The sequence below is a fragment of the Taudactylus pleione genome, unplaced genomic scaffold (genome assembly GCF_031769625.1).
Source record: "Taudactylus pleione unplaced genomic scaffold, aTauple2 ptg000266l, whole genome shotgun sequence".
NCBI classification, from domain to species: Eukaryota; Metazoa; Chordata; class Amphibia; order Anura; family Myobatrachidae; genus Taudactylus; species Taudactylus pleione.
In genome coordinates, this window is record NW_028284668.1 from 375,280 (window position 1) to 519,458 (window position 144,179).

The 144,179-nt window shown below is 44.9% G+C and overlaps 1 protein-coding gene across 1 annotated transcript; it reads right to left on the minus strand.

Moving 5' to 3' along the window:
* Window positions 1-5,692: 5,692 nt before the first annotated feature.
* Window positions 5,693-102,687, minus strand: UCHL5 (ubiquitin C-terminal hydrolase L5). The gene is made up of 11 exons (XM_088481202.1): window positions 102,527-102,687; window positions 99,128-99,191; window positions 75,031-75,136; window positions 71,235-71,360; window positions 69,187-69,248; window positions 56,662-56,792; window positions 45,414-45,477; window positions 39,752-39,854; window positions 37,364-37,477; window positions 14,152-14,250; window positions 5,693-7,406 (listed from the first exon to the last, which is right to left on the minus strand). Exons 1-11 carry the CDS (start codon window positions 102,657-102,659, stop codon window positions 7,365-7,367), a joined length of 1,044 nt encoding a protein of 347 aa, XP_088337328.1. The 5' UTR covers window positions 102,660-102,687; the 3' UTR covers window positions 5,693-7,364.
* Between the last annotated feature and the right edge of the window lie 41,492 nt (window positions 102,688-144,179).

The window sequence follows — 144,179 nt, forward strand, 5'->3', positions numbered from 1 at the left end:
AAATCGTTGAGTTGACAAGTCTGACTGAACTACAAACGTGAATGCACATAAACGAAAATCGTTCATCGTTTGACGCAGAAAGTGAACGATTTTTATAAACAATTATCGTTAAACAATATCGTTTAACGATAATCGTTCAAAAAATCGTTGTGTGTGTATGCACCTTTAGTTTTATAAATGTGAGGCACAGGAAAAACCTTGAATACACCTGTATGTTAGGGTCAAGTCAGAGAAAAAAAGGGAAAGATATATGCTGACATTAGGGGTGTGCACCGGCCACTTTTTGTGTTTTGGATCTGGATTGGTTTTGTCAAAACCACACTTCCGGGTTTTGGATCTGTATTTTTTTTGGAAAAAAAAGCATAAACACAGCTAAAAATCACAGAATTTGTTTTTTTTATTGTTCCTACGCTATTATTAACCTCATTAACATTCATTTCCAGTCTACTCTGAACACCTCACAATATTGTTTTTAAGCTAAAAAGGTTGCACCGAGGTAGCTGGATGACTATGCTAAGCAACACAAGTGGGCGGCAAACAAAACACGTGACCCATCTAGGAGTTGCACTGCAGTGGCAGACAGGATGGCAGTTTGCATTATGTACTCTTGGAGGCCTAGTTTTTCAAAGAAAAAAAAAAAAAAGAGGCACAAGATGGAATTGTCCTTGGGCCCTCCCTCCCACCCTTATGTTGTATAAACAGGACATGCACACTTTAAAAAACCAATCATTTCAGCGCCAGGGACTGCCACACGACTGTGGCTGAAATTATTGATTCGTTTGGGCCCCCACAAAACAAACTGTGCAGAGACAGATTAAATGCCAAACTGGCTCTACAGAGGCAAGATGTCGTTCATCCCCAGATTCCTCACCCTCTCCAGTGTTGTGTACATCATCATCCTCACAGAGTATTAATTCGTCCCCCACCACAGGTCCCTCTGTACTTTCTGGAGGCTGGTCTTCCCAGAAGAATTGATTTAATTTTGATGATCATCATCTTCTCCACATTTTGTGGAAGCAACCTCCTACGCCTTTCGCTGACAAGGTTCCCGGTTGCACTAAACACTCTTTTGGAGTACATATTGGAGGGGGGGCAACTTAGGTAAATAGAGCCAGTTTGTACAGGGGCCTCCAAATTGCCTCTTTTTCCTGTCAGTACAGGTACGGACTGTGACATGCCTACTTGGATGTGGTCACCGATGTAATCCACCATTCTTTCAATGGTGACAGTATCATATACAGTGACAGTAGACATGTCAGAAATTGTTGGCAGGTCCTTCAATCCTGACCAGATATCCAAACTTGGTCCTGCCTGTCCTGCATCACTGCCAGCGGGTTGGTTAGGATATCCAAGTTGTTTTCTGGCAGCCCCAGTTGTGGGAGAAATTGAAGAAGGAACTGTTGACTTGTCATGTTCCGCTTCAGCTGACAGTGTTTTCACCAGCAGGTCTTTGCACCTCTGCAGACTTGTGTCTACCTGAAAGAGAGTCACCACGCAGGCTTTAAATCTAGGATCAAGCACTGGCCAAAATGTAGTGGTCTGATTTCAACAGATTGACCACCCTCGAATCCTGGCAAAGCGAATGAAGGGCTTCATGCACAAGTCCCACATACCAAGCAAAATCGCTCCATCTTCACTTTTTCCAGCTGCTTCTGCAAAAGGCTGATGAGGGGAATGACCTGACTCAAGCTGGCAGTGTCTGAACTGACTTCACGTGTGGCAAGTTCGAAGGGCTGGAGAACCTTGCACAACACGGAAATCATTCTCCACTGCACTTGAATCAGGTGCATACCCCTTCCTTTGCCTATGTCATAGGTGGCTGTATAAGCTTGAACGGCCTTTTGCTACTCCTTCATCCTCTGATGCATATAGAGGGTTGAGTTCCACCGCGTTACAACCTCTTGCTTCAGGTGATGGCAGGGCAGGTTCAAGAGTGTTTGCTGGCGCTCCAGTCTTCGGCACGCAGTCACCGAATGGCAAAAGTGGCCTGAAAGAGTCTCCTGCACGGCCCTGTCATTTTTCAAAAAATTCGGCACCACCAAATTTATTGTGTGAGCAAAACATGGGAGGTGCTGGAATTTGCCCAGATGTATGCCCACACAATATTGGTGGCGTTGTCAGATATCACAAATCCCCAGGAAAGTTTAAGTGGGGTAAGCCATTGGGCGACGATTTCCCTCAGTTTGTGTAGGAGGTTGTCGGCGGTGTGCCTTACTGAAACCGGTGATACAAAGCGTAGCCTGCCTTGGAACGAGCTGGCATTTCTGAGATGCTGCTACTGGTGACGCTGTTGTTGCTGCGTAAGGCGATACATATACCCAGTGGGCTGTCACAGTCATATAGTCCTTAGTCTGCCCTGTTCCACTTGTCCGTAGTTAAGTAGACATTGGGTACAACCGCATTTTTTTAGGACACTGAGGACACTTTTTCTGACATCTCTGTACATTCTCAGTATCGCCTGCCTAGTGAAGTGGAATCTAGATGGGATTTGGTACCGGGGACACACTACCTCCAACAATTGTCTAAATCCCACTGCACCAATGGTGGATACCGGACGCACGTCTAACACCAACATAGCTGTCAAGGCCTCAGTTATCCGCTTTGAAACAGGATGACTGCTGTCTTACTTCATCCTCCTCGCTAAGGACTGTTGGAGGGTCAATTGCTTAGTAAAAGAAGTAGTGGTGTTCCAACTTCCTCTCTGGGATGAATGACTCCCAGCAGCAACAGTAGGTGTAGCAATGCAGGATCCCCTGGAGGAATCCCAGATAGAAGAGGAGTCAGTCATGCCAGTTACATGGCCTGTAGGACTATACGAATCCTGACTGAGGTGGAAATTGACTAGGAGGGAGTTGACCGTGTGGTTTGCAGGCGCTTGGATACAACAGGATAAAGGGATTTAGGTATCCCTGGACTGCTTATGGTCTTAGCCACAGTTTCTGAACTTGGCAGTAACTTTTTATGAACGTGCTGCAGGTGGATGTTCCTAGGTGGTTAACGTCCTTACCCCTACTTATTACACCTTTACATACAAAACATATGGCAAGACAGTAGTTGTCCGGATTTGGACTGAAATATTTCCAGACCAAAGAGGTGGAATGTTTGGTCTTCTGCCCTGGCATGACCGTGATGGGCTTTTTCATCCCACAGGCAACTGTCTCCCCCAGTGCCTGATTTAAAAACCACATCACCATCAGAATCCTCCTCGTCAACTTCCTCCTCAGCGCCAGTTACACCAATATCCTCATCCTGTTATACTTCAACAGTGACATCTTCAATTTGAATATTAGCAACTGAACTCTGGGTGCTCCTTCCAGCACTCGCAGATGGTCGTGCAAATGGTGGAAGGAGCCACCTTTTCCCATCCAGTGTTGGGAAGGTCAGGCATTGCAACTGCCGCCACACTTGGACTCTCCTTGGGGATTTGTGATATTTTCTTAGAACGCACAGTTCTTTGCTGTGCTTTTGCCAGCTTAACTCTGTTCATTTTTCTAGCGGGAGGAGGGCGGCTTCCATAGTCTTGTGAAGCTGAACCAGCTGAACATAGGGAAGGAGCTTAGCCGTTCCTTGCCACTCCATGTCGCAAATGGCATTTTGGCAAGTTTACGTTTCTCCTCAGACGATTTACATTTATTTTTTAAAGGTCATTTTACTGAACTTTGGCTTTTTGGATTTTACATGCCCTCTATTATGACATTCGGCATCGGCCTTGGCAGACAACGTTGATGGCATGTCATCGTCTATATCATGACTAGTGGTAGCAGCTTCAGCACTAGGAGGAAGTGGTTCTTGATCTTTCCCTATTTTATCCTCCAAATTTTTGTCCTCCATTATTTTTATGGAGTAAATAAGCCCTGTAAAAATTTGTATTAATTATATAACCCCTTTTTATTTGGAGTGAATACACAGCACAGGGCAGCCCCTGTAAAAATTATTTGGATTAATTAAATAGCCCCTTTTTATTTGGAGTGAATATACACAGGGCAGCGTACCCCTACACCACACAGAATATAAAAAACAGCGCTTGTATATTTGTTCTAAATTAATGGAATGCTACTAAATAGCAACTTGATTCAGTTCCTACAATGTGTCAATACAAGTTAATATGTAGCGCACAATTATTTGGTTAACATATTTCAATGTTTATAGCAATTTTACTGGTGTTTAAGTTATTCATACACATGGGAGAGAACAGGGTTTTGATCTTACCTGCCATGGGTCACACAAGGAGATGAGAAGGCTAAATATATGTCCCTATTACTGCCTACCTCTCGTGTGGGACTTCTCCGATGCTGGCTGGTTCCCGCTGTTCACCTGCTCGTCCGTCCGAACGGTGTGATGTTATACAGTTACTCCAGAATTCTGTGCAATGGTGTGGCACTTCCAACGCGTTTCAGGCATAGGCCCTTTGTCTAGGAATAGAGTCAGGTGGCTGGGGTCTCCTTTTTATATACAAAAAACTTTATTGATGAAAAACAGAAGTTCTCCATCTCATTTTTAAGAAAGGTGGTTACCATGTGGTCCAATATGTCGTCTTCATGGTTGCGTTTATATAAAATAGATGTGTTTTAAAAGTAATAAATATTTATGTTGTTTTTAATAATTTATTTATATCTAGTAATACATTTATTTGTGTGTGTATAGATAGATAAATTATACACATGCCAAAGGTCCCCCACATGTACCATTAAAACACACACTAGCCAACACATGTATTGCCCCCAACAGCCAAGTGAGGAAGTGATGGGGGAGGGGGGATGGAAATAAAAAGCGGGGAAGAAAAGGACTGAAGCGAGGTACAGGCAGGTGGAAATAGAGTGGAAAAGAAAAACATCAGGCAACGCGATGATGAATTGGCCATGACTGATTCTGATTGCAATATATTTGAGTTGATTGCGGAATACCTTGATCTGTATCTAATTTGTTTATACAAGTAGGTGGTTAACAGGTTTAGTGTTCCAGCTAGGCTGTTTTAGAAGAACGCTGCGCTCTGCTAAAACCGCCTACCCTGAGCCTTCCCCCACCTGCAGGCCGCATAGAACGATCACTGCGGCACGTTGTAGTGAATGATCATCGCTGGGTGAATAGATGCCTTGCGTACGGCATCTATACACTGTGACGGGAGAGCTTGGGGCAAGCCCAGCCCCTCCATAAGTGCTGGGCACGCCCCCAAAATGTGACAAATTGGAGGCATGTCACAAGGACATGCCAGCGACACCAGCTTTTCAGGAGTGCGTGCGCATAGGCTCTCTGTTGGCACCCTCAGCGCCCTGCCCACAGTCTAGCGGGAACACTAATGGTCCTTAACTTAGCCATCAGTTCTCATTATTAAGGACAAACAATCTGATAGTTATTGGCAAAATGTATCCAAATCGATTTTAGTGATCTTTGATCACAGTCTAATGGTACAAGAGTTAGCTGCCTTCTATAGCTTATATCAGTGGAAAGAGGTCGCCCACAAACGGTCAGTCATTCACAAAAGCTAACTGCCAGGTTTCATCTTGAGATGCAACTTATTAGAACCAATGTTTAAGAACATATGCAAAAAGATAGTGGGCATTTGCATATTAATCGCCGCTGAGACTCTGCAAAATGTCGCAATTGCGGCTGTCATAGCGCGCCTCTCTGAATCAGGCCTAATAGGAGTATGGTTAGGTGAGTTGTACCACATAATTCACATAATAGACGACAATTTGGTCGAAAGATTTTTTAAATAAAAAAATAAAATAAAAAATGAACATCCAAAGTCACAACTGAGAGATGACAGTCACCAGTAATTCCCTTTGATAACCTCTTTTATTTGCAAATAAGCCTTTAAGGATTCACACTTGCTCCCCTTCTTTTGAACTTTTATTACTTTATGAATAGATACACTTTTTAGCTGTACAAACTTTTGAGAATCTTAGTAACTACCACCCTTATGAATGAGATCCGGCTATCACTCGATGTGCCAGCTTGTGAATTACATTGTATACATTTCCATTTTACACTGGAGTTTTGCAATTAAAATAATAGATTGGGGCCTTACATGGATAGACTGACATAAGAAATCCTATGATTTACAGGTAACCGTGCAATTATTTGAATTTGCAAATTAGGCAGCATTGACAATCAAAACTGAATGTATTTCATCTCAAATCTGAACCGAATATACGATAGTAACTGTTACCGCCATAGCCAAGCTTCAAACATAACAGCTAAGGCTCAAATGCAATAGCCTGTGGGGAACAGGCACAATTTCTGTGAGCCAGCTGCTAGATTTAAGGTTTGGTTTTGCATTAAAACTAATTGATGCTTTAAAGCTAGTGGCTCTCTCTTCAAAATAGAGCCGGCAATCGAAACTGCAGATTACATTTGAGTCTAAATGTTAAGCAGGGGACCAAAGATCTAGGACATCTATTATATTTTCCTTAGTTATGAAGTAAACACTTCTGTTTTTCCACCCAGAACTAAAGTGTAGTTTTGATGGCTGCAAGATAAATGAGGAATTATATGTTACCTTGGCTCCTTGATGTCAGCATACATCAATAAGTTAAATCCACCCTTTGCATGGGAAATAGGAGAGAAGCAGAACCCTGTATTGGTTGTGCACCCTGGTCCCATAATTGCTTCTGGCAGCCGATATTCCAAGTCACAGTTCCAATAATAATTAAGCAATTAACATTACATCAGTGCACCAAAGAGGTACGAAGGCCGGATCAAAAAGGTGGCTTATCAGTTAAACCGTAGTTCCTTAGTTTTGGGGTCCACAATTTCATCATTGACCACAACAACGCAGTAGAGGGAAGGGACCCCACAAACTCAGGTGTTATGGAAGAAGGAAATGAATGGGGACAGATAGCATTACTTTCCCTAATGTTCATTCCAGGGAGCAGTCACCCTTTAAACATAGATCTTTAATATTGGGTGCAAATCTTGTCCTACCCTTCTAGCTTGCTTCCATATTACACTATTTGACTAATTATACAGATATTATTCCATTTAGGAAAGTATAAAAGAAAATTCCCATAGGAAAATGCCCAGTAGGAACAGTTATAATCATATACAAACAGCAACAGGTTTTCCCTTGTCCTGACTAACAATGCATTATTTTTCCCAGATTCTGCAACTCCGCATTATTTGAGATGAATAGCATGTGCACTGATAAATCTGTACCACATCTGTATGTGATAAACTATTCTCTTACTTGTACTAAGGCTGCAAACAGTGCTGAATGTGAATAGAAAACTGGAAAGTTTGCATCATGTGTGTAATTCATGAAATTTCTTGGTGGCTAATATTTTTCCAAGTTGGATGACAACAGAAGATTGAAGCAGGACTTTTATCTTCTCGCTGACTACACATTCCCAGCAAGAAGATTCCAATCATTTCGCTTCTGGAAGACGCCTTGTTTGTTTTACTTTGGCCTAAAAGAAGAGAGAAAATCAAAGTTAAAAGCTCTATATAAAAGGTGGTGTTTTATAAATAGCCTATTGCTTGGCCAGAAAAATTAAATATCTTTCTTTAAAAGGCATTTGACTAGAATCAAGGTCTGGACTAAAAGGAACTTAAATAATGGCAACATTACCCATATACTTTAAATATCAGCATTATGCTAAATAGTCATAGGATATATACATGGCTAATCTGCTTCTACCTCCTCTTTCCTTCTAATCCCCAGGTATGTAACAAACCACCACAATTATCTTTTAGATTTGAACGTTATCAGACTTTAATCTGTGCATGTTTTTAAGCATGTATCAGCAACTATTTTTAACTAGGAGAACCTTCTGCCTGGGCTTCCAAATTTTAGGTCTCCACATTAGTAGAAAGATTGTACTAGTTCTTACTGTCAGAACATTTATTTTGATCTACTGACCAATCTACCCACATTGGGGCCGATTCAGAGTTGGGAGCAAACTTAAAACAAACAAACAAAAAAAAAGCCATTACAGGTTGAGTCTCCCATATCCAAATATTCCGAAACACGGAATATTCCGAAATACGGAACATTTTTAGCATGACTGAGAAAGTGAAACCTTTGCTTTCTGATGGTTCAATGTACACAAACTTTGTTTAAAGCACAAATTATTAAAAATATAGTATAAAATGACCTTCAGGCTATGTGTATAAGGTGTATATAACACACAAATGCATTCTGTGTTTAGATTTGGGTCCCATTCCCAAGATATTTCATTATTTTATGCAAATATTCCAAAATACGGAATATTCAGATATCCAAAATACCCCTGGTCCCAAGCATTTTGGATATGGGAGACTCAACCTGTTACAAATTCAGTTCCACTAGTACACACCCTTCCCAACTATAAATCTCTGCACATTCCAATACTACCCCACTTGCAATGCAGTATAGTTAGAACAAGGTGTAAAAATATATATATATATCAAATTGTGATTCTCACTAGGGCCCGAGGCAAATCTCATATTTCTACAATATAACCTGCTACGTTTGTATACATTAGGTTTGAGGTTAAGAATCACTTTTCCACAACCTTAACCTGTTTGCATGCCAAGTCTCTAAAGACATGTAGAAATCTCAACTCTTAATATTCAACAACTTTTCAACTCACTACAAAATGTCCCCAAAATGTATACATTCCCCTTTTTCCGATTTGGCAGTCTTACATCTGACTACCTAATAACTTCATATCTGGACAACACTAAAATAAATCCAACCCCTTCAGCTGTCCCAGAAGATAGGATTTTGGTACTTACCAGTAAAATCCCTTTCTCCGATTCCACAGGGGACACTGGAGATCAAGACACTGGGGTATAGACGGGTGGATGAGAGGAGCTGGCACTTTAAATCTTTAAGTGTGAGTGACTCCTCCCCCTCTATCCCCCAGAAGCCACAGTTAGAGTAATGGAGCCCGAGGAGACGGAAACAGAATCAGAAGACAAACTGAGGAGAATGAATCAAAAAAAGACAAAAGCCGAATAGAAAACATACAATGAATGTAAAAACAGGATACAATGGCACGTAAAGCAGACCTGGGAGGACGTCCAGTGTCGCCTGTGGAATCGGAGAAAGGTATTTACAGGTAAGTACCAAAATTCTATTTTCTCCCTCATCCACCATTGAAGCGAGGAGAGTCAGGGTGGGTATCCCCATGGTATCCACAGGGATGTCCTAAAACAGTTCCCCTAAGGGTGGGGGACGCTCCTGAGCAGAAAGAAGAACTCGTTGCCCAAAAGGAAGCATCCTGAGAGGCAAAAGTATCAAAGGAGTAAAACCAAAGATAAGTGTGGACAGAAGACTATGTGGCTGTCTTGCATAATTGCTCTGCAGAGGCACCACGACTAAACGCCTACACTGGCCCCACAGACCAGGTAGAATGTGCTGTTGCAGTGTTCCAGACAGGGGGATCAGCCTGCGTGTATACCTGAGCGATAGTCATACGTAATCATCGAGCCAGAGTCTGTTTGTTAGCTGGCCATCCTCGTTTGTTAGAAAATCTGATGCTCTTTTTGTGCTGTATGGTTTTAACAGAGATCGTATGCTCCACAGATACGGAGAGCACGAACCACATCCAGGAAGGCTTCACCTACAGAAAGGTCTGAAGACTGAATAGCTGGAACCACAATCTCTTCATTCACATGAAAATGGGACACTACCTTATGAAGGTAACCATCCCTTGTGCGGAGAACAGCTCTACCCTGGGGAAAAATCAAAAATGGGGAGAGACAAGAGAGAACTGCCAAATCAGACTGCGTGCAGAAGAGATAGCGAGTGTAGATTTGAAATGGTTGACAGCGAAGTCAGAGTTCAGAGGTTCAAATGGGGGAGCCTGTAGAACCAAAGACAAATCACACGATGAGACAAAGGGTGACTGAACTCTGAGAACACCCTGTAAAAATATTCTAATATCCCGCAAAGAAGCAATCCTTCGCTGGAACCAGGCTGACACTCTCAGGGTGACCAGGCAGAGATCAACCTCTAACCCAGCCTGGAGAAAAGAAAGTACCCGGGAAACCCCAATAACCCGTAGGGTCGTACTTTCTTTTGGAATACCATTTACCAAAAGAGGAAGGTTTTCGTGCCCTAAGCATCGTTTGAATCACAGAGCTGAAGAAACCCTTGACTCTTAAGATGGAGTGGTAGGGTCCTTGTGGTAGGGTCTCGTTGCCGCAAGCCCTGGAGTGCTTTCAGCTCTATCAGAGCCGGGTCTCGCGCATGCGCACAAAGGAGCCGCCTCTGTCATGCGCATGCGCACTGGGCCAACATCGACCCGCTTGCGAGCGTGTCTGAATTAGGCCCAGAGTTTGAGAACCACTGCACTAGACAATTAAAATGAGCGATTGAACGATTAAGACATTGTAATCGTTCAATCGCTCATTAATCGTTCAGTAATCGTGCAGTATTAGCGTTCCCGCTAGGCTGTTTTAGCGGGGCGCGGCTCCCTGCCCTCCTTCTTGAGGGCAAAAAGCACCCTGCCATCCAGAAGGAGGGCAAAAAGCGCCCTGCCCTCAAAGCCTGCGGGTGCCGTCTTCACCCACGAGACGCAGTGTCCCGCGGGTGGAGAAATGTGCATGCGCCCGGCATCTATTCTCACTGTCTGCAGCACTTGGGGGCTGCCCGCGTGTCTGTAAGTGCCGGGCACGCCCCCAAGTATGACGAAAAGGGGACGCGTCTTATAGACATGCCTCCTTTTCATGGGCACGCCCCTTTTTCAGGCACGTGCACATAGTTGCCCTCTCTAGCTCCGGCGCCCTGTACACTAAGTATAACATCGAAAGAGACCAGCGATGCACACTCCCGCTGGTAGTTTGACAACAATCATCGTCTGAACATGCAGACCAACCTGCCCATAATGACAGGTTGGGCATGTTCAGGGATGAGGGAGGGTGCCTGCACTGAATGACATATCATTCAGTGTAGGCACACTGCAAAGGATGATGAACGACTGTACAATTAAAATGTCGTAATCGTATAGTCGTTCCTCTATCGTCTAATGTGTACCTTTAGTTTGCTGTTTGCTTGTCCTGCGAGAACTAGACGGTCTGGAGGAAGACTGTCCCTTTGCTCGTCCCTGAGGGCGAAAGTACCAATAAGACTGCCTAGACTTTAGCTAGCTCATCCATCTCTGCTCCAAAAAGTATATTCCCCCAAAAATTATAAGGATTCCATAGCCTTCTTTGACCCTGTATCTGCTTTCCAGGACCTTAACCAAAAGGACTCTATGAGCCACAACTGAGGCTGCCGATGCCTTAGAAGCTAGCAGCCCAGCATCTATTGCAGCTTCTCCCAAATAGGAGGTCGCTTCCTGTATTTGGGAGATCTAGGTCAGCTGTTCTCTGGTAGCATTTGGCAGATTTCTTCCAATGACCCCGTCCATTCTTCAGCCTTGGCTACTCAAGCCTCAGCCATAGGTTTAAATTTTTCTATCTGGAGAATCTTTAAGAGAAGACGCTGACGGAATAGGCAACGTAGCATTCCTGACTAAATGTGTCACATGAGCATCCACAGTAGGAAGGCTTTCCCACTTATTACAATCAGAAGCTGGGAAAGGATACAAAAGATGCTCATCTTTTTGTAACATGGAACAGTCTATCTGGGTTACACCAAGCCTCTTCCATAAGCTCAGTGAGCTGCTCAGATTTAGGAAACTTAGGTTTTACCACCTTCTGTTTAAACACTGGAGCCTTCTTTCTAAGAGCTGGTTAATCATCCTGTATATTTAGGATTGATTTACACGCCCTCACTAAGGAAGGAACATCCACTGTAGAAGGACGTCCTCCTCTTCCAAACTAGACCCTGGAGAAGAGCCTGGCGCATCATTCGATTCCTCTGAAGATGAGTCTGAATCTACATGCTGCGCAGACTGATAAAAAGATAGTCACTAAGGCGCCTAAGCGGAGGTTATCGGTCTGTTTGCAACAGCTGACTGAGCCATACTCTCTGACTTGAGTGGGCATAAACATCCACCCAGGATGGATGTATAGGAGGGGCAAACATAGCATGCTCTGGGTATCCCATTAAAGGAGGCAGTGTGGGTATAGCCAAACGATACACTACCTGCGTCATCACCTGAGACAAAAAGGACACCCAAGATGGCTCCTATACAGAGGCTGGTAGACTGGACTGGTGAGGTGGTTCTTTATAACAGACAGCACACAAACCATCCTTAATAAAGTCCTGAGGGGGCAACAACACCAAACAGGATTTACATGAAACACGTGGCTCCACCTCCCGTTTCCCTTTAATTTTTGACATAGCAATTATAAAGGTAACAATGCAATGTAATGTAACAGCCTTCACAAACAACAAGTAATTGAAGTACAGAGAATAAACCCCCACACACCTGCAACAGAGAGATAAGGAGAAATTATAACGGACAGTGAGAAATAAAAGGCAGTATCACCCAGCAGCTAGCAAACAGTCGCATACAATGCATATGCAATTTAGTTGCAATGGGCTCTGAATCAACTACTCAAAACACGAGGCTTGGTAGGATATAGAGAACTATATACCCAACCCAGGGAAGAGGTATATAGGGAGACTGACCCAAAACCTCCTGAGACCAAACCGCTTCAGCAGAGCACCAATAGTTGACTGTGCGCATCTCATCTGCACGAGGAGGGTAGGAGGAGAGACCCAGACGCGGGAAACACTTGATGGATCAGAGTCTGGGTTGGGGGGTGGGGGGGGGGGAGGAGCTGCTGGGGGAGAGTCTTCCTCCCCTAAGCTGCATCAACCGGCCAGGTACGCTGGCTTCATGGCAGCAGCAGTGTCTGCTGCCGATCCCCGATGCCAGACGATAAGGTCCCGGTGGTCTAGTGAGGACGCAGACGCACCAGGCCCTCACTGCAGTGGCTTCCAGTCTCCGGCCTACAGTGCCAGAAGGACTGCTGAGCGCGATTTCCCCATAAGCGAGGAGCAGCCTTACCTGACATCTCCGTGCATCCGGGTTGAATTCTGCTACACCAAACAAACAACTGAATGCCTGTGGCCGGGGTATATGTGAAGGAGGACCAGAGGCATTCTGGGAGCTGAAAGCTTAACCGTTTGGTGCCTGGATCACTCCACCCACATTATTCCCCATGTATCCCTGTGGATCCGTATGGACGCTGAAGAAGAAACTGGGACTATTAATATGGGGGCACTTACTATAAAAAAATAAATAAAAAAAAAATTAAATATGGCAGTACAAATAATATCATTTGTAAACTATGGGGGTGGGGGGGATAACTACTTACACCAAAATGGATGCATGTGTTTTTGTTTTAAACAATACAAGGATACGGTTTTATACTCTCACTGGTAACAACAGGAGGGGTCCAAGCTTTTTTGTATGGGTCAAGCACCCTCTGATTGTTCAGCCCCCCACCGATTTACAGGTTATAACTTAATGCATCGTTAAACTATTGACGTGAGTGGGGGTGTAGAAAAAAAAAAAAAAAAAAGTCTCCTAAGGAGACTAACAGTAAACAGCTTGGCAGACACACTAGGGGGAATTCAATTAGATAAGAGTTTGCAAAAGGTGTCAAACTCACACACTTCATCTTCATGAGCGCACCCGAGATACACACACAACTCAATTACAAATGCCAATTTGCACTACTCATAGTGAGTGCAAATTTTGTCCAAATAGAGAAAGGGAACATAGCATTATAAAAAAAAATGAAAAAAAAAGTGGGAAAACCTTCCTGAACCCCAAAAGAGTGACAAATTTGTTAGCAGAAGTTGAACAACGCCTTAAAAATTTGGACACAGTACAGATCAGTAATTATGTTCTAGGGGCCAATTCCCAATATATGTCTGCAATTGCAGGAATGTCAAAACAGCATCAATATTCGATTCACGTAGCTAAGGGAGGAGTAATTTGCCATGAATGATGGCTAGTGAGATACAGACAGTTATAGGCCACAATCAATAAAACTAGTTTTGGAAGAACACTTTTTCCTCTATAAAAGAATGAACTTTTTCAATAAATAAAAAAAAGTGTATACTGAGGAGTTATTTAAGGGGTGTGGGGCTGCTCTTTAATTTCTGCGCTTCCATTTTTGCCTTTCACTGTAAATAATGCTGCTTCTCAATTTAATTTGCAATTTATATGCATATTACAATAATTAATAGATAACGAAGTTTTACAAATACTTTTTAGCTGAAAGACTATGCTGTATATCAGACAAAAGTTGTAAAACACGAACCTTTTCTACTAGTGGTATTAACTGCTGATGTTCTGCCAAAGTTTTCAGCAATTCCATGATGAACGGGAGATAGTTGTGTTTTCTTCTGATGTTCTCAATCTGATAAATTAAGACATACTATATATTAGAGGTGTCATGGTTTTTGCCAGTTGTCTGAACAGCTAAGTTTGTCCACATCAATTTACCTTTAGGCATGTTAAACTTTCCATGGTGTCCAAAAGAGTAGCCACTAGGGTTTTAGGTTTGATATAATCGTGTGTAAAAATAGTAAGAGCCATTTAGCATTTCTGAATTTGTGATGTAATGTTTTAGCACAGCTGGTTACACATGTATCACAACAAAGTGTACAGATAATGTATTTTGTAAAGTAAAGCATGAGGGGAGGTTAATTAAGTGATAAAAGGAGACCATGCAGAACAAAAGAAAAATAATGAATTAGAATAAATGGTTATAAAGGCATATATGTATCATTTTTTTATAGCTCATAGTCATTGCAGCTATATTTTATATGAGAATCCTTGAAAAGGTTATATGTAGTTCTATTGTTTGGAATACCACAAACACTCTAAGAGCAAGAGAGATCCATTTTCCCCTTATATTATTCCTGTCCCAATTATAAATGGTATATTTTTATCATCAGAAAAAAAAAGGGCTGACACTTCAGTTTCTTCTTAATGTTAGAATAGGTCTAAGTAAATGAATGCTCAGCCCCGCTCTCTCAAGGGGAATGCAGCCAACCCTCCTTTCCATGGGTGTGGGGTTTGGTCCGGTTTCATTTCCTAGATAGGACTTCCTGTTCTGTAATGACGCCGACCTGCATCCTGGAAAAGCCAGCTGCTTCCCTGCCGGTGTTTGCAACATGCTGTCTGCTGCTGCTAGCAGACTACGGGTCCCCAGCCGCATCCCCCCTGACTATTGGGGACCACACCCCTGCACCTCCAGCCATGCCTGCTGGCAGTCTCCCTTCTCCCCACACCCCTTCAGCCCTCCATCCGAGCACCTGCTCTGCCGTAGGTAAGGAGAGTGTTACAGTCGTACTCCACCCATGGACCAGAGCCATAGGGTTAAACTGTAGAAGCCAGAAGGAGAAGCAGGGAGAGCAGAGACGGAAAAAAAAAAAACCCACACACATGTACACATTGTGGTGGTGAATAGAGGCCAAAATATGAAAATTCTGTCAATGTCCCAATATTTATGCACCTAACTGTATATATATATATATAAATAATGAGAAAATAAATATATATATATATTTGTGTGTGTGATATATTATAATAAATATATATATATATTATAATATATCACACACACACACACACACACGTCAGGCTGCAAGAAGAGAGTCCAAGTGAGACTGTGGCAGCTATAGAGACCAGTGTGCCTGGAGGCCATGCAGTCTGGCAGGAAGGTCTGCCAATCGCCAACACTGTGTATGTGAAGCCCAGCTACAGGCCATTATGCAGTGTCCAGACCCTCAAGCCAGACAGGAAGGACCACAAGAGAGACTTTGTGCGAAGGGCAGGAGGCTGTGTATATACTTGTAAGAGACAGGACTGGGACTACAAGAGACTGTTTATAATGGGCAGCTAGTCTGTAAATATATGTCAGGGTCCAAGCAGTGAGGTAGTGCCCTGCCTGAGGGGCTAGGTTGTTTATTATTTTGTTCCTGAAATGCTGACAGTAAAGCACCATTTATTTTAATTTTAACCTGCAAAGCTGTGTTTGGCTCTTTATTATGCACCTACTCTTCACACTACTGACCTCTCTACTCAGCTAATTACCCCAGATACAGTATATCACAATATATAAATCCTTAGATAGGGATGGCACTCATTCGGGCCTTGCATAACAAATACAGGACTCCTGTTTAAATCCAACATTTCAAGACCACATTATAAGGCCCTGTCCCCAGGCAAGAAGCAAAAGGAGTGGCAGCCATGGTAAATGTAAAAAACAACACACACACACACACACACACACACCGGCCACTTTCCGTGTTTTTGGATCTTTCTTCGTGTTTTGGATCTGGATTGGTTTTGCCAAAACCACACTTCCGTGTTTTGGGTTCTGGGTTTTGTGTTTTGGGTCTGGATTTTTTCTTTTTGTTCCTACGCTATTAATAACCCCAATAACATTAATTTCCACACCTCACAATATTGTTTTTAGGCCAAAAGGTTGCACCGAGGTAGCTGGATGACTATGCTAAGAGACACAAGTGGGCTGCACAAACACGTGGCCCATCTAGGAGTGGCACTGCAGTAGCAGACAGGAAGCCAATCAGCGTTATGGTGCCCATTTGCATATAGCACGGACCCGGGAGATCCGTGCTACATGCATCTGTGTGATTGGCACAGAGCAATGACGGGTCCGTGAGACCAGTCTGTGCAGCTGTGGTAAAAAATAAAACAAAAACCTGTGTAAAAAAAGATAAAAAATGGCGTGCCCCCCCCAAAAAAGAGGAACCAGCCCCAGGCATTAGTGACTCAGTGCTGGGTGTGCTTAAATACAGGGGACAAACGATGTAAGGGTCCCCTGTACTTAAGCACAACCAGCACTGGGATAGTCAGCACCAGCGCTGGTTGCCAAAATACGGGGGACAAACGACATAGGGGTCCCCCGTATTCTGCGCAAACAGCTCTGGGCTCTGATCCGGTCCTGGTTCTGGAGATACAGGGGAACCATACAAATTTTATTTCCCCTGTATGTTCCAGAACCAGCACTGGACGTTTTCTAGCGGGGGGCTGATGCCACAGCCAGGGGAGCCCTTTCACTGGGCCCCCCAGCCGCAGCATCAGCCCTGACTGCTAGTCAGCCCAGGCCGGGGATCCCTGGAGAGCTGGGGACCCCCCCAATAAAGGGGTCACCCTCTCTAGGGCACCCCAGGCCCAGGCTGATAGCCCGGGGGTTATCCCCACCACCCCTGGTGGCGGGTTGATAGTGTGGTGTAAATAAATAATATCAAACATTGGGCCTGATTCAGAGCCGTTCGCTATTTGCGGTCGTTCGTTCAAAAACAAGGGGTGGCTATTCAAATTATCCATTCGCAAATTGCAGTCTGTTCACACCTCTAAGTCTGAACGAGCGAGCAAAACATACGCTCGTTTATTTGATAAAAACGCCCCCTGGCCGCTCGCACCATACGTCATGTCCGCTATTTATTAGATTAATCGAGTACATCGTACAGCGTATGAACTGCTCGCTATTCTTGTGGTTGGTTTTTTCAACCGCTATTTTGCGAGCAGTTCTGAGTTAAAAAAAAACACTGACGTGGTCAATGACGCTGCTGTATTAATTATGCACTCCCTTAAAACGCCCTTTAAGCACGCCTGCGTTCGAATTCCACTCCCCCGTTTTCAAGCACCTTCCCCTGTTACCACCCACATACGCCTCATTCTGTCACTGAAAATAGCAGGCACTCGCTATATAGCGTACAAACGATTTTCGGCCGCACTGACTGGTTCGCGCATGCATACTAAAAACCGTACGCATGCGCAGATGTGCGAACATCGCTCGGAACGAGCGTACTGCCGCTAGCGAGCGGCTCTGAATGGGGGCCATTGTCTTTACAAGTAGAACTGCAAGTACCAGCAAGCCTGCCCCGCATGCTGGTACTTGGAGAACCACAAGTACCAGCATGCAGGGCATTAAGGGCCCACTAGTACCTGTATAAAAAAAAAAAAAAAAAAAACACAGGACACACACACCATCACAGTATAAGTTTATCACACACAACCACACACACACACACACACACACACACACACTAGCATCGGTCCACTTGTCCGAACTTGGCAAAAAAAAACAAAAGCGAAAACCCGATTCCCGAATGAGAGCTTAGCGGCGGGGTATCACCATGGAAACCCCGCTGCTAAGCGTTCATTGGCTGAGAGAAGTCATCCCCCGTCTCTCAGCTACAATGGAGGGAGCCGTTCATTGGCTAATGGTGGTAACTGCAGGGTAAACTTTAATAACCTTGCGGCTCCCACCAAGTCCGGGGATGCCTACTTTGGAACGAAGAGGACAGAACCTCGCATAGGAGATGGTATGTTTTTTTTTTCACAGGTCCCCTATGGATAATTTACCGGACAAGTGGACCGATGCTACAGGGTTACATAAGTGAGTGAGTATGTGTGTGTATGTATGTTTAATAAACTTATTCTGTCACCGTGTGTGTGTCCTGTGTTTTTTTTTTTTTTTTTACAGGTGAACTACAGGTACTAGTGGGCCCTTAATGCCCTGCATGCTGGTACTTGTGGTTCTCCAAGTACCAGCATACGGGGCAGGCTTGCTGGGACTTTCAGTTCTACTTGTAAAGACAATGTTTGATATTATTTATTTACACCACACCACCCGCCACCAGCCTGGGGTGCCCTAGAGAGGGTGACCCCTTTATCTGGGGGGGGGGGGGTCCTGAGCTCTCCAGGGATCCTCGGCCTGGGCTGACTAGATATCAGGGCTGATGCTGCGGCTGGGGGGCCCGGTGAATGGGCTCCCCTGGCTGTGGCATCAGCCCCCCGCTAGAAAAAATATGAGATATGGTAAGAACTTACCCTTGTTATCTCTATTTCTACGAAGTCCATAGGGTTCCACAGGATACCTTGGGTATAGGTGTGACGTCAGTCGCTGGGCACCATAGAGTTAAGCTTTTCAGCCTCCCAGGATGCACTAGGGTCACCCTCCTATACCCCGCCCCCGAGCCAAGGCACCTCAGTTAGTTATCAAGCCATAGGCCGGAGGAGGAGAAGGAAGAGAGAGAAAAAAGATCTGGACACATACAAGAATCACATTCTCACCAGAGGGAGACGGAAAACCGGTGACCAGAGCAAAGCCCATCTGCAGCACAGGTGCGACAGGGCGGGAGTCCTATGGAACCCTATGGACTTCGTAGAAATAGAGATAACAAGGGTAAGTTCTTACCATATCTCATATTTTCTACTTCAGGGTCCATAGGGTATCCACAGGATACCTTGGGGATGTCCCAAAGCAGTATCCTTTAAGGGTGGGGACGCTCCTGTGCAGAAAGGAGAATCCGCCGCCCGAAGGAAGCATCCTGAGAGGCGAAGGTGTCAAACCTGTAATACCTCACGAAGGTATGGACAGAGGACCACGTAGCAGCCTTGCAGATCTGAACTGCCGAGGCACCACGTCGAGCTGCCCACGAAGGACCCACAGACCTAGTGGAATGAGCCTTCAGAGAAGGTGGGACCGGTAGGCCTTCATGAAGATAAGCTTCAGAAATAGCCATACGGATCCAGGCTGCCAAAGTTTGCTTTGAAGCAGGCCAACCCTTTTTACGGAAGCCATAGAGGACAAACAAAGCGTCCGACTTCCTAAACGAAGAAGTGCGGTCAACATAAGTCCTTAAGGCCCGCACAACATCCAGAAAGACCCGGTGAGTTAAAGGCCGGAACAACTATTTCCTCGTTAACATGAAACTGGGAAACAATTTTGGGAAGAAACTCGGGCCGAGTGCGGAGCACTGCCCTGTTCCCATGAAAAACCAAGAAAGGGGGTCTACAAGAAAGAGCCCCTAACTCAGAAACACGTCTGGCCGAAGCAATGGCCAGAAGGAAAACAGTCTTAGCTGTTAGCCATTTAAGATCCACTGAGCCCAGTGGTTCAAACGGCGGTCCTTGGAGAGCCCTCAGGACCACAGCCAAATCCCAAGGCGCCACAGGTGGAACAAAGGGCGGCTGAATGCGGAGAACACCCTGCATAAAGGTGCGCACATCCGGGATTGTAGCAATCCTACGGTGAAACCAGACAGATAGGGCCGAAACCTGTACCTTCAAAGAAGCAAGGCGAAGCCCATGATCTAGTCCCGCTTGCAGGAAGGCGAGAATCCGAGACAGACGAAACTCCCACGGTGCATAACCTCTCGGTCGACACCACTGGAAGAACGTATGCCACACGCGATGGTATATCCTCGCGGAAGACGGTTTCCGAGCTCGTAACATAGTACGCACCACAGAGCTGGAAAACCCCCGGGACCTCAGCATGGCCGTCTCAACAGCCACGCCGTCAAAGACAGCCGAGTCAGGTCCGGGTGAAGGCAAGGACCCTGAGACAGAAGGTCCGGTCGTAGCGGCAACCGCAGAGGACTGTCCACGGACAGACCCTGAAGGTCTGAGAACCAGTGCCGTCTGGGCCACGCGGGAGCTATCAACAGGAGCGTCCCTCCTTCCTGTTTGAATTTCCGGATTACCCGTGGAAGAAGGGAGACCGGAGGGAACAGGTATGCGAACCGGAACGTCCACCGGACGGACAGAGCATCCACCAGAGACGCCCCTTCGTCTCTTGTGCGAGACCCGTACACCGGCAACTTGTTGTTGTGCCGGGACGCCATGAGGTCGATTTCTGGAAGACCCCACCTGTCCACCAGTAGTTGAAAAACATCCAGGTGCAGGGACCATTCCCCCGGATGAACGTCTTGGCGACTTAGAAAGTCCGCCTCCCAATTGAGCACTCCCGGGATGAAGACCGCTGATATGGCCGGAAGATTGCGCTCCGCCCAAAACAGGATCCGAGAGACCTCTACGAGAGCCGCCCGACTGCGAGTTCCTCCTTGCCTGTTTATGTAGGCCACGGTGGTAGCGTTGTCCGACTGGACCTGCACCGGGCGACCCTGGAGAAACCGCTGTGCCTGCTGGAGAGCATTGAAGACCGCACGGAGTTCCAAGATATTTATTGGAAGCTCCGCTTCTGTCGGCGTCCACCTGCCCTGAAACAAGTGTGGACCCGAAACTGCTCCCCAGCCCCGAAGACTGGCGTCCGTTGTTAACAGGACCCAATTTGGAACCCAGAACGGACGTCCCTTGTTGAGGTGGATCGTCTGTAACCACCACGCAAGGGACAGGCGAACCTCCGGGGTGAGCACAATCGTCTGGGACTTCAGAGACTGAGTCAGCCCGTTCCACTTGGACAGGATCAGGTGCTGCAGAGGTCTGGAGTGAAACTGGGCGTATTCCACCATGTCGAACACCGACACCATGGAGCCCAGTAACCTCATCGCCGAGTGTAAGGACACCCGGCGGCTGTGCAGGCAACTGTGCACCCTTGACTGTAAAGCAGAGATCTTGTCCTCCGTCACGAAGATCCTTTGCTGTCCCGAGTCCAATAAGGCTCCAAGATGCAGAATCCTCCGAGACGGGATTAGAGTGGACTTCTGCCAGTTGATTAGCCAGCCGTGCCGTTGCAGCAGTGCAATGGTCAGGTCCAAGTGGCGTAACAGGAGCTCTGGAGATCCTGCCACCAATAACAGGTCGTCCAAATACGGCAACATGCGGACTCCCTGCAGCCGCAGAGAAGCCGCCATGACCGCCATCACCTTGGTGAAAACACGTGGTGCTGTTGCCAGGCCAAAAGGTAACGCCCGAAACTGGAAGTGGTCGCTACGGATTGCAAACCTGAGGAACTGTTGATGGCGCAAAAGAATAGGGACATGCAGGTAAGCGTCCTGTATGTCCAATGACACCATGTAGTCCCCAGGTTCCAGTGCCAGAATGATGGACTGTAGGGTCTCCATCCGAAACTTCGGGACCCGCAAAGACTTGTTGAGTGCTTTGAGGTTGAGAATCGGACGATATGACCCATTGGGTTTCTGTACCAAAAATAGATTTGAATAGAAACCCTGGCCCCTCTGGGAGAATGGAACAGGCACTATAACTCCAGCCTGGAGCATAGTGTGCAATACCTTCCGCAGCTCCGTAGCCTTGTTCCGGTTTGATGGTAGACCCGTGGTGAAGAAGCGAGCCGGGGATCTGTGCCGGAAGGAGAGGGCGTATCCGTGGGAAACCACCTCCAGAACCCAAGTGTCTGTCGTAGTGGTCGACCAACACTGGACGAACTGTAGCAGGCGGCCTCCCACCCTGGGATCCCCCAAAGGGAGGCCCGGACCGTCAGGCCGCAGGCTTGTCATCTGGCTTGGGGGCCGGACGTCTGGTACTCCATGCCTGCTTCCGGGGCTTGACCGATTTCTTAGGGCCAGCCTGTCGAGGAAACGACTGTGGTTTGGGCCTGCCCTGGGCCCTAGATGACCGAAAGGACGATGGTCCAGAACGAGCAGCGGCCGACGGGAGACAAGCAGATTTGGCTGCCGCCAGCGTGGCCACAATCTTATCCAGATCCGGACCGAAGAGAACTTCTCCGGTAAACGGCAACGCTTCCAGACCTTTCTTGGAATCTGCGCCCGCCTTCCAGGATCGCAGCCACAAGGTGCGACGAGCAGCTACCGCTGCTGAAGAAATTCTAGACACCAGAGTACTAATGTCTAGAGCCGCCTCGATGATGTAGGTGGCCGAATCACGGAGATTGCCAATCAACTCCGCCTGTTCGGCCGGACAGTCGGATTCAAAAGAAGCCTCTAATGAATCTGCCCAGCGCTCCATCGCTCTGGCAACCCAGCAAATGGCCATAGCCGGCCGTGCTGCCCCCCCTGCAAGGGAATAAGCGGACTTCAGGCAGATTTCTAGCATCCTTAAGGGAGGACATGGATGGCATCGGCAATGTGGCACTACGGACAAGACGGGTCACGTGAGAATCCACCTGTGGAGGGGATTCCCACTTAGCAAAATAATTATCCGCAAACGGATAAGCCACCGCCAGGCGTCTCTGCGGCTGGTATCGCTTGCCAGGCTGTTTCCACGCCTCCTCTAAATGGTCCACCAACTGACCCGAAAGAGGAAAGACTGTGGCATCGCCCTTCACATCTTTGAAAAAGGCATACTTAGATTTAGCCGCTGGGGGAACTTCGTCCTCAATCACCAAGGCTGTGCGGACCGCCCGAATAAGTCCAGGAATATATACTTTGGACTTAGCATCAGCGTCCTTAGTATGGAGAGGCTCCGCTAACGGTACTTTGCACGTGGTACACTGTAACCGGAGGGGAAAATCACTTTCAGACATGATGGCACCACGTATGTGACCTCTCTCACCAATTAAGTATTAAATAGGCGAGAGACCACCCTGCAGCACCGCACCGCAAGGGCTTTAGCAGAAAGAACAGGGACAGTAATAAAGCCGACAGTTTAGAGAAGAAAAGTTACAGGCAGCGCTAGCACAGTCACATACAATGCAGAGAAATAACAATTCCTGCACTAACAGCGCTGATCACTCAACTACACAGACACAGGGCCTGGTAGGACACAGCGCTGCATACACAGACCTGAGCCACAGCGGAGGAGAGGTATGCGGGGGGACCCAGACCACGATGCTTCCGTCCAGCGCTTCCAGCAGCGTTCACCATGCGTTCTGAAGAAGATGGCCGCCGAGGAGCAGAGAGGAGGCTGGCCTGGGGGAGGAGCGCTGCCACAGGACCAGTCGGCAGCATGCAGAGAGGGCTGTGTGCAGCGGGGGAGGCGCCGGCTGTGAGACAGGGAAGGCGCGCTCCCCTGGCATGCATTTAACCCCTGGGACGCCGCAGCGCTACCGCTCTGCTGCGGTCCGCTGTCCCAGGGGGTAGTGGAAAGCGCAGGTTGGTCGCCTGGCTCCACGCTGCAGCCAGTCCCCAGGGAGCCCCCTGCCTGGGGACTTAGGACCATGTGACCAGCGGGGACCCACCGCGGGACCCCGCTGCTTACCTTTGTCCCCCTTGGATCCAGCCATGGTCCGGAACATCTGGGGTCACCGCTAGCTGTGACCCCAGATGCTCACCAGCATCCCCGGATCGGTACCGGCGTTCTGGTACCGGCGGGGGTGTAGGGAAGACAGCATGGACGTCAGGACTGACTGTCCATGCTGTACATCCAGATGTGCAGCCACAGCTGCACTGAAGAAAGCTTCAGGGGCTCTTCTAGCCCCCACTCCGACAGGTGCACCCGACGCCAGCCGGGCACCAAACTAAACTGAGGTGCCTTGGCTCGGGGCGGGGTATAGGAGGGGGACCCTAGTGCATCCTGGGAGGCTGAAAAGCTTAACTCTATGGTGCCCAGCGACTGACGTCACACCTATACCCAAGGTATCCTGTGGATACCCTATGGACCCTGAAGTAGAAAGTCCAGTGCTGGTTCTGGAACATACAGGGGGAACCCTACAAATTTTTTCCCCTGTATTTCCAGAACCGGATCAGACCCCAGAGCTGGTTGCGCAGAATACGGGGGACCCCAACGTCGTTTGTCCCCCGTATTTTGGCAACCAGCGCTGGTTCTGACTAGCCCGATGCTGGTTGTGCTTAAGTACAGGGGACCCCTACGTCGTTTGTCCCCTGTATTTAAGCACACCCAACACTGGGTCACTAATGCCCGGGGCTGGTTGCTCTTTTTTTTGGGGGGGGGGGGGCAAGCCATTTTTTTCTATTTTTACACAGGTTTTTTTTCTTTTACCACAGCAGCACAGACGGGTCTCACGGACCAGTCAGTGCTCTGTGTCAATGACACAGATGCAAGTAGCACGGATCTCCTGGTCCGTTCGTGCATCTGTGTAATTGAAATACACAGCAGCACAGGCTGGTCTCACTGACCCATCTGTGCTCTGTGTCACTGTCAATCACACAGATGCATGTAGCACGGATCTCCCGGATCCGTGCTACATGCAAATGAGCACCATAATGCTGATTGGCTGAGAGCCGTGACAGACGGCTCTGTCAGCCAATCAGCACTTTGCCCATTAAAGGCAAATGCATTTTTTTTAAATGGCCGCTTGTGGCAAAACCTCGAGATCCGACAAGAGATCTTGACGTTTTGCCTCGGGAGAGGGATCAGGGGCAGACAGGGAGATCCGAGCTTGGGCTCGGATCGCCCCGGATCCCCGAAGTTCGGTTCTCAGGGCACCGAACCCGCTCATCCCATATATATATATATATATTACACACACACACACACACACACACACACACACATACATACATAGTTGTGCCCTTATATTAATGCTGCATCTAAATAAAACAGATTTCCCCATAGAGAATTCCGGAGCATCCGAAGCTCGCGTTAGCTGCAGCGGGAGCTCGCTGCAGTGGGAGCCGGCGGAAAGGCGGGGGGGTTGCAGGCGTCAGCTGAAGCCAGAACCCGGGGGACAGTAGCGGGCTTTAGCGACGGCAGTGCAGGTGTTAGGACCCGGGGGACAGAGGAGGATTTAGACCTAATGGACCCCCTAAGCAAGACACCGATTTGTGGCCCCCTTTCTTCAAACAATCCATAACGCTATTTTCGTTCCTGATTTATTCCCTATTTTTCCTACTTATATTGTAATGTCCCTTACACATTATGCCACCCAGTAATTCCATTTACATATTATGCCACACAGTAATTCCATTTACATATTATGCCACCCGGTAACATATAACATACTGTATATAATGGTGCAGTGTTTTTAAATGGGTTGTCTCGTGTCACACCACTGCAGCAATGAAGCTACAGGGCCTAATTCACTACGGATTGCAATTCTGCCTATATGCCCGCAATGCAGGTGCTAATATCAGCGTTGATATGTAAATGTTTGCATTGGCATTGCGATTGCAGCCTAACATAAGGACGGCCACTTCCCCTTACTCACATCCGTATACTTTTCAACATAGCAAAATAATCGGTAACATCGGATCCATATACGGCAGGTCAGACCTCACTCAGGAATTGCATACTTCAGCTTACTCTATGAGGCCTCAGGCTGCGTATGGTATCGCAGTGGCTAATCTATGCACACCCCTGCAACACCGTTGAAACGCACTGGCACGCATGAGTTCACCTGACCACCCCGTTACCACCCACAAATGGCACTTCCTGTCAATCACTGTGCCATGGTTCTGCGTATCCTCTGAGTTCACTTTCTGGTTCGAATGCACTGCGATGCATACACATGCACAGTATTCAACAATCGGCCGATTGCGTGCATCTTAGCACTTGAGATCCTTGCTGAATAAGGCCCACAGTATTTATAAAGAAACACAGACTCCTGCATTGCGGCCAGCATTATATAACTCAGCATGAGAAGTACAGTATAGCCTTTTGTGTTCCAAAATGTACTTTATTAGAAGGGCACTAATTTATCATATAAGGTTCATCTGTTTATTGTATTCTATATTTTTATCAAGGGTCTGGAGAATGCCATAATAAAGGAAGTAATAATGAGCATATTTAATATGTATAACATGGTCTAGCCCAGTCTGAAACTACAGCCAAAAAGAAACAACCAACTTCGCAAGCCTCCACCCGCGGACGGAACCACCCACGGCTGACACCCCCCCGCCGTGGTCGACCCCCCCCTCAATAGCTACTAGAGCTGGTGAGTGCTGCTTAATCACACTGCCATCCACCATCCAACACTAGGCTGACTCCCAGGCAGAAACGACCAACTCCGCAGACAACCCCCCCTACGGCCAACCGCCCCTCCGCAGCTGACCCTCTCCCCCCTCACGACCCACCGCTGCTGCAGCTGAACTAAGGTGCCCCGGATCCACCACCCGAAATCGCTGACACTCACCATCTGTTTATTCTTGTAACCGGTCTGGAGCTTGGACGGCAGCAGCGCGGCACCTCGGCTCAGCTTCTTCTTGGCTCCTCTCTGAGCGTGTGACGTAACAAGCGGTACAGTGCAGGGGGGAGGGCTCGGAGAGGAGAGTGAACCAGAGCAGCACCCGGCGGCAGCTGTCCAATCGATCATGAGCTGGTGCTGACAGTCTGCCGGGGCCGCATGAAACTATATAACAAGCCTCCATACAGCCCTGTCAGTGGGCCCCCTGGGAGCCACCGGGCGCTTATGTTGCCTAGCGGGAAATCCGCTACTGCCGGGGGAGGTAGCAGCACACAGAATGCAGGCTCGGATCTGGTAGATCCATGATACCCGCTTCTGTGTTTAATTAAAAAAAAAGTTGTGGCCCCGCCCCCCAGAAAACAACCAGCATCGGGCTTTGGAGCCCCAGTACTGGTTGTGCTAAATACAGTGGACAAATGACGTAGGGGTCCCCTGTATTAAGCACAACCAGCACCAGGCTTTTCAGAATCTGTCCTGGTTGCCAAAATACGGGGGACAAATGACGTAGGGGTCCCCCGTATTTAGCGCAACCAGCACAGGGCTCTGAGCCGGTCCTGTTTCTGGAAATACAGGGGGGAAAAAAAAAAAAAAAGCACTGGACTCCTAGCAAGGGGGGTGATGCCACAGCCAGGGGAGCACTTTCACCTGGTCCCGCAGCATCACCCCTGACCGCTAGTCAGCCCAGGCTGGGGATCCCTGGGGAGTTGGGGACCCACCCCCCAATAAAGGGGTCCCCCCCTCCACAGGGCACCCCAAGCCCAGGCTGACAGCCCAGGGCTATCCCCAGCACCCTGGGCAGTGGGTGCCGGGTTGATTATGTAAAGTGTGGTGCATATGAAAATATAAATATTGTCTTTTGCTGTGGAACTACAGTTCCCAGCAAGCCTCCCAAGCATGCTGGTACTTGGAGAAGCACAAGTATCAGCATACAGGGCATTACGGGCTTGCTGGTACTTTTAGTTCCACAGCAAGTACAATTTTATTAAAACACACACATACACACACACACACACACACACACACGTACACACCTAGTATCCCTGAAGCCATTCTGTTCTCTTCTCCAGTAGATAATCCAATGGGGAATATCTGTAATAAAAATTCCTTACTCACCTCTTCCTATGCGTGGCTCTGTCCTCTTCACACAATCCAGGGTCTTGGCAAAAAAAAAAAAAGATACGGGGACCCTCGCACATTGACTTCAATGGTGAGAACTTAGCATGCCCTTTATAAAAATGGCGCCTCAGCGCCATTTTTGAAATTCAAAGATGGCCATCGCGAGCCAATCATGGTTCGCGACGTAACTGCCCCCCCCCTCGGCTGGCTTAAATATAGCCAGCGCGAGGCCCCGTCCATTCAGTCAATGGCCAGGGAGCTGGAGAGACCAGCTGAAGATGATACCGCGGAAGCCCTGGATGGGCGGCGGCCGCGCACAAAGAGCTTAATGGCCGCCGCGCTCCAGGTGAAGACGCCGTAGAAGTCCTGGGGGAGCGGCAGCCATGTAAAAGAGCTTAAAGGCTGCCGCCCCACAGTTGAAGGTGCAGCATAATCAAATACTTAAAAAAAACGGTGTCCGTCTTACTTTAAATATTTCTTTTGCAGGGGTACTATAGGTGCCAGCAGGCCATTAATGCCCCGCTGCTGGTACTTGTGGTTCTCAAAGTACCAGTATGCAAGGATGCCTGCTGGGACCTGTAGTACTACTGCAAAAGACAATATTTATATTTTCATATGCATCACACAACAAAAATCAACCCAGCACCCACCACCCAGGGGGGCTGAGGAGGGGGTGGGGGTGGGGGTACTCCTTTATTGGGGGGGGGTCCCCAACTCCCCAGGGATCCCCAGCCTGGGCTGACTAGCGGTCAGGGGTGATGCTGCGGCTGGGGGGGCCTTGTGAAAGGGCTCCCCTGGCTGTGGCATCACCCTCCCCCGCTAGTAGTAGTCCAGTGCTGGTTCTGGTAAATACAGGGGGACACAGGACAGGTTCTGAAAAGCCTGGTGCTGCTTGTGCCAATACGGGGAACCCCTACATCATTTGTCAACTGTATTTAGCACAACCAGTACTGGGGCTCCAAGCCCGATGCAGGTTGTCCTCTAGGGGGCGGGGCTACATTTTTTATTTATTTTTTTCACATTACATTTTCAACAGATGTGTAGATGGATCTCACTGCTGCATTCGTGCATCTGTGAGTTTTTGATTGATTTTCTCAGGTGCATACGCACTACCAGTGAGCCCTCTGTCGCCCACTGATGCCCCCTTTGCACTGCACCACCGCACCACTGCCACGCACCACCGCTAGTGCCGCTACCCCACACGCCTACAGCAGTCTCGCACTCTGCACCTCCCAAACCAACCTCCTGTGTTCTGTCCCCTCTTCCACCTGCATTAGTGTACCATTTTGTTGCCCATCTCCCCTGCAGGTGGCCCGGTTTGCTCATCCTGATAATAAATTTTAAAAAAGCTATGAGATTCCATAGACAAAAGACCTTTACGGTTTCACATGTCCCATTAAGGCTGCTTATACATGATCTGAAATTTCACAAAACCCATTGACTTTCTGCCACTCAAACTTCAAAAAGCAAATAAATTACGATCATTAAGGCTGACGCCTTAATGGACGTGTTCCTTGCGCAATACAGATATGGTATGCCATCACACCCTGTGGTTAACGGCAGATTCAGCACTCACAGAATGAGATTGCTGTCACTCACAAAATGGTGGAGCTGCTAATTCACAGAATTGTGTGCGTCAGCCTTAATGATCGTAATTTCATTGCTTTTTGAAGTTTGAGTGGCAGAAAATCAATAGGTTTTGTGAAATTTCAGATCATGTCTAAGTAGAATAAAATTATATATATATATATATATATATATATATATATATATATATATATATATATATATATATATATATACATACATACATACATACATACACACACATATATTAGGGATGTGCAGGCTCGGATAGGTTCAAGTTTGCACGTGGAGTTCGGATTTTTCCCTCCAAAAAAACAGAACTCAGAAAGAGGCAAAACGTCATCTTACATGGACGAACATCATCATTCCTGGACAAAAGTCCAGGAATGATGATGTTCGTCCATGTAAGATGACGTTTTGCCTCTTTCTGAGTTCCGTTTTTTTGGAGGGAAAAATCCGAACTCCACGTGCAAACTCGAACCTATCCGAGCCTGCACATCCCTAATATGTGTGTGTGTGTATGTATAATGTATGTATAATATATGTATAATATATATATATATACACATATATACATATATATACACATACATACATACATATATATATACATACATATATACATACATACACACACACACAGTCAGGTGCATAAATATTGGGACATTGACAGAATTTTCATATTTTGGCCTCTATTCACCACCACAATGGCTTTGAAATGTGAAGGGGTTTTTCTTCACCAGGGAAATAATTCTTCTGTCATCCACCACAGTTGTTTCCGTTGTCTTCCGGGTCTTTTGGTGTTGCTGAGCTCTCCTGTGCGTTCTTTTTAAGAATGTTCCAAACAGTTGATTTGGCCACACCTAATGTTTTTGATATCTCTCTGATGGGTTTGTTTTGATTTTTCAGCCTAATGATGGCTTGCTTCACTGATAGTGACAGCTCTTTGGATCTCATATTGATAGTCTACACTCTACAGCAACTGATTCCAAATGCAAATGTCACACCTAGAATCAACTCCAGACCTTTTACCTGCTTAATTGATAATGAAATAACGAGGGAATAGCCCACACCTGTCCATGAAATAGCTTTTGAGTTGATAGACCCATTACTTTTGGCCCCTTAAAAAGTGGGAGGCACATATAGAAACCATTGTAATTCCTACACCGTTCACCTGATATGGATGTAATTACCCTCAAATTAAATCTGAAAGTCTGCAGTTAAAGCACATCTTGTTTGTTTCATTTCAAAGCCATTGTGGTGGTGAATAGAGACCAAAATATGAAAATTCTGTCAATGTCCCAATATTTATGGACCTGACTAAATATATATTAGTCAGAAAAGAGAGAGCACTCACCAATCTCCATAAGGTAGACAGGCAACTTTAATAACTCACGTCATCAGGGTAACAATTCGGAAGGTCGACGTTTCAGGCCCCACAATGCCCTTTGTCAAGACCAGAATATCACAGCCCAAAATGTCCAGGTAGCAAGCCCTACCACCAGATCAAATGGGTCTATATATACCAGAGGCCCCTTAGATGGACACACCCCCAATTAGGTGAACCAGACATCATCGCTATCATCAGGTACCTAAAAAAGCATTCTGATGCTGTCCTAAAGCTTACAAGTGAACACTAGCACAACTGATGTAACTAAACTTACACTTACATGATCCGATTGACCAATCTTTCTAACTCACGGACCTCATGTGTTATTACAGCTATCGGCTTGCGCTCCACCAGCAGGAACACAAACCGGAAATGACGTGCCCTCATGCTCACATGGGTGCCGAGGTGGCCAAAAGTGCAAGAAACGAACTCATGGTTCGTCAGTATTACGCACGTGAGAACGGCCCCGTCAAGCAGCAGTGGCTGTCAATCAAGACCACTAAAACACCTTCTCACAACAAGTGCTAAAAACACAAATCTAAACCCGCCCCTAGCTACTAACACACCCACCATTATCGATCAAGGTACCAACTTGTTGTTGCTCTCATAACAGAGAGCCGCAAACGTGTCACCATAGTAACCGGATCACCCACACCAGGTCATCTCCATCTAAGTTGCCTCTGAAAGTTGAACAACTGTTATCCTAATTTCAACACATACCCCAATATATAATAATCAAAAAATATCAGTGCGTGTCAGCATGGTCATGTGTATATACACATAATCAGCAGTACATACATTAAACATACAAACATACAATATTAAATATCCCCGTGGAACATATAGGCACAGAACACTTTAGTGGCATAAACTAGACACTCCCAATGAGCATCAATTCTTCATATGGTTCACTCTCTGAGAAGAAATCCCAAAAAATTTTTTAGAATAGAAACCATATGGACTAGATGAAAATATATAACGGATTTATCTAATTTAATCCCTTGGGAGCCACAGTGTCCAGCTGATGAATCCATCTCGCTTCTCTGTAAACCTCTATCCCCCCCTCCAATCAAAGGTGGGATCCAATCAATGATCATATATCTCAGAGTGTTTAATTGGGGATGTTCTCTTACAAAATGTAGCGCCACTGGTTTGTCTGTGGTACCCGTAGTGTAAGCCAAACATATGGAGGAGCGGTGTTGCATAATTCGCTCCTTAAAGGTACGTATTGTTTTCCCCACATACATTAGCCCACAAGGGCATACGAGGAAGCAACGTGATCCAAATTGCACGTCAATCGATGCTTCAAATAAATTTTTTGTCCTCTGTGGGGGTGGCAAAAGAATCTTCCAGTGATGAGGGATCTGCAAGTCATGCATTCCAAACATTTATGGCAGCCTTTGCTCATTGACAACCAGTTATCTTTACTTGATCTGATAAGGTGTAAATCTGGTCTAAGCAACATGCCCTTTAAGTTCCGACCCCTGCTCACACTTAGCAGCGGAGAAACTTAGTTCAAACTCTTAAAGGCAGGATCAGAGGTAATGTTTCTTGATCGATTTTTTCGTGGCCTTAAGGTTGGTGTAGTCCAAGAATCACCTTATCGGAGCTTTTACTTAACGGCCTTAGTTGCTCATTGCCCACAATTGCTTTTGCTCTGGTGAGGCATCTCTCAATGTTATTCCTACTATAACCTCGCTCAAGAAACCCGTTACAACATTCCAATAGTAGTTCGATGTTAGAGAATAGGGAAGATGGCTCAACGCCAAATCGTTTTTACAGCTGCAGCCGATGATTTTCAAATACATTTTCTTAATGTTACTGTGCTAAGACATGAAACTGCTATAGGATACACTTTATACAGAAAAGAGACTGATAGGAACACCCTTCTATGGGCGTCGAGCCATCATCCCGATTCTCTAAAATCGAATCTACCAGTCTCACAATTTGTAAAGGTACTGAGGAACAACTTTTGGAATGTTGTAACAGGTTTCTTGAGCAAGGTTATAGTAGGAATGACATTGACGGCTGTGATATTCTGGTCTTAACAAAGGGCACTATGGGGCCTGAAACATCGACTTTCTGATGACGTGAGTTATTAAAGTTGCCTGCCTACTTTATGGAGATTGGAGAGTGCTCTCTCTTTTTTGAATATATTTGTGGCTGTCTATGGATGGACTCTGTCGGGTGACCTGAGATCTGCACCCCAACAAGTTGGTTATTAGCTGCTGCACTCACCATATTAACTAATAATAATAAACATAATAAACAGTGGGGTTTTGGTTCATGAATTTTTTGTGATCACATTTTCTCATGCACCCCTTTTAACTAGTTATGTAACTTGTGTCAGCTGTTTTCCTAGGTGCTTTGCAACAGGTGTGCTTGGTAACTGTCTCACATTTAAAAGCAAAGTTGCTGTGAGCATTAAACCTTGATAGCATACCCTGAGTTTAACACTAATGTGATGGCTATGTCCATGTTATAATTCTGAGCAATAGAGTAGGGACTTGCAGTAAAGTGGGGTTCCGTGACGGGGGCTGCAAGCTTAAATGCATTGATCAAATCATGAACCAAAACCCCACTGTTTATTATTATTATTGTTAGTTATTATGGTGAGTGCAGAGCCCCTGTGATTTCTATTTAAATATAAGTAAAAATGAAGTATATTACATGGGAAACCCCACTGTTTATTATTATTATTAATTATGGTGAGGGAGGGAGGGGGGGGGGAGGGGGAGAGGGAGAGAGAGATATATATATATATATATATATATATATATATACACACACACACACACACACACACACACACACACCTATTGAGAGCGGCCAGGATGATGGTCGCGATGGTCTTGACCATCGGGCTTGCGACGAGACCCTTGTGGTAGGGTCTTGTGGCCGCAAGCCCCAGAGAGCTTCTGGCTCTAATAGAGCCGGAAGCTCTCTCACTGACATCACTGGTGATTACAGTGAGGCCGCCCACAAACGGCAGGCGTTTGCTTGGGAACACCTCCGTTTGTGAAGCCACCCCCCCCGGCCACACCTACAAAACGGGGAGAGCTGTCGATCAACATAGATAGCCGTCCCTTTTGTAGTGGGCCACGGAGCGAGTACTTTTTGCGCTCGCTCCGGGGCTCGCGTGCGCACTGGGCCACCATTGACCCGCTTGCGAGCGGGTCTGAATCAGGCCCTCTGTTCCTTGAGCCGCTGTTTAGGCTTTATGTGATTCAAGTTTGTTTTCATGCTTTGTTGGTTGCCTAACAACATGATGCCATTACTAAATGGGGGATTTCTATTGGTTGAGTTATTTTCTCTTATAGAGGGCAGTCATTATATACTAGTAATAAGTATACTAGCATATATTTATCGTGTATATGTGTACATATGTATAACTTGCTGTTGATATGTTGGATATTGATTGAGGACCATCATATGTTCATTATTGTTATGTAATTTCACAAGATAGAGAATAAATATATATATATATACATACATACATACATACATACATACATACATATATATTAGGGATGTGCAGGCTCGGATAGGTTCGAGTTTGCACGTGGAGTTCGGATTTTTCCCTCCAAAAAAACGGAACTCAGAACGAGGCAAAACGTCATCTTACATGGACGAACATCATCATTCCTGGTCTTTTGTCCAGGAATGATGATGTTCGTCCATGTAAGATGACGTTTTGCCTCGTTCTGAGTTCCGTTTTTTTGGAGGGAAAAATCCGAACTCCACGTGCAAACTCGAACCTATCCGAGCCTGCACATCCCTAATATATATATATATATATATATATATATATATATAATAATGCATTATGATTAAATACTTGAATTAGATCACCATAATAGATATTTTTAATATATTGCACTAGCCATTAAGTTCCCAGCTGCGGTTTCTGCAAAAGTTGTCTATTTAGACAGACCGCAGTGTGTCTCCGATCTTAAACACTCACTATTACTATTTAATTGTTTCACTCAACTCAGAAATTGATAGATACCAGTTGTGCCATATGATACTAATTATTGATGCCATTTAAACCCACCAGTCTTGGGGAACAATATCCACCTTGAAAAAGACGTCATAGGGACGTTGAAATGCGTAGGTGCAAGGCTAAACTTTGGGCCTGATTCAGACCCACTCGCAAGCGGCTGTCCGCTCGCAAGTGGGTCGATGTTGTGCACTGCGCATGCGCACGACGGCGGGAGAGCCGTCGTGCGCATGCGCCAGACGCGACGAGCGAAGGACTTTCCTTCGCTCGTTGTGTCTGATCAAAGGGGGCGTGCTGTCGAAGTTGATTGACAGCACGCCCCCTTTGGTGGGCGTGCCTGCCAGACGGGGGCGTTCCCAAGGGAACGCCTACCATCAGAAGCTGGCCCACTGACATCACTAGTGATGTCAGTGGGAGTGATTTTGGCTCTGATAGAGCCAAAATCACTCCGGGCCTTGCGGTTGAAAAACTCAACCGCAGGCTCCGGCTCGCAGTGGCGATGGTTGCGATGGTCAAGACCATCGCGGCCATCAACCTGCACGCTCGTATAGGCTGTGGGTGGTGACCCACAGCTATACGAGCGTCCAGGAGGACGCTCCATAATTATGGAGGACGGCCCTCATTCAGAGCGTGCGCTCTGCTCAGAGCGTGCGCTCTGCTCAGAGCGTACGGCTCTGAATGAGGGCCTTTATTCCTCCAGTGAGAACCCTCTAAGCAGCTGCTTCAAACAAGAGAGATCGGGACGGTATTTTTTCACCTCACCAGTCTTATTCTGACTTATACTAGCAGCCACACAGCTCCTGCACGAGCACGTTGTCTGGGATTTACCGGCACTTCACCAACTACATGGGATCATAGAGCGGCTACCCAGTAAATAATTATCCAGCTCCCCGCATGCCAGACATCAGTGGATGAGGTCTTTCATACTGCTACAGCCTGACCCCCCTTCAGCACAAGACGGGACAATTAAAACCTGAACTGCAGGTAAAATTCATGCTTTCATTTATTTAGTGACCCTCCACTACAGGTTCACCACCAGCTTTACTTATAAGCAATATGCATGCTGCTTTTCACTGATGTACACGTATAGACTTTATCTCCTCTATACAGGAACTTTTCAATTTTCAACTAATTTTTTTAATGGTTCCTTTTCAGGATAGCATATTTAATGTGATTACGGTCGGCCCTCTGTCCGATGTTGCTTATTCAATTACACACTGTAGCTGAATGTGGATATTGACACGTCCTATTAATTTTGTTTCTTATTAAATATCCTTTATTTTACAATTGATTTGAGTGTATTCACTTGCGATGAATAGATAAAGATAGCAACCACAGAGTCTGTAAGTAGCATCTGCCCGGTCCGATGAAGTCACTTCCGGGACAGTGAAACCTTTGTTCGTTCCCCCGGCTGGAGGGCATGTAATTTTGGTTCTGACTACTGGAAGTTGCACGGAGGGACCAGTTGATGGCAGCACCATGGAGAGAGGGTGATTACAGGCGAGTTCACTTTAGATTACTTCAATTAAACAAGGTGCTATAAAAGTCTACAGCCTGGACATGCATTATGGCAACCCTTGAAGAAAGTGTTTAACACACAGCTGTCGGGTTGGGATATGGAAACATGAACTCCCTACTGCCTATCCTCCATAAGTATTGCATTTGAATAGGACGACCTTTTTAGCTCACCAATAAATGCATTGAGAAATTTTCTACAAACTGCAGTGCTGGTTTATACCTTTTCAAGGACACCTTGGAGTTGTGACATACATACATACACACATACATACATACATACATACATACACCTAACTCCGTGCTGACCTACTACTTCAGCACTTAATGAAAAAACAGGAGGGATTGTGCAAGTCACTGTAGTTAAGTTTCATTTGTGTTTGCTAGCACTTAAACAAAAAAATATTTTTCTGGGTAGACAATGAAGAGTTAAACAAGAGTGACACCTATTATCTGCATTAATATATCTGGCAGCAGACATATTGAGCCAAACTACATACATTTTGACTCCAAAGCCAACCCAGTTTCTTTTAAGAGTATAGGTCTTGACTATGTGATAGCTGTAAATTGCCATTACAATACAGTACTTAAGTGTTCGTTTATGTGATCTATTTTGAGAAAATGTTTATTATAGGTTTCAGATTAGCAATGCCCCTCGGGCTATTTTGATTTTACCAGGTCAATGACGTACTAAAGCAAAGGCCAACTATACTATTAACTATGTTTGCGCTAAAACCGGAAAGAATTAAAAAAAAAAAAAAAAAAAAGGAAGGATTACTTAAATTATCTGCATAGGACAAGCGCAATTAAAGTGGAAAGCCTAACGGCACTCATGTCACGATCTAGGAGGCACCGGGCCAGAGTAATGGTCCCCAGCAGTCCTCATTGGGGCCATATAGGGGACAGCAGGGAAGAGTAGTGACTTCCAGTCTACTGCTCTTTGTCTTCTACTTAGGCACAATCAAGACATTTTTCTTCAAAATAAAGACAACATAAATAATGTACTGTACAACTACATGCTCTATTCAAACAGTGTCTGCTGAGAGAACCATTCAACTGCTACATTGTAAATCTATACTATGTTAAATATATTTAGAAGTCATTAAAGCATATACTAGACCGGATAGTAATGTAAAATTAACCTTGTATCTTTTACTCTTTTGGGTCTCTTCTTCCAGAAGGAGTTGATATTTTGCAACTTCGGACTGTATTGAGCTTAACAGACTGTTGCAGTGGTCAGTCTCCATCGGCTCTGTCTGCCATTAAGCAAAGGGAAAGGCAATTTAAAAACAAAATAATGAGATCAGTGCCATTTATTATATTTTGTATTACACTGTAACTTAACTGAAAACAATACAGACACCTCCAATTGTGACACCACAGTATTATTCATGATTTTTTAGGTTATAAATAATGTGCTAAAGTCAATATGCAGCGCTCCTGAGAGTCTGCAACCAAAGAGCTAATGTGAAGTGTCACTAACATTTTTTGGCGCTGAGATTCTAGGTTTTCTTCCTCTCTACTCACAGAATTTGTTGCTTATTGTATTAATCTAGATGTTGCCCCAGCACTGCCTGGGATTTCTCTCGCTTTCTCTTTTACGCCTTATAAGCCTTTCCCTTCTGTACCAAAGGATATATAGAGTTATGGTAGACTTACCTAGGTAACTCCTTTTTTTTCGAGGTCCATAGGGTCCCACAGGGATATTATGGTTGGAAGACCAGGTACCAAACAGTTAAGAACTTTGGCTCCCAGAATGCCTAGTGTCCTCCTCCATATATACCCCACCCCTAGCCATAGGACTTCAGTTTAGTTAGCAAGCCTAAAGGCAGGAGAAGGAAAGAGAAGAAGGAAGAGCAATCGTACACCAGAAACTCTTACATAGGATGAGAGAATCTGTGACCGAAAGAAAAAAAACACCAAATGAAGCCAGGTGCGTCAGGGTGGGTGCCCTGTGGACCTCAAAGAAAAGAAAAGAAAAAAAAAAAGAAGGAGTTATCTACGCAAGTCTACCATAACTCCATATTTCTTCTTCGGGGTCCATAAGGATCCACAGGGATAGCATGGGGATGTCCTAAAGCAGTTCCCCTAAGGGTGGGGGACGCTCCTGAGCAGAAAGGAGAACTAGTCGCCCAAAGGAAGCATCCTGGAGGAGGCAAAAGTATCAAAGGCATAGAACATAAGAAAAGTATGGACAGAAGACCACGTGGCAGCCTTGCATAATTGTTCAGCAGAGGCACCATGACTGAATGACCACAATGGCCCTAAAGACAGAGTAGAATGCGCTGTCAACATGCTTGGGACAGAAAGATCAGCCTGTCATGCGTATCCATCTCACCAGAGTCTGCTTGTTAGCTAGCCATCCTCATTTGTGAAAACCATATAATACAAAGAGAATCTGATTTTCTAACAGAATTTGTACGCTCCACATAAATACGGAGAGCACGAACTACATCCAGGGAGGCTTCACCTACAGAAAGGTCTGGAGCCTGAAAAGCTGGAACAATTTCTTCATTTACATGAAAACGGGACACTACCTTAGGAAGGTGACACTCCCTTGTATGAAGAACAGCTTTATCCTGGTGAAAAATAAAAAATGCGGAGCGACAAGAGTGCTGCCAAATCAGAAACTCTGCGAGCAGATGAGATAGCAAGTAGTAAAATTGTCTTTGCAGTCAACCACTTAAAATCTACAGAGTCTAAAGGTTCAAATGGGGCTGCTTGTAACCCCTTAAGAACCAAAAGACAAATCCTATGGTGCTACCGGTGAAACAAAAAGGAGGCTGAACCCGCAAAACTCCTTGGAAAAAATTCTAACGTCTGGTAATGAAGCAATCGTCTTCTGGTACCAGACTGAAGAGTGCAGAAACCTGCACTCTTAAAGTAGCCAGGCGGAGACCAATGTCTAGTCCTGCTGGCAGAAATGCAAGAATCCTGGAAACTCTGAATACCTTAGGATCATATTCCTTATGGGAACACCATTGACCAAACGAATGCCAAACTCTAATAGATGCGGACAGAAGCAGGCTTCCTTGCCCAAAGCATCGTCTGAATAACCGAACTGTAAAATACCTTTGTTTTTAGGATGGAAGTTTCAAGAGCGACGCTGTCAAAGCTAGACGGGGCAAGTTCGGATGTCGGCAAGGACCCTGCGTTAGCAGATCCTTCCAAAGAGGAAGAGGATACGGACTGTCATAGTCAATGTCCTAATGTAAAAAACAGTGTTAATTTGTTTGTGACTTTACAAGGTGCGAGCAGAAATACATGAATCCGGCTCTACCGTAATTACCCGTTCGAACATAGCTCATCATGTGAGGTAAATTTAATTGCCCCTATAGCTACAACAGCAATTTTGCATTGGGTCTTGGCTGCTTTGCTTGTATTATTTAATTGACATTATTAATTTACAAAAAAAGAATTACAATGCATCACTGACAGCCATTGCTACATAAATAAGTAATACAATGCAACATCCACACTTAAACTTATTTTCAACCTCATCTGACAAGTGGTACATACTTACTACTAACCTCTGCAAGTTGTTTTTGTAATTCACCAATTTTCTTTTCATAAATCTTCTTTCGGTCCGATACAATGGCCATCAAGTTAAAGCGTATCTCACCTTCACAATATCTAAAGAAGGACAAGCATACATTTCCATGTTCATTAAAAACTAGACATTGCACAGATTTGAAAACAGTACAGGGTGGTCCATAAGTGTGGAAACACCCTTATAAAAAAGGAAATGAGTAAGGAAATATTAATCCAGCGTCTACACATATGATATGGGAGAAAACTTTTTAGAGTATGTCACTAGTATGGTGGCCATCTTGTCTTCAACTGAAATTCTGCATCTGTTTGATATGTCACATAAGAAAAACAATGGTTTTCTTCGTTTTAATATATCTCTATTCATTCATGAGTTTTAACTGAGTTCTCTTTTGCAGGTATTGATATTAATGACAATGGCACTAACACAAAGAACGTATTGAGATTGTCTTTATCTGGAGAACGAAACACACAAGCTATTGCAAAGGATTTCAACCAACGTCACCCAAATAGGCCTCCCATTACTCACAGTGCAGTTGCCAAAGTCCTTGCCAAATTTAAAGAAACCGCATCAGTTGCAGATACACCAAAATGTGGACGACCAAAAACGGTTACAGATGCAAGCGTTTGTGCATTGAGTTGTGGCCACATGATCGCAGATTAGAGATTTGCGTTGGTATACTTAAGAGCGGCCATTAAGTTTACATGCATGCAAAATATTTTGATAAAATATTTCTATACAGACATTTAGTATAAATAGAAATAGAGGATGATTGAGATCATACTAATGAAAATAAGTGTGCAGTGTTTTTACTGCTAATGTTTACAGGCATTCATTTTTAATTTGTATACAATAATATACATTATATATCCCATTATATATTTAGTATACAGAATGGGAAAGAGGAAAATTTAAAATAAATTCGGGTAGCTTTACAAAAAGTTACTCTATTATGAGGGAGCACTGTGTTCATTATTGTTTATAGAACTATAGAATAAGAATTTAGACATACATTTCCTCTTTAATAAAAGGAAGTTCAATAATTTCCCTTCAGTCATGTTTATTTCTTGGCATTCAGTGAAGTGTTTTACTACAATTTATTCACATTTCTTGCTTTGAAAACTATACACACAGTCTTTTAAATACAGTAGTTAAAAGACTCTAACACTTTGTTTTTGAACAGTAGGTTTTTATATAAAAACAAAAGCTCCCACTAAAAAAAATGAAGTAATTAAAAAGGAGGAGATTTAGGTGCTTACCTGTTAAATCCTTTTATTTCGATTTCATAGGGGACACAGGCTTTACGCTGGGTATTGGTTGGTGAGTAGGAGTTTGGGCACCAAATAGTTAAAACTTCTTACCCATCAGCCCCTGCTCCTTCACCCCTATGACCTGCCCCCAGCCACAGGCAACTCAGTTAAGTTAACAAGCCTAAAGCAAGGAGAAGGACGACCATCTCAGATACAGGTCCAAACACAATGCAGATGAACCTTAAGCAAAGCAAAGACCCACAATTCAGGTGTGTCAAGGTAGGCACCCTGTGCCCCCTATGGAATTGAAAAGGATTTTACAGGTAAACATAAAAATCTCCTTTTCTTCCTCCGTAGGGGGGGGACAGGCTTTACGCTGGGACGTCCCAAAGCTGATCTAAGGGAGGGGACGCTCCTGAGCTACACTGAGAACTCTTCGCCCAAAAGTCGCAACAGGGAAGGCGAAGGTATAAAAGGAATAGAACTTCAAAACATATGGAAAGTTCCCACCGACCGGGAGGAACGAGCAGTTACAACATTCGGGAGCAGGTGGTCTCTAGTCCTAACCACCTAAATACGGAGGGCCCGTACGACCCCCAAAGGAGGAATCCTCTGATGTAAAACCCAGAACATGGAAAGAAGGGACCACGATCTCTTCACGGATGTGGAACCTGGAAACAACTTTAGGAAAGTAGCTCAAATCATGTTCAAAGGACAGCCCTGTCCTGGAGAAATAAAAAAAAAATAAAATAAACAACAGAATAATGTGCTCAAATTCAACACCCCCCATGTAGAAGCCCTGGCAAAAAGACAGTCCAAGGCTCAAAAAAAGGTGCAGACTGAAAGACAAATTCCAAGGAGCCTCCAGCTGAAGAAATGGAGGAGGCTGTACCTGGAGGTCACCCCATAGGAAAGTGCAAACATCAGGCAACAGTGTAAACTGTCCCTAAAATAGCACAGAAAGGGTTGAAACTTGTACCTCCAGAGAAGAAAGGTGGAGGCCCAAATCCAGCCCTGCCTGTAGGAAAGTTAGGACTGGAGAAAGTCAGAACGACTTGGGATGACAGCTCCCAGCCAAACACCAGACAAAGTAAGTCCTCCAAACCAGATAGTAAAACCTAGCCGCAGAGGGTTTTCGGGCAATGAACCCAGTATTAATGACAGACCTGGAGAACTCTTTAGCGGTCAGGATGGATGTCTGAAGAACTACCCCATCAAAGACACAGCCAGAACCGGATAGAAGCACAGGCCATGAGATAGAAGATCTGGCCACTGTAGAAGACACAGACTAGCGTAGACCGAGAGGCCCTGAAGATCCATGTACCACACCCTTCGCGGCCAATCTGGAGCCACTTGGATCTCTGTGCCACACTTCAACCTGGGAAAGGAAAAAGAAAGAAAAAAAGGAAAAAGAAAGAAAAAAAGGAAAAAAAGAAAGGAAAGAAAGAAAGAAAGAAAGGAAAAAGAAAGAAAGAAAGGAAAAAGAAAGAAAGAAAGGAAAAAGAAAGAAAGAAAGGAAAAAGAAAGAAAGAAAGGAAAAAGAAAGAAAGAAAGGAAAAAGAAAGAAAGAAAGGAAAAAGAAAGAAAGAAAGGAAAAAGAAAGAAAGAAAGGAAAAAGAAAGAAAGAAAGGAAAAAGAAAGAAAGAAAGAAAGAAAGAAAGGAAAAAGAAAGAAAGAAAGAAAGAAAGAAAGAAAGAAAGGAAAAAGAAAGAAAAAAGAAAGAAAGAAAGAAAGAAAGAAAGGAAAAAGAAAGAAAGGAAAAAGAAAGGAAAAAGAAAGAAAGAAAGGAAAAAGAAAGAAAGAAAGGAAAAAGAAAGGAAAAGAAAGGAAAAGAAAGCAGCAGAATCCTGGTGTGTGAGTAAAACCTCTAACTGGTGATTGTGCCGAGGCGGCATCACGTCAATGCCCGACAAGCCCCAGTGAAGAACCAGAAGTTAAGACATCTGGATGCAGAGCTCATTCACCCAAAAGAACATCCTGGCGACTTAGGAAGACTGCTTCCCAATTCTGTACTACGGGGATATAGACTGCCTCTACATTGACAGAAGATGCCGTTCCGCCCAAAAGGAGAATGCGACTGAACAACCTGGCGCCACGACTGCAAGTGCCCCCCGTAAACTGTCGCGTTGTCAGACTGTACCTGGACGATGCTGGAGGAGTGGCAGAGCAAGAGAACTTTTTGTAGACCACTCAGAGCTCTAGAGTGTTGATCGGTAGCTGGCTTTTCCTGAGCCAATCACTGACCCTGAAAAGTCTGATGACGACAGGTCACCGCCCCTCACCCCCGAAGAACGGTGGTAAAGAAGCCCCAGTCCCGAATCCAGAAGAGGTGTGCCCTGACCAGGTGGGACCACTGGAGCCACTACAAGAAGGAGTGATGCGCCTCCCGAAAGAGGACAATCGATCGCGACTTGAGCTGTAGATGGGACCTGTTCCACCGGGCCAGAAATTGCAACTGGAGAAGCCAGGAATGAAACTGGGCATACTCCTCCATGTCCAAGGTGGAGACCAGAGAGCCCAGCGTCTGCAAGCAAGCGTGTACAAACATTCAGCGGGGACACAGAAAAAAAAAAAAAAAAGCACATTTTGGCCTGTAAGTCCTCCACTTTGTCTGCAGGGAAGAACACCTGCTGAAAACTGGAGTCCAGTAAGGCCTCCAAATGCAACATATCCTTAGAGTGTGTTTATATATACACTGTATTTTTTTATTCCAAATGATAACTCATCCGTGAACCTAAAGAAGGCCCACTGTGACAAGAACAAGTTCAGAGGACCTCCGTTGACTTGGCCAGGAGAAATAGGTCACAGAAAAAAAAAAAAAGAGATTTGCCCTCCAGCACACTGCAGCAAAAACAATACTTAAATCCTACATGATAATAGCTTCTCGGACGTGAACCCCTTAATGCTAGGGACACCAGTATAGGAGCCTTGACAATTGGCCTGGCGCTTATTCATATATTTGCAAATGTATGTAACTAATACCTCTGAATCGCTATTATCATGTAGGATTTAAGTATTGTTTTTGCTGCAGTGTGCTGGAGGGCAAATCTCTTTTTTTCTGTGTTCTGAGTAAACCCCGCCCTTTACAAGCACCTGTGTTATGCAAAAAAGCTGATCTGAGCAACTACCATTTCTTTTGCAAGTCAGAAGAAATAGGGCAGATTTCTGATCCCCCTTCTCAGAGGATGAGCCACCATGACTTTCGAGAAGACACGATTAGCCATGAAAAGTCCAAATGGCAAAGCCAGAAACTGGAAGAGTTCCTCCTGAACAGCAAACCTGAGGAATCATTGTTAAGTGACTGAGTTGGATAGGAACATGTAAATAGGCGTCATGGATATTAAAAGGAGGCCAAGTCGTCCCTGGCCCCAAAATTAGTATGATGGAGCAAAGCGATTTCATGCAGTATTTATGTGTCCTGAAGTTCCCTAGTGCCCAGAGAATGAGGATGGGCTGAAACTAGCTGTCTGTCGCCTGACCAGTAAGAGGCTAGTATAGAAGCTCACACCTTCAGAGACAGGGGACCAGGACAATGATTCTGGAGGCCAGAGGGGAGCAAATAAAGTCTCCCAGAGATTTGGCTGCTCCTCTGAGATTTTGGGAAACCAGCTAACATATATATGAGTCCCTATGAGACTCAAACCTAGGCTGTGCAGGACCAAAGAAATTAACACTACCCCAGAGCGACTAGCCAGGTAGATTGTTAGGAGTCATTTGTGGCCTCTACACTATGAAACAACGGCAGAAACCATCCACCAATGCTGGGGTTGCCCAGGTGGACTCCACCCCAACCTGTGGCATGAAAATAAACTAAAATAAAAAAAATAAAAAAAAGTTACAGGGGCCACTTAACAGTAACCCCCACAAAATGGTGCCTCCAGCTAAGCACCAAACTAAAAACGAAGTTGCCTGCGGCTGGGGGCGAGTCATAGGTGTGAGGGAGAAGGGGCTGATGGGTAAGAAGTTTTAACTATTTGGTACCCAGACTCCTACTCACCAACCTATACCCAGAGTAAAGCCTGTGTCCCTTATGAAGGAAGATGAAAGTATTTCTTCATTTTTTTTTTCCATTTCACAAATAATAAAGAAATTGTAAGAAATTTATTAAGGTGCAGTGCAAATTTCCACCCAGTACCAGCACCCCCCAAACCTATGAGGTTATGTTGAGGGGGCAGGGCCATGATGAAAATAAGTGCTAGGGATGCTCTGGGCAGCCCTACAGGCCGCCGTTCAAGGCAAATTCAAATGTCCTGCAGCAGCAATGGTACCATCCCCCATGCCCTGGACAGAGGCACTACTGGAACACCCCTAGTTATGGCCTTGTCAAGGTGATAGGGTTATTGACTAATAAAACAATTTTAAAAATCAGGAAAATAGTTAAAATGGAATTACTTTTGCATTCGCTGCTCTATAACAGGCTTTACCACACTGATCCAATCATCTTGATTGCATACACCTGCAATGAAAAAAAAAAAGAAAAAAAAGAAAAAAGAAACCATTAATAAACCTGACATACCACACAACGGAGTAGAATAATAAAAGTAATCATGTTGTGTGTCTGGCATATGTTAAATTATACAAAGAAATATATGTCACAATGGGCCAGATTGAGATATGAGAATAGACTAAAGCCGGGTACATACTAGAAGATATGTTGTCCGATCCCGCGAAACGGGACGACATATTGGGCACAGTCTAGTGTGTACCTACTATACGCGCTCCTGTGGGACATTCATCGGGGTCGTTCCGTCAGCCTCCATGCAAGGGCAATGGTGCTGGTGAACGATAGATAGGGCAGTCGTTCACCGAATCACACAGTGCGTACCGACTGCCCGATATATCGTTCATTGGCACCATCGGCTGTCGCATCAGTGAGTCACTAAGTGTGTTCCATGCCCAAGAAAGAGCAAGTAACTGTGTCTGGGTGAAAACATTTTGCACTGCAGGTGGGACAGATTAAAAATGTGCACAGATTTAGATTTTGGAGTGGCATGTCCAAACTGACACCAAATTGCAGTGTAAAAAAATCTTTGTGGGCTACATGGAAAAGCAGCCAGTATTTACCCTACATGCAAAGGAAAAAAAAAATTATTATGCATTTGCACCACATGGTTTGACCAGGTACACAGTTACGTAATCCATCTTACTCTATTCCAAAATCTGAATCAGGCCCAAAACCTACACAGTTGATTAGGGGAACATATAAAATAATTCCCCTCCAGCCGAGGGTGACAAATCCTCCCCCCTGGGTTTTTTGTTTTTTTTCCATGCTTTAAGCAAAAATGGTTGGAGACATTATGACTGGGAAGGCCTCTTCTTATATTGTATACATGTTCACAGATTCTGGTTTTCACTTTTTTCTTGTATGGGCAGTTTGAATGAAAAGATATTGGTAGGTATGTGGACAACCATCCGCAAGTTTGATGCAGGTGTACAGGGATTTGAATTTCACATGTGGCGAATATAAATAGCCTTTCCCAAATATCTACATTTTTACCTGAATCCAACTAGTGTGCAAAGACTAAAGGGGAGGTGCTTTTTATGAGAAAATTTCAAGTACAGAAGCTGAATGGATTTATAAAAGGTTTTGCAATCTGGATTTTGATGTAGGCCCATACCTTCTGAACATTTCTATACTGTTTTTCTGTTATGTTTTTCTTCCTCTCTCTCTCTCTATCTATACCTATATATATATCTATCTATACCTATATCTATCTAATTTTTTTTTCTCCTTTCATTGATAACTCTGCAGACAGGCTACTAGCTGAGACAATGTATCACCTAGCTATATGCATAGCTGAAAAAAAAAAAAAAAAAAAAGAATTCCCCAATTTTTACTTTTAAACCCTTTACATTTTGAATATGAAGTTTGCATATGTAATTGACACATTTTTAACAATAAAAAAGCTTTTTACACTATTCCCAATCATCAACCAATCAAGTGTGTCTAATGAGAATATAAGGAACCTAAGACACAATTATTAACCATCCTTGAAAAAGTGTGGACGAAACGCATGAACGCTTTTTCACCGCACTACGGCCACAGTAGACAATCCTTTGACGTCATGTGAGAACTGCCTATCATCTCCTGAATTCACAGCTGGTTCCTGCACACAGTGAGTCTCAGCCAGTAATGAGGGCGAAGATATGCGGCACTATACACGGACACTTCTAAGGAACATCGGTAGGGTAAGCTGACCATGCCATCCGCAGAAGTGTGGAACCCCACTCACACCTACACTCATTCATGAAAAAAGCGAACACATTGGCATGTGTGCATGTTTTCACCTTTGATCCCGGTCTCTAACGGTTATCCGTTCATGTTCTATTTATACCACATTTTATTTTATTGTATTCTATATTCTAGGTTTGATTTAAATTTTTCCTTATATAATCAGCGCATCTCATCATTTTATTTTTATTTTTTTCCATAGAACAAAAGCACTATGTGCAAAAATGTATTTACACGTTATTCAATTTACAGGTTTAATCAAGTTCTATTTGATATTAGAAGCTGCTTATTTACATTCTAGTGCACTTTGACCCATATTATTATTTTATTATTAGATTACTGAGGTAGAGAAAATAGAACATCATGCCTGGAGGAGATCTTGAAAACAGGTTACAAAGGTGGAGCCTGGGCACCAAAGGGTCAACGTCTGAGTGTCCTCCTCCCCTATACCCCACCCCTGGCCTGCACAGCCAGTTAATACTAACAACATCCAAGGATAGGGAGGAGGGGGAACAAAGCAGGCACACAGAAAACAGTCACACTAGATGTTTCTTGAAACGTTCCTTGACACATAGACCATCAGGTTTCAACATAGAACAAAATTCCAATGCACCTGAACCACAGCTATGAAGAAAAAAAAAAGGGAACACCTGCTGCAGTAAGAGAATGGGTAATGCTATCCCCACAATGATAGACAAATAAATACTTAAGCTACACCAGTGTAGTTTTCTATCAGCAAGTGTATAAAAGACATGCATTTATTCAAACAACCTCTTCATGATAAATTTAAAAGTCACAAAAAAAAATAATAAATCAAGCACACAGAAACAATGCAGCAATCAACGTATACAATAGCTCAATTCACTATACAGGAGACAACCTCAAAAAATGGATTCTTTATTGAACATATTTGTTATATATAGCTTATAGAAGATCTTTATAAATTGTTTAGCATATGGTGCCGTCAAAATTTGTTAATACTAGACAGTATTAATCTGGTCTTTAATTTTGCTAACTGTGTCCAGCTAGGATGCTCTCTATTTTTGAAAATGAGTGCAAATGCAGAGGAAGGATTCTAAGAAAAGTTTGCCAGCAGCTCCTGTAAATACTTGTCAATGAATAAGGAGCAAAACTATTATGACCCAGAAACTACTTATATTATCATTTACTCCTAACTCCCCAAATGACACCTAACACTTGGTTGCTGAGGCCCTGCTGCTTGTGTTATACAGCTATGTGTATATAACCATGTCCTTGTCCTGCACTGTTTTGTATTACTATTAACTGTTTCTCTTATGTGCTCATTTATGTAATGTGTAAGGCGAATTGGAACCTTTGTGGTGCCATATAAAGAATAATAATAATAATAATTATTATTAACACTCCCAGTGTAAAGTGGTTTTATTACATGCTTTCAAAGCATTCCATAAGGTAGGGTGCCCTAGTCAATGTTTATTCAGTCAGGCACTGGGCCAGGGAACCGCAGTATGGATTTCATGGAGCGCCGATCTCTCTGCAGCATCTGTAATATTCTAAGCCGCTCAAGTGTCACCGGTCTCTATGCGGAGTTGTCCTGACTGTGTGACCCGCCGGCCTCAGTACCATCTATTTAGATCCTGGATCCCATTCTGTCAAACTTGGTCTGCATATAAATACCGGACCCTCTGGACACAGTAAGCATAGTTGGCGGGCACTAACTCAGGAGCAGGTTTGTTCGACAGAGAGTAAGCATGCTGGATTACTAGTTTAATTCAACGGGCCAGAGTCCTTTTGGTAGCCAGCCAGCCCCACCCATCTATGAAAGCCATAGAGGACAAAGTCTGAATGGCAGAAATCCTTGGTCTGGTAAACAAATGTGGAGGGGCCACACCATATCCAGCGAAGCAAGATGGAACTCGCGTCCCAGGACACAGTCTCGATAAGAGAGGGAACTACGATCTCCTGGTTTATATGGAACTTTGAAACCACTTTAGGGAGATAATCAAGTATGGTGCAGAGGTCTGTCTGGTCCTACTGAAAAATGAGAACCAGTGATTTATGAGATAAAGCAATCAAATCAGACAGCCATCGAGCAGACAAAAGAGCTAGGGGGAACACAGTCATCCAGATGAGCCAGCGGGTGGCTACTGACAAACAACGTAGATCGCTGTACCAAGCCCTGCGGGGCTAACCTGGAGCAATCAGAATAGCCAAACTGCCCTCCAGTTTCAGCTTGCAGAGGATACGAGAAAGCATTGAAATTGGAGGAAACAGATAAATGAAGGGAAATGTCAATGGGAGTGACAAGGCATGCACTAGTAGGGCTCCTGGATCTCTAGTTGGGAAGCAGTACATGAGGAGTTTATAACTGTGTTTGGAGGTCATAATGTCTATAGCTGGACAACCTCAGCAGTCCATTAATATCTTGAACACGTTGGGGTAATGCCCTGATGACTGAGATAGTCCGTCTCCTAGTACAGGTCCCAGGAATGTAAACGGCTAAGAGAGCAGGGAGAAAACATTCTGCCCAACGAAGATTCCTATGTTTAGCACCCATGAGTCCAATGTCGCTCACAGCCAGACTGCTGAGAAAAAGTAGATGAGCATAAATAAATATCAACCTCACGCTCTGAATTGTCCCAACAAATAGAAAATGAGGAATAGACCAAAACCTCTCCAGTATGGTGATTCATGGTATGCAAAATAGGGATGCATACATGAAGAAACAGTGGTGTATGCAGATCTTCTCCTAACTTCTGATCGTCCCAACTACTACAGGTATGAAACAGGTGTGGATGAGGATAAATCTTGTGTGGAATTCTTACATGCATGCTTACTTGATATAAGCGGTGTCTAGGCACATAAAATATTTATCTTCTAGGAACTTGACTTGTGGTCCTTATCGAAATATGGTGGTCTTCCAAGTCAGGATAAGCCAAGAGTAAGTAAAAGAGCCATCATCCAATATCATGAAACATATTTATGGTTGATAAAAATACGCTGCAAAACCCATACCATCAGATGGTACTAAAATCAGTCCTCTGCCCTATTGGAGATGGACCCAGGTCAGTATGGGCAAACGGACATCATAAATGGATGGATGGCAGTGTTCTCCCCAGGCTGTTTTCTGCAGGCGCATCACCCGGCAGAAACAGCCTGCCGCCCGGCACTTTTCCCCGCCGACCCCCGCTGTGGAACGCTGGCCTCTGAAGTGACGGAGACTAAAGAAGCCTCCGATCGCTTCAGAGGCCAGCGTTCCCAGTGATGCACTGCACAGGTGTGGTCATCCATGACATGAGGAGCCTGCCCCGCGCGCCTGCTGGATCTAGTTAGATCCAGTCAGCCCGAGGCAGTCGGAGCGGCCAGCAAGTAAAGGTAAGTGCTGGGCTGGGCCTAGACCAGTCTGGGGGCACTGCATAAGGGGCCAGTCTGGGGGCACTACTTCAGCCAGGGGGCAATGCATAAGGGCAAAGTTAAACTACAGGGGGCAATGCATAAAGGGGAAAGCTACAGGGGTCACTGTATAATGGGCACTTTTGACTGAGAGCCAGTGGGGGAGCAGCCTGAGACCTGTCGGGCTGGATTGGTAAAGGAGATAACCCCTTTTCCCGGCGCGCGCATAATTGCGAAGGCCCCCCACCCAGCTACTTTTGGATGCCACCCGGCATGAAAAAATTTCTGGGGAGAACACTGGATGGGGTACCACATCAAATAAATTGGAAAGACACTCTTAAACGCGTTCCAGAGCACTGCGGCACCTTTTTCAAGAGGAGTGTCCTTTCTACAATAATACAAAGATATACACGACAACAATACAAACATTATAAGTAGCAAGAGAATCACCTCGTCTAAATGTGAAATATTTGAAAATACAATAGAATAAATATGCACAATACAAAACAAAATACATATATACATAGTAATACACATATGCACATGGTGAAGGTGCATCAGTACATGGTAATACGCAAAAGGCATATATCAATCACCAACCTAGATATCACCTAAAGACATAAATCTTACTGGTATATGTGGTATTTTTAAAGTTGCAATAAGCTGAAATGCAGCGATAGCAACCAGCAGATTCCTAAAATAGTAATGGTAGTACTCACCACTCACTAGTACAAGCTCCTTTTGCGGCCACCATATTGTCAAACGGGTAAAGTCTTATACAAAACACTATGCCATGACCATAATGCAAAGCACCATATATTACTAACTTAAGTTGCTAAGAGACAGCTAACTTATTATGTTCCCCGCAGTAGAACATTCTAATATGATGAAATAGCGCCGAGAGGTGAGAAGAATTTATATAATTTTATAATATTAGATAGATAGATAGATAGATAGATAGATATATCTCACAGGGGTTCTGCACTCACCATAATAACTAACAATAATAATAATAATAAACATAATAGTGGGGTTTTGGTTCATGAATTTATTTTAACAATGTGGTCACATACCATGTTGTACTCCAAAACTAGGAATTGTGAGTGCCGTGGATTAGTGCTTTTTGTTTATTATGATTAACTTTTATAATTAATCATTTTTGTGATCACATTTTCTCATGCACCCCTTTTAACTAGTTATCTAACTTGTGTCAGCTGTTTTCCTAGGTGCTTTGCAACAGGTGTGCTTGGTAACGGTCTCACATTTAAAAGCAAAGTTGCTGTGAGCTTTAAACCTTGATAGCATACCCTGAGTTTAACACTAATGTGATGGCTATGTCCATGTTATAATTCTGAGCAATAGAGTAGGGACTTGCAGTAAAGTGGGGTTCCGTGACGGGGGCTGCAAGCTTAAATGCATTGATCAATTCATGAACCAAAACCCCACTGTTTATTATTATTATGGTGAGTGCAGAGCGCCTGTGATTTCTATTTAAATATAATTAAAAATGAAGTATATTACATGGGGAATGAAGCACATAATAAATAACTAGAATTAGTAGGTCAAACTAATCATAATGTAGCAGAAGATATAACACAGTACAGAAACCTGTTCCAGTTTTTAACTATAATGCATGGTGACCTGTCAACACAAACAAGGTTGCTATGAGACAGACGTCACATTATGCTGCATTGAAAGTACCTGACAAATTACTCCTATTATTGTGAATAAGAAGTATTTGTAAGTACAATGTTTAAACCAAGTGTACGAATGTTAAGTAGAGGGCTCAAAAATAGGAGGATGTCCCATTACGGCACCTTATGACGTATTAAATTATAGGTCAGCCAATGCTCATTTAGGAACATAACTACACATACAGATGTGTCCAAATAACATCTAGCCTCCTTGCTCGTTAGACAGCCCTTCTGATCGCTCCATGTCGTGACTTTGTGCGACTTTTTACCTTCAAATGCATCTTATTCACACAGTGATGCGAAGAGCTAGCACAAGCAGCTTCTGCTGATTAAAACTATAACCAAGCATGTCTATGTTCTCTGTACATCTGCGGGTGCATCTGCATGCTAAACACTACATTACAGTGTTACAGCCACTGACACTAACGTAGCATTTCACATGCAGAAACACCCGCAGACGCACAGAGAATACAAGCATGCTGCATATTATTTTAATCAGTAGAAGCTGCTTATGCTAGCTATTCACATCACTATGTGAATAAGACGCATTTGAAGGTAAAAAGTTGCACACAAAGACGCTCTGCGATACCAAGGCACACGGAGCTCCTGCATTGTATGTGGCACGACTTATAGCGCATGGAGGATAGGTGAGGACATGTCTGTAAAAAGATAACTAAAATATGACAAATATCTAAATATTTCGATAGAGACAGTATAATACAAAGTTAGCCATAATCTAAAATCAATCTATAAAAAATAAACGGACCGCACAGATAAAAAAACAAAACAAAACAAAAAAACAAAAACAAACATAAAATACTTAATAAAAAGATCTTCTAAGTGGCTAAACTTGGTCCTATAATTACTTCTATCACCCAATGAGAAAGATACCAAAAAAGCAAATATATAATTACATAAATGACCGTAAAGTCAACCCTAACACCACTTAAAATGGAGGAGACAAGAATTAAAGATACAAACTAGAAAATACTATTCAAGTGTTTAATGTAAAATGGCATAAGATAAGAACCATCTAATCTCAAATTCATGATTCAAGCCCCCAGATTTTAAGGTGTTCAGATCATGAATGAGATGCATCTCAGGTTTTGCAAGTCCCATATCCCAGTCTCTGGTATGGCAATTTTCTTTAATGAAGAACATTCCACTGAAGCTTTTCAGACCCTTAATGGATTGATTATGTTTCTCCTTAAAATTAAAAAAAAAGAGATGGCTTTTCATTTCCATTGGTGATATTGCGGACATATTCCGTCAACCTCACTTTTAGGGGTCTGTTGGTCTTCCCTATATATGTGAGGCCACATGTACATCAGATAGCATATACTGCGTAACAGGTGTGACATGTAATAGTCTTATTGTGGTTTTCCTCCCGTTAGTCAAAATTCCCGTAATATTTGATTTTGGGCTGATGCGTGACCTACATATCTTGCATTCACCACACCTGAAAAACACTGTTTCTAGGGAGGGAACGTCCATTATCTATCTGTAACGCACTTGAAACTATCTTGTTCTTAATGGTGGGGGCTTTTCGAAATATAAACCTTGGTTTATTTGGTAGTGTTGTTTAAAATCTCGTCTTTTAAAATAATATCCCAGTTCTTTTTTTATGATACTTTCAATCTTCCTGTAATGTTTGTTATATTGGGCATTAAAGGCCAACTGGAAATTGGAATTATTGACCGTATCATCTTCTTTATTAGATTTCAAGAATTCATTTCTGTCAATCGAATCAACCTTTTCTAACATTCTGTAATAAGGTTGGTTTATAACCTTTTTACAAACTTTTGGACCATACTCGCTGCTAGTTGTCTTATATATGGCCTCATCTGAACAATTGCGGTGCAACCTTAGGACTTGGCCTCTAGGAAAGTTGTTAAGCCACTGGGTTAAATGACTAACACCTATATCAATATGAGTAGCAATCGGTTGGTTTTGCATTAAATTGCTCGTAACAATCTTAGAAGACAGCCTCCCACCCGGAGTACTCCAATGTGGGAGTCTGCACCGTCATGCTGTTAGTTTATCCGTAGGTTTGGTGGCGACCTGTCTTGCCTTGGACTTACCGCCCCTGGATGAGGCAGCCTGGGTCCTTGAGGGCGGCTGAACTCTCTCTATTTACCCCGAGGACAAAAGCATCAAAAGAAAGCTGCTCTGGGTTTAGGAGCCACTAAACAGATGAAAGTCTTTGATGCTGCAACTGCCGCAATGATCTTATCCAATTCATGGACGCACAGAAGGTCTCCATTAAAGGGAAAAGATTCCAGGGTCTTCTTGGACTCTGAAGTCCGGAACAAAGTCATAGAGAAGGGGCCGGGGGCAGGACCCCCAACATGGGAAGACCTGGAGCAAGCCAACTGCTTTGCCAGCTAAAACATGGCCTGGGATAGGTTAGATGCCCATGCTGGTTCCTGCAGGGGGTCCGCTGCCAGGGAAGCCAGTCGCTGTGCCCCAACAAAGCCTCGTCCCCAAAGCCCGACCATGACCCTGAGCTGAACATGAAAGTTTTTCCTAACACTTTCTGCAGGAACACAGAAGTGCCCCTCTCCTGGGTAGCCGTGGCTTTCCCCTTGGATGACATAATTCCACCTGAAAATTAGTAGTGGGAATGTACACACACACACACGGCATGTGAAGTGTACAGGGGGAGCACTGAACATATGGAAAACCACAAATAAAAAGTTTTAAGTGGCTATCTAGAAAACTGCTGCAAACAATGGAACAACTATCTAATTACACCTGAATACACTTAGAGATCAGTTCTTACGATTTAGGTTTTGTTTTCTAAACAAGAAAGTACATAATAACCTGCACATACTACCCTTATACAAAATAAGAATAAGCAGGCAATATGGGACATATTCAATTGGGGGCGAGAATAGCAAAAAACCTTCCGAAGTGCTGTCTTCTGCATCTAGTGTCGGGACCCAGTCTCCTGCAGCAGCGTTGAGTATGTAGGAGCTCATTCAGAGTTGGTCGTGAGCGCTGACAATCGACTCGATGTTGCCCCACAGCGCATGTGCACGACGGAGCCAGCTCAGTCGTGCACATGCGCAAGACCCGGCTAACGGCGGACGCTCCGTCGTTAAGGGTCTCGTAGCAGACGGGGCGAGCTGTCGATTTTGAATGACAGCTCGCCCTGTTTGCTGGGCGTGCCCGGCCAAACGGAGGCGTTACAGTCGGAACGCTTGCCGTTTGGAGGCGGCCCCACCTACATCATTGCTGATGTCAGTGGGGAGCTTCCTGCTCCATCAGAGCAGAAAGCTCCCTGGGGCTGACGAGTGCCCAGGCCCTACCCTAGGGTCTGGTCGTAAGCCGCGATGGTCTTGACCATCGCGACCATCACCCATGTCGGTCGTTAGAGCTGTGAGTGTTAACCCACAGCTTAACGATCGACAAGGAGGCGGCAGTTCAGGACGCAAGCGGCTGCCCTGATTCAGAGCAACCGCTTGCATCTAACAACCGCCTCTGAATGAGGCCCGTAGTGTGTGGAGTGTTTATGAGCGAGTGTGTGCCCCCCCCCCCCAGTGAGTCTCCCTCCACCCCCCCAGTGGTTATGCCCCCCTGTAATGTAGTTCTCCCAGCGCACATTTCCCAGCAGCTCTTGTGCCTCCCTGAAGCCCCCGGGACACCCAGCAGCTCCTCCCAAGATGGAGGAGAGGCCACCGGGAGCTTCAGAGACCCCCGGGCAGGAAACTATAAATTTAAGTTTATTTTTGTTACACGGCACCATCACTTTTTTTTTTTTTTCTTTAAACTGGATACCATGGGTGTGTGTATATATATATATATATATATATATATATATATATATATATATCTATCTCTATCTCTAGCCTATCTATATCTATTTATTTTATTTTTTAAAACAAGCCACATGTATAACTATAGCATTAAACTTAGCAATAGAACTAATCACCCAAACTAACAGGAATAGAAATAGATTTAAAAGCAAACAAATTAAAACGCTCAAATCGACAGATTAAAGATATTAGAAACCCTCAACTACACTAGCACCAGAATGTGAGGTAGGGAAAGAAAAACAAAAAACAAAAAAAAAAAACCTATGACCAGGCTGTGCGGCATAGGGAGGCAGGACATTTTCAAAATTTGTCCTTGGTGGTCCAGTGAAGAAGCGGTAGGACTGTGTAATGAGTCCTCATTCCAGTGTATTAAAGTACCAAAAAATCTAAACAGTATTTGACGAGAGATGTTGACAAAAAGGTAGTGTATGCACTAATTGGTTTAAACCAAAAACACTTTTGCAATAAAATAAACACCATGCATCTTCTGCTGACAAGTTAATTTCAAGGCAGAGAATCGCTACCCAAGTCTACAGGTCCATCTCGCAAGCCATCCAATTCATAGAGTCTTCCATTGACGGGGACATAACTGACAAAGTGAAAGGCATCATCATCTTTTGCTGAAGACTTTGCATCAAACTCAAACATTTGTTGTCTGTAAATTTAAGGAAAAGATTGAGGTTAACTTCCAACACACTTCAATCTAGTCAATGAAGCCAAACATAAATAATTAGGTGTGCATCATTTGTTTTATATTCCCCTTTTTAAAAGACTCCATCAAGTAAGCATTGTTCTGGGTATTCAGAAGTATAAATCTAGAATTCAAGTGTTTTAATTAACCCTGATCTAGTTTACGCCTACTACTCTTACTTTAGGTACACTACAGCTATCTCAGAGTTATACGCTATTAACAATCCACCCTCCAACCCTGCCCATAACTTCCCCTTGACTTTATCCATTTTAACCTCTAACTTTACCTCTATACTCCCACCTTCTTGTTTCCCTGCATTGTTGGTCATCTTTCCCATGGCTACACATTTCCACAATGTAGAATTTCTCAAACTAAAATGTATCATTTTTGAATACCATTCACAGCTTCTATTCTTGTGCCCCTAGCACCTGCACTACCCCACTCCTCATCCTGACAAAACCACTGCATAGCCCAGGAACTGGTGCAAAAAAAAAAAAAATCACTGCTGACAACTTCCAGGGTATCATTGAACTCCTTACATGCTCCCCAGCCAAATGGATAAGTGTTACTATTTCAAAATGTACCATCTAGAAGACCCTGTTCCTAGCCTATGCCCCCACCACAACAACTGCATTAGTGTGCCTGCAACTACACGCAATACCCTGGTTTGCTTCAAAACTCACTGGAAGGAAAAGAGTTAGCAGCGCTGTCCAGACCCTTTAAATCGCTTATGTTCCTCAAACAAAATATACAATGTGGTGCTTTTCAGAGCCACTGGGTCTTCAATGGTTTCAGCTACTGGATTTAAAGAGGCAATTATATTCAAAACGGAAACGCCTGGTTTTGTATTAAAATGGAGAACTTGAAACAGCTGAAGATGTGACAGCCTTCTCTGCATAATAAATTCAGCCGCAAGCCTCTAGTATTCCTTTTGGCAAGCGCATTAAGTAAAGTGCATAGAGTATTGAAAGAACTGATCACCAGCAAAATCCTAGACCAGCTTAACAGGAGTCGTGGATCCTAGTTGCTGCTGTTCTGGAGAAGAGCTGGCAGGGAGAGGTCACTTTTTACCCCATGTTGCGGAAGTGTGGCTTCAGAGGTTTTAGAAAACAAAATAGCAGCCAAACAACTATTTATATAGGGCACACATATTACTCAGCTTATCTACTTAGAGTTTTCAACGCACCTCCCTAGCACATTCCAGCAGGCCCCTGCTGTGGTTGGCTCCAGGCTGTACCTAAAAGCCTTGGGTAAATCAAAGGGGGTTGCCACAATAAAAGGGCATAATGCATGGCCCAGGATATCCAGCTCCTAATGTAATTAAGTTAAATCGTTTGTAGTTTTTTCAGGGAGTATGGTCTATGGGCTGACCGACACAACATAGCTAACTGCTAGCAAGTCCTGCTTAGTACAATGGCACACGGTCGCTGCAACTCCTTGGGGTGTTGCCAGACTTGTGTGTCTTCAATACACATAAGTTTATATGAAAGACATGATAGGGAGTCTAGTGGTGCCTATATAAACTACCTGGCGAAACAGAAGATCTTAAAACTCTTTCACACACAGGCAGAGATGAACACAAGATACCTGGTCTGAACATATAGATGCCTTTAACACTGCCTGGGCTAAAATAGGGAGGGGCTCCGTAACAGGAATGCAACAGGTGGTCAACTTTATTTCAGAAATAACTAAAATTGTTAGAACTCCAATGAAAATAATCTAGGCATCCAAGAACAATGTATTAACCTTATTTGCAGTGGTGGAATGACGTCAGGTCGGGTTGCGATTTTGTGGTGGCTAGAAGCTTCACAATATTGCAATGAAAATAACTCTTGAATAATGGGACCATGAAAATTATCATCAACACTATATGACCAATAATTGTTTCTGGTATTCTGTGTGTTCCAGTGGAAATGGAGGAATGAACTTCGTCCACTATTAGCAGTGAAGGGAATCGGTATAATATCCCGGCTGCCGCATGGCCAGGAGTTCGAATCCCGAAAGCGCTAGAAATCCTGATCGTGGTAAGGCAAGTATGTACTAACCTAACCTCCCTAACCCTAACCCTCCTTAGGGGTGCCTAATCTTAACCTCTCCCCCTGTGCCTAACCCCCCCCTTCCCCGCTGCCTAAACCTAAGTCCCCCGGGGGGATGCCTAACCCTAAGTCCCCCCCAGGGTGCCCTAAACCTAACCCTCCCCCCCGCGGCTGTCCGCTCGCAACACCTGGCATCTGCTCGATCGGTATGCCGGGCGCCTGTCTCCCGGCGTCGGGGAAATGAGCGGCGGGATAAAGCAGTCGGGAAGCCGGCTGCCGATTGCATACCGCAGTGAAGTGGGATTACATGTTCGGGTGCGCTAGAGGGGACACCAGATGCATGTTAAATTTCAGGAAATTAAACTAGTCTGAGCAACAATTTATGTCAAAAATATTATATATATATATATATATATATATATGTCAGGTGCATAAATATTGGGACATTGACAGAATTTTCATTTTTTGGCCTCTATTCAACACCACATTGGCTTTGAAACGAAACAAACAAGATGTGCTTTAACTGCAGACTTTCAGATTTAATTTGAGGGTAATTACATCCATATCAGGTGAACGGTGTAGGAATTACAACAGTATCAATATGTGCCTCCCACTTTTTAAGGGGCCAAAAGTAATGGGACTATCAACTCAAAAGCTATTTCATGGACAGGTGTGGGCTATTCCCTCTTTATTTCATTATCAATTAAGCAGGTAAAAGGTCTGGAGTTGATTCTAGGTGTGACATTTGCATTTGGAATCAGTTGCTGTCAACTCTCAATATGAGATCCAAAGAGCTGTCACTATCAGTGAAGCAAGCCATCATTAGGCTGAAAAATCAAAACAAACCCATCAGAGAGATAGCAAAAACATTAGGTGTGGCCAAATCAACTGTTTGGAACATTCTTAAAAAGAACGCACCGGAGAGCTCAGCAACACCAAAAGACCCGGAAGACCATGGAAAACAACTGTGGTGGATGACAGAAGAATTATTTCCCTGGTGAAGAAAAACCCCTTCACAACAGTTGGCCAAATCAAGAACACTCTCCAGGAGATAGATGTATATGTGTCAAAGTCAGCAATCAAGAGAAGACTTCACAAGAGTGAATATAGAGGGTTCACCACAAGATGTAAACCATTGGTGAGCCACAAAAACAAGAAGACCAGATTAGAGTTTGCCAAACAACATCTAAAAAAGCCATTACAGTTCTGGAACAACATCCTATGGACAGATGAGACAAAGATCAACTTGTACCAGAGTGATGGGAAGAGAAGAGTATGGAGAAGGAAAGGAACTGCTCATGATCCAAAACATACCACCTCATCAGTGAAGCATGGTGGTGGTAGTGTCATGGCGTGGGCATGTATGGCTACCAATGGAACTGGTTCCATTGTATTTATTGATGATGTGACTGCTGACAATAGCAGCAGAATGAATTCTGAAGTGTTTTGGGCAATATTATATGCTCATATTCAGGCAAATGCTTCAAAACTCATTGGACGGCGGTTCACAGTGCAGATGGACAATGACCCGAAGCATACTGCAAAAGCAACCAAAGAGATTTTTAAGGCTAAAAAGTGTAATGTTATGTAATGGCCAAGTCAATCCCCTGACCTGAATCCGATTGAGCATGCATTTCACTTCATGAAGACAAAACTGAAGGGAAAATGCCCCAAGAACAAGCAGGAACTGAAGACATTTGCAGTTGAGGCCTGGCAGAGCATCACCAGGGATGAAACCCAGCGTCTGGTGATGTCTATGCGTTCCAGACTTCAGGCTGTAATTGCCTGCAAAGGATTTGCAACAAAGTATTAAAATGTGAAAGTTAGATTTAGGATTGTTTAGTTTGTCCCATTACTTTTGGCCCCTTAAAAAGTGGGAGGCACATATAGAAACCGTTGTAATTCCTACACCGTTCACCTGATTTGGATGTACTTACCCTCAAATTAAATCTGAAAGTCTGCAGTTAAAGCACATCTTGTTTGTGTCAATTCAAAACCATTGTGGTGGTGAATAGAGGCCAAAAACAAGAGATATGGTAAGAACTTACCTTTGTTATCTCTGTTTCTACGAAGTCCATAGGGTCCACAGGGTTGACCTTGGGGTTATAGCTGGAACAGGATCCATGGGCACCACACAGTTAAGCTTTTAGCTCCCAGGATGCACTTGGGTCCTCCTCTATACCCCGCCCCCGAGCCACAGGCACCCCAGTTGGTAAGCAGCCTAGGCCGGAGGAGAATATGGAACAGAGAGAAGGAAGACTGGAACACACAAGAAACCATACTCACAGCAATAGGAGACGGAAAACCGGTGACCAGCCACACAGCCCATTTGAAGCCAGGTGCGTCAGGGCGGGCGCCCTGTGGACCCTATGGACTTCGTAGAAACAGAGATAACAAAGGTAAGTTCTTACCATATCTCTTGTTTTCTACTTCAGGGTCCATAGGGGGTCCACAGGGTTGACCTTGGGGATGTCCCAAAGCAGTACAACTAAGGGCGGGGACGCTCCTGTGCTGAAAGGAGTACCCGGCGCCCAAAGGATGCATCCTGAGAGGCCAAGGTGTCAAACGCATAGAACCTCAAAAACGTTTGAATTGAAGACCAGGTGGCCGCCCTACACAGCTGAACAGCAGAAGCGCCACGTCTAGCAGCCCAAGAGGGACCCACAGAACGAGTGGAATGAGCCTTAACAGAGGCTGGCACAGGTAAGCCCTCCTGTGCATAAGCCTCACAAATAACGGAACGAAGCCAACGGGCTAACGTTTGTTTGTTGGCAGGCCAACCCCTCTTGTGAAAACCAAAGAGGATAAACAAGGAATCAGACTTCCTAACCGAAGCCGTCCGGTCTAAATAAATTCTAAGCGCCCGGACCACATCTAAGGAAGTCTCACCAGCTGAAAGATCAGGGGACTGAAAAGCTGGCACAACAAGTTCCTGATTAATATGGAACTTCGAGACCACTTTGGGCAAAAACTCAGGACGAGTGCGGAGCACCGCTCTGTCCTGGTGAAAAATTAGGAAAGGAGGGCGACAGGAAAGCGCCCCCAATTCAGACACCCTCCTGGCCGAAGCAATTGCCAGGAGAAAAACCGTCTTAAATGTCAGCCACTTGAGCTCCACCGCCTCAAGAGGCTCAAACGGAGGACCCTGCAGGACCCGTAGCACCACCGCCAAGTCCCAAGGAGCCACCGGAGGCACAAAGGGAGGCTGGATCCTGATAACACCTTGGAAAAAGGTGTGAACGTCTGGTAGTATTGCAATCCGCCGTTGAAACCACACGGACAAGGCGGACACATGAACCTTCAGAGATGCAAGGCGTAAGCCGAGATCCAATCCTGACTGAAGAAATTCCAAGATCCTAGAAACTCGGAACACCTGAGGATCATAAAGTCTGGACTCACACCACTGAAAGTAAGTGTGCCACACTCTGTGATAAATCCGTGCTGAAGCAGGCTTGCGTGCCCTGAGCATCGTACCAATAACCGAACTGGAGAAGCCCCGAGACCTCAAGACGGCTGTCTCAAGAGCCACGCCGTCAAAGACAGCCGACCCAGATCCGGGTAAAGGCAGGGCCCCTGAGACAACAGGTCCCGACGTTGAGGAAGAAGGTACGGAACGTCGATGGAGAGGCTCCTCAGATCGGAGTACCAAGGACGTCTGGGCCAGGCCGGAGCTACCAGCACGAGCATGCCGCCGTCCTGCTTGAATTTCCGCAGAACCCGAGGAAGCAGGGATATCGGAGGAAACAGATACGCCAGGTGAAACGTCCATGTCAGCGACAGCGCGTCCACCAGACTTGCACCTGCGTCTCTTGTCCTTGACCCGTAAACGGGCAACCTGTGATTGTGACGGGAGGCCATCAAGTCCAGCTCCGGCAGTCCCCACCTGTCCACGAGTAGCTGAAACACCTCTGGGTGAAGCGACCATTCCCCGGGATGCACGTCGTGACGGCTGAGGAAGTCCGCCTCCCAATTGAGGACTCCGGGGATGAAGACCGCCGAGATCACTGGAATGTGACCCTCCGCCCAAGACAGGATACGAGACACCTCCGACATCGCTGCCCGACTGCGAGTTCCGCCTTGGTGATTGATATACGCCACCGTGGTGGCGTTGTCGGACTGCACCTGTACCGCCCTTCCGTGAAGAGCGGGGCCGGACGACTGCAGGGCCTTGTATACTGCCCGCAGTTCCAGGATGTTGATGGGGAGAAGTGCTTCTTCCGCTGACCAACGACCCTGAAGCGACAAAGAGCCGGTCACTGCCCCCCAACCCCGGAGACTGGCATCAGTCGTGAGCAGGACCCAGTCCGGGACCCAAAATGGGCGCCCCTCGACCAGATGAGCTGTCTGAAGCCACCAAGCCAAAGATAGCCGAACGTCCGGAGACAACACCAGCACCTGAGAGCGGATCCGGTGAGGTAACCCGTTCCATTCTGATAGAATCAGCCCCTGCAGGGGCCGGGAATGGAACTGGGCAAATTCCACCATGTCGAATGTCGACACCATGGACCCCAGAACTCTCATAGCCGAATGGACCGACAGGCGGCAACGGCTCAGGCAACTGCGTATCCGCAGCTGTAGTGAGGCGACCTTCTCCGGAGTCAGGAAGATCCTTTGCTGACGCGAATCCAGCAGGGCTCCCAAATGAACCATCCGCTGTGATGGAATCAGGGAGGACTTTTTCCAATTTATCAACCACCCGTGTGCTTGCAGGCAAGCGATCGTCAGGTGGAGATGTTGAAGCAGTACCTCCGGGGAGCTCGCCAGCAACAGGAGGTCGTCCAGGTACGGCAGCAGCCGTACATTCTGGTTCCGAAGATGTGCGGCCATGACCGCCATAATCTTCGTGAACACCCTCGGTGCCGTGGAGAGACCAAAGGGTAGCGCCCGGAACTGATAGTGGTGTTGAAGGATAGCGAACCTCAGATACCGCTGGTGTGAAGATGCTATCGGAACATGGAGGTAGGCGTCCTGGATGTCCAGGGACACCATGTAATCCCCCGGTTCCATCGCCAGAATGATGGAACGTAACGTTTCCATCCTGAACTTGGGAACTCTGAGGAATTTGTTCAGAGACTTCAAGTTGAGGATAGGGCGATGAGAACCACTGGGTTTCTGCACCAGAAACAGAGACGAATAATACCCCGTCCCTCGTTGTGATAGAGGAACGGGAACAATGACCCCTGCTTTCAGCAAGGACTCTATAGCCTCCTGAACCTGTAACGCCTTGGTCTTGTCCTGAGAAGGACTTGTGCAGAAAAACTGGTGGGGTGGTCTGTGCCGAAAAGACAGGGCGTACCCCTGGGAGACCACTTCTCGAACCCAGGCATCCGTGGTGGTATTGTGCCAGCACTGGGCAAATAGAAGAAGTCGGCCTCCCACTCTGAGGTCCCCCAGAGGGAGGCCCGTCCCATCAGGCCGCAGGTTTATCTTCCTGCTTGGAAGAAGGGCGCCGAGCACTCCAGGCTTGCTTCTTGGGTTTAGAGGCCGTCTTACTCGCAGACTGTCTCGGGAAGGACTGACCTTTCGCCTTACCCTGAACCCGAAAGGAACGAAAAGCCGAACTCCGAACCTTAGCAGGCAGTGCCGCCGAAGGGAGGAAGGCCGACTTGGATTTAGCCAGGGTGTCCACTATTTTGTCCAAGTCCGGACCAAATAGTAATTCCCCATTGAAAGGTAAGGCCTCCAGACCTTTCTTTGAATCAGAGTCCGCTCTCCAGGACCGCAACCATAAGGATCGGCGGGCAGACACCGCTGCAGCCGATACCCGCGAGGTCAGCAGACTAGCATCTAAAGAAGCTTCTCCAATGTAAGAAGCGGCGTCCCTCATTTGTCCCAACAACGCCCGCTGGACATCCGGAGCGTCGTCCGGGAAGGTATCTTCCAATGCATTGGCCCACCCCTCAATGGCCTTGGCCACCCAGGAAATGGCCATGGACGGTCGGGCCACCGCCCCGGAGAGGGAGTAAATAGACTTTAAGCAAGTCTCAACTTTCCTGTCCGTGGGATCCTTCAGCGAGGATATCGACGGTAATGGTAAGGTGGCGCCCCGAGTTAAACGGGTGACATGGGAATCCACCGCCGGTGGAGTTTCCCATTTTTTACAATGTGCCTCAGGGAAGGGGTAATTAGAAGCCAACCGCTTCTGAGGAAGGAATCTCTTACTGGGCGCCTGCCAAGCTACCGCCATATGATCCGTCAACTGATCAGACAGGGGAAACACCGCAGAAGCCACCTTAGTTTTTTTGAAACTAGGAAACTTCGACCTAGGAACCGGTGCCTCATCCTCTATAAGAAGAATAGCTCGCACCGCCCTAACTAGTGCTCGCACATTAATGGACGACTTGGTATCCATTTCCTGGACCGAGGCGTCCGAGTCAGTGTCATCAGGGACCTCCCCATCATCTGAGGAACCCTCTGAGTCCGATACCTGAGCAGCCCGTGCCATGAGTGGGCGTTTAGAAATCCTAGAAGGCATGTCAGTCTGCAACATTGACTGAAAAGCCGAGGAAGCGGCCGCCAAATTTTGCACGGAGTTGGAGAGCACATCCACCCATGGTGGAGGCGTCGCCATAGGGGCCTGAAAAGGTACCACAGGCTGCTGCGGCACAGGGGAAGCCTGTATATACATAGGCAACCCCCCAAAGGGACCAACTGATTGAGACCCAGGAGGACTCCGCAATAACTGCGGGACACCCGGGGAATGGGGGATGGTCGGCTGGGGCACCGCCCTAGTAGGGAGAGCAGTCGGGACCGACAGACGGTCCGCAATAGACACCAGCACTTGAGAAAACATCGCCCACGGTGGTTCCTGCGCCAGAGAAGGTCTGGATGGGCCAGGAGCCACCTGGCATCGACTACACAGGCCATCCTGTGACAAATCCTCCCTATCTACTCCTGCAGAACAGCGTCCGCAGGAGGCCAACACCGGAGCCACTGAGCGCTCAACCTCCTCGTCTGACATGACAGAATATATTATATATCTGGCACCAGGGTAGAAGTAAAACGCACTCACCGGTGTGCTGAACAACAGCCCACAATATGGCACTGAGTAGCACACAACTGTATGTGACGGACCTCACAAATACGTGATCTATATAAGTGAGGTCAGTAGAAACGCCCCTCCCCCACACACCTGCAGGGCTTGTAGGAGAAGTAAAGGGATAGGTATAAGCTGACAGTAAGCGGAAAATAAGCACAGACAGGCAGCACTAGCAAAAAGTCACATACCATGCAGGAAGATATACTCACTGCACCTTTACACTACAATCAACCTGCCCAGATTCAGTGTCTGGGAGGGCTATAGTGCTGTGTACGCTGTCCTTAATCAGGGGAGAGGTACACAGGGGGACCGGTCCGCGTGCTCCCTGAGATCTGCGCTGCCACTGGGAAAATGGCCGCTGGAGACCTCAGAGGAGGAGTGGCCGAGGAATCTGCAGCTCAGCGACGCCAGACTGCGTGCTGAAAGGCGCGCTGAGCTGAAGGGAGGAGCCGCTGACAGGGAAGGCTTTCTCCCCTGGCTGGCCATAACCCCAGGGATGCTGGCTTCCCGCTTGCCGGTTATCCCTGGTGGTCTAGTGGTCCCACGGGTTATGGGGGGGGCCCGCCGCCACTGCCAGCAGCCTCCGGTCTGTCCCCCGGACCGGAGGCTAAAGGACTGCATTTAAGGCATTCCGCGCGCCGCCGCTAGCCAGCGACGCGCGGCTTACCTGAATCCCCGGCGACTCCGGCAGCAGTCCTGGGAGGTAGACAGAGTCCGGCTAGTACGGAGTCTGCCCTCCCGCCGCGATCCCCAGATCAGTACTGGCGTCGCGGCGCCAGTCGGGGATCAGAGCGGCAGCGTGGGCGTCTGTACAGACAGCCCTTCGCTGCCGTCTGTAGTAAAAATAGATTAAAAATAAATAAAATTTAACTTAAAATAAAAGCTTTTGGGGGCTGCTCCTGCAGCCCCCCTGCGCGGTGACCGACTCCGGCCGGGCACCAGCTTACACTGGGGTGCCTGTGGCTCGGGGGCGGGGTATAGAGGAGGACCCAAGTGCATCCTGGGAGCTAAAAGCTTAACTGTGTGGTGCCCATGGATCCTGTTCCAGCTATAACCCCAAGGTCAACCCTGTGGACCCCCTATGGACCCTGAAGTAGAAATATGAAAATTCTGTCAATGTCCCAATATTTATGCACCTGACACATATATATATATATATATATATATATATATATATATATATATATATATATATATATATATATATATATATATATATATATATATATATTATACACATACATTTGGGAGAAGCGCAGACAACAATTGTCCTGAACATGTGGTGGTGTTGTTTTGGTACCTATTGTGCAAGGGCATCCGGAGAACGGTCATGGTCGCTCCTCCATTTATGCTAAGGGTATGAATATTCGGGTTTATACTAAATAGCTGCTTAGCAAAACCGGTGACCCAACAGGTAATGTACTTGTTCTAGCTGCCAATTTGTCATAGCTAGAATAGGGTTAGCCACAGGAAGGATAAGTATGCACATATGGGTGGCCCTGGTAAATTATACTATATGGCACAAACACTGTCTATAGTAGCAGAATTTCTATACAAAAAAGTACTGTACGAGAAAATCTGGTCAAAAAAAAAAATTAACTTGCAGGCATATTCATGCGCCCTAAATTTATCTAGCACATTCATTTGGTGAAAAGCACTTGCTGTTTATTATTTTTTCCCAGTTAAAAAAAAAAACAAAAAAACTCAGCCATTTGACACATTTTAGGAGCCCCAAACATTGGTTTTGGCCACCAATAGATTTATATACTGTAATCCAATATGCATGCACCTGTTAAAGTGAAGAATCAAGTAGAAGCATAGCATTTGAACACACAATGATGTTAAGAAGAAATTATATTCTGTGAGACATTGTGCCTGAGAAGAGCCTCATTCCTTATCTATTTATTCATACAGAATAACTTATGATAGCCAATTAAGGCTATAGTAGACAGTATTCATCCTTTGTATTCAATTCTGATTTATATGACAGGAAGGATAAGAGAGTCTATGATTCTATTCAGAACAGTGGTGTAAAATTTCAGACACTGTCTACGATCAAGGATTTATATTTTCCAAGACTAGACATAGCTAATAAATCTGTCAAACAGATGTCATTTAAATTTAGATCTATAGATACGAATATTCGTTTGTTGATAAGTTAAGCAATACTGCCATCTACTGACAATGTATCTACTGCTTTAAATATATTCATAGATATTATAATTAGATCATATAAGCAAAATTATTGAGAATGTGCAGACTAGATCTTTGTCTCTGCCTTTATTTTGGACAGACAGATTATTTTATCGCGCTCAAATTAACAGAGTGGTTTTGGAAACACACAGGTCTTTTGTATCCCCAATCATTCTCCGGCCGTAAAATGCATTGTGTTAACTGGTGGCTGTTCGCTGTATGTGAGCTGTGGAGGATAAAGGGTCTATTAAGATCAGCATCATCACACCCCAATATACTAGAATACCTATGTAGAATCAGTGCTGTTCTATACCAGTCTATGCCACCGCCATATACATACACCTGTGATACCACAGCATACTTGCACCAACAATTTGATTAAAATCTGTGCCCCACCTAAAGCCAGCACCCTGCTCTGACTTAATAGACTGCTACCCCTCATTTATGTTTGTCCCACATAAGTATGCCAGCACCTATGAATGCAAATACCAGTCTGTACTCACAGAATGCCAGCACTATAGTGCCAATGTCATATCAGATAATAGAGTACTGTGTAGGCAGTAGATTGGTCCCATGACAGTCTTGAAGAAATAGAATGGTACTTGCAGCAACTACTCTTCTAAATATCTAGGCCAGGGGTTCCCAACAACGATCCTTAAGGCACACTAACAGTCCAGGTTTTAAAGGTTAGCCATACTTGAGCACAGGTGACTTACTTAGTACCTCAGTTATTTTGATTTAACCGTCTGTGCTCAAGCATGGAGATCACTAAAACCAGGACGGTTAGTGTGCCTTGAGGACAGAGGTTGGGAATCACTGATCTAGGCAGTAATGGCAGTTTGCACTAGCAGCTGTTACAGGAAGGATATTCTGTACAAGTACCTTAGCCCTGAGCTAATTGGACCAGATGTACCATTAAGTTGTCATTGAAACTTGGCAAATACTAATGATCCAGCACTACTTGTCCATATTGTAATTTTATATTTGTGAGGCATATAAAAAAAAAAAAAAGGGAATACAAGTAAGATCATTACATAGCTTATTGAAAGTTTGAAGGTTCACATACAAGTTAGTAAATCTCAGGAAATACCTTGCAAAGCTGTTGTGTACTTGTCGAATCACTTCAGAGTTGCTTAGTGCCAACCCCTTCATCTAAAAGGGAGAGACATAGGTGAAGTCAGTAATACAAGTTACAGGATTTGTATACAACGGGATGTAGTTCACATCCCGGTGGTCAGGATGCCGGCGCCGCAATACCGACGGTAAGTATTGGTATTAGGGGTAGGGTTAGGTTTAGGCTGTGAGAATGGAGGGTTAGGGGTTTGCGATAGTATACTTACCTGCAGGTATCGGCCATGTAACCCAGTCGAGATGCCGGCGTCGGTACTCTGACCGCCAGGTTCCTGAGCACTGGCATTCCATACCCAACCTGGCAACAACAACTAGCCAGAATCTTAAAGCACTCTAACGATAACATTTGTATGTGCTAAACAGTTCCAGTGAAGCCCTTTCGTCAAAACACGTGTGCGGTCTTAGGAGACCTCTGTAGTGCTCAGGTGTACCCTGCACACCACGCCTAACACCTGCTGATCCTGTGCGTCCACAAGGTATTTTTCAGTCTTTCGGCTGTACCCTCACTGGGTACCTCCACGCGATTACCTTGTGTTGCGGCTGCACCAGGGAAACTTACAGGGAATGGTCCAAACAGCCCCCTCCTACACACTGATTTTCGCTGAGCCATTGTGCCTACTAGCTCTTCACCCGTTCAAAAATCACACACACATTATATATATATATATATATATATATATATATATATATATATATATATATATATATATATATATACATATACACACACACACACACATATATATGCAATGTTTAGGGAAGTCTTAGTTAATAATCAGGATTTCATGCATGGATATATAGTCTGCCCCTTTTTCTTTTTTGTTTGTAGTATCCTTCAAGTCCTGTACTGGGCAAAATCCTCCTCTCTCTTCCGTGTCTTATTAGTAATCAAATGGCCACGATAAATTGGCTGATCACTAGAGGCCTGAGAAAATTAAGGGTGCGAATATGTATCCATGAAAGTTTTATGCTGGTAGAGCCTCAAATGTGCAACAGACATCAACAAAAGCGGTAAATGTGAAAGAGATGCGTTTTTCCACAAGAGAAACATTATTTCTGTTGGATAACTGCAAAGCTATTTTATTATAGAAATTCGAATATGGTGGATTAGCTAAATTTTAAATCACTCATTAAATTACACTTTCTGCGGAATGGGCAAAATTTATTTTACAGTATTGGAATGCTGCTTCCATCACTCTTATTTACATACTCTAGCCAAGTGCATTAGGAAATGGATAGAAATAGATTAAATATAAAAAGTAAAGGCTAAAGCTGGGTACATCGAGTGATCCGGCAGATAAATCTGCAGATGATGGTTGTTCATACACACTGAACCACCATCATCCTACTTCTGTCCGCAAGTCCCACACTGTGAACCCCTCCCCACGGCTTCTGCAAGTGCACTGGCGGTCGGCTGATCGCCCGTACACACAGCACGATGGACAGATATCTTCCATCGGCTGTGCTGCACAGCAGACGCGATATGTTTGGACGTCGTTCAGACATATTGCTGGTACACACTGGCCGACGGGCACACGATAGGCCAATACATCTGCTAGTGTGCACCCAGCATAAGAACAAAACTGTCTGGAACAAACAGCAGCCATAGTTAAAGACAATATAAATGGGAGAATTCAATTGCAGGCGAAGGGTGCGTATTGCTGTTGCCACTGCATTTAAACACCGGCAATGGCAGCTCGTCTCTCACCCTCGTTCAGCCAGCCGAATGCTTGATTCGCTCAAAGGTGCTCGGTACCCTATAGGGATGCAAACACTTTTATGCGAGATCCCACTGCCATTAAGATTCAGACTGGCGAATGGATTCGCCCTTACTTGAATTCCCCCCATAGTGTTTTATATACTATTGAAAGACAATTTTCAGTGTAATGAACTTCAAAGACTATCAATTGGATTCATGTATCAAGTAGTCATTTTTTCCATGTTACAAGAACTCAGTGTTAAAAGTCTGACAATATGATAATGCAACAAGATTGACCAGATACTTACAGCTGCATCAAAACTTTGCGTGAACTCTTTGAATTCTGACAGGGTTTCTCCTAATTCTATATCCGGGTGCAGTGTATTCAGCAAAATACTGACAATTGCTTGTGTGGCACATGCGTTATTTATTACCTAGTTAGAAGGAAGAGGGTGAAAAAAACAAAAACTATTCTGGTTATCAACTGTGGCTCAAACTATTATAAACCGAGCAGAAAAGGGCCATGTAAAAATAAAAAAAAATAAAACCATCTGCAGATCCTTATATAGGGCCTGATTTAGAGACTGATGCAATGCTCAAATTCTAGCAGAACGAGCATTTGCTATTACGCATGCGTGAACGCTGCAATTGCATTGCGATTACACTCCTATACAGGAACCGCATGTAAAGTGAGCATCAGGTAGTCCTCATTTGGGGGTGGTAACGGGGGCATAAAAAAAAAATAAAAAATAATAATAATGAAGGCGCGCTGGACCATTTGAATGCCATTTCGTGGGCGTGCATAAATTAGCCATTACGTTCTCCAGCGCAGCATGAGACCTCTCTGCATGTCAGGAGAGCTGCAGTGTTTGAGGCTAGTCAGACTTGCCTTACATGCTGTGCTTCCATAGTACTGATGTTTATCCCATTACACGTCATACGGATATGAGAAGGCAGCAGTGGGCCTCCCTATGCTTGGCTGTGGTTTGGAAGGCATTAGCATATTTTAGTCACTGCGATCCGTAAGAGAATCAATTGATTGCATTACCGTCAGCCTCTGAACAAGGTCCATATAAATGAAAATTAGCTACACATACTCTATTGGATCACTATAATCACTTCTTATGCCACCATAATGTATGTGTTGGAATGTGTACCTGCCATTTTGAATAGTTAGCTAATTGGTCTGTGGTGATTTCAAGAAGTACATTAAACAAAATTTAAGAAAAAAAAAAATAATAATTTTTTTTTAAATTAAGGACGTCCGATGTAAACAAGTAATAAAAACTGGACAGTGCTGAACAACTAAATGAACCACACCACTAAACAGAAATACGGTTTAGAATTTTGGTATTTTAGTAGTCACTTTTGGCTACACTGCAGGCAGTTTATTCGGTTGGTAAAAGGCAGGGTGGTCCTCTCCTCACTGCATTTTCCATTCTTGAAAATCATACTCTTGATTTCAAAATCACTACCCAAGATCATGGCCATTTTCAAATCAAACCCAAACACACTTCAATAATTGAGTAATCTTCCCAATATTGGTTATGATAGAGTGGCTGATGCAGAGATGAACGTATGCCTGTTGGCGTAGTGTCTTGCATGTTTTCACACTGCACATGCTCTGGAACTGAGAGCACAGGTACAGTGCAGCCGGAAAGTATTCACAGCGCTTCACTTTTCCCACATTTTGTTATGTTACAGCCTTATTCCAAAATTTAAGAAATTAATTTTTGTTATCAAAATTCTATATACAATACCCCATAATGATAACATGTCAAGTTTGAGATTTTCGCAAATAAAAAAAAACAAAACTAAGAAATCACTTGTACATAAGTATTCACAGCCTTTGCATGAAGCTCAAAAATTGAGCTCAGGTGCATCCTGTTTCCACTGATCATCCTTGAGATGTTCCTACAGCTTAATTGGAGTCCACCTGTGGTAAATTCAGTTGATAGGTGTATGCCTTTCAAAATCATGTCCAGTCTATATAAGGTTCCACACTTGACAGTGCATGTCAGAGCACAAACAAAGCATGAAATCCAAGGAATTGTCTGTAGACCTTCGAGACAGGATTGTCTCGAGGCGCAAATCTGGGGAAGCGTACAGAAAGATATCTGCTGCTTTGAAGGTTCCAATGAGCACAGTGGCCTCCATCATCCGTAAATTGAAGAAGTTCGGAACCCCCAGGACTCCTAGTCAGGGAGGTGACCAAGAACCCGATGGTCACTCTGTCAGAGCTACAGCATTCCTCTGTGGAGAGGGGAGAACCTTCCAGAAGGACAACCATCTCTGCAGCAATCCACCAATCAGGCCTGTATGGTAGAGTGACCAGACAGAAGCCACTCCTTAGTAAAAAGCACATGACAGCCCATCTGGAGTTTGCCAAAATGCACCTGAAGGACTCAGACCATGAGAAACAAAATTCTCTGGTCTGATAAGACAAAGATTGAACTCTTCGCGTGAATGCCAGGCATAATGTTTGGAGGAAACCAGGCCCCGCTCATCACTGGGCCAATACCATCCCTACAGTGAAGCATTGTGGTAGTAGCATCATGTTGTGGGGATGTTTTTCAGCGGCAGGAACTGGGAGACTAGTCAGGATAGAGGGAAAGATGAATGCAGCAATGTACAGAGACATCCTGGATGAAAACCTGCTCCAGAGCGCTCTTGACCTCAGACTGGGTGACGGTTCATCTTTCAGCAGGACAACGACCCCAAGCACACAGCCAAGATATCAAAGGAGTGGCTTCAGGACAACTCAATGTCCTTGAGTGGCCCAGCCAGTGCCCTGACTTGAATCCAATTGAACATCTCTGGAGAGATCTGATAATGGCTGTGCACAGACGCTTCCCATCCAACCTGATGGAGCTTGAGAGGTGCTGCAAAAAGGAATGGGCAAGACTGCCCAAAGATAGGTGTGCCAAGCTAGTGGCATCATATTCAAAAAGATTTGAGGCTGTAATTGCTGCCAAAGGTGCATCAACAAAGTATTGAGCAAAGCCTGTGAATACTTATGTACATGCAATTTAAGGTGCCTACACACGCAGCGATTTTTACACGATCTGGACGATACGGACGCATCGGAAAGACAGATAGTTTAAAATATGCCAAAAATCGTGAGTCCCCACTCATGATCACAATGCGATGCGCGTCCCCGCAGGTTGCACACTGCATCTTCAGATCTGCCATGCTGTTGGGCAGATCTGAAAATTTAAGTTACGATGCACTGGATAGTTTAGAAGGCATAAATTGGCAGCTTTTTAGACCAAATCGTGCCCACGACTGCCGGGGAGCTCCCGGGGAGAGCGCAGGGGGAAATCTTACACATCGTGGGATCGTGAGCACATCGCTAAGTGTGTAGGCACCATTAGTTTATTTTTTTTAATAAAATTTGCAAAATTCTAAAAAAAACAAACCAAAAAAAAAACAAAACAAAACAAAAAAACATGTTTTACATGTTGTCATTATGGGGTATTGTGTGTAGAATTTTGAGGACAAAAATGAATTTATTCCATTTTGGAATAAGGCTGTAACATAACAAAATGTTGAAAAAGTGAAGCTTTGTTAATACTTTCCGGATGCACTGTATGGGTGATACATGTTGGTCGCATCTACACACATACAATTGAAGAGGCAGATCTGGGTTGTAATGGGGCGTTCTCATATAGGCAAAGTCTGGTCTCTCATAGCAGACATCAGAAAATGTGCACGTAAAAGGGTAATAATTGGAGTTACTGGCAAGTAAATGTGATACTAACTAACCTCCAGATAACTTGGTGCAGGAAAGGCACCCTGTACATAGAGTACAAAGCAAAATCAGCCTGATGCCTTGGCTACCAAGATTTGCTACTTCAGCAGCTTATGACGACTGAGAAATTGAGCAGCCCAGCCTCCCACCTGATGGAGGGCGACTATTAATGATGTCACTTGCCCCCTATTGAAAAGCCCTGTTGCGCAATATAGGACTGTGGTGGGTGAGTGAAATAAAGAGGACACAGTGCTCCTTAAATGAAGTCCAGATTGAATCTTTGAACAGTACGATTAAGCCCACAAAATAAAAATAAATAATATGTAGCCATGGTGTATACAGATTTCCAATACCTGTTTTGCAAAAAATATTGTGTCCAGACGTGAGTCCTGAACTATGGATCCGGCAGGTTCCTCTCCTGGTTGCCATTTGAAAAGGAAAATTAAACCTTGCATTGGTCTGAAATAGAATGGTAGATTAAAATACTGCTTTAGTTTAGTCACAAATACAATACCATTAATCAGTCAAGTTTCTCATGTGGTTAGTTATCACAGGACAAGCCAATCTAGCAACATCACATGGGATTCTTATTTTTAACAAACTGACTCCTGACACACCTGCATTAACAGGAAGATTAGTAGGAAGAGATTGTACATATTTAAAACTTGTACCAAAGTGTCCACTTTAAATCAAATATATTTAAAAAAAATCGGTAAGATGCAGCACGCATAGGACTTGTGATAAGTATTTATTCCAAAGTTATACAATCAGCAACGTTTCAGTGCCTATATCGTGGCTCATTGTCTAAGGACCTCATTCAGAGCCGCTCGCTCTTAATGAGGGAGGCCGCTTTGTTTTTAGAAGCCGGCCTCTTGGCCGCTCGCTAAGCTGTGGGTTACCACCCACAGCTTTAGCGAGCGGCCAAGTGACGGTAGAGACCATCGGGGCTTGCTACGAGACCCTTGCGGTAGGGTCTCCTCTGCCGCAAGCCCCAGGTAGCTTCCTGCTCTAACAGAGCAGGAAGCATCCTACTGACATCACTGGTGATGCCAGTAGGGCCACCTACAAACGGCAGGCGTTCCTTCAGGAACGCCTCCGTTTGTCCTGCCACCCCACCTACAAAACAGGGCGAGCTGTCGATCAACATAGACAGCCACCCAGTTTGTAGCGAGCCCCGAAGCGAGTGAATTTCTCGCTCGCTCCGGGTCTTGCATACGCGCACTGAAAGCGCTGTGCAGGCCCTCACCATCAACCCGCTTGCGAGCGGGACTGAATGAGGTCCTAAGTTTGAAAGCCTATACAACACAGTGTTCCTTGACCGTGAAGCGAGAGACTGCATATTCAAAAATGAAAGGCCTGACACTTATAAACCTGTCCGTTATGAGGGGGTAGTGAAATGAAAATACTAAAGAAAACACTTAAAAAGCCTAGAGTTTGCCATAAAACATGTGAGACCCACATCCAAGTGGTCTGATGAGACAGAAAGGGAATGTTTTGGCTTTGCATCATCCAATCCTTACAGTGAAGCATGGTGGCAGGAACTTTATGCTATGGGAATGCTTCTGTTTCAGTGAATGAAACGTGTCAATATGGATGACGCAAGATACAGATGGGTTCACATACATCTAGCCTCCTGGGGCGTTAAACAGCCCTTCTAGTCACGCCATGCCTTGGCGTGACTCCGTAGAGCATCTTTTCATGCGTTCTTACCTTCAAATGGGTCTTATTCGCACAACTACGCGAATGGATAGCACAAGCAGCTTCTGCTGATTAAAATGATATGCAGACTGCAAAACAGGACCAAGACTCCAAACATACAGCAAGAGCACCATTAGAGTGTGACTTGAATACAAACCCCCCCTACCCAAAACAAACGAACACAAAACTGTAATCTATTATTTGCCACTTCCTGGTAAGGCGGAACACTGCTCAAAAGGTACTTAATTTTGGCACCTGTCTTAGTGTTGCATATTTTGCGCATATATTTACTAGCTGAAGTACCCGGCATTGCCCATGTTTAAATCTTAATTATTAAGTTTTATTATGTGATGTTGTCCAAATCCATCCAGTGGAAGTGCCAGAACAGGCTCCCTGGGTCAAAGTTCTGCCCGGCGCACTCCACCGTGAGCTCTGACCGGGACCCCAATAGGAGTTCCAGACCTACTGCCCACCCCTCTGAAGTTTTCATCCAAATCCATCCAGTGGAAGGCCCAGTACAGGCTCTCCAAGTTAAAGTTCTGGCCAGCATCCCCGAAGTTCTGCCCAGCGTACACCAACGGGAGGTCTGACTGGGACCAGGAGCAACTGGACCACCTAGCGTTTGTTTCATCCAAATCGGTGCAGAGGTGTCTAAATGCATAATCGGACATATAACCAAACAAACCAATGAATTTTATATATAAGATAAACATTCACTGACAATGATAAATTGTACAGAGCACATCACAGTGAAACCCAAAAACCGTATAGGAGTTACCCAACAGTTGAATAGATAGCAAACAACTAGTCTATATTATGCTGGACAATTAAAAAGCAAAGCCCACTGAAATTATACAAAAACAAGGTTTGCTTCTTTTAATCTGAAAAGCTGAATGAATGTAAAAATGGCACGTTTCAAATTCACGAGTCATTTTTTCAATAGCCCTGTTTATCAGATCATTCAAGTCAAGTGCTTTCATGCAAGTCTACAAATTACTGTTACATGCACTCCATCCTCAGCTCAATTGGTAAAGAGCAAACCACATATGCAATGATGTAGATTTTTTGGCAGTTGTTTTTAAAAACAGCAATGTGTTAAGGCAAAACCAGCCAGGTTTGGGATAAATCTACTTAGCCTACGTGAAAGTGTTTCTACATCCTGGCATCAAGATATTCTCTACAGAAAGATGAGCTGTGTATGACAGTCAATATTTCCAATATATAATTGGGTCATTACATATCAGATCACCAAAAATATACATTACAGCCACACAAAAAAAAAAAAAAAAAAAAAAAAAATCAGCATTGTACTCCATTTCATAGTGGAGAATAAAAATAATGAAGTTGATGTTAGATTACTGTTGTACCGCATATATAATTTACAAAAGAAACCATGAAATTTCAAAACTTAAACAAAGCTGAAGTTGAGTCAACAATAATATCATTTTCCCCTTGTTTGGGTCCTGTAGTAGTCTAATTTTCCTAAAAGAGTCAGAAGACAGTGTATACTGCCTTCCAGTACTTCTTGGATAGTAGGCACTTCTGTTATACAGAGGACATGAATAAAAGAAGAAGAAAAAAAAAAATTAATCTCCTGAAGGCCAGGAGGACATTTGTTGTTTGGTTTGGTTCCAGAGTTCATATTTGATATGATATATGATAAGAGTTAATGGGCACGATTCAATTCAGCACAATGGGATACATACAATTATGGCAGTACAATGTATGACTATTGCTTAACTGTGTTCTTTTGGAATACAAACTAATTGTCAATTAATATTAGTATCTGTAACATCAATACCTTTTCTATTTCTGCATTAACTGCTGACTATCTCAGGTTAAGTAATGCTCTCATTGTGGGTCCTATGCTAATTAGCAAGACCTTCAACAATATCACTGTTATGTTGTTTCTAAGGGCAACCTGCCCCTCAATGATCTCTCACTCCTCATAGATGAGCTTAGGCCCAGGTGAGGAGCAGCAGAATCAGAAGTAGCAGCTTCTCTACCCTGACCATCATTATTTTCTCTTCTAAAGATTTTTTAATGTGGAGACAAACTGAAGTCCTGGGATTTCAGCAATTCTAGCATTATATCCATTTACTATTTAACGGTTTCATATTTTGCCCTAAATAACTAGGTAAGGGGAACTAATACCTTCTAATCTACACTTATGGGTTTTTTTTTTTACATAACTTGAAATTTTTGTATACAACGTCAGTAATATTTGTTTGGTAGCATTCTGTATACCATTTAAACCAATTGCCGGTAGTATGATTACAGTTAAACACAGTGTGTATGTATTTACAAGGAATAGTGTGTACAGCAACTTTTTAAACTCACATTTATTACATTATTTTTGCCTATTATGACAGAGTAATATTTTAATTAAACATTAAAAGTTAATTTTTAATATAACCATTACATCTCTCAGAGTGCTCACCCAACAGAGTTCTTTTCTCTCTATCCTTACCTTGACACCTCATTCCATATCAGATCACCAAAAATATACATTACTGCCACACAAAAAATTATGTATGTGGTACAACAGTATTCGAACGTCAACGTCATAATTTTTTTTTGGTCCACTATGAAACAGAGTACCATGCAGATTTTTTACGTGGTAGTAATGTATACCTTTGTTAAGCACATAAAAATATTGTGATTTCTAATGTTGATTTAACTTTGCGTTTTCAATTTTGTTCCAAATCTTGAAATTTTGCTGCAATTCAAAAAAAAGGCAGATAAAGTAATTTGGTTTGGATTCAGGAGGAAAAGTTACCTTAGGGGTCCAAATTTTGTGGTGATCTCTTAATAAATGCGAGTAATACTTCAAATAAACTGAATAAATAAGCTGCCATTAGTAATAATTTAATTGAAAAATGAATATTTTGAGATGTATTGCAGGTTTTTTTGACTTCAATAAAAACATTTTCGTAAAAATCAGAGATGGGTGGTGGACACACCGGGTTGAACTGACGTATAATGACCCAATTCCGAAAAGCACTTTTAAAGTTACAGCAAAGCTAAATGCAGGGCTGTAGAGTCTGTACGCCAAAATTTTCGACTTGGACTCACCTTTATACCATTGTCGGACGCCATCATAAACGGCAAGTGTAGAGTAATGTTTCTTAGTAATAACAAATTTAATGTAGTAAAAATTGTAGCACAAGGCATTTTCATCACGTCACATAAATCAGACTACTACACTTTAAAATGTCTGAAGAAGAAAACATGTATTGCTGTGGAATGTGAGAGTGTGACAATTGTATGTGGTAATATCGCAGTGCAGTGGGTCACGGAAGGATGGACTGATTAATGCACTCTGGGGTAATTATAATGGCATAATATACGGTGTTATTTTGCCACTCTAACATAAAAAGTCCTTAAAACGTTTAGGTGTGATTTACTGAATTTTCCAAAAAAATAAATAAAATGGAGTTACCACTTCTGCCAAAAAGTAGTATTCGTTATAAATTACTGGAGACTATATGACAGCAGGATTACATAATAAAGGCAATACATTTCACAGTTATGCATTCTCTAGTAACTAATGCACAATGCTGCTAATGCTCACCCTTGCTGTACCATAAGCAAATGCAGGGGTGGGGGGGGGGGGGGGGGGGGAGGTCTAGTTGCCCGGACACAACTTCACCATTTTAAGAACAGCGAACATTGCGGTCCTGGTTTTTGGTTCTTTGTCTTGGTCAACACTTTAGTGGCTTACTCCTTCTACGCTTAGCATTTCTTTTCTGGAAGATGATGATCAGGCTCATATCTCACTAATCAATTTAATGAATGTACAGGTGTAACTATTTTCATTTTAAATCTATTTATAGAACAGTGCCGAAGCAAGCAAACTAGAATATTATATAGACATAAAAACCGATATAAAAGAAAATGGGTGAAAAAAAAAAAAGAAGAAGAAATACACCAGCAGGAAAAGACTGTCAGATAAGTATGCTGTAGACAATCTTACTACGCTGCTGCAGAGAAACCCAGATAAAAAAAAAAAGCCAGCCATCTCTGCTCCTAAGGACTGCTTTCATACAACACCCAATTTCACTGTGCCCCTCGACTGTGCCTGCTTCTGTATCCCAGATCCAGCTCGCAGCCCACCTGATACACAGTACTCCTGTCTGATCTCCCAGTGTGAGCTGCTGATCCATGGGGCATACTGAAGGACACGGCAAGGTGTCCCTCAAATGGACCTTGGGTCATGGTCTTCAAATCATGACTCTTGGTGCAATTTTGCTCTCATCTTTGTCTTAGTTTAAATTAACCATTCCATAGCAATTATATTGCCATCACCCTTGTATTAATGCTGCTATTTTTGCCTCTGTATTCAGCCTTATTTTTTTCCACATAGATGTTATACTACTACAAGTTGCACATCCTGCCAGATGTAACTTACGCAGTCCATCCAAGATGGCTGCAACTTGTGGATCTATTCATGCAGTGCATAACTCACAGCACGTTTCAGTGACCTGTATTTGTTCCTTGTATGGTATCTCACACACTAACCTTCAAGATGGCTGCCTCACCTTGTACGCCTGCGGTGGGATGAAAAATTATTGGGTCTGCTGGCTATATAAAGGTCCCTGCTCTTAGGTTTAGTACGCTGCAACTTCCCCATTTTGTGTTATCTCTCCCAAGTGTTACCTATTCTACCCAGGGTAACCTATGTAGCGCCCCCAAAATTGCTGCCTCGTCTGGTACCCTTCGAGAGTGAGATATATAATCCGTGGAAGGGATTACCAGAAATGGCTCCATCAACCCTGCATTACGTCCACCATACCCATTATGTTGACTGTTTTCTTTCTGTAATACTAAACCACTGTGCTTTGTTTCTGATGTTGTAAAGCGACTGAGTCCCGATGGAGAAAAGCGCCATAGAAATAAACTATGGCCTGCCAATTTTTAGTTTACGATTAGTCTTTAAACAGAGATGTTATAAGATCTCGACAACTTTCTACTGTTTTCAAGGTAAACTAAATAATACAATATTGAAAATGGACGTCAACCATAAATTTGTAGTGCAAAAATGCAGTGGCAGATGTAAATAAAAATAATAAATTTATTCATGTAACACAATAAAAAGATAGATATACTGGAGAAACTATCTTTAATTGTATATTACATGAATACATTTATTATTTTATTTACATCTGCCACTGCATTTTTGCACTACAAATTTAGGGTTGACGTCCATTTTCAATATTGTATTATTTAGATTGCGACAACTTTCTACTGTTTTGGATTTACTAAAAATCAGGTGACTTCTGATTTTTATGTTGGCTGCATCTTTTTATTATCTGTCAATACGTTTTACTTCCATTGTCACATTCCAAGTGATACAGATAGTGCAGTTCTTTTTTTTGTTTCACTTATAAGATTACCTTGTAGACGACATTAGTGGTTTTTCCTCCTGACGTCAACAGGAAAAGATTTAGTTTTGAAGTGATATGCAAAAGGGCCACGTAAAGAGAAAAACTCCACATAGGTCAACTCCAGCTACGTTATGGGGAGTATCCAATTAGCGCTGCTAATTGATCACGGTGGGGCTATCCTATTAGCCCCAAAGTGCTGCCCCGACACCGGCACTTATCGTGGCTATTTTTCGGGAAATTATGTGTCCCAAAAAATAATCCACGATAAGTGGCGTTATTTTACCCCAGAAAAGGCGAAAATACTTAGGGTCTGCGATAAGCTCGCAGACCTGTGTGTTTTCATGAGATTTATCTTATCAATTCTTTCGAAAATAATTGGATAGGGCGACAAAAAAATAAAAAATAGGTATGTTATACCATAGCTCTTAACTTTCTTCAAGGTCCATAGGAACTACCTTGGGGTATGTCGTTGGGAGTGATCAAATGCGTCAAACAGCTACAGCTTTGGAGCTCCCAGCATGCACTGGTCCTCATCCTATATACACACCGCCCTCAGCTACAGGCATTCAGTTTGTAAACAAGCCTAACGGTAAGACACAGATAATGGAGAAGGAAGTGCAATGTAAACAAAAACTCAAGCATACGAAAAGGGAATCAGTGATACAAAAAGGCCAAAAGAACAGATACCAACTGAGGCCAGGTGCTTCAGGGTGGGTGCTCTGCGGACCTCGAAGAAAAAAAAGTTAAGGTATGTTATATTTTCTTCTTCAGGTACATAGGGTCCACGGGAACTACCTTGGGGACATCCTAAAGCAGTTCCCTTAAGGGTGGGGACGCTCCTGCAGAGAGGAGAATCCGCCACCCAAAGGAAGCTTTCTGGGAGGCAAAAGTATCAAATGCATAGTGTCACGATCCGGTGCAAGTGTTCCTCCGGAGGACGGTGAGCCGGGAGGTTCGGTTGACTAGGGGAGTGACTGGACTAGGCCTCCTAGTTGCGGCCAAACCCAGGCTTGGCTAGACCTGCCCAGAGGCGCAGAGTCTAACTCACTTGGTGGTTTTCTCCAGTGACCCCTCCAACTGGGATTTGGTTTTCCGCTGCACCAAGTGAGCAGGTCGCGGCCCTCTGGACAGGCACCTGGGAATGGCAGAAGACCGGAAACTATATTACATTAAGTTATTGCTAGAACACTGGAGATAAACTGGAACACAATTAGAAATCCTGATCACCGGCTTGCATGAGATTACTGAGAAATGTACTGAGAATCGCTGAGAAAGCCAGGAACTGATTAGCACAGCAGCTCAGGGAGATGTGGACACTGGCAGGTACTGGAGTTTGCTAAATATGCAGGTGCTGGCTGCACAGAAACACAGAGCAGAATGGACAAAGGCTTATTCTGGGAAAACTAGAAATGCTGACTTACACAGACACAGAGCAGGCTGGACACATGCATATACTGGGAATAACTACATATGCAGGTGCAGATATACACAGACAAACAGAGCTGTAGACTGGCTGGGAATGCTTAAGAGGCAGCTGAGAGCTAATTAGTACTAGCAGGTAATCGGACACCTCAGTAGCACATATGCAAAGACACACAGACAGAAAAACATGGTTACTAGGAGAGAACTAACTCTCAGACTGATAGGGGAATTCAATATGGAGTGAAAACTTTGCGTTAATATTGCACCCAATACATCATTATTGCAGGTTTTAGTTTTACACTGTATTCAATTTCAAAGACTTTTCGCAGGTTCGAAGAGTCTATGAAAAAAAACGGGGATAACTTTTCACCACTGGCGAGAAAAGTGCAGAATTGGGGTTTAGGGGTGCAGGATTAAAAAAAATAAAAATAGCCTGCACACCTGGGAATGACGGCATTTAAAAAATAACTGTCAAAAAAAGATTAAAAAAAAATAAAAAAAATAGGGACACCCCAACATTTTTTAAAAATTGGGGTAAAAAAAAAAAAAAAAAAAAAAAAAAGGGGGAAAAAAATTTGTTTAACAATAGGGAAATAGGTTCAGGGCTATTCTGCAAGTATGCGGCAGGTGTTTTCTAGAATAGATTTATAGCGGCAGGTGCACAAATGCAGAATTTTTAAAACCTCACTTTGGGGACATCAAAATATGCTAGTACCCATTTTCATGTACCCCAAATTTGATGGGACCACTTAAAAAAAAAAATGAAAAAAATAACCTAAGTGCTCTTCTGCAACACTTCTTCAATGTCGGGAAAAAAACAACTGCTGCGGCTATTTAAATCCCCGACTTTCATTTACAGGCTAAAACGGGGGTACCCATAGTGATCCCATGTTTTTACAACTTTAGGGGGGGTCCTACAATTTTTTTAAGGAAAATTTCGTATTTTTACACAAATCCCACTTCGCAGGCTCCCGTTTTCGTTAGTTTCATATTGAATATGGGGATAAGCGGGCGCGCGCCCGATACTTTATCCCAGGTAAAAGCTCGGATATGAAACGTAAACTTCGACAGCGAAGTTTACGTTTCATATTGAATTCCCCTCTGAGAATAGCAAGGAAGCTAATGCTGGAGACTTTAGAGAACTGAACAGGCTGAAGCAACACATAGGCACTGGAACAAAGAAGTTGAACAGCAGCTTCCTGTTCCTGGAGTCAGACTAAAATACCCCTGGGTAGCTGATCAGAAGATCAGCTGAGCGACCACAGGACTATCATTGAGAGAAACTAGTCAGGTGATATGAGCCAACCTGGCTGCGCCCATGCCCGGCACCCCGGAAACCAGGACGCACGCATGGAAGCCCTAGCGGACTCCAGGGAGAATACTCAATCACCACTCACCTCCACTCCCAGCGTCTGGACACCTAAGCCCAAGGAAACCAGCGCAGAGGTGAGTAGCGGCCAATCCCAGGCCGCATCCTGACACATAGAATTTGATAAAAGTATTGACCGAAGACCAAGTGGCTGCCTTGCACAGCTGTTCAGCCGAGGCGCCATGTCTAACCGCCCACGATGGTCCCACAGAGAGTGGAATGTGCGGTCACCTTGTTTGGGAAATGGAAGTGTATAGACCTGAGAAATACGCAGCCTGCAAGCCAAAGTATGTTTGTTTGCTGGCCAGCCTAATTTGTGAAACCCTTCTAAACACAAAGAGAGTGAATCTGATTTCCTAATGGAGTCGGTACGACCCACGTAGATATACAGAGCTCGGACCACATCCAGGGAAGTCACCTGTAGACAGGTTTGAAGACTGAAAGGCCGGGACTACAATTTCCTCATTTATATGAAAACGGAAAACCACCTTTGAAACAGGTAACCCGCCTTAGTGAGGAGGACAGCTCTATTTTGATGAAAAATCAAATATGGAGAGCGACATGACAGTGCTGCCCATTCAGAAACTCTGCAAGCTGAAGAAATAGCGAGGAGAAAAAGGGTATTCGCTGTCAGCCATCACAAGCCCACCGTATCAAACAATTCAAAGAGAGGAGTCTGCAGTGTCCTGAGAACAGAGGATAAATCCCACGGTGACACTGGAGGGAGAAATGGAGGTTACAACCGAAGAACCCCTTGCAAGAATGTTCTAACATCCGGCAGAGGGGCAATTCTGCACTGAAACCAAGCCGACAATGCAGAAACCTGGACTCTCAAGGTTGCTAGACAAATACCAAAAGTCTAATCCAGCCTGAAGAAAATAAAGTACTCGAGACCTTGAAAACCTTCGGATCATATTTTCTGCGAGAGCACCAAAGAAAATATGAATGCAAAATTCTGTGATAGATGCGGGCGGAAGCAGGCTTCCTTGCCTTCAGCATCATCTAGATCACAGAGGCAAAAATACCCTTGGCCTTTAAGACAGAAGGCTCAAGAGCCATGCCGTCAAAGCCAGCCAAGGTAAATCCTGAAATAGGCAGGGGGGGGGGGGGGAATCAAGTTTATGGATTCTTAAAAACTCTTCAGGAGCGGCAGTGTAGGACTGTCCATTGGACATCCAAGCTGCCGCTCCTCCACCCCGCCGGCGCGGTCTGGGGATGTCAGCGGGACCCCAGAGTCTGTGCTAGCCGGGCTTCCAGGACTTGTGCCGGAACGATGGGGACAGGCAAGGTCGCGGGTCACCACTTGCGGTGAGCCGCCTATTTATGCAGTTCGTTGCCTCCGGTCTCTGGGGACAGACCGGAGGTACTGGCAGTAGCGGCAGTGCCCCCCCGCCCCCCCCCCCCCACATGTCCACTAGACCACCAGGGACTCAGTTTCTGCAGCGGGAGCCGGCGTCCCGGGGGTTAATAGCCGGCCAGGGGGAGGCAGCCTTCCCTGTTACAGCGGCTCCTCTCCTCAGCACGCCTTTGGCTTTGCTGAGCGGCTTCCTCCTTGGGCCAAGCTTCCTCTGAGGTCTCCAGAGGTAATTTTTACCTCTGTGTGGTGCATCGCAGATCTCCAAGGATAGCAGTTGGACCACTCGCCCTGAGTACCTCACCTATTGGGTCAGTGTACACACACACACACACAGCTCATGTTTATGTATATATATTTCTGCATTGTATGTGACTTATGCTAGCGCTGACTGTCTGTGCTTTTTCTCTCACCTGTCAGTGTATATATTATATATAAATTTTCTTTACAATCTGCCCTAATAAAGGGGTATTTAGGGTGGTTGAGACTTCACATATTACATACATAGATAAAAATAAATAAATGTCAATATTTGTGAGGTTGGTCACATACTGATGCGTGCTGCACGTTACCATATTTTAGATGGAACTGTGTGTTGCATACGCTGATAGTGGGTCCCTGCAGCTAATCCTAGCACCAGTCAGGACCAGTATAGCACTGCTTAATATTTCCACAATGATTGTTAGTCAGATATGTCTGGTCTAGGAAATGGAGCACAATAGTGCACCCATTTTTTGCTATCCTGCAAGTCATGTGCTGCAGGTGTGAGTAAGGAGGATCTGACTCAGGAAGGGTTTATGTATAAGGTACGATCATGTGCCGGGCAGCTTAAAGGACCTCCCTTGGGCATTTTTTTTTTTTTCTCAAGATCCTGTACTCCATTGCGGATCGCCTGGCGGCCCCCCATGGATGTAACCCACTTGGGGTTACCTCAACATGCACCCTTCCCTCTCTCTGTCACAGGGGTAAACAGCGAGATACCCTGACTGTCGCACCCTACCAGGATTTTTCACAGTACATGCAATTTCCTCAGGTACCACGACAGTGTCATTTCCCCTTGCAGGGATTACCACAAACAGCCACCCTGGGTAGATGTAGTTTCTAGGAAAACCCAAGAAGGCATAAGAAAACGCCCTGTGGAGTCTCCTTAGTCAGCCTAGGCAGAAATGGATAATATATCTGACTCCTATGCCTTTCACATGAGGGGGAGCCTAAATCAAGTATTAATATCCTTGCTTTGGTGCTGGCAGTCAGGTCCATCCTGGTTATAGGGGATGTCAAACCTGCACCTAAAATCACATCACCCTCAGTTTAAAGCTTTAAAGTGGATCACATGGTATAGGTCTGGCAATCGCCACATAAGATGTATCACAAAAGCATTTGGCCTCATGTTATCCATTCCCTGAGGGTCATTGCAAGTAATAGGAATCACCTCCTGCGGTGGATTCTTATGTTCCTCATTTGATTAAGAGCACTACTACACCTCCCATCCCTGCCTTAACTGATTCTACGAATAAGTAGGTGGTAGCTTTGCCTGAAATCAGTATAGTCGCTTTCAGGAGCTGTTGCTCGTCCAACCATTGCTATCGCATGGGTGGCTAACGCTATTGAGAGCTGGGCTGATGCATTTGTAGACCTTTTTCCCCTCAAAAGTTTCTGTGGATCAGATGTCTTTTGCTGCTCACATTCAAGTGGCAGTTTCCTATGCTGGAGTAACAACATTGGATGCCAGTCTCCTAACCTCCAGGGTTTTGTCCGCAACGGTATCTGCCAGCCATACCCTATGGCTGTGCTCCTGGAAGGCAGAGGTGGACTCCAAGATAGACCTGAAAATTGATTACCCTATAAATGGGGAGATCTTGTTTGGCCCTGACCTTGAGAAGAATGTAGCAACGTTGGCAGTATCAAACGACATTTCCGCCTTCAGCTACTTCCACTACAAGGCCCCGGACTACATCCGTTTAGTCCTTTTGTCCTCAAGGAAAGCCTAAAGGCCAGCTCTTTCCTAGGCTGTCGGCCTCCACGAGGGCAGCCATACCCGGAACTGCCCTGCTGCTAGACCTGAGGATAAGCCTTCAGCCTGACGGGACAGGCCTTCATCTGGGGGATCCCAGAGTGAGATAGACATTTTCAGTTCACCCAGTGCTGGTGTCAAGTCACCACGGATGCTTGGGTAAGAGATGGGGACTCACGGGTACGCCCTCTCATTTCTCAGACGGCCTCCCCATACGTTTTGCTTCACAGGCCCTTCTACAGACCCGAACAAGGCCTTACAAATCCATAAAGCTATACAGTCCTTGCGGTAAGCATGGGTAATTAGGCCAGCCCCACTATTTCAGCGAGGGACTGGTTTCCCCACTTTCTTTCTGGTCCAGAGGCCAAATGGTCCTTATTGGCCTATCCTCTATCTCAAATCCCTGAACCAATTCCTAAAGGTGCCTAGGTTCAGGAGGGAACCCCTACGCTGCATCATCCGAGCTATGGAACCTGGGGACTTTATGGTATTGCTGGATATTCAGGACGCGTACCTACAGGTACCTATAGAGCCCTCATCAGCGTTCTCAGGTTTGCTGTGCCATAGCACCACTTCCAATTTTCAGGCTCTGCCCTTTGGACTGTCCACAGCCCCACCGGGGTTTACCAGATTTATGGCTTTTGACAATCCACCTGTCCAGGGTATCCGACTGCTCCTGTATCTGGACGGCCTCCTGCTCTTTGCAGGATCACCAAAGTACTTCAAAGCCATTTCCAGTTAACCATTGCTTTCCTTCAGAAGCACAAATGGTTAATCAACGGGGAAAAAGTCCTCCCTGAATCCCTCACAGGGTTATGATTCATCTGGGAGCCCTGCTTCGATTCTCGGAATCAGAGAATCCTTCTGACGTCAGAAAAGATCTCCACTCTTCAACTACGAGTGCGCGGATGTATACACAGTCGACGAGTGTCATTAAACTCAGTAATGCGGGTTCTGGAATCCAAGGTGTCTACTTTTGGAAGGGTAGAATATGCTCAGTTCCATTCCAGGGCTTTGCAAAAACTGATCCTCTCCATGTGGAACGGGTTTCTCCATTGGATCAATGTTCAGACGATGATGCTCTCTCCGGAGGTGCTTCTGTCTCTATCTGGGTGGCTATGGCCATCTCATCTTTCCAAGGGTCGCCCCTTTTTGGATCCCGGACTAGGTAATCCTTACAACGGTTGCCAGTCTCTGGGGCGCAGTGACCGGTCCGAAACTTTTTTCGGGGCAGTTGGATGTCTGTCGATTCAACCCTGTCAATCAACTTATTGGAACTTAGGCCAGAGTGAGGGCCCTAAGACAGCTCTAACACATACTTCACGGTAAACCCGTAAAAGGTTCAGTCTGACAATGTCACAACAGCGGCTTACATCTAGGAGACACTCAAAGTTGGGCAGCAATGACAGGAATGTCATACATTCTGACATAGACCAAGGGTCTCCTCCCGCCCATCTCTGCAGTGTTCATTCCGGGAGTTCTCCATTGGGAAGCGGACTTCCTCAGCAGTCACCATGTGTATCCCAGGGACTGGTCTCTTCTCCAAGAGGAGGTTTCAACTCCTAGTGAGCAGAGGGGGCCTCCCAGAGGTGGTCCTCATGGCCTCCTGGCTATCACACACTGCCGGTGTTTGGATCCAGAACTAGAGATACCGAAGCAACCTTTGGTGACGCCTAGTCAGTGAGGTGGACCTTCCAATTCGTGTACTCATTTCCTCCGGTCTCAATTCTTTGAGTTCTTCGGAAGTTCAATCAAGACTGAGGTACTGTCCTGCTGGTGGCTCCAGATTGAGCCAGACGTCACTGGTACTTAGATTTTCGGAGTCCCTCCATCGACACTCCGTTCCTGCTGCCTCAATCTCCAGACCCGTTGTCTCAGAGTCCTTGCCTTTCCCTGGATCTGGATCGTTTGTCTTTGACTGCGTCCCTACTGTGGTCCTAAGGATTCTCTGGCTCTGTCATCATCGGGATGTTTAGAGCGCATAAGCCAGCTTTTGCTGGGATCTACCACAGAATGTGGCATACATAATTCTTATGGTATCGTGCCTGTAGCTACAATCCTCAGGTGTGTAGGAATGCCAGAAGTTCTGGCATTCCTTCCAGCTGGCTTGGGTCTAGCCCTCTGCCTGGCCTCCCTGAAGGTGCGGGTCTCTGCACTGTCAGTCTGGTTCGGATGTGGAATTGCTCCACTCCCGGGTACCCAGACCCTCCTTCAGGGTGTTTTCTGGATTCTACCTCCCTTTATCCCCCCCTAGGGGCTCCTTGGGATTTGGCAGTGGTTCTTCGTGCCCTCCTGGGGCCTCCATTTGAACCACTAGTTTCGATAGCCCTTATGTGGTTTATAGCTTAGGACTCTCTTTCTTATGGCTTTTGCATCTGCCAGGAGAGTGTCGGAATTGGGAGCATTCTCATGTGGCTCCCTCTTCTGGATATTTCACCAAGACAGGGTTGTGAGTCGCACTCGCCCTGTGTTTCTTCCTAAAGTGGTTTTTAAGTTCCATATTATTCAGGAACTTATTGTACCGACATTTCAGTTACCAGTCCTCTCGGCTGTGGTCTGGCCTCTCAGGATTTACGTGGTCCGTACCAGTTCCTTCCAGAAATCAGACTCTTTATTTGTGCTCTATGGATTTCACAGGAAAGGATGGCCGGCCAAAACACACATTGGCTAGGTGGCTTTGTATGACTATCTCAGGGGCCTACACAAAGGAAGGCCTTTCTGTTTCGATTTCTGTTGATGCTTATTCTACTCGGGCTGTGGGGCCCTCGTGGGCGGCTCGCTGTGGAGCCTCGGCTGTTCAGGCTTGCAAGGTGGCCACGTGGTCTTCTGTCCAGACCTTTCTAAGGTTCTATGCATTGGATTCCTTTGCCTCTCAGGATGCTTTCTTTGGGCAACGGATTCTCCTCTCAGCACAGGAGCGCCCCCACCCTTACAAGGACTGCTTTGGGATATCCCCAAGGTCAACCCTGTGGACCCCCTATGGACCCTGAAGAAGAAAATGAGAAATATGGTAAGAACTTACCCTTGTTATCTCTTTTTCTTCAAAGTCCATAGGGTCCACAGGGCACCCACCCTGACGCACCTGGCTTCATATGGGCTGTGTTACTGGTCACCGGTTTCCTTCTCTGCGAGTATGGTTCTTGAGTGTTCCAGTCTTCTCTCTCTATCCTCCTCTGGCCTTTGGCTACTTACAAACTGAGGTGCCTCTGGCTTGGGGGCAGGGTTATAGGCAGAGTGGACCCAGTGCATCCTGGGAGCTGAAAGCTTTAACTGCGTGGTGCCCGGATTTTGTTCCCAATCTATACCCCAAGGTCAACCCTGTGGACTTCGAAGAAAGATAACAAGGGTAAGTTCTCTCATTTTAATTACCTCTTCTCAGCTGATCAAAGATCTTATGGGAGGTGAAAAGCAAGTTGGTCAGGGAAAACCAATTTTACAGTATTTGGCAATTGCTTAAAACTTGAATCAAAGTCCTCTGTTTACAAAGGGAAGAAATCAGATATGATCTGGCACCCTTACTTATAAACTCAATGTTTTCAGGGTCGAAAGTGTGAAAAATCATTGCATCTGAAAAATATGTATGTATGCATGTATGTGTCACACACATACATCCATCAAAGTATCTTTATCGCTGGCGTAAATCCGAATATACCACTTCTTAGGTCAGTATTCAATCACCAACATCCATATAGCAACCATTGAGGTCATTTATTTAAATGAAAAAAACCTAAATGCATAAATTGTATAAAAACCAGGTACATAAAACTATACCAGAATTAAGATGAAAAAAAGTCCATACAGCAGCTTACATACATCAGGTTCATATAAGCATACATGTAAGAATTGTCTTTGGTGTGGATGCACAAGGTGTTAGTGGGATTATCTACACTGAGTTCTATCACTTTGGAAATTTCCTTACCCAGAACGGTCTTTAAAGATACCATTATGGGCTTTATACACATGTTGTTCAAGTAAGCATACAGATGTATCCACATACATCTATCCTCCATGCGCTACAAGTCGCACCACACAACGCAGGAGCTCGGTGTGCCTCTGTAGCGCCGAGCATCTTTCATGATACGTTTTACCTTCAAATTAGTCTTAGTTACACAGTGATGTGAACAGTAGCACAAACAGCTTTTGCTGATTAAAAGCTATGCGGCATGCCTATAGTCTCTGTGCATCTGCAGGTGTATGTGCATACGATATGCTATGTTACAGTGTCAGTTACACCAACGTAGTGTTTTGCATGCAGATACACCCGCAGATGCACACAGGACATAGGTATGCCGCATATCATTTTAATAAGCAGAAACTGCTTGTGCAATCTATTCGCATCACTGTGTGAATAAGATGCATTTGAAGATAAAAAAAAAAAAAAATGCACAAAAAAAAAAAAAAAAAAAAAGGACTCAGCGCTAAAGAGTCACAGGCTTTTTAACGCGCAAGGAGGCTAGATGTATGAAGACTCCTCCGTACACCTGAGCTTTTATTCCACCAGCTATTTTGGTTTGCCAAATTGGTTTGGGTGATCACTGGAATAACTTTCCACCTTCTTCACCTGATTACGTCTATTTGTCCACCCCATTTTACCCTACTTATACATTTTATTTTTCCTTTTCCCCTTTTATGACTGCTTCTGGAGAGGATTGTGAGGAAACTAAGAAAACCGAGAAGGAGACCAGTCAAAGTGAAAGTTTGAATTGTTACGATTCCCAAAAGAAAAGCGTGGAATTACATTTGTATGTATTAATCTGTGCAGAGATGTCCATGACAAACAAATGCTTTGCCTCATTCTGAGATCCAAACTTGGCAGCAAGATCAGAGTCAAAACAGACGCTCATCTCTTGTTGTAAATGATCATTTCATTTACTTATAGGGGAAAAAAAAGTTAACACCTATAACACTCATGTGAAAAACGTAACTGGTTGTGCCACCTTCAGCAGCAACAGCTGCAACCAAAAATACCCAACAACATGAGATCAGTCTTCCACAACATATTTGTGAACAATGCAGCCAATATCTTCTGGTTTTGGTTTTCAAAGTCGGGTAATGGATAGCCGGCAAGGACCAGCAATCCCCGACTATCTACTGAACATGCCCGTTAACCTGACGACGCTCGCCAAGTTTGGCATGTGTGTTCAGTGAACGCCGTTCAGTGCGGGCACCGCACCTCGGCAACCTGAAGGTCTGAACGCTAGACTTTCAGGTCACCTGATGGATAGGCACCTTTACTGTATATCCAATTTTGTTTGAAGATCTGAAACCATTAAGTGTGACAATGTGCAAAAATAGAGGTAGTCAGGAAGGGGGGCAAAACTTTTCATGCCACTGTACTTTTACCGCAGACAATGCTCAGCATCAGTCAATAAGAAGGGTCCCTGTAGGGCCCTCCATTTGCTATGTCACAGAGGGCAAATTTAATTACAAATGAGCCATCAAAAGTTAGAAATGCCTCTAACCAAACACCTACATACTTGCATAGGAAGCACAGAATTTGATTTTTAATATAACAAGTACTTTATGAACCTGAGGAACACCTGGGATAACACAACATATAAAAAGGGGAGCCGTTTGGAGAAAAAAAAAAAAAAAAACCACCAGGATTTTGTTACTTACTGATAAATCCCTTTCTCAGATTCCACAGGGGACACTGGAGTCTCAGTACAGTGGGGTATAGATGTGGGATAACCGGGAGCTGGCACTTTATTAAATCTGAATGGTAGCTAGCTCCTCCCCCTCTATACCCCCCTACAGGTCAGTCTTAAGAAACTATACCCAAGGAGAGCTGGAAAATAGAATAATAGAGAAGAGAAGCTAGAACATACATGAACAAACAAGCAAATATGCAAACAAATCAAGCAGACCTTAAAGAAAGAAAAACAACACACACACACACACACGTGTGGAACAGCGCCGGGTGGGCGTCCAGTGTCCCCTGTGGAATCGGAGAAAGGGATTTATCGTTAAGTACCAAAATCCTGTTTTCTCCTTCATCCACTAGGGGACACTGGAGTCTCAGTACAGTGGGGACGTCCTAGAGCTCACATCCCGGACGGGAGAGCGCCGAGAACCCTACAAAACAGCACGGCCATACTGTGAACCAGATGCCACAAACGTGTCAAAACTGTAAAACTTAGCAGAAGTATGCCGGCCTGACCAAGTGGCCATCCGACAAAGCTGGGTCAGGGAAACACCGCGGGCAGCCGCCCACGAAGGACCCACCGAGCACGTAGAATGCGCTGTTATTGAAGAGGTCCTTTTGATGCAGCCAGATGGATTCGTCTGACAATCCGACAAGCCTATCTAGAAATAGTTGCCTTAGAAGCCGGCCAGCCCGGACGCGCCATATCATATCGAACAAACAGCGTATCAGACTTCCGGAGGGATGCAGTCCTAGCAACATAAATCCGAAGAGCCCGGACAATGTCTAGGGATCTGGAAGCCGAAGAATCCTCTTTAAACACCGGAACCACAATCGTTTGGTTGATGTGAAACGCAGACACTACCTTAGGCAAAAAAAGATAACTGCGTACGTAGCTGAGCCCTACCCTCATGAAAAATGAGGTAAGGCGGACAACAAGAAGGCGCCTCAAGCTCCGACACAGCCTAGCAGAGGCGAGCGCCAAAAGGAGAAACACTTTCCATGATAAAAATTTTAATTCCACACTCTGTAAAGGTTCAAATAGGAGACTGGAGGAAAAAAAAAAAAAAAAAAAAAAAAAAGGGAGGACCAAATCCAAATCCCATGGGGCTGTTGGAGGTACAAACGGAGGTTTTAACCTGACAACCCATGGTAGAAATGTTTGCTAGTATCTTCTGAAAGAAAATCAACAGAGCCAATATTTGAACCTTCAAAGATCCCAGACGAAGACCTGCTGATAAACCAGCCAGTAGAAAAAGAAGCAGCCTGGCTAAGTTGAATTCTGACGGTGGCGCACCCCTGCGTTCACACCAAGAGACATACGCCTTCCATATACGATGATAGTGCTTTGAGGTAACTTCCTTTCTAGCCCTTAACATAGTAGGAATCACCCTAGAAGGGATACCCTTTCTTCTTAAGATCGTCCTTTCAACAGCCACGCCGTCAAACAAAGCCGCTTTAAGTCCTGATAGATAAACGGACCCTGTTGCAGTAGATCTTCTTGCAGAGGAAGAGGCCACGGGTTGTCTATCGGTAGAAGATGTAGGTTGGAATACCATGCCCGTCTGGACCAGTCTGGAGCCACCAAAAGAACCCTTACCCTTTCTCGTTTGATTCTTTGAAGCAGACGAGGATGAAGTGGGAGTGGTGGAAACTGGTAAACACACAAACCGCCAAGGAGTTGTTAGAGCATCCACTGCCACCGCCTGTGGATCTCCTGTCCGTGAGCAGTAAAGTGGCAGTTGATGGTTCAACCTCGACGCCTTGAGATCTACCTGAGGGAGACCCAAACGCTGAATCAGTTGTTGAAAGACCTGTGGATTGAGCATCCATTCTCCCGGATGAATGTCTTGTCGACTGAGGTAGTCTGCCTCCCAATTTCCCCCCCTCGGATGAAAATTGCTGATATCGCTACAAGAAATTCCTCTGCCCAGAGAAGAATGCGACTTACATCCCCCATGGCGGACCCACTCTTGATGCCGCCTTGTCTGTTGATGTATGCCGTCGGACTGCACTCTGATGGCACGGCCCTTCAGAGGATGCGCTACCTGAAGAGCTCAGAACATGGCTCTTAGCTCCAGAATGTTTATGGGCAGTAACGCCTCCAGTCGAGTCCAGCGGCCCTGAAAGTGTCTTCCCCGAGTCACTGCCCCCATCCTCTCAGACTGGCGTCTGTGGTGAGGAGAATCCATTCCCACATTGCAAACCGCTTGCCTGCCAATAGGCAAGAGGAATTCAGCCACCAAAGGAGAGATATTCGAGTCCTGGGTGACAGTGGAACTCGCTGGTGAAGAAAAAGGTGGGACCCTGACCACAGAGAGAAGGGCCAGTTGGAATGGACAGGCATTGAACCGTATTGGATGGACTCGAAGGTCGCAATCATCTTCCCCAGAAGGTGAATACACAGGTGTACTGACACCCTGCGATGACACAGTATCAATTGCACCATGTGTTGGATGGAGGGGACCTTTTCCTGTGGAAGAAATACCCTCTGCTCCACAGTGTCCAAAATCATCCCTAGGAAAGGCAGACGCTGAATGGGCTGTAGATGAGATTTTTGGTAATTCAGGATCCATCCGTGATGTAATGAGAAGACTGTTACCCAAATGTCCTGCAGTAATTGAGTCACTGACGGAGCATTGAGAAGCAGGTCGTCCAAGTACGGGACGATAGTAACCCCTTGAATCCGAAGAAGGGCCATCATTACTGCCATGACCTTTGTGAACACTCTTGGTGCTGATGGAAGACCGAAAGGCAAGGCCTGAAATTGAAAAGGAGAGGCACGCACTGTGAACCAAAGGAATGCCTGATGAGGAGGCCAAATGGGAATGTGGAGTTGGACATAAAAGAGCCTAAGGGTACGAGAAACTCGTTCCTCTCGAGCCCTGCAATGACAGACTGCAAGGACTCCATTTTGAACTTGAAACATCTCAATCCTTATTTGCGGACCTTCAAGTTCAGAATGGGTCTCACTAAGCCATCCGGCTTGGGAACTACAAACAAGCTGGAACTAAAGCCTTGACCCTGCTGATGGATAGGGACATGCACTATTACTCAAGAAGACAGTAGCTTTTCTATTACTTCCTGTATTACAACCAGATTGTCCGCTAATGCCGGCAAACCAGTTGTGAAAAAAAAAAAAGGGAGGTGGTTGGATCTGAAAATCCAACTTCAACCCCTGAATAATGATGTCCCGGACCAACGCGTCCTGGTAAGACTTGATTCTAACTTCTTTGAAAGTGCGAAGGCGAGCTCCCACCCTGGGGTCCCCCAGGAGAGAAGGGAGCGAGTCATGCCGGAGGCTTAACTGAAGACTTATCCTGCTGGGAGGAGGATGCAGTGGCTCTACCCTTGCCTCTGAAACCACGGGAGATAGCGGGAGCTCTTCTGCCACGACCCCCGAGTCTCCCTGGGATACGAAAGAACGATCCAGCAAAGGGTTTCCTAGGAGGAGGAGCAGCAGCAGATGGGAGATACGTGGACTTACCACCTGTGGCTTGAGATATCCACTTATCCAGTTCCATTCCAAACAGAGCTTCCCCTGTGAATGAAAGCGCTTCCACGACTCTTAGATTCCGCATCTGCCTGCCATTGTCTCAGCCACAGGGGTCTGCGGGCAGAGACAGCCAAAGTCGAGGATTTAGAGGAAAGACTACAATTATCTTTTGAAGCCTCTCCAAGAAAAGAAGCAGACTTTAAATCTGTTCCGCTAGAGGAGCCAGATCCTCCGGAACACCAGTCTTAAGGCTCTCAGCAAGCCGTGTAACCCATGCTTCCGCCACCTTGTTGACCCAACAGCTGACTAATGCGGGTCAAAGGGACACCCCCGCTACAGTGTACATAGATTTTAAGGTAGTTTCTAACTTCCTGTCAGAAGACTCCTTTAAAGAAACTCCTCCTGGAACAGGGAGCACCGTCCTTTTAGACGGACGTGACACTGAAGGGTCCATAGAAGGAGGCGTTTCGCATAATTTCCTGCTCTCTGCAGGAAAGGGATAGTAGGATAAAGGTTTAATTGATGATCTGAAACTTTATCTGGGTGTTTCCACGCTGAGGTAAGGATCTCATCCAATTTCTCAGACACTGGAAAGGATGCTGCTAGTCTTTGTTTCTTCTTAAAGATAGACGGCCTAACTTCCAAAGGGTCCATGTCCTCAACATGTAACACCTGGCGTATAGCTGCAATCAGCGACTCTACACCCTGAGATACAGGCTCTGCTTCCTCTGGCGTCTGTATCAGGCATGTCGTCCTCTTCCGGATCATGCCACATAAGGGGATTCGGTATTAGTCTCCTAACAGGGACACTAGAGGACGATGCCATGGGAGGAACCTGGGCTGACATAACCCTTGTGAGCCCTTCTACAGACCTGGCTAAAGACCGCACCCAGTCTGGTTCAGACAAGGCAGACCTAAGCTCTTTCAACCTCTCTTTCCCTGCGAGAAGCTTCCAGCTCTGCAGACATTTGAGACATGACTGATGTAATTTGATCAGCCCAAATAGGGTGTTGTGGGGATGCTGCAGTGTGTGTTTCTGAAACACACTTCTCACACAACAGGGAACTGGATGATAGTCCCTGTGCAAACTTCTCCACACAATTCTTACAGGAGAAAGCTTTTTGTGCAGGCTTAGACCTCTTTGAAGTCATGTTACCAATTCACTGTACACACAAACACAGTAGTGATACACACAAACACACACAGACTGTTTAGAAAGAAGAGATAAGGGCACAGAGGGAGATTATGCTTTAACCCAGCACAACCAGCGCTGATGCAGTGACCAGCACTGTGTAACACAATATAAATGTGCTGTAAATTGTTGTGTAAACACAGTCTAACCTGCTCTTCAATAGTCTAACCCCACTGTGCAGTCAGGTCTCTTGTGCATTTATCAGCAGCCTGTGTCTTCTAAAATGGCCATCAACCTCCTTCTGGGAGCGCTGGGGCAGCTGGGAGGCAGGAGCAGAAGTGTGTTAGGCTCCGCCCCTCCGTTCAGGCGCCTTTCAGCGCTGTATCAGTTGCTGCTTTTTAATGCCCGCCTGTCATTTTCTCCTGGCCACCCTACTACCCAGGGTGCCAGGAGTCACTAACCTTCTTGCTGCCAAATGCTGCCGGCGGCGGGCTGAGCTAATGGGGGACCGTGACGAAGCGCCACACGGAGCGCGTCTGGGTATCCACCAGAGACAGTGGTCTCTGTAGCTGACGACCCCAGCGCACGCCGCAAGCAGCGGCAGTGAGGTCTCCCCGGCAGATCCAACGAAGCAGACAGGCAGGGGCAGTGAGCTGCCTGTCTGATCCTCTTGCTGAACGAGGAGCCTTGATTTTTAACAAAGAGCTCTTTGTATGTGACCGGCTACCTTGGCACAAAATTAAGACGGACCTGTAGGGGGGAATAGAGGGGGGAGGAGCTAGCTACTATTCAGATTTATTAAAGTGCCAGCTCCCAGTTATCCCACATCTATACCTCACTGTACTGAGACTCCAGTGTCCCCTAGTGGATGAAGGAGAATAAAACATCTAATTGGCAGGTTTAAATGAATATTACTAATAAAAATAGAGCTTACTGCAGATCTTCAAAGTGTTCTTGCTCTAAACTCCAAATTTCTTCCACTTGAACTCCTTGACAACCTACACAAGAAGAAAATAAAACAAAATAGAAACATTGACTGACTAATCTTACAGGCACAACTTTCATTACATGTATGCAATGGCTTCCCTAGCTGGAGCCTTCAGTTTTCCATGATAGGTCAAGGAACACATGTTTGCCAGAGAGCAACTGTGCAGACATCATGGAAGTTGTAACCGCCAAACCACAACATCAATCAAATGCATTTCTATTTGATTCACTGACAAATGAGGAACTCTGAAATCTCCTGCATTAGGCCATTTGTACATAGCGGTAATGCATAAAATTTATACCAAAACTGTAGTTTCAGTATAATTTTATAAAGAAACACCTTGATAAATAGGCCCCACTAATCTCATTTTAGGCACTATAATAAGCCATAAATTAACCTCAAGTACATAATGTAGCATATGCTACATTACAGCAATATCCAAATGGTGATCAAGTAGATCTTCCCAAGAAAACATATGAGTGTTTGGCGAGAAGATGGCAGAGAATGCTTCTCTGATTTAATGTAATCAAAGCAACTGGGCTAGAAAAGGGATTTTTTTCAATTACCACTTGTCCCTCAGCAAGAAGAGACTCTGTTGGAACAATGAGGGGAGATGTATTATAGTGGCACTTATGCCGCTATAACTCTTTCTGCTCCACCTCTTTACTGAGGCGAAGCAGGAAGCAGTAACAATGAGATGCAAGAACATCTCATCTTCCTGAGCTGGGGGAGTGAAAACTCCCCTCTGGCGATCGCCCATTAGAGCCCACAGCGCATCAGCCTAGCACCAATACACTGTCTCACTCCCGGCCGGCTCCACTGGGCATGCACGCAATCTCGCAAGCATCATGAGGTCCCACATGCAACCCCCAGAGCCGGCAGTTGCCGCAGCAATGCTGTCCCTGCTGTGGTGGTAGGGCAACCCCAGCTGCAGCTGTCGATATCGATAGCGGCAGCTGTCAGAACGGTCAGGTGAACCGACCGTTCATACATTGCCCGGCGTAGCGGCACTGCCATGTTATAAATAACAGCGCCGATAATGACAGGGATGCATAGCGCCCCTGTCATTTACCACCCAGCCCCACATTAATACATGTGGAAGAAGCGGTATCAGCGCACATAACGTGCATTGATACCACTTCGGCGGTTCATACATCTACTCCAATGTATCTAACCAACATCAGAGGTTAGGAAAATACTTCTTTTGGCAAAATCAACTCTTTAACCAATAAAAGCCTTTGTCCACCTTACAGCTTTTTACAGTGTGTGTGCAAATGTTACTTTTATGCCAATCAAACATTTGCTAGGTACAGTTTGCCATGTCGTGCTCACTTTTTCTGTAGTGCCTGAATTTTCAGCAGTTGGATAACATTTATAATAATACACTTATTTTAAACCCAGATCTCTCACCATCCAAGATAAAATGACAGAATGACATTCAGTGAAACGGGCCAAGATTGAAGGTGAGAGATTTGTATCAGTCACAATTTATCTTGGCCTGCGTTAATTACTGAATGTCTTCCATTTCATCTAGCCACCTCAAACTCCCCGATCAAAACCTAATATTAACATTCCTACCCGCCAAGAGAAGTTAACTACCAAACAGCTCTATTTCTGTCCACAACACAATAAACCCTACCCCTGAAGCTCACTGCCTATGTGTTAATATTTTTTATCATTATCATTATCATTTATATAGAGCACACATATTCCGCAGCGATTTTTCTGACTCAAAGCTGTCCTTTATTTCCCAAATTCAATTTGCATCCAAATCGTGCTACATACACCTAATGCTGGGTACACTATATTGTTTAGTGCATCAGTAGGTGTGTACACGATATAGCTGAAAAACATAGTTTACAGATCTAGTGCGTCGGCCATGCAGCATGGCAGTTAAGATATATTGTGTGCATCTACCTGTGTGTACGGACGATCTACTCATACGCTGGCAGCAGGAACCGCCAGCAATGACAAACACTGGTTCCTCTGGCCAGACATATAGTTCAGTCAATTAGTAAATGTGCATGTATAGGCATACACTTACCAAATCAGACAGTTGAGGTAAGCTTATCAAATGCCTGAACCACCCATGTAACCTCCATAAATGAGATTACCTATTTAAAACCCTTCCGCAGTTGCGCAAAAAAACAAAACAAAAAAAAAAACACCCCCCCTTACAGGTGTTCTTTTTCTATACTAACACAGCCTTCTGACCACAGACCAACACTTCATTATCATATAGTCCATGCAGCACTTTTTAGAAACTTTCGAAATATGCTCTGTGTGGCACTTCCCCTCATGAATTATCTGTTAATTTGTAGGCTTGCCAGCAGGGCCATCTGATCTCGGTCTGTTAATAGCCACTCTCATTTTATTACTTATTGTTCACAATGGCAAGTAAAAACAGTATATGCAAGCACTGTTTAAATGTTAATAACAATAAATAAAAGGAACAATATAAGGCACTAGCCCCAAAAAGGTTCCAACTTGCCAACTACTACCAGCTCTAATGTTACATAAAATTAGGGTTCCCCTTGTGTCTGGCTTTACCAAATTAAATGGCAACCGTAAACACAAATAAAGTATTTAACTACCCCAGCTCTCCACAGATGTTGGTTTAACTTTTTGAATTAATGCCTCCAGACATTAGCATTATGTAGAGAGGTTAATTTAAATTTTTGGGATTAGATATTTTCCAGTTTTGGGAGAGATGTATCAAATCTTCTAAAGTGAAGTAGAGATGTTGCGCATAGCAACAAATCAGCTACTGTATAATTTAGTACATTCTAGAAAATAATAGCTAGTATCTGATTGGTTGCTATTGGCAACACCTCCACTTTAGAAGATTTGATACATCTCCCCCTTGTTATAATTCTATTGGGGCTTGCGGTTGCTATGGAGAATTAGGGCAGGCCTAAAAGGTACCATGAATGTGACAGGGAAGGGAACTCTAGCCAAGGCCAGCCCAATAAGAAACATATGGCAAACTGTAAACTATCACTGTACCAGGAAGCATGAGTAATGCTGGCAGTCAGCTAGTAGTAGAAGACTAGAAGCAAATTTTCCAGTCCACCAACTAGTATCTATAAATATACAGAATGCTGGACAATTTCACTATTTCAGTCATTTGACTATAGTATAGCACCTCTTATTTTGCAGAGTGATATGCTATAAATACATTCACGAAATCATAAAACTATAGTACTCAATGTTTTATACGATGTTAAGGTTTTAACCATCAACGTCCTGATGATGAACGCATATGTATTTGTCCCTTAATTGACCCCGTCCGTCTCTCGCTGTAATCCTGCAAAAGCAAATCACAGTTACATAGATGCAACGCACCAAACCCTTTGATGAGCTCGGTGAACACCCCGGGATCGCTCTCCATCAGACACCATTCTCCGGCGCCGCCCGCCATCTCTTCCCAACGACCCAACTGCTGCTGCTTTACCACATGTACAACTCTTATAACCATGTGTACGGCTGAGTCACTGACACAAGCCCTCTGCAATTACAAGAGAGCGGACTGAGCCTTTACCTTCCTGTCTCCGCTACTGTAGCCATTTTTCTGAAGCTGCACAGATTACGCTGGTACCCTTGGACTTTGGGCAAACAGTTTTAAAGAAAAAATCGTAAAACCTTATTGGAAATTTAGGCTAATAGGTTTGGTTAAAAACATGTTCCTTAGGGCGGCGACATTCATATGTGTTTTCCGTATATATTATCTAGGCTTGGTGCACAACAAACTTTATAAGTCACTTTGTATAGAGGCGGCCATATTAAGTGAGGGATCTGAACCATCGCTTGTGTTTGGACACATGACCGTAAAATTAACAAATTGAAGCGAGAGACGAGTGTCAGATGCGAGAAAGGTGCACTTGAACATAAATAATTGTAGTATGAAAGGACTATAAATGTGGCTTATATATACTTCATCATTATAATGCTTCTACAGTATTGGAAGGCAACGTAGACCTCCCGCTGTTGCAGACCCACTCTCTCCGAAATCCTAGTCATAACTCATTGACCATCACTCTCCGAAACAGTCATTATGTGACTTGATACCATCCCATGTGATCACACCTTTGGTTCTCAAACTTTCCTGGTTCATGGCACCCTTATACTGGGTACACAGCAGCCAATGTTTACCTAGCGCAATATCGCCAGCAACGGGACCCGCCATGCGGCAAGTGCATACACGCTTGCTGGTGCCAGGTCCGACAGGGGGAGGGATGTGTCATGCTGCATTCTGCAGCATGGCATCGTTAGTGATGTCTTTTAACGACCCGCAGGAGCGCTAATATCATGGGTTCACACTAGACGATGTACTGCACCCGATATGTCGCTCCAATCCGCCAGGATTGGGCGACATATCGTCTAGTGTGCACCCGGCTTTAGTGTCTCACATTTTTGTCACAGCCCACCTAGGTGCCAGCAGGGCCAAAGTCCAAAAAGCTTTTCCTTTTTGGAGTATGGTACACAGAGATCAGACCGTAGTCCCCATTGTTAGTAATGGGGACTGCGGTCTGCAGTGCTAATTGGCCTTCTGCATGAGATTTCTGTGAACTCTTCTGCATTAGGCTGTTAGCACATAGCAACAATTCATACAATTATGCAGAAACTGCTGTTTCAAAATAATTTTATGAATAACAACACTCGATACATAGATCACTAAATCTGAATCAAAAGCTTTAAAGCTGTTACTCAGTAATGGAAGTTAAAACACCAGGGGCGGGATGCACTAAATAGAAAATGCGATAAAAATCCAGTTTTTGGGGTTTTACCGCATTTTCCATATGCACGATTGGGTGGCTGCCGGGGCTTCGATGACTTTTGCTGGCGTTACTCTATAGAAACCTATGGGCTTCTACTGCATCGCGCAGATGTGAGGGATCCCTCCCAGCATGCCCTGCGACCAACGTGTCACTCTGTGAATGCGCAGAAGGACTCCCAGGTCATATACCCGGATGTCCAGGACGCATCACGGATCACAAAGGACAGCTCTTAATGGAAGAGATGTCCTTTGCTGTACTGATTGCATATGTTAGTGCATATGCGATCAGTACGAAAGCGATGTCTGTCAGTATGTACCGCACTATGTTAGTGCATCCCGCCCCAGGGGGATACTTACCTGCCATCAGGTTTCTCTATGCTGCTTCTGATCGACTGCCAGCATGACCCACTCAACTTCCGCAGAAAAGGAGGGGGAAGGTACTGTAAGTGGTAAAGAGGGCAGAAGTTGAAGAAGAAAAGGGGTGGCAGGAGAAAGTGCAGTGGTTTGCGAAGGGCACAGAGGAAAGGTAAGAAACACACATGGGCCTGCGGCAGCATGGATACTTATATTGGGGGCTGGATGGGCATGGTGATATAAATATTGGGGGACAGATAGACATATAAACATACACACTGTGGCTTGGGGGAGGGGAAAATGGTGAGACACAGGGTTGGGGGGACATGCTGACACACGCACTGGGGCTTGGGGGGTGACATGGTGAAACGCATACACTGGGTCGTGGGAAAAGGACATGGTGGCACACACTGGGGCCTGGGGAAGACATGGTGGCACACACTCTGGGGCCTGGGGGGACCACATGGTGACACACATCCTGGGGGTGACATGGTGATATACCTGAGGGGGGTGGGGGGGGTTATGATGACACACATACTTTAGCCTGTGGAGGAAAGGGAGACAGCCGTACAGTGAGGTACTATAGGAAGCTTAGAAGCTCAGCATAGGGAGTGCAGAATTTGTTAAAGCGTTGCAACCCTATACTGTAGAAACAGAGATCATGGTTATCATAGTGCAGAATGCAGGCAGGGCAATCCATCACTGTCAGAGCCCACTCCCACTTTTCGTCAGCAGCTCCTACTCTGCCCACACCATGCCGCCACCAGTCTGGACCTCCCAGCCGCAGCATCCCTGTAAGTGCTCTGCAGCACTTCAGGGTGGCGCAGTGCACAGTTTGGGAAATGCTGGATCACACAATTTTCAATCCGTTCCCTCGGTACTAAATTTATTTCTGCCAACATGACCAGTCAGTTTTTTTACAATTTCTCTATCAGTCACTTTCATCAGGAATTGAAGACCAGCAACACACATTATAACATCATCCACCCAGAAACCACACTCGCTGCCTTCACGACAAAACTCTCCTGACGTGTTCAGGAGAGTAATCATACAGATGGATGGTACCTTAGCGTGGTGCCTTGATCGCATTAGATTGACCTTGTCCACTTCTGTACCGCTATTAGATTGATTGCACAGTGAGAGACAGGGCCATGATGATGCTATTTATTGCAAATCACATTTTCAAGTGCCCAGACTGCCCACTTATCCGGGGAAATTGGTGGCATCTGGGAGACTTCCCTTTCATTAGTCCAGGAGACAACTCCCAGGATTTTTAGACTCTCCCAGACACACAGTGAGTTTGTATGGAAAAACATATGGGTACATTCCTCTGTACCTAATCCAAAAATCATGTAATGTCATTCCTCTCCTTATACAGTAGGTCAATTTTCTTCTCACATCCAGTGTTATAAGTAATAGCCTGTGAAATTTTGGCTATTTAGGAGCTATATTTAAAGCTTAAAATTTTACCAAAGATGCAAGCAATATATAATTCATTATAATTTTCTGCTTCCAATACTGCAATCTCCTCACCAATCTATTCCCACTTCAACCAATCCTATATACCGCCTCTTCACTATCCCAACCTCTACTCTGAGCCAAATCTGTTCATCTTGTCTCAGTTGTGCCATTTTCCTAGTAGATTGTACAATCTCTCATGTGCAGAGCACTCCCTATCCTTTATTTTCATGTACACATTTATTTTGTCTACTTTTTGTGTCTCTGTTTTATGTATCCCCTGTTTTACCCTCTGGTGCCTTACAAATCACTGACAATACTAAAAACAACTAATGGTAACATATGTTATGATCCCTAAGCCCGCTCCGTGTGAACCCCCTAGAACCCAGGCTAGCAAGGACTTCCACCACTAATAGGCATCCGTTGTTCCCTTAGACCTATAAATGATCACCGGTACTTAGGTGGCCGCCTGGTCTTAATACTCAGGGTAGTAGCAGTTCACACGAATGTACAATGGAATCCGATGGTGAGAGGAACAGCAGGAATAGGTACAGTCAGTGTTTCGGCTTGGGAACTAATGATGTGGGTTATGAGCCGATGAAGCAACTTGAGAGTCGATGGTGTGACTGAGAGCTGGGAGCAGAAGTTTGTGTACAAGTGGTGCAGCTTTGAGAGCCGATGATGCGACTTTGGAACTGATGGTGTGGCAGAAGCCAGTAGCAGAAATAAGTGAGTTAATGGTGCGGTTTTGAGAGCTGATAGTGTGGCTAAGGTGCCGATGGTGTGGCTTTGAGCCAGTATTAGGAGTTTGTGTATTTGAGACGTGGCTTTGTAAGTCAGTGGTGCGGCTTGGGAGCCAGTACACAAGTTGGTGTACTTGTGATGCGGCTTTGTGAGACGATGGTGCTTGGGAGGCTGTACAAAAGTTGGTGTACTTGAGATGCAGCTTTGAGAGCCGATGGTGTGGCTTGAGAGCCGGTACACAAGTTGGTGTACTTGAGATGCGGCTTTGAGAGCCGATGGTGCAGCTTGGGAGCCAGTACACAGGTTGGTGTGCTTGAGATGCAGCTTTGAGAGCCGATGGTGTGGCTTGAGAAATGGTACACAAATTGGTGTACTTGCGATGTGGCTTTGAGAGCCGATGGGGTGGCTAGGGAGCCGGTACATAAGTTGATGTACTTGAGATGCGGCTTTGAGAGCTGATGACAGCATGGAAGCTGCTTGTGCAGCTGAGAAGCCAATGGAGTGCCTTGGGAGATGGTGGCAGCACGGAAGCTGCTGGTGCAGCTGGGAAGCCGATGAAGTGGCTGGTGAGCCGGTGGCAGCACAGAAGCTGTTGGTGTGGCTGGAAAGCCAATGTAGCGGCTGGGGCGCCAGTGGCAGCATGGAAGCTACTGGTGCGGCTAGGGAGCTGACAGAGTCATGGGAGCAGGTGGCAAGGCAATTCAGATGGAGAACCAGAATACGATACAACGAGACCATGCAGCTGAGCGGAGAGAACCTACAGGAACGCTATAGTTGGTGAGGCAGCAAAAGGCCAGTGTGCATAAATAGGCAAAGGGACCAATCACCACGAGTTGTGGGGAACACGTGACTTCCTGTGGCATCTGGATCGCCTAGCAACCAACGGCGGTGGAACAACAGCATCAGTAGGAGGTAAAATGTTAGCAGGAGACAAGTTGTGGCTGCGACTTGTAACAGTACCCACCCCTTGATGCGGGGTTGAAGAACCCCCAGAACCCGGTTTATCAGGAAAATCCTGGAAGAAAAGTCTCCTCAGTCTAGGACAGTGTTGGCTAACCTTGACACTCCAGCTGTTGTGGAACTATATATCCCAGCATGCCCTGCCACAGTTTTAGCATGCCCTAATAGCAAACCTGTAGCAGTGCATGCTGGGTTATGTAGTTCCATAACAGCTGGAGTGTCAAGGTTAGCCAACACTGGTCTAGGAGCATGTAGAGCACCTTCAGGAACCCAGGAGCTCTCCTCCGGACCATTGTCCTTCCAGTGGACCAAGAAATGCAAGCGACCCCTGGAGATCTTAGAGTCCAAGATCTTTTCAACCACAAATTTGCGTTGACCGTGGACCACAACCGAAGCAGGCCTGGATGGCAACTTGGGCTTGAACTTGACTGAACTGAAGACCAGTTTGAACAAGGAACAGTGGAAGGTGTTGGTACGTAGAGATTTGGGTAATTGAAGCCTGAAAGCTACCGGATTCACCTGAGAAATGATGCAAAACGAGCCAATGAACCTCGGACCCAACTTTCGAGTAGGCTGGCGAAGCTTAATGTTCTTTGTGGAGAGCCAAACCAAATCATGCTTCTTAAACATACAAGACCTTCGATGTCTGTCAGCAGATCTTTTGGAGCAGAGAGAGACCTTTCGAAGGCTTTGATGAACCTTGCTCCAAATACAACGGAGCCGAGGGACAGAAGGCGAAACTGATGAACTGGAGTCAAAAGAATTTGCTCTGGGATGTTGGCCCATGACACAGAAGAATGGAAACACTGAAGATGCTGAATGGCACGAGTTGTTAAATGCAAACTCAGCAAGCGGCAGATGGGACACCCAGTTGTTATGACACTTGGAGACGTAACAGCGTAAATATTGCTCAAGGCACTGGTTAACATGCTCAGTTTGCCCATTAGATTGTGGATGATACCCTGAAGAAAGGCTGAGGTCAATGCCCAAGGAAGCATAGAAGGCTCTCCAGAACTGTGCCACAAATTGTGTTCCTTGATCTGACACAATATTCATCGGTAAGCCGTGCAGGCAAAAGATATGTTGGAAGAACAGGCCGGAGAGTTGTTTGGCAGTGGGTAGCTTAGGCAAAGGTATGAAGTGCACCATTTTGCTAAAATTGTCCACCACAGTCCAGATCACAGAACATCAAAGAGATACTGGAAGATCAACAATAAAATCCATGGCGATATAAGTCCAGGGTCTCCTAGGTATGGAAAGAGGAAGTAACAGACCTGAAGGAGCTGTCTGAGGTGTCTTATTTCAGGCACAGATCTCACTTGCCAGGACAAACTCATGCACATTTTTGGTCAAGGAAGGCCACCAGACCGAGCGGGAGAACAACTCTAAGGTCTTACTGATACCTGGGTGACCAAAAGCTCGACAAGCATGAAAATCCAGTAAGTCCGATCTCCTGAATTTTTCTGCAACAAATAGAAGACCAGAAGGCTTATCTGGAGGTGAAATATAGAAAAATGAGTCCGCACAAGTGATACAAGAATAAATTGAAAATATGACGTATGAAGATCAGAACAAATTAGTAAATACCAACATAATGGTCTATCACATGCAATAAATTCTGGATGACTCTAGGTTGGTGGTGCACCCACAAAAATTTGTGCAATACACATATGGGAAAGTTATTGTAAAGAACAAAAACTAAAGAGAAAGACAAATATTTTGTAGGCGCACTCTTGAGACAATATATAGAAGTAATGAATAGAATGTTATTAAAACTTAGCATTCAATAAATAAACTTACTAAAAAGTATTCTCTTCAATTTGGTGATACATACAAAATTTTAAAAAATATTTTTTTCACACTTCGATATTTAAATAAATATCGACATATTGATGCTGTAATCAGAGTGAGAGAGAATCATGGTGATACATAGTGGTTGTATATCATGCATAAAGAGCCAAGGGTTAATAGAAAATCGATCAGCAGATTAGACCCCTATCTATATCTGACATGCAATGGTCAGTGTAGAAAAAGGGAAGGGTGAATACACAATGTATAGAAAAAAATATATATTGTTAGCCGTACTTAACCAATGGATATGTGCAAGATAAAGAAAAGGCGAGCATATATTCTTAAATTAGATGGATCTCTTATTCCTATATCCACTTATAAAGTCCACAGTGGACACAGAAAAAACGCACACAGCAAACAAATAAACTGACTGACATAAGATTAATTAGCAGGTAATTCAAAATAGATAATACAAAGAAAATCAGTCAATTTGGTAGACAATATTCTAGCTGCAGTTTTAAATCTCCCAGTGCTGTTAAGGAGTATCCGTATTGAAGCACAGGTAAAATATAACAAACTCACACTAGAACACAGATAACAATCAATGTCATAATACACTGAAACCTATAACCATGCAGCGTCTATAGGGCATGCATGTGAGGAGTGTACCTCAAGTTTAGCAAGTAATACCTGTGTCTGGATAGGTGAGTGTATAAATGTTCTAATGAAAAAAGCAAGGTCTGAGGTGAGAGAGACGCAAAGTCACTTCTACTGTTTCCAGTCTACATCAAACCGGGAATGAGAAAGTGACAGTCTGCGTTGCCTCAGAAGAAACAACAGTAAAGCACTTCTGCTTTCTGAGATAAAGCTGCGTCTGAGCCCTGATACTGGTAAGGCATTGCAGGAGGAGTCACAGACTAAGGACTCAGATGAGAGAGCCCGTCTGAGCAATAGTAAAAGATACCTGTGCCAGAGATCAGCAGTGCTGGGTTGCAGTGTGTGTGAGATCCGGAGCTGAATGCAGTCACAGGACGTGCGTTTCGCCGGGAAGGCTTGATTGTCTGGAAGTGACTCTGACTGACAGGCCTGAATGAGTTCAGCCAAATTTTGGGTGATGGCACAGTGGAAAAAGGAGTCCGGAATAATTGGTTCGTCTGAACTGGAGATCTGCTGCACAGGTTCAAAGCTCCTGGACAGAGTGTCAGCCTTGATGTTTTTCGAACCAGGACGAAAAGAGTTGAGGAAGTTGAACCGGGTGAAAAACAATGCCCAGCATGCTTGCAGAGAATTCAACCTCTTTGCAGACTGAAGAACCGTGATCCAGTGTTTGGCCCCTTCTAACCAGTGTCTAAAGTCCTCAAAAGCCCATTTAATCGTGTCACACGCCGCCCTGGAGACCCCAGAATCAGACCCCATCACCTACCTTTGCGGGTGCTGACCCGCGCTGTCTTCCAGCTCCTGCGCTGTGCGCTGCTTCCCTCTCTCTCTGGCCGGTCTCCACTGTCCTCTGGAAGGTCCTGCTGCTCTGCTGCTCCCACGCTGGCTCCTGCTGGTCGCTGGTCCCCGCTGACTTCTTCTGAGAAGCGCTGTCCTCCGGTCCATGGGTGCGGCCTTCTTGGATTGCCCATGTGACACGCTACCACCAATGAGGAGTCTTCTCCTTCTCTCTCAGCCTGTCAGCTCCCAGTGTCCACTATATAAGGTTCCCCAATGCTGACACAAGTTGCCAGTGCAACTAGTTTCCTAGTGAGCTTTCCCACTGTGATCCAGCCACTCCACGTAGCCACCCAGCTACCAACGTCTACCCACGGCTATCCAGCCACTCCACGTAGCCACCCAGCTACCAACGTCTACCCACGGCTATCCAGCCACTCCACGTAGCCACCCAGCTACCAACGTCTACCCACGGCTATCCAGCCGCTCCATGTAGCCACCCAGCTACCAACGTCTACCCACGGCTATCCAGCCGCTCCACGTAGCCACCCAGCTACCAACGTCTACCCACGGCTATCCAGCCGCTCCACGTAGCCACCCAGCTACCAACGTCTACCCACGGCTATCCAGCCGCTCCACGTAGCCACCCAGCTACCAACGTCTACCCACGGCTATCCAGCCGCTCCACGTAGTCACCCAGCTACCAACGTCTACCCACGGCTATCCAGTCGCTCCACGTAGCTTCTCAGCTCCTAACGTCCACACAAGGCTATCCAGTCTTTCCAAGTTGTCATGACCCTGTCTAGTTGTCACCTTTTTGCCTTGAGACTTACCCCTGTCAGCTTCCCATGGATCTGTGTGTGTAATTTGCTTGGAGGATTTGCTCTGATTATTGCACCTGGTCTCTCCTCTGTCTGTGAGCACTGCTAGCCCTGATTGGAATCACAGGTGTGGTTCTCATTCTCAGAGCTGCAGAGATGAATACTCCCTCTGCATGTTGTGCCTTCCACCACTCAGAATGCTACTACCAGACCACCTGTCCATATCCACCAATTGCTGCCAGACCCATGGTATATATATCCTCTCCTGATGGCATTCTGGGCCTGAACATCTCGTCTTCCCGTGGTGTATGGTTCATGCATTCAAGTCTGTCCCTGAAACCTGCTACAGCAATCCCTGGCGCTATCCAGAAAACCTGTTTCAGCTGTACCTGGCAATCCAGTAAATCTGGCAGCAACCCCCGGTGCTTCCAGAAAACCTGTTACAGCCAAACCTGGCAATCCAGTAAGCCTGCTGACAGCAACCTCTGGTGCATCCCAAAAACCTGCTACAGTAATACCTTGCATCCAGACGTCCTGTTACAGCAATACCTGGCCTGTGCTCTGCTGCTAGTCCTACTCCTGGTTGGTCCCTGGCACTCTGTAAACCTGCATCGTGTTACCCTGCCTTGCTTCCTGCTGTGGATCAACTCCTGCCCCTGTTACCAACCTATTCCCTCCCTGAACCTAAAATTCCCAAACCTACCCATTCCTTCCTGAAACCTGTTATTTCCAATTATCCTGTCCAGCCTGCAAATTCCCAAACCTACCCAATCCTTCCTGAAACCTGTTATTTCCAATTATCCTGTCCAGCCTGCACCTGAGTTCTAGCCTTTGTCATAGTAATTCCAGATTACCCTGTTTAGCCCTCGTCTCAGCATTACCTGACTTCCCTTCAGCCATTGTCACATTCCAGTCCTGAGTCAAGTTCCAAGCTCATCAGTTCAGTCCACGTTGTTCCAGTCCAGAGTCAAGTTCCAAGCTCATCAGCTCAGTCCACGTTGTTCCAGTCCAGAGTCAAGTTCCAAGCTCATCAGTTCAGTCCACGTTGTTCCAGTCCAGAGTCAAGTTCCAAGCTCATCAGTTCAGTCCACGTTGTTCCAGTCCAGAGTCAAGTTCTTAGTTCATCAGTTCAATTCAACAAGTCTTCCTGCCGGTCCCAGTCCGGTCCCTCCAGTTCCTGTAATTTTTCATCAAAGGCAGTTTTCACTGCTACACAAGTCTTATAAATAGAGCTATCTACATTATCTGTGATTCCAGTCATGCCGGCATCCGTTGAAACCCGATCACCACCTGAGACAGGTAACTCGCAGACACCAATCATGACACAAGTGACTTCCAAGCTTCCACACCACTTCTAGCAGTACTCAAATTCCCTATTAGTTCACTGCTTCCTCTCATGCGGAGGAACTTTATTAAACCAAGTCTCCTCCTGCGGGCGTCTGCGCCAAGTGATACAGGTCCAAGGCCCAGTCCGGGAACACAGTCTTTAAATCCCACGTTTGTGACAGTTTTCACTGGCCCGATGGACTCGGCAAGTGGTCAAGGATCTGGGGTAGATCCCTCACAGGATGTACTATCTTGTCTGGAAAGACAGGAGACCTCTCAGGCCCAGTTGATCCAGTTCATCCAAGATATGCCACGCTTGGACAGCATTCAGTCCTTATTGGCTCATCCCGCTCCCGCTGGCTCCCAAACCGCCTCTCCTCCTGTGGTGTCACCTGCTCCCCCGCTTCTACCTCCTGCTCGTCTTCAGCTTTCCCCTCCGAGCAAGTTCGATGGCAACCCCAAATTATGCAGGGGTTTTTTAAACCAATGCGAAATCCAGTTCGAGCTACAATCAGCCAATTTTCCAACAGCCAGAACCAGGGTGGCATATATCATCTCTCTGCTCTCTGGCCAAGCACTCAACTGGGTCTCACCCCTTTGGGAGAAATCGGATCCTTTGCTCTCCAACTACCCTGAATTTATTTCCACTTTTCGCAAGATCTTTGACGAACCTGGAAGAACCACTTCCGCATCAGCTGATATTCTATGCCTCCGTCAGGGTAGCAGGACCGTCGGTCAATATGTAGTCCAGTTCCAAACTCTGGCCTCAGAACTCAATTGGAACGAGGACGCTCGCATCGCTGCCTTCTGGAGTGGTCTTTCAGAAAGACTCAAAGACGACCTAGCTTCCCGTGACCTTCCAACCAATTTGGATGATTTAATTTCCCTTTGCAACAAGGTGGATCTTCATCACAGGGAGCGTGCCTTGGAAATACGCAAACTTGACCGCGGAAGGCCACGTCCAGCTTCCCGTTTACCCTCTCCTCCTATGGGCGAAGAACCCATGCAGGTCAACCGCTCTTGTCTATCGGCTGAGGAACGACAGAAAAGGCAGAGACAGAACCTCTGTATGTACTGCGGATCTCCTCAACACTTAGTTAGATCCTGTCCCATCCGTCCAATTCATCCGGGAAACGCCTCCTCCTAACTTATGACAGAGAGGTTAAGTTAGGAGTTGCCATTGAATCACATAGGAAGTCTGATTCCACCATCCAGGCTCACTTAAAGCTTCCCCGAGGTTCCAAAGCTGTATCAGCTCTTCTGGATTCTGGAGCAGCAGAGAACTTTGTCACTACGGACTTTGCCCAGAAACATCAAATCCCCATAGAAGCGTTGCCTCGGGTCATCACTTTAACCGCCATCGATGGTAGTCGCATTACTAGTGGGACCATCACCCATCATCAAGCACCACTTAGACTTACTATTGGGGTGCTCCATACTGAACAACTGTCCTTCCTAGTGATTCCCAAAGTCTCTCATTCTTTAGTCCTTGGACTACCCTGGCTACAGAGACATTCACCACAAATTGATTGGACCACCATGCAAATAACCTCTTGGGGTTCCAATTGCTTCAAAGACTGCCTTCAGCGGGTAGTACCTGTCCGATCTTCTCTCATACAGGATTCTACTGACCTGCCCAAAGCTTATGGTGGGTTTTTGGATGTCTTCAGCAAACAGAGTGCAGACCTATTACCTCCCCATCGTGATTGGGACTGCCCCATAGATCTGATTCCTGGGAAGAATCCTCCTAGAGGCCGAACCTACCCTCTATCTCTCCCTGAGACTCAAGCTTTGTTGGAGTACATTAAAGAGAACTTAAGTAAAGGCTTCATTCGACCCTCCACGTCTCCAGCCGGGGCTGGATTTTTCTTCGTAAAAAAGAAAGACGGTGGTCTGCGCCCGTGTATTGACTACCGGGGTCTTAATGAAATAACTATTAAGAATCGCTACCCTCTTCCACTCATAACAGAGTTGTTCGATAGAGTCAAGGGAGCCACAGTTTTTACCAGACTCGACCTAAGAGGGGCCTATAATTTAATTCGTATCCGTCCAGGCGATGAATGGAAAACGGCCTTCAACACCAGGGATGGGCACTACGAATATCTCGTTATGCACTTCGGCCTCTGTAATGCTCCAGCCGTCTTCCAGTTTTTCGTCAACGAAATCTTCCGGGATCTTTTGTACAAGAGTGTGGTCGTGTACTTGGACGACATTTTGATTTTTTCTCAAGAACTCCAAACTCATCGAGACCAGGTGAAGGTCCTTCTGAGATTGCGGTCCAATCAACTTTTTTGCAAATTAGAGAAGTGTCTGTTTGAAGTCTCAAGTGTACCATTCCTGGGGTACATCATCTCCGGAACAGGCCTTCAAATGGATTCCTCAAAACTACAAGCCATTCTTGATTGGTCTCTTCCTTCTTCCTTAAAATCCATACAAAGGTTCCTAGGATTCGCCAACTATTATCGCAAGTTTGTGAAAGGTTTTTCAACACTGGTAGCTCCTATTACAGCTCTCACCCGTAAGGGAGCAGATCCAACTAAGTGGCCCTTCGAAGCTACCTCGGCATTTCAACTCCTTAAGCAAGCCTTCATCTCCGCTCCCATCTTAAAGCAACCGGATTCCACCCGGCCATTTATCCTGGAGGTGGATGCATCCTCCGAAGGTGTCGGTGCTGTGCTTTCCCAGCGGTTTGAAGATGAAAAACTTCATCCCTGTGGTTTCTTTTCCCGGAAGTTTTTGCCTGCAGAAAAAAACTACACCATCGGGGATCAAGAGTTACTCGCCATGAAACTAGCCCTCGAAGAATGGCGATATCTTCTAGAAGGAGCCCATTTCCCCATTACCATTTTCACAGACCACAAGAACCTGCTTTATCTTAAATCCGCAAATTGCCTGAACCCTCATCAAGCCCGGTGGGCAATGTTTTTCTCCAGGTTTAACTTCAAACTCTCCTATCGCCCTGGCTCACAAGACCTCAAAGCAGACGCACTCTCCCATTCCATGACAAGCGACCCTGATCTACCCATGGAACAGCCCCAACCAATCCTGAATCCAGCTTTCTTCGTCTCCACCAAATTATCTTCTATATCCCCGGTTGGGAAGACCTTCGTCGCTCCAGAACTCCGCATGAAGTTGCTGTATTGGGCCCATGCTTCCTGGTTCTCTGGACACTTGGGTATTGATAAAACCCTTGAATTCATCCAGCGGTCCTATTGGTGGCCTTCGATGAAAAAGGACGTCAGGTCTTATGTATCGTCATGCATCAAATGTGCTCAACACAAAATACCTCGGCGGGTTCCACACGGTCAACTCCAGCCTCTAGCAATTCCATCTAAGCCATGGACTCACCTCTCTATGGATTTCATCTCTGAGCTTCCTCCATCTCGGGGCCACAACACCATTTGGGTTATCGTGGATCGCTTTTCTAAAATGGCTCATTTTGTACCTCTTACTGGGCTCCCGTCTGCACCTCTACTCACCCAGAGTTTTATAAAAGAGATCTTCAAGCTCCACGGCCTTCCTCAAGAGATCATCTCAGACAGGGGAGTACAGTTCGTAGCAAAGTTTAGGAGGTCACTCTGCTCAACCCTTCAAATTAAACTAAAATTTTCTACCGCTTATCACCCCCAGACCTATGGTCAGACTGAAAGGGTCAATCAAGACCTGGAACAATTCCTGCGCACTTTTGTCTCCTCCTCCCAAGATGACTGGATTGACCTTCTTCCTTGGGCCGAATTTGCTCACAATAATCATTATCACACGTCCACCAACTCAACTCCTTTTTTTTACAGTTTTTGGTCATCATCCTCGAGTGCCAGATTTTCCTCTTCTTCCAACATTAGATGTGCCCGCGGCCAAGATGTCTCTTCAATGGTTCTCCAACATCTGGGAAAAGGTTCGTTCCTCTCTGACTAAAACCTCAGCCCGGTACAAGAGATTTGCTGACCGCCAAAGACGAGCGGTTCCCAATTTCCAACCTGGGGATATGGTCTGGCTCTCTGCCCGAAACCTAAGACTCCGAGTTCCCTCAATGAAATTTGCCCCGCGGTACATTGGTCCATTCCCAATCGTCAAAGTCTTGAATCCTGTGGCCTACAAGCTAAAACTTCCTCCTTTTCTTCACATTCCAAGCTCTTTCCATATTTCTCTTCTAAAACCACTGGTCTTAAACCGATTTCAGAAGGTCCTTCCCAAAGCTTCTAGTGTTCAAACTAGGGGTGAGCGGGTTCGGATTTCTGAAATCCGAGCCCCCCCGATCCGAGGCCGATCCGAATCAGGCTCGACTTTTCCCGCTGACTCGGATCTGAAATCGAGGCAAAACGTCATCATCCCGCCTTCCGGGTCTCACGGGTTTTGGATCCTATATAAGGTACCCGTGTCGGTGCCATTTTCTCACTCGGCTGTGGACAGTGAAGAGGGAGGGTGGGAGTTAGGGCTGGCTGGGCTGTGTAGTGTAGTGTAGTGCAGAGTAGTGCTGTGCTGCGCTGTGCTGCTGTTGTCCATAGGGGCTGTGTCCACTACTTCAAAGTCCATAGGGGCTGGCTGTGTTGTGCTGTGCTGCTGTTGTTAATAGGGGCTGTGTCCACTACTTCAAAGTTCTTAGGGGCTGGCTGGACTGTGTTGTGCAGTCAGTTCTCCATAGGGGCTGTGTCCACTCCAAAGTCCTGTGCAGTGTCCCAGTCCTAAAGGGGTGCTGTAGTGTTGTCCAGGGGGTGCTCTGTCCATCAGGGGTGCTCCCCCCAAGTGCTAAAAAAATAATATTTTTTCTGTGTTTGTGAATTGTGTGCGCAGTAGCCGCACGTGCATCAACAAAGTAGTGCCAAGCGTGCGCCTGTGTCATAAGTAAAGGGCCGGTTGGCTTGACCGTTAAAGGGTGCTGTAACCCCCAAAGTACACTCCAGTCCAAACCAAAAAAATATATATTTTCTGTGTTTGTGAATTGTGTGCGCAGTAGCCGCACGTGCATCAACAAAGTAGTGCCAAGCGTGCGCCTGTGTCATAAGTAAAGGGCCAGCTGGCTTGACCGTTAAAGGGTGCTGTAACCCCCAAAGTACACTCCAGTCCAAACCAAAAAAAAAAATATTTTCTGTGTTTGTGAATTGTGTGCGCAGTAGCCGCACGTGCATCAACACAGTAGTGCCAAGCGTGCGCCTGTGTCATAAGTAAAGGGCCGGCTGGCTTGACCGTTAAAGGGTGCTGTTACCCCCAAAGTACACTCCAGTCCAAACCAAAAAAAAAAATATTTTCTGTGTTTGTGAATTGTGTGCGCAGTAGCCGCACGTGCATCAACAAAGTAGTGCCAAGCGTGCGCCTGTGTCATAAGTAAAGGGCCGGCTGGCTTGACCGTTAAAGGGTGCTGTAACCCCCAAAGTACACTCCAGTCAAAACCACAACAAAATATTTTTTCTGTGTTTGTGAATTGTGTGCGCAGTAGCCGCACGTGCATCAACAAAGGAGCAGCGCCAAGCGTACGCCTGTGTCCCATAAGTAAAGAGCCAGCTGGCTCATTTCTTAAAGGGTGGTGTAACGTATATATCAATATAACATAAATGGAGGACCAAACTTTCTCCGATAAAAATAAAATAGGGAAAGATCAAGAACCACTTCCTCCTAGTGCTGTTGCTCCTGCTGGGAGTTGTTCATCATCCCAGAGAGGAAGTAGGAACATCACTACTTTTACTAAACAATTGACCCTCCAACAGTCCCTAGCGATGAGGATGAAGTACGACAGCAGTCATCCTGAAGCAAAACGTATAACTGAGGCCTTGACTGCTATGTTGGTGTTAGACGTGCGTCCGGTATCCGCCATTAGTGCAGTGGGATTTAGACAATTGATGGAGGTAGTGTGTCCCCGGTTCCAAATCCCGTCTAGATTCCACCTGCATCCTCAAAGCAGCAGCGACAAGCGTGCGTCTGTCTGTTAAAGGATGGTGACACCCTCAAAGTGCGCTCTACAAACAATAAAAATATTCTTTTTTTTTCTGTCTTTGTGAAATGTGTGGGCTGTAGCCGCACCTGCATCCTTAAAGCAGCAGCGACAAGCATGCGTCTGTCTGTTAAAGGGTGGTGACACCCTCAAAGTGTGCTACACAAACAATAAAAATATTCTTCTTTTTTCTGTCTTTGTGAATTGTGTGGGCTGTAGCCGCACTTGCATCCTCAAAGCAGCAGCGACAAGCGTGCGTCTGTCTGTTAAAGGGTGGTGTAACCCTCAAAGTGCGCTCCACAAACAATAAAAATATTCTTCTTTTTTTTTCTGTCTTTGTGAATTGTGTGGGCTGTAGCCGCACTTGCATCCTCAAAGCAGCAGCGACAAGCGTGCGTCTGTCTGTTAAAGGATTACATCGGTGACAGCATCCAAGTAGGCATGTCAGACAGTCCGTACCTGTACTGGCAGGAAAAAGAAGCAATTTGGAGGTCCCTGTACAAACTGGCTCTATTTTACGTGAGTTGCCCCCCCTCCAGTGTGTACTCCGAAAGAGTGTTTAGTGCAGCCGGGAACCTTGTCAGCGAAAGGCGTAGGAGGTTGCTTCCACAAAATGTGGAGAAGATGATGTTCATAAAATGAATTATCAATTCTTCCAGGGAGACCAGCCTCCAGAACGTACAGAGGGACCTGTGGTTGTGGATTCCAGCAGGGATGAATTAATACTCTGTGAGGATGAGGATGTACACAACACTGAAGAGGGTGAGGAATCGGTGGATGAGGAGGATGAGGACGACATCTTGCCTCCGTAGAGCCAGTTTGTGCAGGGACAGATTAATTGCCAGCTTGTTTTGTGGGGGCCCAAATGAACCAATCATTTCAGCCACAGTCGTGTGGCAGACCCTGGCGCTGAAATGTTTGGTTTGTTAAAGTGTGCATGTCCTATTTATACAACATAAGGGTGGGTGGGAGGGCCCAAGGACAATTCCATCTTGCACCTCTTTTTTTTCTTTGCATTATGTATAGTTTGGGGCCTAGTTTTTCAAACTGCCATCCTGTCTGCCACTGCAGTGTCACTCCTAGATGGACCACGTGTTTGTGCTGCCCACTCGTATCTCTTAGCATAGTCATCCAGCTACCTCGGTGCAACCTTTTGGACATAAAAACACTATTGTGAGGTGTGAGGTGTTCAGAATAGACTGGAAATGAGTGGAAATTAAGGTTATTGAGGTTAATAATAGCATAGGAGCAGAAAAACCCACACATTCTGTGACTTTAGCTGTTTTTATGCTTTTTTTCAAAAAAATACAGATCCAAAACCCAGAACCCAAAACACGGAAGGGTGGTTTTGGCAAAACCAATCCAGATCCAAAACACGAAGAAAGATCCAGATCCAAAACCAAAACACAAAACACGAAAAGTGGCCGGTGCACACCCCTAGTTCAAACACAACAAGGAGAGGAGTTCGAAGTTGACAGAATCTTAGATTCCCATTGTTGATACATTCGTCTTCAATACCTCATCGACTGGAAAAATTATGGTCCAGAAGAACGAATCTGGATAAATGCCTTCGATGTCCATGCGCCCCATCTGGTCAAACTATTCCATATGAAATTTCCTCATAAACCAAGGAAGTGTCCGGTGGCCACTCATGAAGAAGGGGGTACTGTCACACACCACCCTGGAGACCCCAGAATCAGACCCCGTCACCTACCTTTGCGGGTGCTGACCCGCGCTGTCTTCTGGCTCCCGCTCTGTGCGCTGCTTCCCTCTCTCTCTGGCCGGTCTCCGCTGTCCTCTGGAAGGTCCCGCTGCTCTGCTGCTCCCACGCTGGCTCCTGCTGGTCGCTGGTCCCCGCTGACTTCGTCTGAGAAGCGCTGTCCTCCGGTCCATGGGCGCGGCCATCTTGGATTGCCCATGTGACATGCTACCACCAATGAGGAGTCTTCTCCTTCTCTCTCAGCCTGTCAGCTCCCAGCGTCCACTATATAAGGTTCCCCAATGCTGACACAAGTTGCCAGTGCAAGTAGTTTCCTAGTGAGCTTTCCCACTGTGATCCAGCCACTCCACGTAGCCACCCAGCTACCAACGTCTACCCACGGCTATCCAGCCGCTCCACGTAGCCACCCAGCTACCAACGTCTACCCACGGCTATCCAGCCGCTCCACGTAGCCACCCAGCTACCAACGTCTACCCACGGCTATCCAGCCGCTCCACGTAGCCACCCAGCTACCAATGTCTACCCACAGCTATCCAGCCGCTCCATGTACCCACCCAGCTACCAATGTCTACCCACGGCTATCCAGCCGCTCCACGTAGCCACCCAGCTACCAACGTCTACCCACGGCTATCCAGCCGCTCCACGTAGCCACCCAGCTACCAACATCTACCCACAGCTATCCAGCCGCTCCACATAGCCACCCAGCTACCAACATCTACCCACAGCTATCCAGCCGCTCCACGTATCCACCCAGCTAATAACGTCTACCCACAGCTATCCAGCCGCTCCACGTAGCCACCCAGCTCCCAACGTCTACCCACGGCTATCCAGCCGCTCCACGTAGCCACCCAGCTACCAACGTCTACCCACGGCTATCCAGCCACTCCACGTAGCCACCCAGCTACCAACGTCTACCCACGGCTATCCAGCCACTCCACGTAGTCACCCAGCTACCGACGTCTACCCACGGCTATCCAGCCGCTCCACGTAGCTTCTCAGCTCCTAACATCCACACAAGGCTATCCAGTCTTTCCAAGTGGCTTCCAAGCTACCACACCACTTCTAGCAGTACTCAAATTCCCTATTAGTTCACTGCTTCCTCTCATGCGGAGGAACTTTATGAAACCAAGTCTCCTCATGCGGGCGTCTGCGCCAAGTGATACAGGTCCAAGGCCCAGTCCGGGAACACAGTCTTTAAATCCCACGTTTGTGACAAATCGCATGCAACTCCCGATTCCCCACATCATAGTTGCGTTCTGCCGAGGTGAACTTGCGAGAGAAAAAGGCACAGGGGTGCAATTTATTGTCAGCTAGATCCTTCTGAGACAAAATGGCTCCTGCTTCAGAGGCGTCCACTTCTAGAATAAATAGAAGATCCGGATCGTGGTATCGAAGCACTGGAGCCTGAGTAAATGCGACCTTAAGGGCTACGAAGGCCTGGACTGCTTTGGATGACCAATTAGAGGTGTCCACTCCTTTTTTGATCAATTCCACACTGGGTGCAATGATGGTGGAGAAAGACCTAATAAACCTGCGGTAATATATAGAAACACCAAGGAAGCACTGGACTGCTTTGAAGGCTAGACCCATTTCAGTATAGCTTCAACTTTACTTGGATCCATAGACAATCCCTGGGAAGAGATGACATAGCCTAGGAAAGAAATCAGGGTGACATCAAAATCTAATTTCTCTAGCTTAGCATAGAGGTGGTTCTCTCGTAGTTTCTGTAGAACTAGGCGTACATGCTGATGATGTTGGTCCAGCGACTGGAAAAAGATGAGTATGTCATCCAGATATACGGTACAACAACAAATTTCACCAGGAATTCTCGAAGAACGTCGTTAATGAGATCCTGGAAGACCGCCGAAGCGTTGGATAGGCCGAACAGCATGTCCAAGTACTCGTAATGTCCCGAGTGAGTACTGAAGGCCATCTTACACTCATCCCCACTCCTAATTCGGATGAGGTTGAATGCTCCTCATAGGTTGGTCTTTGAAAATATGTTGGCCTGGCACAGGAAGAGCACTGATATGAGAGGCAGTGGATAGGAGTTCTTAATGGTGATGTTGTTTAGACCTCTATAATCAATACACGGACGGAGAGACCCATCCTTCTTCACCACGAAAAAGAAGCCAGCCCCCACCGGTGTCTTAGAGGGATGGATAAATCGCTTCGCCAATGCGTCCATGATGTAATCTCTCATCGCCTTGTCCTCTGGAATGGAAAGAGAATACAATTGGCTTTTAGGTAGTTTGGCTCCTGGCACTAAGATAATAGCATAGTCGTATGACTGATGCGGAGGAAGAACATCCGCCAGTTGCTTGGAGAAGACATCGGCGAAATATCGGTATTGGACTGGGGTGACTGAAGGAGCTTCGGCAACCATAGGTTGAACTGATCGAAAAGGAAAAGCCAAACAATGAGTTTGATGGGCACACTCCATTTTGTTATTTCCCTGGAAGACCAGTCGATAATGGGATTACGATCCCTGAGCCAAGGGAGACTGAGAATGTCTGGAGCTAAAGGACACTGAAGAAGGTAAAAAGAAATAACTTCCGAATGTTGAACTCCAACTGTCATATGGAGAAGAGGTGTAATTTAATGTGCTCACCAGAAATCAATCCCCCATCTAATCTGCAGATAGGAACTTTCTGATCTAAAGGAATGGCGGGAACACCCAGTGAGTGGAAGAAAAGAAAATCCATAAAATTGCCAGCCACCCCGCTATCCAGAAATTCTGAGGTGGTCAAACTGGAGTTAGCGAGTTGGATGGCCATGGGGACTAATACCGAATTCTTGGAGGAAATGGGGGCCAGGCCTAAGTGCAATTCCCCCTACACATTTAGGCCTTGCCTTTTAGTGGCCTGAGTGGACAATTACTGTATGTCCCTTGTCCCCACAATACATACAGAGGCCTAGGGTATGTCTCCTGCATCTCTCTTCGGGTGATAACTGAGACTCACCAATTTGCTTTGGCTCCTCTGGATCAGAGGATGGAGCCCAAGTGGGAGAGCGGGGCAACCTTGTTCCCGTCAATGTACCCAGTGATGTCGGTCAATCCTGATGGCCTTCTCCATGAGGTTGTCCAAGGACTCAGCAGGGGGATGTTGAAAGAGGATGTCCTTGATGGCCTCATAGAGTCCAAGCTGATATTGGCTGCATAGGGCTGGATCATTCCTACCAGAGTCAGTAGCCCATCTGCGGAATTCAGAGGAGTAGTCTTCTGCTGCCTTCTGACCCTGCTTGAGAGAACGCAATTTGGACTCGGCCAAACGCAGATCTATCAGGGTCGGCCCATGGCCAAAAAAAGGCATTAATGGACTGCAGCACATCATGGGTTGTGGGCAACCCAAAGGCCTAAGTTTGTGGATCCCCCTGAAGAAGGGAAATTACTAGTCCCCCTATTTGCGATTCCGTCCCTGAGGAATCGGGATGTAGCCTGAAGTATAGCTTGCAACTTTTGCGGAAGTTAAGGAACTGTCAGAGATCCACAGAAAATCGATCTGGCAAGTTAATTTTTGGCTCCCTGGGAGGAACCGAATCAGCAGGAGACCGGCCTTCTTCAATGTACAGGGAGAGTTTTGGAACTTTCTGAGTGAGGACTTGGATTTGTGCAGCAAGCACCTGGGCAGGATTATGTGCCTGTTTCATGACTGCTCTCAATCTTCTTTGGGCCTCTATTATGGAATGAATCCCAAAGCCCCCTCCGTGTGAACTCCCTAGATCCCAGGCTAATGAAGTCTTCCGCCACTAACAGCCACCCGTCGTTCCCTTAGACCGATAAATAATCACCAATACCTTGGTGGCCACCTGGTCTTAATGCTCAGGGTAGTAGCGGTTCACACGAATGTACAATGGAATCTGATGGTGAGAGGAACAGCAGGAATAGGTACAGTCAGTGTTTCGGCTTGGGAGCCAATGATGTGGCTTATGAGCCGATGAAGCGACTTGGGAGTCGATGGTGCAGCTGAGAGTCGAGAGCAGAAGTTTATATACAAATGGTGCGGCTTTGAGAGCCAGTGGTGCGGCTTAGTAGCCAATGATGCAGCAAGAGCCAGAATTGTGTACAAGTGGTGTGGCTTTGAGATCCGATAGTGCGGCTAAGGTGCTGATGGTATGGCTTTGAGCTGGTAGTAGGAATTGGTCTATTTGAGATGTGGCTTTGTAAGTTGTTTGTGCAGCTTGGGTGCCGGTGCATAAGTTGGTTTACTTGCGATGCAGCTTTATGAGCTGATGGTGCGGCTTGGGAGCCAGTACACAAGTTGGTGTACTTGAGATGCGGCTTTGAGAGCTGATGGTGCGGTTTGAAAGCCAGTACACAAGTTGGTGTACTTGAACTGCAGCTTTGAGAGCCAGTGATGTGGCTTGAGAGCCGGTGCACAAATTGGTGTACTTGCGATGTGGCTTTGAGAGCTGATGGTGCGGCAAGGGAGCCGGTAAACAAGTGGGTGTACTTGAGATGCGGCTTTGAGAGTCGATGTCAGCACAGAAGCTGCTGGTGCATCTGGGAATCCAATGGAGTGGCTTGGGAGACGGTGGCAACATGGAAGCTGTTGGTGTGGCTAGAAAGCTGATTCAGTGGCTGGTGAGCCAGTGGCAGCACAGAAGCTGCTGGTGTGGCTGGGAAGCCAATGTAGTGGCTGGGGCGCCAGTGGCAGCATGGAAGCTACTGGTGCGGCTAGGGAGCTGATAGAGAGTCTTGGGAGCAGGTGGCAAGGCAATTCAGCAGGAGAACCAGAATACGATACCACGAGGAGATACAGAATGCTGACCATGCAGCTGAGCCGAGAGAACTTACAGGAACACTAGCAGTCAGCAAGGCGGCAAAAGGCCAGTGTGCACAAATATGTGAAGGAACCAATCACGCCGTGTTGTGGGGAACACGTGACATCCTGTGGCGTCTGGGTCATCTAGCTACCGATGGCACTGGAACAACAGCGTCAGTAGGAGGTAAAATGCTAGCGGGAGACAAGTCATAACCACGACTTGTAACAGCATATGGACTATACAAATGTTCATTTAAATATTAGAAATTAACAAAACTAACAATCAGTTACAAATAATGAAAATGATCTAAAATAAACTGCATTTAATCTCAGGCAGATGAGATATAGGGGAACTAGAGGGTCACATACACAATTTAACACTGGAGTAGGTTACAGGATAGAGAGGCTTAAATAGAACATTGGGAAAAATTTGCTATACATTGCATTAGACAATATACTAAAAAGAAGCCATGGAGGTTAGGTGTGACACTAATAAATGCAAATTTTAACAATACAAAGGCTCTAGAATGTTATGAAAGGAAAAAAATGTGTCCCACATGCAAAAAGACACCATAATAGTAAAAGCATCTCTGTAATTGTAAGAGAAATGATCAAGTAGCAACTAGGATTTTTTTTTTAATCTGTGTGTTCTTTGTGTATGATAAGTATTACAAGAAATCAAGGTTTTTGGTATAAAAAAATTTATGAGATTGGTGGAGTATTGGTCTGTTGTGTTTAGCTATACATTCATCATGGCCTAAAGCCACATATAGGGGTCTATGTAATAATAATCGCGGCACCGCTACAATTATTAAGGATCAGTATCACAGGGGCTTTTTCATTTTTAATTAAAATATCTTCGCTATGTACAAACGGGGTTAGGTATGATATGCCGACGGCTGAATAGCCACCAGTTCAAATCCTGACGCCGGAAACCCAATCAATGAAGACCCGACAGGGGCGGTAAGTACCCTAATCCTTCCCCTCTCTCCCCCTAAACCTCCCTTGGTGGTGTAATTAGGGGATATGGACTCTTTTTGGGTACTCCCTGTTTCCTGCAGCTGGCGATATTCCTAGTCCTTTCACCTCAAAGACAAAAGAAGAAACTAACAATGGATGTATGTGGAAAATCACACTAGCGCTGGATAAGATCTCAATAAAAATGTTCATAGCATGTATAGCATGTAAAATTGTATCTCACATTTATTATAACAACAAGCATAAATAAATAAAAACTGCCCTTCAGCAAGGGTTTATCACAAGGGTCCCAGTGCTCACCCTATTAGTGAGCACTGGGACCACCAGGTTACCGGTACCTGGTAGTCCTAAGGGGTCAGAAAACACACTAGGGTTCCAATGCTTACAGAGTCTTTGGATCACTGATCTGGTTACCTCCCAAAGTACACACCTGCACCTGCAATGCGTTTCGACCTTTGGGTCTTCCTCAGAGCATCCCTTGGTGGTGCCTAATACTATCCTCCACCGAGGGGGGTGCTTAACCCTAATCTCCCCCCCACCCCGGGGTGCCTAAACCTAACCCCCTCCCATCCCGGGGAATCTCTAATACTTACCCCGGTCCTAACATTCAGGATTCCGGCGTTCGGGATGCCGACACCGGTATCCTGATCTCCTTTGGGATAGCAGCATTCAGCATTTTGCTTGGCGGTGGGATTCCAGCGTCGGTATATTGGTGGCCGGCATCCCATCCACCGGCATATTAAACACATACAATCTCACAGGGACAGTGGCTGCAGTAACCACTGTCCCTGCGAGCTATAGTCTCAGCAATATGTAGAAGTCTTTCACAGAAGTGAAAGACTTCTCTGGGGAAAGCTGACACTGCGCATAGCTTCCGCCACCAGTCAGGGGCTACAGGAAAGAGGTATGAAGATCTCACTCCTGCTCGCAAGCCTCCATAGGTTTAATGCAATTTACACCATCTGAGGATGGTGTAAACTATCGGGGCCAAACTCCAAAAAGTTTGGTACATAGGTGTCAGATCATAGGCCCTCATTCAGAGCCGTACGCTCTGAGCAGAGCGCACGCTCTGAATGAGGGCCGCCCTCCATAATTATGGAGCGTCCTCCTGGACGCTCGTATAGCTGTGGGTCACCACCCACAGCCTATACGAGCGTGCAGTTTGATGGCCGCGATGGTCTTGACCATCGCAACCATCGCCACTGCGAGCCGGAGCCTGCGGTTGAGTTTTTCAACCGCAAGGCCCGGAGTGATTTTGGCTCTATCAGAGCCAAAATCACTCTGACTGACATCACTAGTGATGTCAGTGGGCCGGCTTCTGACGGTAGGCGTTCCCTTGGGAACGCCCCCGTCAGGGAGGCACGCCCACCAAAGGGGGCGTGCTGTCAATCAACATCGACAGCACGCCCCCTTTGATCAGACACAACGAGCGAAGGAAAGTCCTTCGCTCGTCGCGTCTGGCGCATGCGCACGACGGAGCTCCCGCCGTCGTGCGCATGCGCAGTGCACAACATCGACCCACTTGCGAGCGGACAGCCGCTTGCGAGTGGGTCTGAATCAGGCCCATAGTCCCCTGGGGACTGCGATCTGCAGTGCTAATTAGCACTTTGCATGACCGGCATTGTGCCTTTAACACATAGCTAAATACAAAATATTATGCAGACACTGCAGTTTCTACATCATTTTATGTAAAAAAAGCTTAATACTTAGGCCCCATAGTCACAGAATCAGTGGTGTCGCAAGGAGGGTGAAGCGTTGTAGTGCATAGAGTCCAAGCAACCACTGGAGACTAAAGTGTTTCAATACAAATATGCTTAGCAGAAAGGTACAGTCAGTGCAATAACTTCTTACACAAGAATATAGAACGTGGAAAGTCAGAGTATGCTGCATCCAGTACACAGAGTTATGCTATAGGTGCACACCCTCCTTTTTCTCCCCCTGACAGACCCACACAAGCAGGTTTATAAATACCTTATTTCCTCTTAATTGAAAAAAGGGGTTGGTTCTTTCCTGAATTACAGAAGTTTAACACTTCTTCAAATGTGGGAGATTTTCACCCTGCCACATTCCTCTCCCATTAAAGGGTGATTCACCCCTCATGGTGAGGGAGGGTTATCAATGGAACAAGAGAAAACCAGTTCACCGCTTTTAACATTCCGAGCAAAGGTCCAAGTCCACTCCATCTTATTACAGCCTAAATGACCACCCCCCAATGAATTGCATGGCTAATGTCAATACCTGCTTTTTAAATGGGGCTGGCACCAATAACTGCAGTACTACCTCCCCCATTTTTTTGTGTTTGTTTAAGCAATACAAAATCTCTCAGGGATATCTTAATTCCGTTATATGTGGCAACATGACACCATTATACTGAAAGTATATTTTGAAAAGCTCTTTTGTCTTCCCATGGGGCCTTTCTTAAATCAGCCTGAGGCGCAATGGGAATAATTAACATCTCATTGATGCTACTTATCGGGACCTCAACACTATCACCAATATTCTCACGGTCTCGGGAAGTGGCCTGGACACAGACACGGCCCTGGCTGCTAGACACATTAGAATTCCTAAACATCTCAGCATTAATAGTCACAAACTCATGGTTAGATATATCAGTATTAGCAGGCACATTTGCATTGCTTGTAAAATCTACATTAATAGGCACAGCATAATGGTTAGGCAAATCGGCATTCATAGGCACATTTTCATGGTTGGACAAATCAGCATATATATGCACATTATAAGCAGTAGTGTTACGGGGAACCAACTTTTGTCCTACCAGAATGTAAAGAGTAAGCCAGTCTATGTGATCCTTTCTCTTTTGTGTTTTTGGATACATAGTAGGGGATTTTCCCCAAGACAGGGCAAACACTAGACGATATCGTTCATGGAGAATATCGTCTAGTGGATACCCGCCTTTACTGTCACAATATTCAGGACTAAGGCTTCACCCTGCTAAATGTTTAGCCTAGATTTTTTCTATCCAGCATTCCATCTTACCTCACCTGTATGTTGTGGTCCTGAATTTCAACATCATTGTCACAAAACCAGGATTTAGTCACTCTTAACCTGTCCGGTGGTGCTTTACCAAGGTGGGCCATTCTGTCCCAGTGCCCTGTCAATCCATTGCCTGAGGTTCATGGGCACAGCTATGTTGTCTCTGATCAGGAGAGCTCCAGTATCCAGTCTCTACCTGTCTCCTGTACTCACATGACCACCTCATCCTATCCCTGACAAGAGCGCCGATATTTAAGCCTGTATCTGACACTAGCACCTTGTTGGAACAATGTTGTTCTTTACCTTCCAGTGATGTCACTCTCTAGTGAGTAAGTGCTACCTCCAATCCATGGCCTGAACCTGCACTACTGGATTCCTGCAAGCTGCTGCCTCTGAGTCTGTTCCATCCACTCTGCAGCACTGCGCTGTATGCTACTTCCAGCCTGCACCGACCAGCCTGTGTTCAAGCACCAGTCCCAGTCCGACTCATCTACTGTTAAGGTGCCCACACACATACTGATGTGCTCACGATACGATTTTTTGGCCAATTTCCTCATGAACTTTCACGGGAGCTCCCTTGCCGTCGTGATCACGATTTTGGAAAAAAGACACCCAATATGTCGATAGATCTCACGATCTATCGGATCGTACGCATCGTGAGATTGGCCATAACAATTCGTGAGTTTAAAAAAAAAAAAAAAAACAGGCTCTTGACTATTGGTGGATAATTTAAATAGCCATAACAATGGGAGGGGCTATCTAGGGAGTATAAAAAGCAGGCACCCTTTAAACTCTGTGTACATTCTGCTCTGCTACTAGATGAGGCTAGGTGTATTCCTGCTGAATCCTGTACATTGCTACTGTGCTGTTTATATTTGGCTTGCCTTTTACAAAGTTTATTCTACCTGCAAGTGTGTGCTACCTACCTGCATTCTATCCTGTTCCTGTATTCTGTACTGATGCATCCCTATCAGTATAGAGTGTTGGTCACTGAAGCTGGGGTCCGGGAGATTAGGAAGAGGGCCCAGCGAAGAAGGACGAGAGCATGCTGGACCAAGGAGTGGCTTCTATAAAGGGATACCCGCTCTCACATGTCCCTGCTGATGGAGATCAAGGAGAACAACCCAGATGACTATTAGAACTACCTGCACATGGATCATGCCACCTTCCAAGAATTGCTGCATCTGGTGACCGCCCACATCCAGAGACAGGACACAAGGTGGCGGAGGGCAATCCTTGCTGAAGACAGACTGGTGGCTACCCTAAGGTATTTGGCTACAGGAAGGTCATTTGAAGTTTGGGACACTCATCTCACCTCAGTCCTTGGGCGTCATCATTCCGGAGACCTGTAAAGCCATCGTAAAAGTGCTACAGTACCAGTATTGCAAGGTAAGTAAAAAAAAAACACACATTGGTTTCTTGTTTAAAGAATTTTTTATTTTTTTTATTTTTACTCAACATAAAGCAAAAAATAGCCTTCATTTAGTACAATGTGCACTGACCTGCAGGCAACTGAAAGTGTGCACTAAACTGTGTGCAATATACTTTTTTTGTAACAAGTTCACAAAAGAACATTATCACCAAATTTTATGAATCCCAATAGGTAGCCGGCTGTATGTGATAGGGTGGGTCAGACGCCAGTTTGAACAGGCCAATACACACATGGCACAAGTATACATTGTGGCCCCGGCTTCCAGCAATGTATACTTGTGCCATGTGCGTAGTGACCTTGTCCAAATGGTGTCATCACCACCCTATCCCATGCAGCAAGCACCTATTAGAAATCATAAAATTTGGTGACATTAAAAGCAAGAAAAAATTTACATCTCTCTATATTGGGGCGACTCATCCGCTGCATCCAGCAGAGCATTATACAAGGTCATGCTGGCGCTTGGGGTGCTTGGTGGGGGGGTAATATCTAACTGGGCAGGGGGGGACAGACATACCTATTTGGGGCAGGGGAAAATAGCATTGGATCTGCAATGTATGTAGAATTTGTGAGATTTTTGCTCATACAGCGACTCAACAGGTCGTGGGTTAACCTTAGAAAATTTCTTTGGATATCTGTATCCATATTTCTCAATGTGCTGTTCACATGAGCTGTGAAATCATCTATTGCATCTGGGGGTTTCTGCAGCAGCCGTTCTGCGTTTGGAAAAAATTGTCCTCACGTTCAGTAAGATTCTCCTTTCTCCCTTGTTTTTATTTCTTTTTTTGGGGTTGTTGAGAAGATGAGGGTCCAGGTGGAAGTGGAGTTTCCACTTGTGTGGTATTCTCCAGCTCACTGTCACCACCGAGCAGACTGAGGTCTGGTGTGGATGATAAATCAGGGTGTTGGGTGGGAGTCTGTATAGGAAGAAAAGATATAAAAAAAATATTATAGTCATATTTTAACCCCTTTTTTACTATTTTTACAGTTTCCTAACACCGTGGAGGAGTGGACCAGCATCACGGAAGATTTTGAACAATGTTGGAATTTCCCTAACTGCGGAGGAGCCATCGATGGGAAACACATCCGCATCAACCCACCTGCCAACACCGGATCATATTACTACAACTACAAAGGATCCTTCAGCATAGTTCTCATGGCAGTGGTGAATGCCAACTATGAATTTCTGTTTGTGTATGTCGGCAAGAATGGCCGTGCTTCGGATGGTGGGTCCTTCAAAATGACGGCTTTCTATCAGAGACTCGCCAACAAAACCCTCAACTTGCCCTCACTGGACCAGACAAAGCACGGCCTAAATTAGGTTTTCGTTGCAGACGAGGCTTTTGCATTACATGAACATGTGATGAAGCCATTTGCACACAGGGGCCTGACCAGAGAGAAAAGGATCTACAACTACCGTCTATCCTGGGCACGGCGCATTGTGGAAAATGCGTTTGGAATAATGAGCAACTGCTTCCGCATTTTCCACACCACCATCAATCTACATGTGGAGAAGATAGACTGGGTCATGATGGCATGCTGTGTGCTGCACAACTTACTGCGAAGACAATCTACTCAACGAGGACCAGTCCCAGCTAGACCAGAAGATGTAGGACTCCTGGAGGACATTGAACATTTGACATCTGTGTCTGCACCACCAACTACAACAACATCCACCGCACGTGCCAAAGAAGTGAGGGATGAGTACATGACCTATTTCAATGGACCAGGTGCTGTACCATGGCAGGAGGACTGTCTGTGAACTACTGACTAAATTGGACATTTTGGATTTAACAACAAAAACATTAAGGATTTTGGTTTAAACTGTGTCACTATTTACCAAGACTTCTGCAACCTCCTCTTCTCCCTCACGCTCAGCCATCAAGACGATAGATTCCCTTTGAGGCTCTTGTTCAGTGATGAATGACATCATATGGTAGTACCACAGTGCAGGACTATATATTTCATCTGTGCCCGCTCCTGATTTTTTGGAGTCATCCACCTTCTTTTTTTCTTTGATGTACACTGTCCTGAGATTTTGAATATTTTGCCATACAGTTTTCAGGTCTGCATCAGATATGTATTTTTTCGTATACACCAAAAGTTCCTCTAGTGCGGCCAACTTGTGTGACTTATTGTGGTACTTCCGAGAACTGATCTTCCACAGACACTCTTTCGAGTGCAGGATTTCAATGAATCCTGTAACGAATTCATGTTCAGAATCCATGGACATTATCTATGAATAAGAAAAAAAAGGACATTTAAATATTTGTGTATATAGTTTTGTTAAATGTAATGTTGTTATAGTTCACATTTTTAATGGTTTAATATTTTCTTTTTTACAGGTTTTTAAAGGTTTGTTATGGTATTCTAATCGTGTTTTCTTTTACATGAATGTCATGTGTTCATTGCTTGGTAATCTAATGTTTTTCTTTGTTTGACAGTATGGGTTTTCCACCTTTGGGCCTGTCATTGTGGTAGAACTACAGATCCCAGGATGCCCTAAAAACAGTTTGAAAGGTGGGTGGCAGGTCATCCTGGGATCTGTAGTTCCACAACAGCTGGAGACCGAAAGGTAGAAGACCCCCAGCTTTAAATAATGTGTGTTTTTAAATGTAATGTATGGTGATTATTTTGTAAAATACATGTTTATTTATTTATTTTTTTGTTATATTACACACATTGGTGGGCAGTGGGGGAGCTTAATGCATGACCCAGCCACCGCCCGCCTCAATACGGTGGGCGGTGGCTGGGTCATGCATTTATTACCTGGGGCACACATTGGTGGGACTTGGGAGCTTAAATGCATGACCCAGCCACCGCCCGCCTAAATACGGCGGGCGCTGACTGGGTCATGCATTTATTACCTGGGGGCACACATTGGTGGGCAGTGGGAGCTTAATGCATGACCCAGCCACTGCCCACCTCAATATGGCGGGTGGTGGCTGGGTCATGCATTTATTACCTGGGGGCACACATTGGTGGGCAGTGGGAGCTTAAATGCATGACCCAGCCACCGCCCACCTCAATACTGCGGGCGGTGACTGGGTCATGCATTTATTACCTGGGGGCACACATTGGTGGGCAGTGGGAGCTTAAATGCATGACCCAGCCACCGCCTGCCTCAATACGGCGGGTGGTGGCTGGGTCATGCATTTATTACCTGGGGGTACACATTGGTGGGCAGTGGGGAGCACATATTGGTGGTCAGTGTGGTTGCATTTAAACTGTACCAATACTCACCAAAAATTGTCCAAAACAAGAATCCAGTGTGCAGGCTCCTCAATGTGCGACTGTCTTGCTCCATACACGATGCTGCACAAGATGGCGATGGGGCGTGTCCAGGCTTCTGTCAGTCAAATTCCGCATTGTGTGATGAATTGTACGATTCATCATGAGGGAAAAAACCCTCACCATCGGCTTCCATCGTGTTCATGGTTGGCTAATCTGCCAGATCAGAAGATGCGATGTACGACGAGCGGGGACACGCATCGGCATCGTGCTCGTGAGTATAAACTCATGATTTGTACTTTTTTTACCCGATTCGTCGTCACGATTTGTCGAAATCGGCCAGATTGTGTAAAATGTCGCTATGTGTGTGGGCACCTTTACTCTCTCCAGTCATACTGCAGTTCAACCTGCAGTTCCATAATGGCTGGCTGCTGTTACCTCCCGTTTAAGCCTGTGGTTGCTCTCTGGCTGGCTGCTGCTCTCACCGGTCCCATTCCGGTTCAAGTCTCCTATTCCATTCCGGCTATACTGCTGTTACCTCCCATCCCATTCCAGTTCAAGTCTCTGGGTCCATTCCGGTTCAACATCTGCAACCTCCTGTTGTTATCCGGTTCATTTAGTGTCCAAGGCTGTGAGTGATTCCAGCCTACTTGTACTGTATTCTGAAATCTCCTGGGCATTCCAAAGATTTTCTTAGTGCTTCCAGTATTAAATCTTTTGCTGCAGTGATCTCATCTACTAGCAAGTCCCCTGAGAACATCTCTTCTGCTCATTGCAGTATCAAGTGGACTTTATCCTCACTGTACTTCAGTTTACTTATGTCCTGCATTAAATTGCTTATACTTAGCATTGGAGCTCCTTATCTACTTTAGGACTCACTACTCACTATACCATGGGTACTTCTATCATGGTGGTTGTTGCTGTGCGGGTCCTCTCCTAGATTGTTGGGGTTCATGCTGAGTTTCTGGATTGTATAGTTACTGCGCAAGGTGAATAATTGATCTTTACAAAAATGACTGTTTGCTCTGATATAGGGCCTGATTCAGACCCGCTCGCGAGTGCTGAGCGCTCGCAAGCGGGTCGATGGTGCCCTAGTGCGCTTGCGCACGACGGAGGGAGCTCTGTTGTGCGCATGCGCGAGATCCGCATAGGGACGGCCAGCCGTCACTATGGGTCTCGCACCAAAGGGGGCGTGCTGTCGATGGTGAGTGAAAGCACGCCCCCTTTGCTGCCCAGACGGAGGCGTTCCCATGGGAACGCCTACCGTCTAGGTCCGGTCCCACTGACATCACTAGTGATGTCAGTGGGAGTGCTTTTGGCTCTGATAAAGCCAAAAGCACTCCTGGGCTTGCGGTAGCAAGACCCTACCGCAGGGTCTCGTCGCAAGCCTGATGGTCGCGATGGTCTTGACCATCGCGACCATCTTTTTGGCCGCTCGCATAAGCTGTGGGTGGTCACCCACAGCTATGCGAGCGGCCAGGAGGCCGCTCCAATTTTACGTAGGAGGGCCCTGATTCAGAGTGAGCGCTCTGGTCAAAGCGTATATATCTGTCAACTTTGTAGTTGTTATACTTTTTATTGATGTTTCCTTTTATATACACACAATGTTAATAAAACCAAGATTGGTATGATAAAATCAGTCTCCTGTGCACTATGGGCCTGATTCAGAGCCGCTCGTAAGCAGCAGTACGCTTGTAGCGTTCCGATGTTGTGAAACCACGCATGCACCGGTGTTACACTGCGCATGTGCGTACGGCTGATTGCGAGCTTTTTTTAAGTTGTTCGTCGAATAGCGAACAGGAAGTGACATGTCAAATGTGATTGACAGAACAGGCCATTTTTGGGCGGAGACGGGGGTGGAGATGGGAAAACGCAGGCATGTCGAGGCATTTTGTGGGCGTCCCTAAATTATCTCATGCGAACGGCAAATGTGATCGGAACAAGTCATACGTCACTGTCTGATCCACTTTCCGTTCAAACTGCTCGCACAGCTTGTGGTCTGGTATACTCTACCACCATGTCGATGGTCTCGTCCTCCTTCCCGTGGCTCTTTGATGTTTCATCGATTTATCATTTCTTGCCAGAAAAGCAATCAACTTAGAATTGAAAACTTGCTTGTAATGTGTTTAGCAACTTTTTTTTTTTTGTAGCACAAAACCGTATGCATGTGAAATACTCAGCTGCTAATTTCTGGATTAGACAATCAATTAGCGTACCTTTTTTTTTTGTAATTTTGGTTTTTTAATTTTGGTTTTGTGTTATTGCAACAATATTGTCATCATGTTTGAGTTTTAGCAACATTTTTAATGGTCCCGGAAATTTCTTATCCATTTTGTTGGGCAAAGTGTTCCTTTAAACTCCTAAATGGTTTTTAACCCTTTGTAATCTGAATTTAAATTTTTTTTTGGGGGGGGGGGCCGGGATTACCTAAAAAACATTTTTAGAATAATGTCACAATACAATGGAGCAGATTTTGAATTTTTTTTATTTTTTACACACATTTTTATATTTTCATGTGCATTTGCCAGTTTGTAGTTCTGGCTAACGTCAAAAATTGAGCCAAAATTTAAAAAAAAAACAATAGTGGCATTTAGCAAAAATAAAATAACACACATTAAAAACAATTCACAAGAAAGGAGAGGGAAGTTTTGGCCCTTAAGGAATATGGGGCAAGCACAGAAGGATTGTGGGAAAATTAGCCAGTGCTGTCATCGCTTTTCGCCCCGTTTGGCTGGGGTAGAGTGGGAGCCTGACCGGGTCCGGGATGTCCTTTGGCTGGCCTCTCCAGAGGCAGATGTTGGGGCTTTTGGACTAGGCAGAGGGCTAGGCACATTTGGAGGGATGGCTGTTGTTGTGCCAGAGGTGGAGGATCCTGATGTTCCGGCAGGAAGGGAGGGCGGCTCCACCATGTGCTGGCGAACGAGCTGCTCCAGGGCATTGGCAATTCGGATGTTGGCCCTGGTATTTTCCGCCAGGGCCTGACCAATGGTCACGTTGGCAGCAGCATTTTGCTCCATGGCCTCCGCCACCCGTAGCAGACTGGCGTCCATCCTCTGCAGAATCTCTGTGTGGTCATCCAATTTAAAATTGAGATCCGTGAGGAGGGCCACTGCCTGCGAGGGGGATTGCCCTGGACTGGCTTCTGCAGGGTCCCCAGCCGGATCTACTGCTTCCTACCCTGCAGAGCCAGCAGAAATTCTGCGGCCAAGGCCACAAATTAACATCTACAGAAATGTTCTAACATTTTAAAAATTGAAAACATGCACACGCAGGCCTGTTCAAAAAATAACAACAGGGCTAGACTGAAAACATGCACACGCAGGCCTGTCCAAAAAATAACAACAGGGCTAGACTGAAAACATGCACACACAGGCCTGTCCAAAAAATAACAACAGGGCTAGACAGAAAACAGGCACACGCAGATAGGGCCGCAAAAAAGAAAGGAAAAAAAACAAACAAATACTTACTTTCAGCTATCCGCTGCCGAAAACAGGCCAGCAAGCGTGGTGCGCGGCAGCGCAGATCCGACCACCTGTGCTCGAGCTGCCCGATCTGTCGGCGTGAGCCGAAGGAGCGCAGGCGGCGGCGAACCTCCGCATAGGCGTATCGCTTCTGGCGGTTGCTGAAAGGGGTAGGCTGGCTGGTGATCCGACGGTCCATCACCTCCGTTAGGACCAAAAGCTCCCGCCTGGTAAACGCGGAGGCTCTCATGATGGCAATGGTTTTTTTTTTTTTTTAAAAACAGTTTTAATAAAGGCCAGAGGAAAAATTTGATTGGCTAATGTAGTTGGTAAATTAACAGGAACCATTCTATTGGTTATTGTATGAGTCATGTGTCCTCCAGCCTAAAAAATATAATGTGAGTTATGATAGGCTTGATGCAGTGACATTCGTAAGGTAATTTAAATAAAGAAATGAAAAAACTAAAATATGCCTATCACAAACACATGAAAACAATAGGATCATTGGTTCAAACATGTATTTTTTATAAAGTTAAACATTGTTGAAACCGTACGTATTCTGCGGGAAAAATGACACACGGACAAGATTAAAGTTTATTGAAAATGAAAAAAAAGACGGATTGCAAACATGTGAAGAGCAATTAAGCTAATTAATATATTGATTGGCATGAAACGATTAAAGTATGTATGCAGAATGAACGAGCAGGTAATCGAAATCTGACATGCCCACTTCCGGTTTGGACTTGTGCGAGCGTTCTCTGCAACCAAATTGGGAGATGGACGGTCGCAATTTTGCTCACTCGTTAGCTAGAGGAGGGGTTGGGAGACTTTGGGGCGGAAGATTAGCTACGAGCGAACTTTCGAGCGAGCGCTGGAAGTTACATTTTCTCGTTCGTTCGTAGAACGAGCGTACTGCCGCTTACGATCGGCTCTGAATGTGGGCCTATATCAGGTGCAAACAGTCATTTTTTAAAGGTCAATTATTCACCTTGTGCAGTAACTATACAATCCGTTAGCTTGTTAAAACGTTTTCTCTTTCTTTTGGTCCTAACTAGACCAATGCTGTTACTAGCTAGCAGGTGATGTATACACTGTTGAAGACTAATTTACATAATTCCATATTTACATATGCTTTATGCTGTATAATGAAGCAGTACATGAGATTTAATAGGGCATTGGTACTTCCATTTTGTTTCTCTCTCCAAACACAGATTTAAATGGAAACTAGCGTGATGTCTTTAAGGCCGCACCCGAGGGAAACTGTTTATCTAACACAGTGAAGAGATCATGCCCATATATGTGTCCTTGTGCTGTGGAAACTATTCAGACTAAATATGGGATGCAGTACTCCATGAGTATCACTCAAAAGGAATTCAGTTTCGAGTCTGATTCCTAAGGAGGAGTTAGAAAGAACAGGCTTTGTCTATTATCTGATAATGGCGTATAAGGGGCGTATAATCTGAATATTGTAATAATGTATAAGTACTGTGTGACAATGTCAATCATTGTTATTCCTGCATTATAACCCTGGGAGAATATGTCCCAGTTAAAAGGGCTTGATCTAATTATTTAATTAATTAATAAAATGACAAATTCTTAAGTATACTGGTTTGGAGAATATTGCTTATTATGGAACAACACCTGTTAAAGGTAACATAAACAGTTGGAGGCACTGCTGAGATCCGAACTCAGAATCTCCTGTTTACCAGTATGTCTTTAAATCTCTACACTGTTTTAAACGAATGTATGTTGTTGGGAACACAATGGCAGGCTGCAGCTGCTATTGCTATTTCTATAATTGTGTCTGTAATGTTTAAAAATATTCTTAAAAAAATCTTTAAAATAGTGTTTAGTATCTGGGAAACAAAACGCTCTCATTGAATCTGAAGAAAAGTACAGGCAGAGTTTACGTTATTGTTTGCCAAGAAAAGTTCTTATAAGTTCAGAATGTCCCAGACAAAAGACAGAGTTTACAAAAGCAAGAGAACTACAAAGGCTTATAGATTTATTACATTATCATTGTTACATAAACCAATAGAGAAAGTTTGGAAACAGCTAATTTTTAGAGAAATTTGATTTTTGAGATAAATAGTGTTGATGTTATTAATGACCATAAGCCAAATGTTTAATGCTACGTTATACCAGACTAAATAAGAATAAAACAGTTGCTGTTAATCATAAAGGATTCCACATGAATACATGCTTAAGGGACTTTTTAAGGCTAGGTTGAATGATGCATAACGTAATAGGGCAGCATTTTAATATCTAGAGTGGGAAGAACTATACTTTAACATAATTGCCAACTTAACAAGGAGAGGACAGACACAGATCTTGTGCAGAACAGAGATGTTGGGTTGGAAGATATTTGGATATATGTGAAGAGATGTATGTTGGTTTAGTTTGGTTAATAGCGTCATTTGTGAGTGTAAGTATTTTAAGTTGAATACGGTAGAAGACCGGCAGCCAATAGAGAGTCAGACAGAGTAGATTAGCAGACACTGAACATTTGGTGAGAAAGTTCAACTTCGCAGCTATATTCAAAATGCCATATAGTGGGAAAAACCAATAATAAGACTATTACAATTGTCTATGAGGAAATAATAACTCCATGTGGTAGATTTGTTGCATTGTCTTGCGTAAGATATGGTCGAATTTTGGCTGTTTTTAAGATGTATGTAACAGGACTTAGAGACAGTTGAATGTGAGAAACATTAGACAGTTTATAGTCAAGGATGACACCAAGGCAGCGAGCTTGTGAAGTGGGGTTGATTGTCAAGTTGTCAATAGTTATAGAGATATCAATATGGTGACTATTATTGGCTAGTAGACATATAATTAATTCTATTGTGGTTACAGTAATTTTTAGGTGGCGAGATGACATTCCAAGATGTAATGGTGGAGAGAAATACAGTGACACAGATGAGCGCAGTTAGTGACAAATCTGGGGAGAATAGGGAGAATTTGAGTATTGTCTGCATACAGATGATACTGAAAATCAAAGGAGCAGATTACTTTGCTAAAAATGGAGGGAAAATCAGAAAAGTGCACAGTATAAGAATGAGTACTTTCAATGTTTTCAGAGTGAGAAACTGTCTGTCTGTGTACCTAGTGCGTCAGTGTGAGTTTAACTCTCTCTCTATACCCCTCCCAGATGGAGAAGCTGCACGGAGGAGGAGAAAAAAATAAAAAAATACAGTTTTGTTTCAGACAAATACTTTAACTATCTCAGAGCATGAAACTGTGTCTGGATTCTTACATCATAGGTTTCTTTTGTACCTAGGGTACTAATAAAAGAAGGTTATGAAACATACTTTTTAGTATATACGTAGTATCTACATAATGTTTTAATAAAGCAAAAGGATATATTCTGAAAAAGTTTACAAACAGTTTACAATATTTTCAAAATAATCTGCAATTTTTTATGTTCTTACAGATGATGCAGTCCTTATCTGACAGTGCGCTATGGTTATATTCAAAGTTATTTTAAACTCAACAAGAGCTATTAACAAACAATTATATTTCTTTTGCAGAAGCAAGTCGAAAGTTTAATGGGACAAAATCCAACTATATAGTGATAATTTTAAATATACAGGACATTGTTTTCCACCATCTTGAAGACATTTATTTCCTTAAAGGGTGGCATTTATTGTTAAGTTGAATTGCATCTATTTGTGTTACATACTTTTATGCAGATATTTAATAATGCTCAACTTAAACATGTTCCTATAGTCAGATTTTCTCGATGGGAGATAATATGTTAGACTCATATCAATCTTACATATGTCATAATTTCAATTGTGCTACATTGATCTTCTTTATCCTCAACAGGGGGGAATATGGTTGATTATGGTTAATGGTGAGGAAAAAGGAAGACAATGAACATGTTTGCAATAATGAAATATAAAAATATTTTTCAGTAATGGGAGGTTTCATTAGATAATCCTGACTTAGTTCTCTTTACTGATGATAACTGTTACAGACAGATACATAATGGTTTTTTTTGGTTACAGGGAATGCATTACAGTGACTACCACATTCAACGTAGTTAGCTGAATGTAATGTACAGTATTGATTATAGCAATTGGAAGCATAGGGGTTACCACATAGCTTCTGGGAACTACAATTTTACATGTACAAACAGTTAAAGAACTGAAAGAAGCAATATGTTTACTAAAAATAAGTTGCAGTAATTAAGTGTTGGGTACAAACTCATGGGTAACATATTAGCTGACAGGGTAGTATGAAAGGTAATTTTAAGTACATATGATGAATCAGTTATAGAAACTCAGTTGATGTTGTTTAAGGATATCACATTTGACCAATTAAGATAATATCAGAAAAATACTTCTCACAATGAGGTCAATGTCTGGAAATTAGAGCATTGTTACAAGAGAAGATGATAATGGGTATTTGAGTAGAATTGAAATTATTACAAGCCTTATAGAGGTTGTTCATGGGTTAGTACATTTAAGAGCAGATAATATGAATCACATTGTACAATCTTACTGGTATGCTCGAGCCAGAGATAAAGTGAAAATGTGAATGTTTATGTAATTCAGATGATAAATAATGAAGAGAAAATGATACCTACTAAAACATTTTCAAAGTACTATTGATAATTGATATTATTCAGTTACCAATGAAGAAAAAAGAAGGATTGAGGTATGTTGATGAGAAGGATTTGAAGTATGTCGATTAGAAAGGAGTGGGGCATGTCGTTTTAGAGGATTAAAGTATGTTATTATTAAGGTTTCAGGATGTTGTAAAATATAGTGTTAGCATGTTCTTGGAGTTTTCTGAATTTATAGCTCCATAATGCTAAGAGAAGAGATTTTGGAGGAATTTGTATGTAAGGTATGGTTTGCTTACTGTAAGTGTTATTGAAAGATACAGGGGAAGTTTTTCAAATAAGTAAAAAGATGGGAATAAAATGAAAGTTACACACAATGGTGTTATAAAAAACAAATGAGTTAAACTTACAAAAGAGACAGGATGGCATTGTTTGAAGGCCTACATTTGGTGCTTCATAGTAATAGAATCACACCTGAGCCTTATCTCAATCTCTCCTTATTATTAATTTTTTTGAACTACAATCAAGATGTGTTACTAAACCAAAGACTGATTTAAGATTACAACATGATTTGACTGTTCAATATTTTATACAATTGTCTAAGCAGCTACAACAAGAAGACTTTTGGGGAAGCTCAACAGGATATTCAACTAACATCAGCATTTGATGCAGAAGATGTAATACAGTCTAGAGACTATGATGGTATGATGAGAAGTTTGTTACATTCTGGTTCCCTTACAGATCAATGGAATGGTCCTTGGCATGGCAAAGTGATGCTGACAACAGATACAGCTATAAAGGTTGCTGAGAAGGACACCTGGATTCATGGCTCACACTAAAAAAGGTCAGAGAGAGATCCGAGCTTTAAAGTGGACTTATTCTCAGACTCAAGTGCTGATATAGAGACTGAGCTATAAAGACTGTGATATAAGACTATGAGAACTCTTCAATCAAGACGGAGATTATTGCTCACAATAGACTATGATATAGACTGATGACAAAGGAACCATAATTTTTCTTAGCTGCGTGATGGAAACAATCGTGTTTATTGCAACATTGAGACTTATTTTTATTTGTTTGAAGAGAGGGCGAGCAAGGGTTCATGGTCTGGTATGACTACACATCCAGTAGTGTGGATGATGGGGTTATTCTAATAAGTCATTTCCTTCCTCTTTTCTAAGCAGGGAAAATGATCGGTATCAGAAGTCTGATTTATCATCTATTGAAAAGTGCATTGGCATTTACTGTACTAAACCAGAAGAAAGATGTATACTATGGTGTATGGATATTATTCAAAAGAGTATCCAATTCTACAAAAATATTCATTGATGAGTAAAGTATTAAATGGAACCATTCTTGAGTTGAAATATACTGAAAATACTAAGATAATTAACATAAAAACATGTGAGAATTGTGAAAAAAGTTATAAACAGGAAAAGAGGTTACTGATAACTATAACTTGAAAAAAAACACTAATATGTTATTTCATATGTAAGTGAACACATTCCATTTTGTTTTAATAAGGAAATATGAAGCAGACTACACTTCAGATCTGAATAACTACAGGAATGTTTACTAGTCCAATATAAGTAGAAAATGATGAGTCAGAATATTGTAATAAAATCTTTACTGTGTACAAACCTTAAATTCCTTGCTATAATGAACAATGTAAGGAAGATTTTAAAAGGACTAAATGCTTATTATGTACAATGTATTTTTACAATGAGGCATTTGATTATACACTGCTAGGGATTAGTTCCAATATTGAGTGTTCCAAATGGTGATACAGATCATATAGTTCAGACATGTTAGTAATGCTAATTACTACCATATTTGGGTTTGATGTTATTTTCTTGTTACCAGATGATCTATATTACCTATGAGGAAAGTATGCTTACAAATTATTGCCAATTAATTCAAGAGATATTTCCTTTTTAGGCAAACTGATACTACAATTTTATGTTATAACTCATAATAATTTGTGATAAGTTCTTTTGCAGGATGCCAGACGTTTTACAAGAGATATTGATCCAGTGAATAAAAATAAATTTCTCTGATTGATACTTCAGTGAAACATCATGTTGGAAACAACTTTGCTAACATCCTTACGTATGATAATTGGGGATATTTGTATAATCAACATGAAATTATTGAACTGGACAAATTTATTGACAATGATACTGGACTTTATATGATAAGACATTCATATATGTTGGACATTTATTAAAATATTTCGGAATGAACTATTACTACAACAC

Bases quoted from the DNA above. Each gene is read 5' to 3' on its own strand.
- UCHL5 (XM_088481202.1), bottom strand. From the start codon at position 102,659: ATGGTTATAAGAGTTGTACATGTGGTAAAGCAGCAGCAGTTGGGTCGT. The intron at 71,361-75,030 runs GTATTGGAAATC...CCTTCTAACTAG, and splicing joins CAATATTTTTTGCAAAACAG to GTAATAAATAACGCATGTGC. The intron at 7,407-14,151 runs GTTCGTGTTTTA...CTCTTCTTTTAG, and splicing joins TAATACCACTAGTAGAAAAG to GCCAAAGTAAAACAAACAAG.